The following is a 123,024-nucleotide window of genomic DNA, read 5'->3' on the forward strand; positions in this document are numbered from 1 at the left end:
ATCATGGCACCTCCTGCTCATGTGATATGACTCTGTATCAACTACTACTGTTAATACTACTACTGCTGCTTCTGCTGCTGCTGCTGCCCAGTCAAGACACCTATGTCAGCAGTTATTTCACACCCTATATACTCTTATTAAGACTGCTGTACATCATGGCACCTCCTGCCCATGTGATATGACTCTGTATCAACTACTACTGTTAATACTACTACTGCTGCTTCAGCTGCTGCTGCCGCCCAGTCAATACACCTATGTCAGCAGTTGTTTAACACTCTATATACTCTTATTCCTACTGCTGTTCATCATGGCACCTCCTGCCCATGTGATATGACTCTGTATCAACTACTACTGTTAATACTACTACTACTGCTTCTGCTGCTGCTGCCGCCCAGTCAATACACCTATGTCAGCAGTTGTTTCACACTCTATATACTCTTATTAAGACTGCTGTACATCATGGCAACTCCTGCCCATGTGATATGACTCTGTATCAACTACTACTGTTAATACTACTACTACTGCTTCTGCTGCCCAGTCAAGACACCTATGTCAGCAGTTATTTCACACCCTATATACTCTTATTAAGACTGCTGTACATCATGGCACCTCCTGCCCATGTGATATGACTCTGTATCAAGTACTACTGTTAATACTACTGCTGCTGCTTCTGCTGCCCAGTCAAGACACCTATGTCAGCAGTTATTTCACACCCTATATACTCTTATTAAGACTGCTGTACATCATGGCACCTCCTGCCCATGTGATATGACTCTGTATCAACTACTACTGTTAATACTGCTACTGCTGCTTCTGCTGCCCAGTCAAGACACCTATGTCAGCAGTTATTTCACACCCTATATAGTCTTATTAAGACTGCTGTACATCATGGCACCTCCTGCCCATGTGATATGACTCTGTATCAACTACTACTGTTAATACTACTACTGCTGCTTCTGCTGCCCAGTCAAGACACCTATGTCAGCAGTTATTTCACACCCTATATACTCTTATTAAGACTGCTGTTCATCATGGCACCTCTTGCCCGAGTGATTTGACACTGTATTGTCAATGTCTACTACTACTATTACAGCTCAGTCAAGACACCTGTGTCCCAATTTTTTGGTACACTATTGACTATTATGACCACTACTAATGCTGTAAAGTATTCCCCAAGTGTTTTTATGCTATGTATTACTATTACCACTACTGCTTGTAAATCGTGCCTGTGTGATACTTAGTGGGAATGCTTTAATAAGCATTCCTAGTATGGATACCCGTAAATGTATTAATCTTAATTAGTGTGAATGCTTTAATAAACATTTCCAGTATTGATATCCGTAAATTTAGTAATCTTATTATTCCTTACGTTTTTTGGTTCTGCGTAACTTCGGCATACTTTCAGCTATTGAGACCATTCAACTGTAAAAATGTTCGTCTCTTTCAGCAAATGATGGGACTTGTTCAAGTTTTTTCCTACTTTTTACACTTTTATAAATTTTTAGCTTTTAAGACCCTTTTTTTAACATTGAAGTCAATGAGAACATCCTTTTCCCCTTTGAATTCACATGCCCTGCCAAAAGTTTCAGCTACTTCATACTTTCACTGACACTGAAAAAACTGTAAAGCGGTCACAAAATATTTAGCTATCCGGCTATGACTTTTCAGATAGTTAGCGTTTACAATTTTTTGGTGAAAACGCAATTTACGTTTTGCGAATTTTTCACAAAAATGCGATAGGTTATAATGTAATCCTATGGAGGGGATTTAGAGTCTGTCATGTGACCTTAACATTCTAGATCTTTGTAATTAAAAATATCTTTACAAAAAGGGGAAACAAATTGGTCTCACGCCCACAAGATCTACTTTTCATACACAATTTTTATATCAAAACGTAGCTATGCTTGTCTGGTTTATGGCAATGTGATCAAGTCTGCGATACGTATTTTAGTTTTAGTTATTGGAGCAACAGCCAGAAATTATGTCTCATAGACTCTCATGTTAAATTATCTAAAAAATGTTGCTGCAGAACTCACAAAGACGCTCTTTTCTAAATCGCAGACATGGCCACATTTTTAAGTTTATCTACATAAATTTCATATCGATGCGTTTACAAGGGCCGTGTATTTCAAACGGTGTAGTCGTTGTATCAATTGCATGTACGTTTGAGGATTTATTAAGCTTTGTTTGGAGGCTTAAATCATGTATTAGATCTGTGAATTAAAAGCGTTTGTAATGTTATTTCTTTCTATAAATCACTTTCCTGACCTCAGTGCAATATTCCTCCTCACTGACCTGGGGGGGAGGGGAAACCTATTGAGGGGGGAGGGGCGACCAGGAAGTCAGCATACGCTATACTTTGCAGATAGAGAAAGAAGCTGTGTGTCCTAAAGATAGTGTAGTGGTTATGGTGAATGTCTTTGGCAAGGGGCTCACCAATTAAGCTATTCAGCATTCCCACTCGCATTTTCCTCAGGAAATGCATTGTCTAGTTATATTATATTTTAATACTCCTGCTGCTGCCTCCATGCTGAGTAAAGCTTCATGACCTCTCTGGCACAGCGGATCCACCAACAGCCTCCGCTACAAGCTACCAGACCGGATCTAAACAGCAAGTGTAACTATAACAATGAACCTTATGTTAAACACTGTTTTGCGGCATTTATACTGCAACCATTGGGCTGTCTGCAAGAGCTCATCTGCATTCTCTCTCTTTCTTGCTCTCCCTCTCTCTCTCTTTGTATATATATATATATTGTTGCTTTTGTTATGTTCATTTTTCAACTGTTTATTTTGTGTTCGTCGTGTCTGTGTCGTGTGCTTTAGTTTGTCCTAGGTTACTGTTAAATAAAATAATAGTATAAAATGTTTTTGCTTATTATGAAGTTAAATGTGTTGATGTTGATTTGTTTGATGTTAAGTTAGATGTGTTGAAAAACCTACAAATCTATCTCAAAAAGAAATTAAACATTTCCAAAAAATAATATTTATTAATAAAAACATAATTTCAGATATAACTCTGATTGAGCTTCTGAAGGCGCTCCAGCTTCTCTATATTTTTTAATTGCTGCTGCTCCAGCAGCACATTTTGCTGAATAAGGTAGCGGATCTGGCGCTGATTTGCCTGGATCCTCTGGTGGGTTGTCTTTATGAGCGCGGTCTGCCTCCTCATCTTTCCTGATACTGTTAGGATATAATAAAAAAAAAAATTGGATTTAAAATAACGTTACCAAATAAATAAAAATTTTTTTTTGCTTATTAATCAATCATTATCATGTGTATACACTTGTTATGTGTCTAACACATCCCGGGAGTGCAGAATTATTAGGCAAATGAGTATTTGGACCACATCATCCTCTTTATGCATGTTGTCTTACTCCAAGTTGTATAGGCTCGAAAGCCTACTACAGATTAGGCATATTAGGTAATGTACAACTCTGTAATGAGAAGGTGTGTGGTCTAATGACATCAACACTCTATATCAGGTGTGCATAATTATTAGTCAATTTCCTTTTCTTTGTCAAAATGGGCCAAAAGAAGGATTTGACAGACTCTGAAAAGTCCAAAATAGAGAGATATCTAGCAGAGGGATGCAGCACTCTTAAAGTTGCAAAGCTTCTGAAGCGTGATCATCAAACAAAAGAAGCGTGTGGAAAAACAAAGGTGCAAAATAACTGCCCATGAACTGAGAAAAGTTAAGCGTGCAGCTGCCAAGATGCCACTTGCCACAAGATTGGCCATATTTCAGAGCTGCAACATCACTGGGGTGCCCAAAAGCACAAGGTGTGCAATACCCAGAGACATGGCCAAGGTAAGAAAGGCTGAAAGACGATGACCACTGAACAAGACACACAAGCTGCAACGTCAAGACTGTGCCAATAAATATCTCAAGAAAGATTTTTCTAAGGTTTTATGGACTGCTGAAATGAGAGTGAGTCTTGATGGGCCAGATGGAAGAGCCCGTGGCTGGATTGGTAAAGTGCAGGGAGCTCCAGTCCGACTCAGACGCCAGCAAGGTGGTGGTGGAGTACTGGTTTGGGCTGGTATCATCAAAGATGAGCTTGTGGGGCCTTTTCGGATTGAGGATGGAGTCAAGCTGAACTCCCAGTCCTACTGCCAGATTATGGAAGAGACCTTCTTCAAGCAGTGGTACAGGAAAAAGTCACCATCCTTCAAGAAAAACATGATTTTCATGCAGGACAATGCTCCATCACACGTGTCAAAGTACTCCACAGCGTGGCTGGCAAGAAAGGGTATTAAATAAAAAAAAGTAATGACATGGCCTCCTTGTTCACCTGATCTGAACCCCATTGAGAACCTGTGGTCCATCATCAAATGTGGGATTTACAAGGAGGGAAAACAGTACACCTCTCTGAACAGTGTCTGGGAGGCTGTGGTTGCTGCTGCACGCAATGTTGATGGTGAACAGATCAAAACACTGACAGAATCCATGGATGTCAGGCTTTCGAGTGTCCTTGCAAAGAAAGGTGGCTATATTGGTCACTGATTTGTTTTTGTTTTGTTTTTAAATGTCAGAAATGTGTATTTGTGAATGTTGAGATGTTATATTGGTTTCACTTTTAAAAATAAATCATTGAAATGGGTATATATTTATTTTTTGGTTAAGTTGCCTAAAAATTCTGCACAGTAATAGTAGTCACCTGCACACACAGATATCCCCCGAAAATAACTAACACTAAAAACAAACTAAAAACTACTTCCAAAAAAATTCAGCTTTGATATTAATGAGTTTTTGGGGTTCATTGAGAACATGGTTGTTGTTCAATAATAAAATGAATCCTCAAAAATACTACTTGCTTAATAATTATGCACTACCTGTATACTTCTAGCATCAATACCATATTATGGTTCTACAATCTGACAGGTGCGCTTTATATGTTGTCCATTTTTATATCTACATTTTATTGTTGAAATGTTATTAATCATTGTGCACATATTTACCTTCCTGAACGAGGCTCACAGGACCGCTCTCTTCCTCCTGCTCTTCTGCTTGAGAAGTTGGGGTGGTGGGGGGGGGAAGCTCCTCAGCTTGCTCCTCAGCAGGAGCTGGGGTTGGGGAGTGGGAGGGCCCTGGCTGCTCCTCTTCATCCATCTCCTCCTCTGCCGCATCCTCCTCTGCCGCATCCTCCTCCTCCTCCTCATCGGCCTGGCGCCTTCTGCGCTTGGCGCGGATAACTGGCATTGGAGCTCCTATAATAACACAATGTTCATATATTATAAAAATGTTTTCTAATGACGTATGCAAATTCTGTGTACTCTGCTGTATTGTATATGAATACAAATTGATTTATATAGACAGTTAACCAATGGGACAATGTTATATTAAAGGGTCTTGTGGGCACTACAGGGGACTGAGCGTGAGCTGGGATGCAACCATGTTAAAATGAGCTGTTTTTGTCTACTTTGTTTTGTTCAGACCATCTCATGTTAAAAAAAGGGCCTGATGGAGCACACGGGATTACTATAACAACCCCACTCCTAACACAGGAATTTAGTGGTAATCTATATATATAAAACTCAACGTGTGTGTGTGCATAAATGTATGTATGTATGTATGTATGTATGTATGTATGTTCCAGCATCACGTACAAACGGCTAAAGATATTTATATGAAACTTGGCACACAGGTTACTTATATGTCAGCCACAAACATAGGATAGGTGGTTTAAACCTTACCCACCCCCACTTGCCATGGTCGGGGTTTTTCTTTAAAGTCCCATGCAAAGCAATGGGAAAATTATGTTCCCACATAACTTCTGTGTTCCTGTCTGCTGCCCCATGTCTTTTTTCAACAGTACTATGAATACCTTGGCCGGTGGTGATATATGTTAGCACAACATGGCATCTTGGTTAACAACATCTGACCTTACATGAATTACATATGACCTTACATAACTGTCACCAAAGGAGCTGCGGTGGCTCCACGCGATTGCCACTGCACTGACAACTGATTCACCTCTGCAGCTAGGGGTTCGGATCCCGCTCTCGGCTACCTGTGAATTGAGTTTGGTGGTCTCAGCCCCGCCCCTGGTGGGTGTGCTATGCGAGGTTGGGTTGGGAGGACCCCCTCACACCCGCCATTGCCAACCGGGGCATGGAGAAAGGTGGCAGATTGCCTCTGGGGGAGGCCTCCCAACTCCTGCAGGCCGGCTCCTCTCTCTTTCGAGTTCACGCACAAAATACACTTTTTTTTAAAAAAACATAACTGTCAACAATAACTTACCTGGATGATATTTAGCCCGAAGACGTCTGACATGAACCATTTGGCGCCTCTTCAGGTCAGACCACTTCTTAACAATGGCCTTGTGGTCATGTTGGCCGCCAAAGTCAGCGATTAGGGCGCTGACCACAGCCCTTTTCTCTGGCTGCCTCCGCAGCTCATCGTATCCTGTTTCCAGGAACTTCTGCAAGATGAAGAACAAAGTATATTGTAATACTTCTGTTGACAGCCTTATGGATATATGACGTAAATGTATGCTATTCAACAATTGGAAGCATTCTCGCCTTATTAATCAATGACAGGGGTAACATGAAAGATTTTATATCCTGCCATTTCGGTCGCCACCTTTTTTGCATAAATATAGCAGCCATTATCATTTGCATAATTATGAATATATTATTAACAACACAGGATACACGTATAGGGGAGATATGCGTTGCTAACTCTTTTCCCTGTCAGGAGCCTAACGCCCCGGGGGGTCAGAGACGGGACCTTTTTCGGAGGACCACTGACGTATGTACCCGTCGCAGTTTTTTGTGATGTCACTCTTTAGGTGTGTGCACATTTTTCACTGCATCCGGGTGGAGTTTTTGGGTTGTGTTTTGCACGCCACAGGCTTTTCAACAGGAAAAAAACAGCTGGAGGCAGAATGGTTGCAAAACACTACGTGTTTGTTACTTAACTCTGGGTTTCAAGACCAGTCCACCTCCAGCTGTTGCAAAACTACTACTCCCATCAGCCACGGTCTGTCAGTGCATGCTAAGAATTTTACTTTTGCTGCATCTAGGGTGCCACAGTTTAGAGACCCGTGCATAAAGGCCTGAAAAATGGGGGCCTGCAGAACTTACAATACTAGAAGTGCCAGCATTCCCAGGCATGCTGGAAGTTGTAGTTCTGCAACATCTAAAGGGCAATATGTATTCGAACGTCCTTGGGCCTTGAGGACACTGAAGTCAGGACGTTCGCATACGTCCTATGTCCAAAAAAATTTTAAATTCATTATGCTAAATAACAAGGAAAAGTGCCTAAATACACATTTGCCAACCAGGGTGTCTGCAGCTGTCCAGGCATGCTGGGACTTGTAGTTTTGTAAAAGCAGGAGACACATTTTTTGTGAAATACTAATATATGATCATATATACTAACTTTTAAACTAGACTAAAATGCTGGGCTGGGCTGGGACTTGTAGTTTTGTAAAAGCAGGAGACACATTTTTGGTTAAATACTAATATCTGATCATATATACTAACTTTTAAACTAGACTTAAATGCAGTTGAAGATGATGAAATAACAGTGGTCAAAATACTTACACAAATCAGCAACTTTTCCTCAGACTTAGTGAAATTGCTTCCAACCATGTTGCTGTGTGATTGCGCTGCGATCATAAGTTGGAAACTGGCAAGGCTCCAGGAAATGGTCGCGTGTTGTTCGCGTGTTGATTGCGCTGCTTGGACCGAGATGGGTCCATATGGCTTCGGCTGTATGGACCACAGTAACTCTTTTCCCTGTCAGGAGCCTAGGAGCCTAACGCCCCGGGGGGTCAGAGACGGGACCTTTTCGGAGGACCACTGACGTATGCAACCGTCGCAGTTTTTTGTGATGTCACTCTTTAGGTGTGTGCAAATTTTTCCTTGCACCGGGTGGAGTTTTTGGGTTGTGTTTTGCACGCCACAGGCTTTTCAACAGAAAATAACCAGCTGGAGGCAGAATGGTTGCAAAACACTACGGGTTTGTTACCTAACTCTGGGTTTCAAGACCAGTCCACCTCCAGCTGTTGCAAAACTACTACTCCCATCAGCCACGGTCTGTCAGTGCATGCTAAGAATTTTACTTTTGCTGCATCTAGGGTGCCACAGTTTAGAGACCCGTGCATAAAGGCCTGAAAAATGTGGGCCTGCAGAACTTACAATACTAGAAGTGCCAGCATTCCCAGGCATGCTGGAAGTTGTAGTTCTGCAACATCTAAAGGGCAATATGTATTCGAACGTCCTTGGGCCTTGAGGACACTGAAGTCAGGACGTTCGCATACGTCCTATGTCCAATAAAATGTTAAATTCATTATGCTAAATAACAAGGAAAAGTGCCTAAATACACATTTGCCAACCAGGGTGTCTGCAGCTGTCCAGGCATGCTGGGACTTGTAGTTTTGTAAAAGCAGGAGACACATTTTTTGTGAAATACTAATATCTGATCATATATACTAACTTTTAAACTAGACTAAAATGCAGTTGAAGATGATGAAATAACAGTGGTCAAAATACTTACACAAATCAGCAACTTTTCCTCAGACTTAGTGAAATTGCTTCCAACCATGTTGCTGTGTGATTGCGCTGCGATCATAAGTTGGAAACTGGCAAGGCTCCAGGAAATGGTCGCGTGTTGTTCGCGCAATTGCGCATGCGCGATCGAAAAATCGCAATCGCAATATGTATTTTGGTTAAAATATCATACATATTCGATTTCAGAGTGCTGCTACAGCAGTTTTCGAAATATCTGCAATAAATTTCGCATTCGCATGTTGCGATATTTCGATAAAATATCAGGAATATTCTGAGCCAATCAGAGCGCTCCTCCAGCATATCTCGAAATTGCGCAATAAATATCGCATTCGCATGTTGCGATATTTCGATAAAATATCAGGAATATTCTGAGCCAATCAGAGCGCTCCTCCAGCATATCTCGAAATTGCGCAATAAATATCGCATTCGCATGTTGCGATATTTCGATAAAATATCACGAATATTCTGAGCCAATCAGAGCGCTCCTCCAGCATATCTCGAAATTGCGCAATAAATATCGCATTCGCATGTTGCGATATTTCGATAAAATATCACGAATATTCTGAGCCAATCAGAGCGCTCCTCCAGCATATCTCGAAATTGCGCAATAAATATCGCATTCGCATGTTGCGATATTTCGATAAAATATCACGAATATTCTAAGCCAATCAGAGCGCTCCTACCGCAGTTATTAAAAAAATCGCAATTATTTTCGCATTCGCAATAGCGAAAAATCGCATTCAATTAATTTCGATAAAATATCACGAATATTCGAATTTAGCGAATATATCTCGAATATTCGAATATATATTCGAGATATATCGCGAAATCGAATATGGCATATTCTGCTCAACACTATTTGTGAGGCCTTAAGCAAAACTTAGACTCGGGGGCCCCACCATGCCCATAATGGGTAAAAGAAATTCAAGCAAATAAAAATGGCTGCAGAAAGTTGCACGGATCTATCCCACAGAGGTAAATTAGGCGGCCGCGAGGCCCCTGTGAGTGCGAGGCCTCAGACGACCGCCTAATTAACCACTTCCGGACCGCCGCATGTACATTTACGTCGGCAGAATGGCACGGACAGGCACATTGGCGTACCTGCACGTCCCTGTCTAGACGTGGGTCGGGGGTCCGATCGGCACCCCCCCGTATATGCGGCGGTTCCCGTGGCTTCAGGAGCGATCCGGGACGGGGGCGCGGCTATTCGTTTCTAGCCGCCCCCTCGCGATCGCTCCCCAGAGCTAAAGAACGGGGAGAGCCGTATGTAAACACGGCTTCACTGTGGCGGCGTATCGATCGAGTGATCCCTTTTATAGGGAGACACAATCGATGATGTCACTCCTACAGCCACACCCCCCTACAGTTGTAAACACACACGAGGTGAACACTAAATCCTACAGCGCCCCCTGTGGTTAACTCCCAAACTGCAACTGTCATTTTCACAATAAACAATGCAATTTAAATGCATTTTTTGCTGTGAAAATTACAATGGTCCCAAAAATTTGTCAAAATTGTCCGAAGTGTCCGCCATAATGTCGCAGTCACGAAAAAAATCGCTGATCGCCGCCATTAGTAGTAAAAAAAAAAAAAAACGATCCCCTATTTTGTAAACGCTATAAATTTTGCGCAAACCAACCGATAAACGCTTATTGCGATTTTTTTTACCAAAAATAGGTAGAAGAATACGTATCGGCATAAAGTGAGGAAAAAAACATTTTTATATATGTTTTTGGGGGATATTTATTGTAGCAAAAAGTAAAAAATATTGCATTTTTTTCAAAATTGTCTCTCTATTTTTGTTTATAGCGCAAAAACTAAAAACCGCAGAGGTGATCAAATACCACCAAAAGAAAGCTCTATTTGTGGGGGAAAAAGGACGCCAATTTTGTTTGGGAGCCACGTCGCACGACCGCGCAATTGTCTGTTAAAGCGACGCAGTGCCGAATTGTAAAAACCCCTTGGGTCATTTAGCAGCATATTGGTCCGGGGCTTAAGTGGTTAAAGAGCCCATACTGGACCCGGGCCCCAATTGGATCAGCGGGAGGGCCCCAGTGCAGCGCATCTTTGAAACTGGCCCATTTGTGTGTATTTCCCGCTTTCTACCACCAGGTGGTGCCATTGTCCAATGTGTGGATCGCATCCATTCACACGCTGAGTCCGCCTCTTCCCTTCCAGCAGCAGTGGATCTGCACTGCCTCCTAGTATCTAGTATAGAGAATAAGAAGAAGACAAGGCCAACGCTCGGCTTGTGGACCCGACACAACGGATATGTTATTCAGCCGTATGACAGCGAGATAAATCACAGTTCCCAGTGAGCTGAAATATTCTCTCTAAATATTCGCAAAAAAGGGGCAAGGTCCTTAACCTGCATAATGGTCCGGGTCTTAAGTGGTTAAATAAAAAAAATAGAAAACAGTAAAGTTTGCACATTTTTCTTTTTTATATGTTATAAAAGATAATGTCACGCCGAGTAAATTGATACCCAACTTGTCATGTTTCAAAATTGTGCCCAGACCGCATGCCCTCAACATGGGGGGGGGGGGGTTGCTCTGCCTCCCTCCCCACCCCATAGCACCTTGTCCCCATGTTGATGGGGACAAGGGCCTCCTCCCCACAACCCTGGCCTGCGGTTGTGGGGGTCAATGGGCATTCGGTCAATCGGAATTTGTAAGCTCCCTTTATGGGAAAAAAATTGTTATACTGTATTTATTGGCGTATAACACTCGCTTTCTTACCCTGAAAATAAAGGGTAAACTGTGCCTGCGTGTTATACGCAGGGGGCTGTGGAAAGGGTTTTCCCTGAAACTTCCCTCTTAAAGTTAGGGTGCATTTTATACCCCCTGTGCGTGTTATACGCCGATAAATACGGTATGTATCACTTTACCATCATAAATAAATGATAACGATGTTATCACTGAATAATAGACATGTGCACAGAATTTTTTTTTGTTCCGTTTCGTATCGTTCCGTAGGTTCGTTCCCGTTCGTTTTTCGTAAGACGCCCATTTTCCTGTTCGTTCCCGTTTGTTTCTCGTACGACGCGATTTTTTTCGTATTCCGAACGTTTCGTATTTTGGTTACCGTTTTATTTTCGTACATGCGGGATGGTTCGTTATTCTGTTTAATTCATGTTCGTTACTTGTTAGACAATAATTTTCGTGAATTTTCGTCATTTTGTACTTTCGTAAATATATTGCGGGATTCGCGGCACTTTCAACACGCGGCTCATCCATATTAACTATTGTTAAGCCCCATACACTTGGTCAGACTTTTTTTAACAACAAACATAAAAACGATTGTTTTACCGAACGTTCGTTCGTTTTTAAACTCCATCAGAAAACCATTTTTGGGTTCAAAAGTCTGGCCAACTGATCTCCCTTCAGACGAAAATCCACAGAAAAGTTTATTTGGCTTTACTGTACTACTCAGCACAAAAGAGAAGCTGCTTCACTAACTACACTCACTGTCCATTCAAAAAAACGAAAATGACATCTATAACAAAAGATTTGCATTCTGTATTTTGATTGAATCCTTTTTCTGTTCGTATGTTCATATGACATCTATAACAAAAGATTTGCATTCTGTATTTTGAAACCAAATTACGAACAGAAAGAAGGAATTCAGAATACAGAATACATATGAACATACAAACAGAAAAAGGATTCAAACAAAATACAGAATGAAAATCTTTTGTTAGATGTCATATGAACATACGACTGAAAATCAAAATACAAACAGAACAAGGATTCAAACAAAATACAGAATGCAAGTCTTTTGTTATAGATGTCATATTCGTTCTTTTGCCGTTTTGTCGTATTTTCGTCGGATCGTTCGTTCGTATTTGCGGTTGTTCGTTATGCGACTTATTCGTAATCCCGTCGTTTTCGTATTTTGGTGCTTAAATTTTTTCGTATGTACACATTATTCTGCGGGTACGAAAATGAACATTTTCGTACGAAAATAACATTCGTACAAACCGGAATGCACATATCTACTGAATAAGCAGAGATGTATAAATTGCTTAGGCCCATGAGGGGTGTAAAGGTAAGGGGGGGGGGGGGCTAAACACAGATTGTCTTCCCGGAGGATGTTATAAAGGTGATCACTTCTCTTATTTTCCATCCTTCGCCGCCATATTGGCCGGTTACCATACAATGAAGTCACATGGTGTCGCGGCATATTTCACATTCTTACCGAAGAGCTCACACTATTTTTCATTCATAGCCATGCCCCTGAGAAAACATGTTGAGTCTTATACCCAGCGCTCGATCGATCCCTCCACTGACATTCCACACGCAGCCGTCTGCAGCCCGTGGCTCTCTAGCTGATGAGGAACAACAAGAGTCCAAAGCATTTTTCTTGATGAGAAAAATGGGCGTTAAAAATTTAGAACCGGCTCTATTTTTTTCTCGTCGTTTTTCACGTCGTGAAAAACGGTCGCGTGTACGCTTTAACGACGGGAAAAAAATGCGCATGCTCAGAAGCAAGTTATGAGACGGGGAAATTAGCAAAAGCCGCCCAAAGGGTGGCGCCATTCAAATGGAACTTCCCCTTTATAGTGCCTTCGTACGTCACTGCGCTTTGCTCGAGCATTTTCTATCACGATCGTGTATATGCAAGGCAGGCTGGAGAGGAATCACGTCGAGAAAAACTTTTTTTTTTTTTATGACATGAATAACGGTCGTGTGTACGCGGCATAAGTCCGTTGGAATTTCCGATGGGGCACACACACGGTCGGAATATCTGATGAAAAAATTCCGTTGGACTTTTCCCATCGGAAATTCCGATCATATGTACAAGGCATTACAGTTAGCCAAATTTGAAAGCATTTTCCAATACAGCGGAACCTCTGATTGCGAGAACTGCGGTTTACGAGTGTTTCGCAATTCAGGCGTTTTTTTTTTTTAAATCTGACTCACTTTTAAAACATTTGGAGCCACTTTCCGAGTGTCTCTGAGCGTCTCCGAGTGTCTTCGGCGCCACCCCCACCTCCTGCCAAATGCAGTTCTGCATAGACAAGCAGTGACTGTTGAATGGATTATCTGAGTTTTGATTATTTCTTATGGGGGAACTTGCTTGATATACGAGTTCTCCTTCATCCAGAACAGGGGTACTTTAACCGCTTAAGGACCGTCGCACAACGATATACGTCGACAGAATGGCACGGCTGGGCACAAGGGCAAACAGGTACGGCCCCTTTAAGATCCCAGCCATGGGTCGTGCGCGTGCCACCACCGGCGCGCTCGCGACCTGGTCCTGAGCTCCGTAAATGCGCCCGCGGGATCCGCGGACCTGATCGCGGCCGGTGTCCCGCGATGGGGTCACAGAGCTGAAGAACGGGTAGGACGCCAATTTTGTTAGGGAGCCACGCGCACGACCGCGCAATTGTCAGTTAAAGCGACACGGTGCCGAATCGCAAAAAGTGACCTGGTCCTTTAGCAACAAACCTTTCCCCGTGCTTCCTAGTGAGACTGTCACCGATCATCTGTTCCCTGTCATAGGGAACGACGATCAGTGACGTCACACGCCAAGCCACGCCCCCATACAGTAAGAATCACACATTAGGTCACACTTAACCCCTTCAGCGCCCCCTACAGGTTAACCCCCTCACTGCCAGTGTCATTTTCACCGTAATCAGTGCATTTTTATTGCACTGATCGCTGTGAAAATGACAATGGTGCCAAAATAGTGTCAAAAGTGTCCGATGTGTCCGCCATAATGTCGCAGTCACGATAAAAATCGCTGATCGCCGCCATTAGTAGTAAAAAAAATTAAATAATAAAAATGTCATAAAACTACCCCCCATTTTGTAGACGCTCTAACTTTTGCGCAAACCAATCAATAAACTCTTATTGCGATTTTTTTTTTACCAAAAATATGTAGAAGAATACGTGTCGGCCTAAACTGAGGACATTTTTTTTTTTATATATATGTTTTTGGGGATATTTATTATAGCAAAATGTAAAAAAATATTGAATTTTTTTCAAAATTGTCGCTCTATTTTTGTTTATAGCGCAAAAAAATAACAACCGCAGAGGTGATCAAATACCACCAAAAGTAAGCTCTATTTGTAAGGGGAAAAGGACGCCAATTTTGTTTGGGAGCCACGCCGCACGACAGCGGAATTGTCAGTTAAAGCGACGCGGCGCCAAATCGCAAAAAGTGGCCTGGTCCTTTAGCAACAAAATGGTTCGGGGCTTAAGTAGTTAATACAGAAAACGGAGTGAAAAAAAAAAAGAAAGCGGGTTGCAGTAACTGCTTATGAAGTGTGAGCTGGAACTGAATTGAATTGGTTTCAATTTGTTAGTGTATCTAAATCTACTAGCGCATCTAACACTCCCCTCCCCCCCAGACTCACAATGGTGCAGTCTGCTGTGCCCCCTGTGCTCTTTCATCCAGTGTAGGGGGCCCTCTAATAGAGAAAACAGGATAGTGAATTGAATAGTAAATAAGCCCTTAGAATGTACATCGAACTTTAAAAAACCAACACGTGACCCACATGCCAGCAACCATGCAGAACCTAAACTGTAATTGTAGCTGGAGGAGGTTTCCGGTCATTTTCCGCCACATACCGTCCTGTTCTGAACAGCCCGTCCCGTGCCAGCGGGCAGACAGAGGTGGCCATTGTGCCGCCGGGCTAAAATCTGTGATTGAAATATACAGCGCGGCTCTCCCAGGGACAAAGGGGAATATTTACATGCGGAGCTCAGCGTGAATCAAACACTTGTTTGGAAAGAATGAATAACTTAGAATAAATGTTTGAAGAGCTGAAAGTTTTGAAGGATCTCAAGTGCTTCTGCGGCCTTCGGACAGAAGGAAGTCATAACGTCTTCTGGACGTCTATAATAGTGCAGATTTCTGTCCTCCAAAATGCTTCTGTTTTTTTTTATGTTTTGGTTACATTCAGGGCTGGACTGGGACAAAGATTTGGCCCTGGACTTCATCCAGGCCGGCCCACTTTCATTAAATAAAATGCTGGGGGGGGGCTGAGAGAGGGAGGGGGGCTGAGAGACAGGGGGGTGAGAGACAGAGGGGGGCTGAGAGACAGAGGGGAGCTGAGAGACTGAGGGGGGCTGAGAGACAGAGGGGGGCTGAGAGACTGAGGGGGGACTGAGAGACAGAGGGGGGACTGAGAGACAGAGGGGGGCTGAGAGACAGGGGGGCTGAGACACAGAGGGGAGCTGAGAGACAGAAGAGGGCTGAGAGACATAGGGGGGACTGAGAGACAGGGGGGATGAGAGACAGAGGGAGGAATGAGAGACAGGGAGGCTGAGAGACAGAGGGGAGCTGAGAGACCGAAGAGGGCTGAGAGACAGAGGGGGGGGCTGAGAGACAGAGGGGGGCTGAGAGACAGAGGGGGGCTGAGAGAGAGGGGGGCTGAGAGACAGAGCGAGGACTGGGAGACAGAGGGGGGGGAGCTGAGAGATGGAGAGGGCTGAGAGATGGAGGGGGCTGAGAGACAGAGGGGGTGGAGAGATGGAGGGGGCTGAGAGACGGAGGGGGCTGAGAGACGGAGGGGGCTGAGAGACGGAGGGGGCTGAGAGACAGGGGGGACTGAGAGACAGAGGGGGGGCTGTGAGACAGAGTGGGGGACAGAGAGACAGGGGGCTGAGAAACAGAGGGGGGGCTGAGAAACAGAGGGGAGCTGAGAGACAGAGGGGGGCTAAGAGACAGAGGGGGGGACTGAGAGACTGAGAGAAAAAGGGGGGCTGAAAGAGAGGGGGGCCTGTGAGAATGAGGGGAGGGCTGAGACAGACCACATAGCACTGTTCCTATATGCTGCCGTCAAACTGCATAAAAACTATCCCACTGAGCCATCGGCCCACCGGGAAACTCCCGGTAGTCCCAATGGCCAGTACATACCTGGTTACATTTTATTGTGGATATAAGGTGCTGAAACCCTGAAGTCCTCTTATACGGGGTCCCCAACCCCCGGGCCACAGACCGGTGCCGGTACATGGCCTGTTGGCAGCCGGGGTCACGTAGGCTGCACTGTAAGAGGAGTGACAGGCAAGCAGAGAGATGACATCATATCTCACCGCCCTCCCTACATCACCGCTGATCTGTCCTCACAGGCAGGCCATAAAAGGCTTTCAGAGGACCGGCGAGCACAGAGATTACATCATCTCTCACCGCCCACCCGGCATCACCGCTGTCCCGCCCTCTCTCCGGGATGGAACAACTGTACATGTGCCGGTTTACCCGCTCGGATGCCGTAGTGCCGGGGAGAAGCAGAGAGAAGAGTTGTGAGTCTTTCCGGCAAGTAACATGCTAGATTTGGTGGCAAGCGACAAGCTGCATCTGGTGGCAAGTGACTCTCATTGGCTGGGGAACTTCTAAGGGCTTCCTGGATGGAAATTTGTAAGTAGAATATATAGTGAGGGCCCCAAACCAATGGTTGTAGAGTCCAGGAAGATCTTTATTTGCTTCACACTAGGTTAACACAAGGTAATGCTTGAAACGCGTTGCGGAGGTATGGACACAAGCTCCCTCCTTCATCAGGCCTTAAAGAACCGTGACCTGGAATAATGGGACTTCGCTATTAAATAATTTGTAGCCTCGGAATTGCACCCAATGGCCCAGATTCAAGTAGAATTGCGCGATATTTGCGGGGGAGCAGGGCAACGATTTTGCCCTGCGCCCCCGCAAATATTTTGCGCTGCCCTCGATTCACGGAGCAGTAGCTCCGTGAATTGCGAGGGCACGCCGGCAAATTTGCCCGGCGTAAGCGCGCGCAAGTTAAATGATCCCGCCGGGGGCGGGAATCATTTAAATTAGGCGCGCTCCCGCGCCGAGCGTACAGCGCATGCTCCGTCGGGAAACTTTCCCGACGTGCATTGCGGCAAATGATGTCGCAAGGACGTCATTTGCTTCTAAGTGAACGTGAATGGCGTCCAGCGCCATTCACGTTTCACTTACGCAAACGCTGTGAAATTCAAATTTCACGGCGCAGGAAGGCCGGCTATACTTTAGCATTGGCTGCCCCTACTATTAGAAGGGGCAGCCTTGCGCTAAAAGTAGCCGTACGGAAACTCCGTACCTGGCTTGCGCGGGGCCCGCGCAAGCTTGTGAATCAGTGGTAGTATGCAATTTGCATACTACACGCTGATCACAATGGGAGCGCCCCCTAGCGGCCCCCGCAAGAATGCAGCCTAAAATCTGCGAGGCATAAGAGCCTTATGCCGCGCAGATTTTAGCCTGCAGTCGGTGTAACGAGGTTCCTGAATCAGGAGCACTCGTTACACCCGAGCAAGTAAGCACTTGCGCTGCGTAACCTATGGTTGCGCGGGCGCAAGTGCTTCTTGAATCTGGGCCAATGTTCTCTAGAATAATGACCGTATTTCACAAGAAAAATTACAAAACACAAACCATAACCGAAAAAGTGAATCATTGTAAAAGCGGAACACAAACCAGCAATCTGCAGCAACCGTTTGTATGGCAGAGACTGGCAGAGATGTTGAAACGCATCTACAGGAGCTTTTCATCAGAATAACTGCTGTCTAATATGAATCACTTCCCCTTTACACATGTGAATGTCCTAACTTCATTCCAAAGATGGAACTTCCGCTTAATCCACTCCTCGCCCCCTTACATGTCACATTTAGCATGTAATTTTTTTGGGGGGGCAGTGGGGGCTTCAGGAGGAGTGGGACTTCCTGTCCCACTTCCTCCTTCCGCCGAGGGGCTGGTAAGGCGAAAAGCTTAATCCCCTTATGGCAGCCCCTCCATGTAGGCGATCGCCTGTTCAATCGGACGGCGCAGCGCCACTAGCGCATGCGCAGTGACGCTCGCGCATGCGCAGTGGGTGCCCGGCCGTGAAGCCGAAAGCTGTCACGGCCGGGTGCCCACACTTGGAATGAAGATGCCGGCCGGAGAGGGGGGGAGAGGAGCGGAGGTTCACCGATTCTGGTTATCAGTAACCTGATTGGCTGAAGCGTCACCAAGGCGGGAGAAGACATCGAGGGACGTGGAAGGAGAAAGGTAAGTGCATTTTACAGGGCACAGCGGCGACAATGGGCACAGAGGCCACAAAGGGCACAGTGGCATCAATGGGCACAGTGGGACAAAGGGCACATTGGCATCAATGGGCACATCGGCGACAATGGGCACAGAGACGACAAAGGGCACAGTGGCATCAATGGGCACAGTGGCGACAAAGGGCACAGTGGGACAAAGGGCAAAGTGGCATCAATGGGCACAGTGGCAACAATTAAAGGGCACAGTGACATGCACAGTGGCAACAATGGGCACAGTGGCGACAATTAAAAGGCACAGTGGTGACAATTGGCACAGTGGCGACAATTGAGGGGCACAGTGGCTGCGTTTGATGGCATGGCACAGTGGTGACAATTGATGGCACAGTGGCTGTGTTTGATGGCATGGCACAGTGACTGCGTTTGATGGCATGGCACAGTGGTGCGAATTGATGGCATAGTGACTGCATTTGATGGCATGGCACAGTGGTGATAATTGATGGCACAGTGGCTGCGTTTGATGGCATGGCACAGTGGTGATAATTGATGGCACAGTGGCTGCGTTTGATGGCATGGCACAGTGGTGACAATTGATGGCACAGTGACTGCGTTTGATGGCATGGCACAGTGGTGCGAATTGATGTCATAGTGGCTGCATTTGATGGCATGGCACAGTGGTGACAATTGATGGCACAGTGGCTGCATTTGATGGGCACAGTGAGGCTGCAATTTTTTTTTTTTGTTTGTGCCCCCCCCCAAAAATTTTGAGCACCAGCCGCCACTGGACCCTATGGAACGCAAGCGTTTCAAAAAACCCTTAATCATTGTATCTGATCCTCGTATAAAAATGGCTTTTCAAAGACTTTCTCGAACTTAGAGAGTGGCATATTGTACATCGGAATGGGCGCAGAGCTCCTCGAGCCTCGTGCCGGTGTTTGCCGGAATATGGAAACTTGCTGTGCGCGGCACAAGGCTCTCCTGTGTGTTTGGAGATTCTACAGTAAGCCGAACCCCTCTCTGTCATTAATGAACATTTTGTTTCCCTCCAGCACACCACCAGGGGAATTACGGGGTATATTTTGGGAACATCAGCTGTGTTTAGTATTCAACAACACAAACCGGCGAGTGATATTAAATTCACAACCAAAGTGAATAAACAGAATGATTTTATTTATAAATGATTAAATAGACGGGGTGGGCCGGATAAACAAGCAGGACTATTATTTATATCATAAATGAGCTCATTTAGGGGGCTGATATTAGTGGTGGAACTCCCTTTTAAGGTAACCTGATGGATTCCCCGTTCTCCGGGGTTTACAAACGGCGGATTCCAATGGCAAGCCCTGGTGGATTTTGATGACTTGCATGTCATCAAGAATCGGCTAATTGGCTGATGAAAGTAAACCCGCCAAGAAAATTCTGATGTTTTTAAAACATCTGTCCATTACCCTTATGCCGCGTACACGCGATCGGATTTCCGATGGAATAAAATCCTATGGAATTTTTCGGCGGGATTTCCGATGAAGCCGACTTTCATCAGTCTTGCCTACACAATATGGGCCAGATCCACGTACCTCGGCGCATATATAGGCCGGCGTAGCGTATCTCAGATACACTACGCCGCCGTAACTTAGAGCGGAGGTTCCTTATCCACAAAGAATTTGCGCCGTAAGTTACGGCGGCGTAGTGTAAATGTGTCGGCGTAAGGGCGCGAAATTCAAATGACTAAGATGTGGGCGTGTTTTGTTATAATTTAACTTGACCCCACGTAAATTACGTTTTTTTTTAACGGCGCATGCGCCATCCGTGGGGGTATCCCAGTGCGCATGCTCGAAATCACGTCGCAAATAGTCAATGCTTTCGACATAATTTACGCAAAGCCCTATTCGCGAACGTTTTACGCAAACAACGGAAAATTTGACGCTGGCCCGAAGTCCATACTTAATATTGCGTACGCCTCATAGAGCAGGGGTAACTATACGCCGGAAAAAGCCTTACGCAAACAACGTAAAAAAATGCGCCGGGCGGACGTACGTTTTGAGAATCGGCGTATCTAGCTAATTTGCATACTCTACACGGAAATCAACGGAAGCGCCACCTAGCGGCCAGCGTAAATATGCACCTATGATCCGACGGCGTACTAAGACGTACATCAGTCGGATCGAGCCCACATTCAGGTGTATCTTGTTTTGTGAATACAAAACAAAGATACGCCGGCGCATCGTAGAACTTACGCGGCGTATCAATAGATACACCGCCGTAAGTTCTTCGTGGATCTGGGCCTATCAGACTAAATTCCGACCGTCCAAAACGCACGAGCCGAGAAAAATTAAGTTTAATGCTTCCAAGCAGCATGCGTTGACTTGATTCTGAGCATGCGTGGATTTTTCTCTGATGGAATTCCACACAGACGATTGGAATTTCCTATCGTTTTTTTTCTCCAAAAATTCAGATGGGGCCCACACACGATCGTTTTTTCCGATGAAAAAAGTCCATCTGACTTTTTTCATCGGAAAAAAACGATCGTGTGTACACGTCATAAGACACCATGATTATTTAACTTATACAGAGCCGAGCGACTCTCTCTCTATTTTGCAAATTTTGACCACAGATTTCATGGTCAAGTTGTAGACTTCTCTTGACAATTGCAACTTCCTACTTTCCCAATCACATTTATTTGCCAATGGGGGTTGGAGTGTGAGGGCCAAAATGTAACAAAGCAAGCTGTGGTCAAAATCCGCATAATACCGCAGTGGCTTAGTGGTTAGCACTAGCGTCATTGGTTCGAATCCCAACCACAACACTCCCTGCGTGAAGTTTGCATGTGCTCCAGCCTCCAGGTACTTTGGTTTCCTTCCACGTTCCAAAAGCTATGGTCCCAGATTCTCGTAGATCGGCGTATCTTTGTGCGGGCGTAATGTATCCTATTTACGTTACGCCTCCGCAACTTAGACGGGCAAGTGCAGTATTCTCAAAGCACTTGCTCCGTAAGTTGCGGCGGTGTAGCGTAAATAGGCCGGCGTAAGGCCGCCTAATTCAAATTTGGAAGATGTGGGCGTGTGTTTTGTAAATGTTATGTGACCCCACGTAAATTACGCATTTTACGAACGGCGCATGCGCTGTCCGTGGACATATCCCAGTGTGCATTGCTCCAAAGTACGCCGCAAGGACGTATTAGTTTCGACGTGAACGTAAATGACGTCCAGCCCCATTCACGGACGACTTACGCAAACAATGTAAAATTTTCAAAATTCGACGCAGGAACGACGTCCATATTTAACATTGGTACGCCGCATATACGCCTCATATAGCAGGGGTAACTTTACGCCGGGAAAAGCCTAACGTAAATGGCGTATCTGTACTGCGTCGGCCGGACGTACGTTAGTGAATTCGCGTATCTAGCTGACTTACATATTTCTAGGTGTAAATCAGCGTACACGCCCCTAGTGGCCAGCGTAAATATGCAGTTAAGATCCGATGGCGTAAGAGACTTACGCCGGTCGGATCTAATACAAATCTATGCGTAACTGATTCTAAGAATCAGGGGCCAGATTCACGTAGAGCGGGCGCAATTTTACGTAACCGGTTTACGTTACACCGCCACAATTTTTCCGATTTAGTGCCCGATCCACAAAGCACTTACCTGGAAATTTGCGGTGGTGTATCGTAAACAGGTCTGGCGCAAGGCGGCCCAATTCAAATGGGGCGGGTACCATTTGAATTAGGCGCGCTCCCGCTCCCAATCTAATATACATGGGCCATTTAAATGGTCACCATGGCCCAGATTCTCAAAGGAGATACGCCGTCGTATCTCTTTTGTGAATCTGGCCCCAGGTGCATAGATATGACAGCTCAGACTCAGAGATACGCCGTCGAATGAGAATCTGGGCCATGGTGACCATTTAAATGGCCCATGTATATTAGATTGGGACTTTAGACTGTAAGCTTCTTGAGGACGGGGACTGATATAACTGTACATAGTACATTATATGTAAAGCGCCCCATAATTTGTTGACATTAAATAAATACCTGTACCTGTATTTTGTAGCTCTTTGGGGGGTATTATAGAAGTAATCTGCTGAGGATCAATTTTTATTCCATAAAGGGTATGGCCACCAAAAATGTGTTAGGTCCTGAGGAGTTTAACCACCTGACAATATCTTACTGTTTATTTATTGGAGACTTTATTGGAAAGATCTCAGCACAGATGAGTTCACAGATCTGCATGTAGCTGGCCCATGACATGGCAGATAAGTCATTCTGCAACAGCACAGTCTTCTTTTAAAGGGCATACAACGTGGATTGATAGGCGATCATAGGCTACGCATCCCTAGGGTGACCACATTTCCAAACTGCCATTCGGGGACACCCCCCTCCTTCACAACAACGTTTTTCAGGAGCAGTGATTCTAATTATGCTTAACGTGCAACAATAAAAATGAACAATTCCTCTAAATATAGTGCCTGGGGGGGTCCCCTTAGTCTGCCTGTAAAGTGGGGCATGTGTACCATGTATAGAACATGCTGCAGCAAAAATTTCAGTCAAATCACATTTAAATTGACTCACAGGTTGCAATTGCATGCATCCGGCTATTGAAAAAAAAATAAGCAAAATGAAAACCTAGTGCCCCCCAGCACCCACAAGCTCTACCCCCCACCCTAAAGCATCACGTCCGTATCTTACCCTGGCTGGTGGTTGTGGTGGCATGCAGGGGCAGGGAAGTTATCAGAATCTGGAAGCCCCCAAAGGACCCAAAGGGTCTGGAATGGACTAGGGGAGAGGGACCCCATGCCGTGTTTTTTTTTTTTACTTTTTTTTTGGTAAAGCCCATTGACAGCTGAAGACTCATCAGTTATTAGGGACGCTGGCTTCCCAGCCCCGCTCTCTTATCGGGTGGCTTTGTCAGTTTCATTCCGGGACACTGTAATGTCCTGGAACGAAGGTGCCCGGGACCTGGGACAGAACTGCAAAATGCGGGACTGCCCCAGGCAATCCGGGGACACATGGTCACCCTACGCATCCCTTGGTTCAGTTCTGTCTAGAAGGGTCTAGGGTCAGGGTTTCTCAACTAGGGTCCCTCGAGAGGTTACTAGGGGTTCTGAAACTAGTGCTTAGTCGTAGCTATGACTAAGCACTAGTTTCAGTGCGAAACGCGTCAGCAGCCGGGTTTTATTTTATGTTGCTGTGACTTGTAGTGTTTTTTTTTTTTTTTTTTTTTAATAAAGGCTACAACTTGTTCAGAGTGCGGCTGTCCAGAAACAATTGTTGTTCCTGCTTTGCTAAGTGCATTGCCTGCACCTGAGTTGTCTGCAACGGAGGATATTCATCTGGGTTCCCACCTGGAGCGGCTATTCCCTTTTCCCTTAGTTTGAGACCTCTGCTATAGAAGCACCGTTTAGTCCCGGACAACCTGGTACTGAACTACACCAGCAGAGCTCATCCACTTTTTACATTAAGATAAGAGAAGACGTTCAGTAGGTCAGCATTTTGATGTCTTACGCAGCAGCGTTAGGATAAACTCACATTCCATTTCACATATGTTGGCCAACTGTGCTTATATAGAATGCATATTCTGTGCCGGAGGAGAAACACACCCCAAGCTCTGAGCCCCCATCGCTCAAGGGTGGGAAATGGGACTGACAACCGCACAACAGAATTCTGTCCACCAGCTTGTAACTATAACTCTATATAAATATTCCTAGTTCTGCATGGAGTTTGTAGAAGTTCTCATAAGGTTTGGAAGTGGCAGAGCTAGACGGGAGCCGCTCCTGACCAAGTGTGCCTAGCCACAAAATAAATGAGAACAGAGCCTTGGGCTAGATTCAGGTACATTTGCGCTTTTTTTACGGAGGCGTAGGGCAACGTTTTTGCCCTGCGCCCCCGCAAATTTTCTGCACTACCCGCGATTCACGGAGCAGTAGCTCCGTAAATTGCGTGGGCGCTCCGGCAAAATGCCCGGCGTAAGCGCGCGCAATTTAAATGATCCCGTAGGGGGTGGGAATCATTTAAATTAGGCGCGTTCCCGCGCCGATCGTAGAAACGTTCCCGACGTGCATTGCGGCAAATGACGTCGCAAGGACGTCATTTGCTTCAAAGTGAACGTGAATGGCGTCCATTCGCGCTTTTCTGTCTGTTACAGCGTGATGAATGCGCTTACTCCATTATGAACGCTAGTTTTACCAGAACAAGCGCTCACGTCTCATAACTTGCTTCTGAGCATGCGCAGGTTTTTAACGTCGTTTTAGCCCACACACGATCATTTTTTACAACCCGAAAAACGACATTGTTTAAAATGACGTTAAAAAATGCAGCATGTTAGAATTTTTTTTTTTTTTGTGGTTTTTCAGAACCTGAAAAATAATGTGTAGCCCACACACGATCATTTTAAATGACGTTTTTGAAAAACAACATTTTTTTCATGCCGAAAAATGATCGTGTGTACGCGACATAAGTTCCTCTGCAGCAAGATAGTATCTTTTATTAATTGAGTGCAGAGAGTTTGTATTCTTTCGACAACGCTGCTCCTCTATACAGTACAGTGAGTGAGCGTTGTCACCCGAGGACAGGAAATGTAATATTGGCAGGATCACCAGGGGGGGGGGGGGAAGGAAAGTAAGCCTCAAAAAAGAAAACGCATGCAGCCACCAGATCTAAGGACTGGAAAGCTGCAATATATAAAAATTTATAATACCATTTTTTGGGGGGATTTCTAGGGGAAATAAAAAAAGAATTGTTTTTTCCTTCCTTTGTGCTGAGTGACCTTCGTCCAATTACCAGGGAAGTTTCACCTTGGACTTTGTTTTCTATGAACTACAATCATTGCGCAATTTTCACTAACCGCAGCACAGTGAGGGCAGTGAGAGAGGGAACGACTGCAAAAAAAATTACAACCAATGGAGAGCTGACCTCAGGCGTGCGGAAACAACACTTTTGAAATAAATAATAAAGTAATCTTTGAACTAAACCATCCAGTATATATACAGAGTACAATGAAGGGATTGTTGAAATCTGTGTAAAAAAGGATTATTAAAGCTGAACTCCGGCTTCAAGGTTTAACCACTTGCCCTCCAGAAGATTTACCACCCCTCATGACCAGACAATTTTTTGCGATATGGCATAGCATTACTTTAACTGACAATTGCGCAGTCGTGCGATGCTACTCCCAAATAAAATGTATGTGCTTTTTTTGCACAAATAGAGCTTTTTTTTTGGTGTTATTTGCTCACCTCTGCGTTTTTGTTTTGCACTATAAACAAAAAAATGAGCGACAATTTTGAAAAAAAAATGTAAATACCGTATTTATCAGCGTATACCGCGCACTTTTCCCCCCTTAAAATCAGGGGGAAATCATGGGTGCACGATATACGCCGATACTGCTGTTCCCGGGCGCAGCCGAAATAGACCGAGACGAGTGTACTGCGCACTCGGCTAGGCTCGGCCACGCTCGGCTCCGCCCGCAGCCACGCAAGAGGATCTGAGAGGAGCCTAGAGCCGAGCCGAGTGTACTGCGCACTCGGCTAGGCTCGGCCACGCTCGGCTCCGCCCGAAGCCGAGACAAGCCGAGAGGAGCCGAACACACAGGAAATCCAGCTCCTTTCGGCTCGGCCGAGGCGCCAATTGCAAAAACAAACACCGCTGCAACCCCGGGCAAGGTGCGGATGGACGGACCCCGCGAGGAAGCCGCAGACGGACACCTCCAAAGCCGCAGGCGGACACCCACAAGGCTGTACTGACCCCGCGCAAGGAAGCCGCAGACGGACACCCACAAGGCTGGACGGACCCCGCGCAAGGAAGCTGCAGACGGACACCTCCAAAGCCGCAGGCGGACACCCACAAGGCTGTACTGACCCCGCGCAAGGAAGCCGCAGACGGACACCCACAAGGCTGGACGGACCCCGCGCAAGGCCGCAGACGGACGCCGGACAAGGCCGCCGATGGACGCAGGGCAAAAATGTATGTTTTTTTTCCCTTAAACTACCTTTCTAGGTTTGGGGTGCGCGTTATACGCCGGCGCGCGGTATACCCCGATAAATACGGTAATGTTTTTTACTTTCTGCTGTAAAACACATTCAATAAAAAGATTGAAAAAAACTAATTTCTTCATCAGTTTAGGCAAATATGTATTCTGCTTCTTTTTTTTCTTTTTTGCGCTATAAACAATAAAAGAGCGTAAATTTTGAAAAAAAAAATAATTAAAATAATCTTTTTTACATTCTGCTGTAAAACACATCCAATAAAAAGATTGAAAAAAATCGAAATGTTTCATCAATTTAGGCAAATATGTATTCTGCTACATGTTCTTGGTAAAAAAAAATCCCAATAAGCGTATATTGATTGGTTTGCGCAAAAGTTAAGGAGTTCACAAACTTTGGTATGTTTTTATTTCTATTTTAATGGTGGTGATCAATGACTTTTAGTGGGACTGCGATATTGCAGAGGACAAATCGGACACTAACTGACATTTTTTAAACTTTTTGGGGACTAGTGACACTAATACAGTGGAACATCGGTTTAAGAGTAAATTGGTTTGAGAGCGTTCAGATTTGCGAGCAACTTTTTTTTTAATTCTGACTTGATTTGCAAGTGTTGACTCGCAAAACGAGCAGAATTCAAGCTAAATCGGCCTGCGGTACCTCATTTGGCCTAAGGTACGGGGGCGCAGGAGTCAAGCAGAGCCGAAAATAGGCCTGCAGTACCTAATTTGGCCGAAAATAGGCCTGCAGTACCTAACTGATGAAGAAATTAGATTATGCTCGTAATCCGAGGTTCAACTGTATATTCAGGGCCGTCTTACCGAGCGGGCACCCCTGGGCACAGCCCGGGGGCCCCACGCTCGCCTGGGGCCCAATCAGGGCCAGACATTTCAAGCAGTAATCCGCCGCTCTCTGGCATCGGCACTTTTTTTATGCAGCGGGAGTTCAGCGGGAGCGTGCCAGCAGACAGCAGGGATTCGGAGAAGGTGGCCAGAGAGGGGGGGAGTTGGATGTAAAAGCTCCCTGACCACCGAAGAGATGAGGTCTGCCTCCCCCCCCCCCCCGCTCCCAGAACTTGAATGCCTCCAACTCCTCTGCTTCAGGAACCGTGCGCCGCGCGGCCCGGGCCGGAGGACAGGCTGGCTGGGAACTAGGAAGAAAGAACATGCAGAGCAGCGAGCACCCCCGGATCTAGAGGGAGACTCGGCGCTATTACACTGCTGCCCATCATGTACCGTACCTGGCATCCTGTACATACATGCCAGCACACTGAGAGGGGGCAGGGTGAGCAGAGGAGGGACAGCGCTATGTGGTCTGTCTCAGCCCCCTCTTCTGCCTGTCAGACCCCCCCTCCCCTGCCTCTCAGACCCCCATCCTCTGCCTCTCAGACCCCCATCCTCTGCCTCTCAGACCCCTATCCTCTGCCTCTCAAACCCCCATCCTCTGCCTCTCAAACCCCCATCTTCTGCCTCTCAGACCCCCATCCTCTGCCTCTCAGACCCCCATCCTCTGCCTCTCAGACCCCCATCCTCTGCCTCTGACACCCCTCCTCTGCCTCTCAGACCCCTCTCCTCTGCCTCTCAGACCCCCCTCCTCTGCCTCTCAGACCCCCATCCTCTGCCTCTCAGACCCCCATCCTCTGCCTCTCAGACCCCCATCCTCTGCCTCTGACACCCCTTCTCTGCCTCTCAGACCCCCATCCTCTGCCTCTGACACCCCTTCTCTGCCTCTCAAACCCCCATCTTCTGCCTCTCAGACCCCCATCCTCTGCCTCTCAGACCCCCATCCTCTGCCTCTGACACCCCTCCTCTGCCTCTCAGACCCCTCTCCTCTGCCTCTCAGACCCCTCTCCTCTGCCTCTCAGACCCCCATCCTCTGCCTCTCAGACCCCCATCCTCTGCCTCTGACACCCCTTCTCTGCCTCTCAGACCCCTCTCCTCTGCCTCTCAGACAGGGGACAGGAGCCAATTGATACGCTGAATCTGAAGACAGGTTACAATGGCAATTGACATACTGAATCTCTGCCTCTCAGACCCCCATCCTCTGCCTCTGACACCCCTTCTCTGCCTCTCAAACCCCCATCTTCTGCCTCTCAGACCCCCATCCTCTGCCTCTCAGACCCCCATCCTCTGCCTCTGACACCCCTCCTCTGCCTCTCAGACCCCTCTCCTCTGCCTCTCAGACCCCTCTCCTCTGCCTCTCAGACCCCCATCCTCTGCCTCTCAGACCCCCATCCTCTGCCTCTGACACCCCTTCTCTGCCTCTCAGACCCCTCTCCTCTGCCTCTCAGACAGGGGACAGGAGCCAATTGATACGCTGAATCTGAAGACAGGTTACAATGGCAATTGACATACTGAATCTGGTGACAGTGGCAAGTGACACGCTGAATCTGGAGGCAGGTGACAGTGGCAAGTGACACGCTGACACAAGTGACACATTGTAAAGTAGGTGCGTAAATTGGGGCTTGTAGGGGCCCCATAGCATTACTTTGCCCAGGGGCCCATGATGCTATTAAGATGGCCCTGACTGTATTGTCTTTTTTTGAAAACACACCAGAATGCATCAAAAACGCACCAGACCCCAGTACATTGAAAAAAAGAACAGGGGAAAAGAAAGAAAAATGCATAAAAAAATGGAAATAAATAGGATAAAGAAAGAAAAAGAAAAAAAGCATCTGGAATGCATCCAAAAACGCATAAAAAAACACACCGGAAAGAATAAAAACGCATTAAAACGTGCATGTAGAAAGGCAACCGGAACGGATCCGGAGTGCGTTTTTGTGGCGTGAACCATAATCTAGTTCCACCGATTTTGCTGTCAAACCAAAGAGCTAATGAATGGTAATCGCTGAGTGAGAGACCCCCGTTGGTGACCCCCGTAGGAAATCCTTATGACTTTCCTAGCGACAAATCGCTGCAACAAGAATGAGGGGGGGATGGGGGCAGGGGCGTTGCTAGGTGGCAAAAAGGCTAGGGGCTTCAGCCCGAAGTCGGCATCTGGGGGTGGGGTTGGGTTTGCGGGCATGGTGGAGTGGCGCGGTGTGACCTACCTGAAACACATAATTATTGATTGATGGACATCACATGTCCCGCGGCCCCGGATTGGACCAGTGGGACGTCCATCATAGGCACTGCAGGCTCCAGAAGGCGGGACCTGCTGTGTCACTCGGCGGCGCTCGGCTACAGAATGGTCCATGCTCGGCGGCACTCGGGGCTCGTAATTAAACACTGCTAGGTAGATTCAGGTACACAGGAATAACTTTAGGTTGGCGTAGCCTAGCCTGTTTAGGCTACGCCGCCGTAAATTAGCTAGGCTAGTAATGATTTTCAATCTTCTTACCTGCTAATCTACGGCGGCGTAGCCTCAAACGAGCGGGCGTAAGGGCGCCTAATTCAAATTGCTTGGAGGGGGGCGTGTTGTATGGAAATGAGGCTTGACCTCACGTTTTTTGACATTTTTTTACACTGCGCATGCGCCAGGCGCCTACATTTCCCAGGGCGCATTGCGGCTAAGTACGCCGTACGGGCCTATTGATTTTGACGTGGACGTAAACGACGTAACTCCCGATTCGCGAACGACTTACGCAAACGACGTAAAAAAATTCGAACCTCGCGGCGGGAACTGCAGCCATACTTTAACATTGTTATTCCACTTCATAGGTGAAATAACGTTAGGCCGCCTAAGGCCTTACGGAAACAACGTAATTCGACGCGGGCTGGCGTACGTTCGGGAATTGGCGTAAAAGCTCATTTACCTAATCTACGCTGACCGCAATGGAAGCGCCACCTAGCGGCCATCCGAAAAATTGCAAGCTAAGATAGAACGGCGCAAGCCGTCCTATCTTAGCTTTGTTTAAGCGTATCTCTGTTTGAGCATACGCTTAAACATACGGCGGCGTAGATTCGGAGTTAGGTCGGCTTATCTACTGATAAGCCGGCCTAACTCTTTCTGAATCTACCTATGCATGCCCGAGACTCGGGGCTTTTCGGCGGCCCATTCAGGGCTCCAGCCTCCTTAGCCCACCCCTAACGACGCCCCTGGATGGGGGTAATCGCTGCGAGAAAATCGCTCTGCGTGTCATCCCCCACACTGTGCAGATCCTCTTTGTTTAGATCCATCGGTCATTGTATGAAGTCTGATTGTCAATATTTACAATTCCAGAGGAGATTAGTAAACAAAGTAAACTTTACAGAGGATACAATGTAAACTATACAGACAGAGGATACAATGTAAACTATACAGACAGAGGATACAATGTTTCAGAAGTTTTCTGAAAGACAAAAAAAGAAGAGGCTGGATTGTTCCATGCTGCAATCAGGGAGGGGGGGGGGGGATCAGCCAGCAGGGGGGCTCCTCTACAATAACTTCTCTAGCTGGATCTTACCTATGGCTGTGAATGGGTTGAAGCTCTGTGAGTCTTGTTGGAAGGGGGGGGGGGGGGGGGAATTGGGTGTTGCTGAGTGACGTTGAGGTTTGTCCTCCCCTCTCAGGAGGAGGGGGGGGTGGTACAGTCCTGTGTGGGTCCCCTGGCTGTGCAGGGAAAGCTGATAGTGAGTTGGCTGGGCTCTCAGCACACACTCCATGGGCAATGATCACCCAGGGCTGGCCCCCTGCACAGCATGAGGAAGAACAAGGTCATGGTGCTGGCTACTTGCCTGGGCTCCTTCATCCTGGTCATCTTCTACTTCCAGAGCAGCCTCAGCTCAGGTAAGTGGCTCTACAAACTTTACTTACTTCTACGGAGCATTGAGGACTAATGGAGGGACCCTGGATGGGGCTTTGTGTATGGTAGATACATTGTAAGGTCTGTGCCCCCCCCCCCCCATGGTAGATTCTATACATTGCAAGGTCTGTGCCCCCCCATGGTAGATTCTATACATTGCAAGGTCTGTGCCCCCCCCCCATGGTAGATTCCACACATTGCAAGGTCTGTGCCCCCCCCCCCCTTATGGTAGAATCTATACATTGCAAGGTCTGTGCCCCCCCCCCATGATAGATCTTATACATTGCAAGGTCTGTGCCCCCCCCCCATGATAGATCTTATACATTGCAAGGTCTGTGCCCCCCCCCATGATAGATCTTATACATTGCAAGGTCTGTCCCCCCCCCCCCATGATAGATCTTATACATTGCAAGGTCTGTCCCCCCCCCCCATGGTAGATCATATACATTGCAAGGTCTGTGCCCCCCCCCCCATGGTAGATCATATACATTGCAAGGTCTGTGCCCCCCCCCCATGGTAGATCATATACATTGCAAGGTCTGTGCCCCCCCCCCCATGGTAGATCATATACATTGCAAGGTCTGTGCCCCCCCCCCCATGGTAGATCATATACATTGCAAGGTCTGTGCCCCCCCCCCCCATGGTAGATCATGTACATTGCAAGGTCTGTGCCCCCCCCTCCATGGTAGATCATGTACATTGCAAGGTCTGTGCCCCCCCCCTCCATGGTAGATCCTGTACATTGCAAGGTCTGTGCCCCCCCCCCCCATGGTAGATCCTGTACATTGCAAGGTCTGTGCCCCCCCCCCATGGTAGATCCTGTACATTGCAAGGTCTGTGCCCCCCCCCATGGTAGATCCTGTACATTGCAAGGTCTGTGCCCCCCCCCCCATGGTAGATCCTGTACATTGCAAGGTCTGTGCCCCCCCCCCCATGGTAGATCCTGTACATTGCAAGGTCTGTGCCCCCCCCCATGGTAGATCCTATACATTGCATGGTCTGTGGGCCCCCCCCCTCAATCGTAGATCCCACACAAGGCAAGGTCTGTGCACCCCCCTATCATAGACCCTACATATTGCAGGGTCTGTGCCCCCCCCCCTCCAATCGTATTTCCTACACATTGCAAGGTCTGTGCACACCCCCCCCCCCCCTTATCCTATCAAAGATTCTACACATTTCAAGCACTGTGCCCCCCCCCCCCAATTGTAGATCCCACACAAGGCAAGGTCTGTGGCCCCCCTATCATATACCCTACATATTGCAGGGTCTGTGCCCCCCCCCCCTCCAATCGTATTTCCTACACATTGCAAGGTCTGTGCACCCCCCCCCCCATCCTATCAAAGATTCTACACATTGCAAGGACTGTGCTCCCCCCCCCCCCCTCTCCCATCAAAGATCCCACACATTGCCAGGTCTGTGCGCCCATTCATTGCATGTTAGAAACTCAATAAATTCTCGTTAAACTTTTCCCTTCCCTGTGCATTACCGGGCAGGACACAAAGTAACTCATTGATCGTCTGCTGGCTGTACACGGCGACTTTAATCGATCCTTTTCTATGGTCGCCATGACTTGATTTAGAGCGGATTTGATAATCAATCGGCCCTGGCAGAAAATTATTGATTTGTTATCTGCCGATTGGCAACAATGAGATGCTTTGTTCATGAATGCGACTGTACAGTTATATTTCGATCGGATTGTAAACATTAGTTGGTGGACGCGGAGGTGCGATTGACAATTTACGTTTGCAAATATCGAACAAAATCCACTTCTCTGTATGTGGTTGGCGGCTATTGATCGATTTTTATTCCTGTTGGGAGCGAGTGACCTCTAATATTTTTTTTTTTTTTTTTAAGCCTGTGTGGAAACCTTTTGTCAATTGGGATTGGTCGTAGTTCTGCACCATTGAAAACACTGGCCCGGATTCAGAGAGCAATTGCGCCTGCGTAACCATAGTTACGCAGCGCAATTGCTGACTTGCTCCGGCGTTACGAATGCTCCTGATTCAGGAACATTGTAACGCCGACTGCAGCCTAAAATCTGCGTGGCATAAGGCTCTTATGCCACGCATATTTTAGGCTGCATTCTTGCGATGACCGCTAGGGGGCGCTCCCATTGTGCTCAGTGTATAGTATGCAAATTGCATACTAACACCGATTCACAATGTTGCGCGAGCCCTGCGTACGCAAGTTACGTCGTTTCAGTACGGCGTGTTTAGCGTAAGGCTGCCCCTTCTAATAGTAGGGGCAGCCAATGCTAAAGGATACCCGTCGTTCCCGCGTCGCGATATTTGAAATCTACGTCGTTTGCGTAAGTGATTCGTGAATGGCGCTGGACGCCATTCACGTTCACTTGGAAGCAAATGACGTCCTTGCGACGTCATTTGCCGCAATGCACGTCGGGAAAGTTTCCCGACGGAGCATGCGCTTTACGTTCGGCACGGGAGCGTGCCGAATTTAAATGATTCCCGCCCCCTACGGGATCATTTACATTAGGCGCCCTTACGCAGGGCAATTTTAAAGAGCGCACACGCAATTTACCGCTCCGTGAATCGTGCGCAGCGCAGATAATTTGCGGGGGGCGCAGGGCAAAAACTCTGCCCTGTGCCTCCGTAAAAAAGGGGCAAATCTCTTTGAATCCAGGCCAATGTCCGCCCGGTGATCATATCTTCCCACATAGAGGTGTGAATTGGGGGGGGGGGGGGGGGGGGGAGGAGAGAGAATAATCAACATTATTAATGACTATATATGTTTGCCAATAACTGACCAAAGCTCCCTATGTGGGTGGTCCTGTCTGCACCACTTCACCGGACAACCTTCAACTGGAAAAAAAATCGAAGGAGCCGGGTGGAAATTTGTCATCTGAACAGCGTATGCGTCCAATCGGATGCAACCACTGCTCGGGTTTTCTGACCACTGCTGAAGCTGGAGATTCATCAATCCGTGTAGTTTAGTAGATGGAGGAATCTGTACGACTTTTTTTTTTTTTTAGCCTACAAAATCTACACTATTAGCCAGATTCACGTAGAGATACAACGGCGTATCGGTAGATACGCCGGCGTGACTCCGAAACTGCGCCGTCGTATATTTAAGCGTTTCTCAAATTGAGATACGCTTAAATGTAGCTAAGATACGACCGCCGGCGTATCTTAGCTGTCTGTTTACGCCGGCCGCTAGGGGCGTGTACACTGATTTACGCCTAGAATGCGTAAATCAGCGAGATACGCCTGTTCACGAACGTACGCTTGCCCGTCGCAGTAAAGATGCGCCGTTTACGTAAGGCGTTTTCAGGCGTAAAGATAATCCACCAAAAAGATGGCGCAGCCAATGTTAAGTATGGACGTCGGAACCGCGTCGAGTTTTTAAATTTTTGCGCAAGTCGTCCGTGAATGGGGCTGGGCGTGATTTACGTTCACGTCGAAACCAATAAGTCTCCAATAAGTCTTGGGATCTGACTTGTGAGACCCCAGGCCGCAGGACATGTGGAATTGAATGAATGTAGTGCCGTTCCTCCTACTGACACTACAGAAGTGGCTGCGACTTCAGAAAAGGTTCCTGCGCTGCTTTTGGTCCGACTTATGATGCAACTTTGGTCCAGAGAATGTAAAGTTGTCTCAAAATCGCGCTTCAAAGTTGCAGTGGAAATCATGCAAATTTGGAGATGCACTAATGTAAGGAGCCTAATGTGTCCTTTGAAGCTGAGAACAAGAACAGATCATTCCACAGAGACCAGGCAATGATGGCTCTGAACCTGGAAGTGGTCACAGATCGTCACTTCGGGGGTCACTCTAGCTAGGGGAGAGCAGTGATGTTTGCTGGCATCCTTCTGCTTTTCCTGCTCACACCCACCATAGACATCCAGGCGTCCTAGGTGAGCCTAGGATACATAGAAGGGGGGTGGCATGTTACTACTCACATGGAAGCGATCCGATGGCTTTACAACACTTGAATCCCTGCCACAGGCAAGCCAACAGCTGAGATCATGTTTGCACATGCTGGTGCTGCCGACATATGTCAGTGGCAGCAAAATGTTTAATCTGCATGTCCATTATAGAAGATTCTGCAGGGGTATGCAGTGTGTTGGCCATATCTATGTCCCAAGGCAGCAATGCTGGATTCCTCTACTCTCTGGCCATGACTCAACACCCAATTATAACGCTGGGAGCTTGCTGACAGAGTGATGCTGTCCAATTAGCATCCTGGGGGGGAGGCTGGTGACTGAAGTGTATTGCTCAACTGCAGTGGAGGAAAGTGAGATCACCCACCTCTGTCTATAAATTGCTGGCGCAGAACCTGGATCACAATACTGGCTGAACAGATTTAAAGCGGCTTTAAACCCAAAATGTAATATATTGCAGATTACCAATCATTAGATGTGGTGGCTGCATTTTGTTTTTTTCCTTCCCTTTTTTTTTCTTCAGGTTTTTTTCCCCTGGTGATTTGGCCAGTTACACACCTCCTGTATTAGAGTGCCCCCCACTCTGATATACAAGCGATGTCTTGATATAAGAGTAGCGTCATGTCACAACTGAGTATAAAAAAGAGAGGAGCCTCTAAGTGTAGCAATATGGTTACATCTAATGAAGGTACAAGATATTGCTACACTTAGAGGCGCCTCTCTTCTCTTTTATACCCTGTAAAAAAAATATGCTTTGATATACAAGTGTAGAAACTGAAAGCATGGACAGCCGCACCTCCAAAAAAACCTTAGGTTGTCTTTATTTTTAAAAAACAGTGGGTGGAAAATGCAATACAAATAACAGCAAAGGGTGGGAGACAGCCTACGCGTTTTGCACTGCGATCAGTGCTTAATCATGGCTCATGACTAAGCACTGATCGCAGTACGAAACACGTAGGCTGTCTCCCACCCTTTGCTGTTATTTGTATTGCATTTTCCACCCACTGTTTTATTTTTAAATAAAGACAATCTAAGGTTTTTTTTGGAGGTGCGGCTGTCCATCCTTTCAGCTTCTACGTTTTGCCTCGTGCATTGCCGGCACTCTTGGCCTCCTGAGCAGCTACTGATTGTCCAGCATACCCACCTGGAGCGGTAATCGTTATTTTCTTTGATATACAAGTGCTTTGGATTACAAGCATGTTTCTGGAACAAATAATGCTCGCAATCCAAGGTTTTACTGTATTTGTATTTTGAAGGTGTCTTTAGTGGTCTGTCTTGGGATTTTCCTTTTTTCTTAGATGTTGTTTTTAGAGTCCTGTTCTGATCTATGATCATAAGATGGCCTGGAGTTGTCTAACCTGAAGAAAAGTCCTTCATCGTCAAACACCGGCAGTTGTGGTCCAGATGCTGAAAATCAAAACTTGTAAAGCAGAAGTTGTACAAACCCCCCCCCCCCCCCCCCCCCCACTTCTTAAAACAAAATCATGAGAAAAAACGTTTCCCATGGGTGTTTTTGGTCGGTCTAATGACGTTCTGGGTCCTTCTTCCTCGTCTCCAGGTGCAGTTCTGTAATGTGATGACACGGTCCCTTGTGACAGCCTTGACTAGGAGGATGTGGGTTTTTTGACGTTGGCCATCATTCAACCCAGAGGACATCTAGGGGTGGAAAGGAGTTTTTGAGGGGGGACAAATCTGGATTGAAGATAAGAATTGCACTTAAATTGGAGGTTCACCCAAAAACTTAATTTTTAACATTAGATTGAGGCTCATTTTGTGAAGGGGAATCGGGTGTTTTTTTTAAAAATCAAAGCAGTACTTACCGTTTTAGAGAGCGATTTTATCCGCCGCTTCCGGGTATGGGCTGCGGGACTGGGCGTTCCTATTTGATTGACAGGCTTCCGACGGTCGCATACATTGCGTCACGATTTTCCGAAAGTAGCCGAACGTCGGTGCGCAGGCGCCGTATAGAGCCGCACCGACATTCGGCTACTCGTGACGCGATGTATGCGACCGTCAGAAGCCTGTCAATCAAATAGGAACACCCAGTCCCGAAGACCATACCCGGAAGCGGCGGAGAAGATCGGTCTCTAAAACGGTAAGTACGGCTTCGATTTTTAAAAAAACACCCAATTCCCCTTGACAAAATGAGCCTCAATCTAATGTTAAAAAAAATTGTTTTTCGGGTGAACTCCCGCTTTAAAGGGGTTGTAAAGTTGTTATTATTATTATTATTATTATTATTATTATTATTATTATTATTTATTTATTTTTAAATAACAAACATGTCATACCTACCTCCACTGTGCAGCTCGTTTTGCACAGAGTGTCCCCATACCTGGTCTTCTGGGGTCCCTCGGCAGCTGTCTCTGCTCCTCCCCGCAAGAACTCGACACCTTCATGCAAGCTCGCATGGTGTTGAGTTCCTGCGGGCGCGCTCCCGTGATACAGCCGTGATACAGCCGGCGGCTATTGCCACTCACGGTGTCACTCGGCCCTGCCCCCGCCTATGGCTGCGCTGCTTGCAATCCATCCAGTGTAGCCAATCAACGGCCAGGCTCAGAAACGAGAAGGATGACGGGGGCGATCGCAGGACTTTCGAAGGGTCAGGTAAGTAAAACGGGGGCTGGGGGGGTTTTGGACGTTTTTTCACCTTAATGCACTAAGGTGAGAAAAACAATTACCTTTACAACCCCTACAAATACTGCAGCTCCTAACTTTTAATAAATGGACACTTACCTGTCCCGAAGCCGATCAATCGCTCGGCTCTCGGTTGCCCACACCGCCATCCTCGGTGAGGGAATCAGGAAGTGAAGCCTGATGGGACTTGTAGTTCTGAAACAGCTGTTGGCTGTGTAAGCACATGTGCAGCAGCAAGAACAGTGGGCATTAACACCCAGGTGCCAAATATATGCGTCCATGGCAGCTGAGGGGTTTTTGGTCTTTTGGGGGAGGTGGCTTTTTTTCTTTTCTTTCCCCTTTTTTTTTTGTTTTTTTTCTCAGCTGAGGTTTATCCTCCTTGGAGGATTCTGCACATGTGCATGCATAGATATGTCAAAGGGTTCTGCTGGGATTTGAAGGCCGCACACAGCCCTTGGGCTGTGCATGCTCCATATAATAAAAAATGGTGGCACCAGTGGAGGGGGGGGGGGGGGGGAGATGGGTCAGAGCCATAATTAATGGGACTGAAGTTCCCCTGTTTTAAACCCAGTTAAAGGGCCACAGGGAGGGGGTGGGATGGGGTTAATGAATTTTCATAGATTAACATTATAATAATTTCTATGCACCCCAGCATGGAGTGTGTGTGTGTGTGTGTGTGTGTGTGTGTGGCCAGGTTACCTCCTGGTGCCTTTCTGTTGCTGCGCCCTTCTCCTCCTGCCTGGGTAATGACTGTGACTTGGGCCATAACTAAATTGCTAGTCATAGGAAAACTTTTTTTGGGCAGAAGTGTTAACAGGCTTACAAGCTGCACTCTGCGGACAGAGAATAAATTCCGCGGAGCCCCCCCATTCCCTGGTCTGCTGCTGTGTGCGGAGGGCTATGAATTATCCTCTTTATCATTCAGCCCAATGAATGGAACCTCTCAGTGGCCCTTCTTGCCACTTCCCGCAGAGCTCCGCTTTTTTTCTCAGACTAGATGCAGGAACCCCCACCCCCCCCCCAAGTCACCCCTTGTCTCCACCTCCCATTACCACCCATTTTAGAGAATACAAAACCAAGTATAATTTTGTGGTGCTAAGTAATATAATTTGTATGGAATTTGTTAAGGATGACAAGAAAAGCCGTAAAATAGATCCCCTGTAGCTAGCGACAATAGATCCATCCCAGCAACAATGGACCGTCCCCCCCCCCCCCCCCCAGCAACAACGATAGAGTCTGCCCAACAATGATTAACCCTCCAGCAACATAAGACCAACCCCATTTCACCAACCAACCGTCACTGGTTTTCTAGGTAAATGTATTTCTAAAGGTGATATTGGTATGAAAACGACCCATGCAACCCATATATACAAAGACACCTAAAACAAATGCGTTCAGAAATGACGTTTTGTGTAATAAAATGGAAGGACACGGAAAAAGTATTGAACACGCTAACTGAAATTTATTTAATACTTGGTACAAAATCCTTTGTTGGTAATGACAGCTTCAAGACGCCTCCTGTATGGAGAAACGAGTCGCATGCGTTGCTCAGGTGTGATTTTTATTTTTTTGGCCTGTTCTTCAACACAAACCGTCTTCAGGTCTTGAAGGTTCCGCGGGCCTCGTCTATGAACGCCGATCTTTAGTTCCTTCAATAGATTTTCTGTTGGATTCAAGGCAGGTGATTGGCTGAGACATTCTAGTAGATTTATTTTCTTTCTTTGAAACCAACTGAGAGTTTCCTTGGCTTTGTGGTTGGGATCATTATATCATTATCTTGCTGAAATGTCCTCCCTCGTTTTATCTTCCTGGTAGATGACGGCAGATTTCTATTAAGATTTTTTTCCTTTCATCCTTCCTTCAATGATATGAAGTTTTCCAGTACTGTGTGCTGAAAATCAGCCCCGCCCACACGATGTTCCCGCCTCCAAATCTCACTGTTGGGGGGGGGGGGGGGGGGGGGTTAGGGGTGTTTTTGGGGTGCAGTGCCATTTATTCCTTCAAACATGGTGTGTATTATGGCATCCTAAAGCCTCGTACACACGATCGGATATTCTGACACAAATTGTGCGATGGAAGGGTTTTGTCGGATAATCCGACCATCTGTACGCTCCATCGGACAATTGTTGTCGGAATTTCTTTTTGCACCTCCCTTTCTTCAATACTTTTTTTTTTCTGTGTCATTCCATTTTATTACACATAACTTAATTTCTGAATGTATTTATTTAGGTTTCTGTGTATGCATGGGTTGGTACCAGCATGTGGTGAACATTTTGTATCGATAGCACCTTTTATACAATCCGTTTACCTAGAAAAATGGTGACGTGTTCAATACTTAAATAAATTATATATATATATATATATATATATATATATATATATATATATATATATATATTTTTACCCCCTGTATCTTATATTTTAATATCTGCATGTCTCCTATTTGTAAGTGCCGGTTCACAGAGGGGTAACCCGACTTACAGCGCGACTTTGCAAGTCGATTTGGAGGCGACTTCAGTGCGACTTTGAGCAACTTACAACGCGACTTAAAGTTGCCTCCAGGACAGGCGACTTTGGCTGTGGCCAATCACAGAATATTCAGCTCTGTGGGAGGGGTTTGTCTCCTGTAAAGTCACTTCAATATAGATAAAGATCCGACTCGGAGGCGACTTCCATTGAAATCAGTGGGTAGAAGTCGCCTTGAAGTAGTACAGGAACCTTTTTTTAAGTCGGAGCGACTTCACTAGTGTGCATTAAGCCGGCTCTCATTCACTTCTATGACATTTCTTATGCCCAGCAACTTAAGGACCGACAAGTCGGATCCCGAGTTGCTGTAGTGTGAACCGCCACTTAACGTCTGTTTTTGCACACAATGTAACTTCGTGTTTTGCCGCTGGAAGCGGCCCGCGTCTCGCATTGTTTTAAAGCTGGAACAGAAGCCTCCATTCATTCTGCGCTCCAGACTGTTTAATACCTTTCCTGCAAACCGCAGCAATGCTAAAATTGGCCGATGGTCGGGATCTCCCCCCTCTGGCGGTGAATAGGTTAATTGTTTAGTCTGGGACCTGTGGCCCCTCCCAGGGTCTTCGCCAAAGTGGCAGCAAAACAAACGTGGTCTCCCTTTTCCCCCAACAGACACAACCTCTCTGTTTCTGGGCCGCATTGTGGAATCTACAATCTGAGACCTCCAGAGGGGGGGGGGGGGTCTTATAAAAACACTAAAAATATTTCCTAGCTGACATCACCCTTTAAATGCCCCCTCTCCTCCCCTCCCCTCCCCCTCCACTGATTGCTTTGGTGTAGGATCGCCATGTTTCACATAGATCCGTGAAGTCACTGAGAACCTTTGTAACGGATTGTAGCTACATTCCCATTTGCTGCTTTGTTAAAAAAAAAAAAGACAAAGTTCAACTCCTATACGTGTAATAGAACGCCATGGAATGGCGCGTCACACAGGCAGGAAAAAAACGCTGCATTTGGATGTGTACAGCAGATTTGTACAGATGCAGCTCTATACAGTGGGGGGGGGGAATAATTATTTGATCCCCCTGCAGATTTTGTAGGTTTGCCCACTTATAAAGAAATGTTCAGTCCTATTATTTTTTTATCATAGTTGTATTTTAAAACTGGCGGTATTTTGGGGCAGTATGTCTGCATTTTACAGGGGGCAAACTAGTGGCAATTGATGGGCACAGTGGCGACAATGGTAGAGTGGCCGCATTTGATGGCACAGCGGCGACAATTAATGGCACAGTGGCTGCGTTTGATGGGCACAGTGGCTGCGTTTGATGGGCACAGTGGCTGCGTTTGATGGGCACAGTGGCTGCGTTTGATGGGCACAGTGGCTGCGTTTGATGGCCACAGTGAGGCGGCAATTGGTGTATTTTTTTTTTTTTCCATTTTTTTTGCGCCCCCGCCACTGGTTATTTTGTATATATTCCATTTGTGAATAATCACTCCAACAGTCTCCTTCTCACCAATCTTCTTGCTGAGGGTCTTGTAGCCCATTCCAGCCTTGTGCAGGTCTACAATCTTGCCCCTGATGTCCTTTGACAGTTCTTTGGTCTTGCCCAGGATGGTGAGGTTTGAATAGAAGAAAGGAATTCTGAGGACAGGCATCCTGAAATGATGGTTCAGAGGTGACAGTTGTGTAAATCCTGGTGCAGTTCTAGAATCTGTTCACAAATGTCTGAGGCCCCGTACACACGACCGAGTTTCTCGGCAGAATTCAGCCAGAAACTCGGTCAGAGCTGGATTCTGCCGAGAAACTCGGTCGTGTGTACACTTTTCAGCGAGGAACCTGTCGAGGAACTCGTCGGGGCGAAAAGAGAACATGTTCTCTATTTCCTCGTTGTTCAATGAGGAAAGTCGGTCCGCCGAGCTCCTCGGCGGCTTCCACACTGAACTCGCCGAGGAACTCGATGTGTTTGGCACGTCGAGTTCCTCGGTCGTGTGTACGGGGCCTTACACAATTCAACCCCTGCTTCAGCTTCTCGTGTTGCAATGTTGCCGTCTGTTTTCTGGGGGAGAGGAGACTCCGGTCGGGAACAAAGCGTCTTTGGAAAATATTTTTTTATATATTGGCGAGCAAAACCGAAACTTCCATTCGTAAATCACTTTTTAACAAGAGAACTTCCCTGGATCAACTAACATTTAAAATGGAAGATCCAAGGCTGCCATTTATCTGGCTGCTTGACTACATTCAGCTACGTGACTCGATCGTCATCGGCTAGGTATCTGAGCGCGGGCCGCCCTGTGAGAAGCCGAGGGTAAAACATCTGGTGGGGATCGGAAGTCCAGGGCTGTAAATGGATGTCAATAGGGGCACAGCCGCTCATCCCAATTCGACAGTTGTGTGGTTCAGTGGCCCTGAATGCCCACTGTCTGCTTTTCGCTCACCAGCACAACTGTCAAATTGTGACGAGAGGCTGTGTCCGTGTAGACCAGGGGTCTCAAACTGGTGACCCTTCAGCAGTTGTGGAACTACAAGTCCCATGAGGCATTGCAAGGCTGACAGTTGTATGACACCCACAGACAAAAGGGAGGTAGGTCCCCTGCTCACTACATATCAAGATACTGTACAGAATATAAAGTCCTAGCACAGTAGCCCATTTATTGCGGACTCCCCTAATTGATGCGGTCTCCGTTGGTCAAATAACAATGCAAAAACAAACCCACCGAGGAGAATATAAAGAAATCCCCCCCCCCCCCCGGATAAAGAAACAACGGGTGTACCACGCCGCATAAAAAAATGGTAATTTTATTGGTAGAAAAATAATATAAATAGCAATTGCATAAATACCAGCAGGCACACAGAACCCGTCACCATCACCCAACACAAGAAAATTAATAAGACAACGTTGTCTATAATAAAACTACAACTGCATCATAAAGTGCATGCAATACTCTAAGGGGCAGATCCACAGAGCAAGAACGCCGGCGTATCTAGTGATACGCCGGCGTACTTTCAAATTACCCGCGTGGTATCGTTGTTTTGAATCCTCAAAACAAGATACGACGGCATCTGGGTTAGATCCGACAGGCGTATGCCTTCGGATCTTAGATGCAATTCTTCGGCGTCCGCTGGGTGGCGTTCACGTCGTTTTCAGCGTCGAGTATGCAAATTGGCTATTTCCGACGATCCACGAACGTACGCGCGGCCAGCGCATTCCTTTACGTCGTCTCTAGTCGGCTTTTTCCGGCGTATAGTTAAAGCTGGTATTTCGTGGCGTATAGTTAGACCTGCCATGTTAAGTATGGCAGTCGTTCCTGCGTTTATTTTGAATTTTTTTTTATGTTTGCGTAAGTCGTCCGTGAATCGGGATGGACGTAATTCACGTCTATGTTAAAAAAAGACGTCCTTGCGACGTCATTTAGCGCAATGCACGGCGGAAAATTTAGGGACGGCGCATGCGCAGTTCATTCGGCGCGGGGACGCGCTTCATTTAAATTAAACACGCCCCCTAATCGCCGATTTGAATTCCGCGCCATTACGCCGCTTGAGATACACTACACCGCCGTAACTTACGGCGCAAATTCTTTATGGATTCGATTTAAAGCCAGGTAAGGTACGGCGGCGTAGCGTATCTCGGATACGATGCGCCGGGGCAGATCTTTGTGGATCTGGCCCTAAGGCTCCATTCACACTAATGCTTTTTTTTTTTATGCATTTTGCAGAAATGCAGGGAATTTTTTTAACATGGTTTCCTATGGAACATGTTCACATCAATGCTTTTTTGTGCCTCTGCGTTTTTGGAAAGGGTCAGGGACTTTTTTTCCTGCAAAAAACAGCGTTTTGCATGCAATAGAATTCAATGGACCTGCATCAAAAACGCAAGTGTCGCGATTTTGCAGCGGTTTGCGTTTTGTGTTTTTTTTTTTTTTTTTTTTTTAACCTGTTCATAGCTGGTTGTTAAAGGAAATGTAAAAAAAATAAAAATCGCTGGCTAAAAAAAAAAAAAAACGCAAATCGTGGTAAAAACGCAGCAAAAACGCTCAAAAGCAACATGCATAGGTGTGAATCGAGCCTAACAGGGTGACCAGCTGGAATCAGTCCAGTCAATCACACTGCAAGCTGATGGATCGGCCAGGTGGACTGGCCTGGTCCCCTACGGGGAATGTAATAGAGTAGCGATAAAAATGGCCATGTGGATGGATGACATCAGACACTACTACAACAGCACAGTTGGACAATATCATGGGACTGGGAGGGAGCCCCGCTGACAGCTGATGACTCATCCACTGTTAAAGCGGGAGTTCACCCAATTAGTTTTTTTTTTTTCTCTTTTACCCTTGGATGCATGCTCGTTTTGTCTAGGGGAATCGGCGAGTTGTTTTAAAATATGAGCTGTACTTACCGTTTACGAGATGCATCTTCTCCGTCGCTTCCGGGTATGGGTCTTCGGGAGCGGGCGTTCCTTCTTGATTGACAGTCTTCCGAGAGGCTTCCGACGGTCTTCCGACGGGAGACAGTTGATTCAGACCATATTATATTAAACCCTAAATACGGGTGTAATGTGTTCCTAAGGTTGAACCTAGCCTTTCATATAATGGGGGCATTTACACTGGCACCCTCAACCACCCACCTGGTGCCATCCCTGGATAATGCTAATGTACATGGGGCGATTAGGGTGTGCCCAGGCGTGTACGTGTACAGTATATTTTTTTTCCTATAAATCGGAAGGGGTCCTAATGGTTTTTGGGTCAACTTTTTTTATATTTTAGTATATTTATTTAACTATAAACTTTTAAGCTGTTTTATATCACGATAAAGTGTGTGTATGGCGGTGCATAGTAGCCAATTGGCTTCTAACTTCAGCTTGTTCACTTTAAGCATTTACAACAAAACCTGGAAGCTGATTGGCTACCATGCATAGCTGCACCTGATTTTGCAACCTCCATTTTTAGTAACGACCCCTATTTATTATAAGGAAGGAGTCACTGCTTGACAACAATGGCACCTGAACTTACGTTTTGAGATTGTAGTGTGTTTTGAGATCGCAGGCAGAATCTGTGATTCTGCTGCGATCCCAAAACGCCTTTACGTGACTGGAGCCTGAACATTGGGCTTATTTCAGAACATCTAAATGTAATATAATATAATGCTTCATGTGTAAAGCACTCCCCGCTGGCTGGATAGAAGACCAGGGCTCAAGTCCTGCGGGAATGCGTGGGAACGGAGTTCCTGCACTTTTTTTCACAGCAGGAACTCTGTTCCCTTTGCAGGACTATAGCAGCCGAGCCGCCCGAGCCAATCCTTCACTAAGCGGCGATGCCCAGCTCGAGTCACTGTCAGGGGCAGGCGAACCTTAGTAATCCTTTATGTTACTGGCCGCTTCCTGTATATGGATTCATCGGGTAATGTGCGGGTATTCCGTCACTTCCTCGATGCCGCAATGTCTCCTGGGAGCTTTTGTCATTGTTCCCAGGAGACATTGCGGAGGTCTGCCGCAAGTTATCGCGGGATTTAGAAAGAACTTGCTTCTAGAACATGCAGTTTAGTAATTATGCATATGCGCGTATCATTTTTTTTTTTCTTAGTGGGGGAGTGGATCTTGGGTGGGAGTTCCCACACTTTTTTGCCCAGGACTTGACCCCTGTAGAAGACTGTATATTATGAGTATGCAATATTTCCTATATGATAAAGGGGAGATGCACAATGCATTATTAGTTGATTTGATATGTGTAAATTATGTATAAATCGCAAGATAATGAAGCTTATCCATTTTATAAGAGACCAGTGACATCACTGAGAATGCAGCCTATCCATTCACTAGAGACCAGTGACATCACTGAGAATGCAGCCTATCGGTTCACTAGAGACCAGTGACATCACTGAGAATGCAGCCTATCGGTTCACTAGAGACCAGTGACATCACTGAGAATGCAGCCTATCGGTTCACTAGAGACCAGTGACATCACTGAGAATGTGGCCTATCCATTCACTAGAGATCAGTGACATCACTGAGAATGTGGCCTATCCATTGACTAGAGAATGGTGACCTCACTGAGAATGAAGCTAGTCTCCAATGGCTTCACCGGAGATGATCTTCCACTCATCCAGTGAATTTTTCCACATATGCCTGACAGTTAGTCACGGGGATCCTCCAGACATTCACATTTTCCCATGAAGTGTTGATGTAAGATGACATGGGGGTGGGTATAAAGATGTAAATATCGCTTAGCGGCGCTATTTCACAAAAGATAAGATTTCACCCATCTCATGACGTGACTCTGCGGTTCTTCTATAGATTTTCCTATGATTGGTGGTTAAATTTGAATGAAGTAGGTTAAGTTTCCATTAATTGAGCAGTACGCCAAGCGTAACCTGAAACAAGAGATGACAGCTCAGTATAACCCGACTATAAGGATTTGGCGCAGCTCAATTCTCAGGCTTTGGATTACCGCCTCGCCTACTTTGTGATTCAGGACAAACACCCTGGAACTCTGTAATAGAAGATTATACCACAAAATGGGTGAACGGCTCCCTTTAGCTTTTTCCTCATCCACAGAGCCAGGGAAAGTAACACTCAAACCCAGAAGTGATATAATACACGTCGCTTCTGGGTTCTTGTGGGTAGAGGAGACCAGCAAATGGAGATTGGTGGTCTCCAGCCCCTCTTTATGGTGGCACCCTCTATGCTGAGCTGAAGGTGGGCAACTTAGAAGGGGGTCCACACATGGAGGTGATAGGAGCGTAATGTGGCTAATGTCTCACCTGGCCTCCACTGGAGCTGATGGAGCACAGGTCAAGCTTCATCGGCTTCTTCACCGGTCACAGCTGCTGGGGAAATTAACAGCCGAACCCAGAAGTGATGTAATGCATGACTCTTCTTAATCCCCTCTGCCAGGCGGCACCTACCATGCAGGTGGGACAACGGATTCTGGGAAACATTGCCAGGGGACTACGTGCAGGGGGAGGAACCTACTGGTGGTTTGTGGTTATGATCAGGCAGCTGATGTCTCATCTGCCCTCCATTAAAGCTAATGTAGTTGGTTGGGGGGGTTCTTCCCAGAGGTTGGTTGGGGGGGTTCTTCCCAGAGGTTGGTTGGGGGGGTTCTTCCCAGAGGTTGGTTGGGGGGGTTCTTCCCAGAGGTTGGTTGGGGGGGTTCTTCCCAGAGGTTGGTTGGGGGGTTCTTCCCCGAGGTTGGTTGGGGGGGTTGGTTAGGGGTTCCTTGAGCAATTTCTGCTTCTCTGATTAAGTAACCAGTGACACCAATGATATTTTTAGCTATCTGTAAGGGAGACTTTCTTCTCCTGAGCACCAATATGCATGAATGCATCTTCCAATGGTGGACGGTCACCAGAATTTCCCTAGTGTGTGGTGTTTTTTTCCCCTGTGTATTGGGGTCATTCTCCAGTGACTACTCCTACAATTTTCACTGGGTGTGTGTGGTTTTTTTTTTTTTTTTACGTACTGGTGGTGTGTGGATACGATCGAGTGGTTGATGTCTCACCTGCCCTCCATTGAAGCTGATGGAGCACAGATTGGAATTGGGAGTCTGAAACATACCAGGAGATCGTGGAATCGTTTCCACCTGACAATTGGCTTGTCAGAGTTGAAACCTTTGCTGCTGCAGACGTATGACATACATCGGTGGCAGCGAAAGGGTTCATGGGCTGTTTATTTTATCTTGGTATTGTTGGTTCTACTTTAAGCCTACATCTACCAAAAAGTGGAAATGGTCCGTTTTGGACAGACTGACCCCTTTTTAAATTCTAACAATGTAGTAGTGGCGTAGTATATGCAGTTTATCAATTTTGGTAACAATAGGAGTCTTTTTTTTTACACGCTATGAATAGACAGTTTCGGATATTTTCATTGTCTTATCCTCAGCAAGCTGATGGTGCACATTTTCTGGCCTGTAGTTTAGACGGTTGGCAGGCGGTCAGAATAATAATGTAACCGGTACATCTGACGGTAGCTGTGTGTCTCAATGGTGTTCTGTCTGCTCGTTCTATATCTGGCCCTTAGGGTAACTGGAAGTTGCACGTACCATCCCGGGGTAAAGCGTCTGGTAGTTTTCCACCCAGAATGACTGGCAGGGAAGACTAAAGAGACTTCAGTACAGACACACAATTCGGGAATACATTTCTGTAGATAAATATTTTTTCTTGTTGTGCTACTTTTGGTTTTGTACACACTTTTATTGTGCCACCTGATTTTGCGGCCTGCATTGGTTCCAAGGTAATCTCCGCTGACGACGCTCTGTGTATATCAAAATAAAGTTCAGGAACAAACCTGTGTGGTGGATACATATTTATTCTTGGTTCTGCACACAGTCTGGAAGAAAGCATAATTCTCCAGCCTGTGACCGTTCCAAGTTATTCTGACAACAGGCTCTATCTTAAAGTGGATGTAAACCCCCCCCCCCCCAAATTATTTTTTTTTTTATGTCACAATGTAGAGAATAAGATTTCCTATCATCTGTGCCCAGTCTTGCCACACAGAGTTAATCCAGCTCTGAGCAATCCTCTTTTATTGTTCAGTGAACATAAAAGGACTTGCAGAGAAAAACCTGTCTAAATTAAAAAGTCCTTTCCGCCCTCCTTGCTTCGAGTGACAGGTTATTTACATATCTCGTGCACTAGCTTGGACACATGCACAGCCCCTGTAAAAAGTTCCAATCAGACAGTCAGTCACCACTCACTCCTGAGTGGGTATTGCTCACCCGGATAGACCCCTCTCACATGGCCTAGCAGCCGGAATGATGCACAGAACAGTCTCTCTGCCACAGACCGTCTGAGAATGAGCATGGATAGCCAAGAATCCTCCGCCACAGGATTTAAGTCCCGAACTTCCAGCCTTACAGTAAAGAGCCTTTAAGCCGATCCGGCGAACTGTAAGACAAGTAGAGCTGTGGATCCCTGTATAACAAAGTCACCAGGCCTATCCCGAGATATTAGCTTGCTTTGCTTGGTCTCCTCCAGGGCAGGTCCTCCCCCGGTTTCCTTCGTTAAGCAGCTTCCCCCACTTGGATGGACAGCTTGGGATCCCCTTTAGAATCATAGGCCCCCAGCCAGCATAGCTGGGCCTACTCAATAGAGATGCAGCCTTGGACCAACGTGGTCCCGGGGCTTGAATCACACACACATACCCCGTGCCAGGAGGGCCACGAGGCAAAGGACCCTGAAAAATGGCGTCTGCCCCTTAAGTACCCCTTCCCGGCATGCACAGAGGGGCACCACTCCCACTGGGCTGCTGCCGAGAAGGGTCGCCCAATACACTATGCTTGTGTTCCAACATTGGCCTGAGGTGGTAACGCCACCCACAGACAACAGTGGGAAATCCTATCAAACGCACCCATAGCTAGAACAGAGGCCAATTTAATGAAATTAAACAAAGTCTGAGCCCACTATTGGCTCCGACACCTTCTAAATTCAGAATAGCGCCCCAGTGATTGGGAGCAGGGCGCTACAGCTGCAAAGGGTGGGCCAACTCAATATTGAACCCTACGGACTAAGACTGGAATGCCATTTAGCCCTGGTTCACACTGGGTACGATTTGGAACGATTTGAGATGCGATTTGACATGTCAAATCGCATCTCAAATCGGCGGCAATTGTCGGCACTGGCACTGTCCTAATCAGTGCGATGCCGCATCTGCGATTTCAAAAAGTAGTTCCTGTACTACTTTTTGCGATTTCGTGCAAAATCGCAGCCGCGATATCGCGGTAAAATTCGCGGATTTTACCGCGATTTTGAATTCGCAGCAGTGTGAACCTAGGCTTAAAGTTTGTGTGTGTGAGAAGGCAGGCATCCCAATACTTTTAGCAATATAGTGTATGCTTGTTTTTTGCTTTAACATTGTTTTATGGGGGGAACCAAAGAAAAATCATCAATGGCAACCCATCAGAACTTTTAATTTTTCCATTAAAATTTCCTGTTGGGACTAACTCCAATTTTATACCTGTTTTTAGTGAATCCACCCCACTGTGTAAGGGACGCATAAATACCGGAGATTATTAAATATTCCAAATTGGGAACGGTTATCTGCTGTGATAAACCCCTGCGAGGCAGTTGACCGGGTTGGAATTTTTTGGCTGCATTTTTTCGATTCATCAATGCGTGGTTTAAGAGTGCCGAGTGACTTGTTAAGAAAATTTTTCGGAAGAAAAAAAATTGGTGTTCCCCAGCTTTGCGGAGAAGAAGGCTTTGCCCGGCCAGACATCCCGCTGTCAGCGTCTCTCAACCTTTCACTTGTCAGACGGATCTTGTGGTATGACACCCTGCAGGGCAATAAATTCCTCTCTTCCACCTACTCTGCTGAAACTTGCCTGACCCTCTAAGGAACCTAGAAAAGTCTGCTGTGGCATATTCGAAGCAAGCATGATAAAAAGGGAGGTTTTATTTATCTAAAAAATGTTCCCATTTTTTTTAGGGAAGTTAAAAAAAAAAAGTTGGCGTCAATGGAAATGTGAAATGAAGGTGCTTTTGGTGTATTTTACAAATACAATGGGCTGAACTCTGCAAAAGATCTTTTCTGGTATTTTTTTGTTTTACATGCAACAATCTGTATTTTTGCTAGAAAATAATTTAGAGATATATATATATATATATATATATATATATATATATATATATATATATATATATATATATATATATATATATATATATATATATATATATATATATATAATTTATTTATTAAAAAAATATATTATTTTTTTTTAAGTGGAGGGCCTAGAGAATAAATTTGATTTATTTTTGGTTGCGCAGTATTTGCGTAGCAGTTTTTCAAACACAAATTAAAAAAAAAAAAATTTATTTGAATGCAAAAAAAATAAAATGACATGCCAAGTAAATAGATGCCAAACGTGTCACGATTTTAAGTTGCCCGTGCAATGGTGACAAATGACAAACTATCCATAGGTGACGTTTTAAAAGCCTTTACAGCTTACCACTTGAGATTTACACAGGAGGTCTGGCGCTAGAATTGCTGCCCATGATCTGACGTTTGCGGTGATATCTCACATGTGTGGGATGATCGCCCTCCTTTGCCTGCCTGCGGGATCGACGCATGTGTTCGCCTTGCCGCGTGAGCACAGGGGCACGTGTTGTGTGTGTTTTTTTTTTTTTTTTTTTTTTTTATATTGTTATCACAAGGAATGTAAACCTCCTTTGTGAAAGGCACTTTTTATGGAGAGATTTGGGGTCTAGAAGGCCCCAGATCCCGCCTCTACCCTTCAAGATCTGTGTGTTTTGAATACTTTTGATTTTTAAGAAAATGGCGCTGTCTGCATCTGGGTAAACCGGAAGTGATGTTGGGCCTGCTTCCAGGTTACTATATCTTGGAGCTGAAAAAAAGCCGTTCTGGTCTTTGCTGGGCTCTATGATCAGCCTGCGGAAAGAGGCGGCTGGTCGATCGGGACTTCCAGTGGGACGGGAAATCCTAGTAAAGCCACGGGAAGGGGGCACCCCCTCCTTCTATTTGTAAAAGCAATCCAGCGGCTAGTTAGCCGCTAGGATTGCTTTTACAACAGAGCCTACAATTGGCTCTAAAAAAAAAAGTACCGGGATGATGCCTGCAGCTGCATCTCATCCCAGTATAACCACTTGAAGTCTGACGTACCAGGTACACGACTGGTCAGCAAGTGGTTAATCTTATTCTCACCTGAATCTTGGTGTGTTTTGTGTATTTCTTCCAGATCTGTGCAGTAATCCAGTGTGAGACTTCCTGTAAAAAAAAACGCTCACTGCTGCTCTCTCGCCTTGTGCAGGGGGGCTGGTCTTGTCTTCACCCCCTCCTGTAGTTTTCTATAGTGGGTGGAGCCTTCTGGGTCCCTCCCATAGCTCTTCTCTGCTATTTGGCCCGCGGGCCTTGTGTTTGACACCTGTGTTCTAGGGTCTCTGCTAAAAGTGTGTGTGTGTGTGTGTGTGTGTGTGTGTGTGTGTGTGTGTGTTTGGGGGTTCTAAGTTATTTTCTAGCAAAAAATACAGATTTTTTACTTCTAAACAACAAGTATCAGAAACGTTTCGGTCCTAAAGTAGTTGCATTTCTGTGCCTCAGTTTTACATATTTCTGAAGCTATGAAAGCTTTGTTCTGGTGCCAGAAAAAAATCCCCCTTGTTTTACAGTTTTCACAGAATACAGAAGGAAAATTTAAAATGTGTGCCAGTTTGCAATTAACCATTAAATACATAAGGAAAAATGTTGTGTTTTTTTTTTTTTTTATTGCTTTGGGGGATTCTGCAGCGTTTTTTGTTTCTGCAAAATTGCGCAGCCAGTAAAATGTTGTAGTTTTTATGTAACTAAATCAATGTATCCAAAATCATTCCGCTCGCCCATAATTATAAACTCATTTCACAGTGTCTGGATGTTCTGTTGCATTTAAACACTTGGGAACAGTTGAGCTTCTAGGAAGGCTGGCCAATTGTAGGCTGGATTCACACTTCTGTGTCATGGTACAGAGCTGCATCTGAATCGCACAGGAACCCCCCCTAAATGTACGTTTTATGGGCTATCTTTTATACACTATATTACCAAAAGTATTGGGGCGCATTATCTTTAATGGCATCCCAGTCTTAGTCCATAGGGTTCAATATTGAGTTGGCCCCGCCCTTTGCAGCTATAACAGCTTCAACTCTTCTGGGAAGGCTGTACACAAGGTTTAGGAGTGTCTATGGGAATGTTTGACCATTCTTCCAGAAGTGTATTTGTGAGGTCAGGCACTGATGTTGGACCAGAAGGCCTGGCTTGCATTCTCCGCTCCAATTCATCCCAAAGGTGTTCTATTGGGTTGAGGTCGGGACCCTGTGCAGGCCAGTCAAGTTCCTCCACCCCAAACTCGCTCATCCATGTCTTTATGGACCTTGCTTTGTGCACTGGACCAAATAATTGGGTGGATGGGGGATTATGGTGTGGGGTCGTTTTTTCAGGGGTTGGGCTTGGCCCCTTAGTTCCAGTGAAGGGAACTCCTTATTGGTGCCTGACCTCACGAATGCGCTTCTGGAAGAATGGTCAAACATTCCCATAGACACACTCCTAAACCTTGTGGACGGCCTTCCCAGAAGAGTTGAAGCTGTTATAGCTGTAAAGGGCGGGGCCAACTCAATATTGAACCCTACGGGCTAAGACTGGGATGCCATTAAAGTTCATGTGCGTGTAAAGGCAGGCGTCCCAATACTTTTGCCAATATAGTGTATCTAGAGTCTTGCTTTAACATGTATTTAGAAGCAGAGAGGGGAAATATATTTTTTTTATGAACGCACTTTGACTTTACATCGGCTTCATTTTACGTCTGTAGCCTACGCATTTCGTTTTTTGCTCCCTCTTGATCCCACTTTGATCTCTGGAGTGATTTTTTTTTTTTTTTTTCATCCTCTCATAAATTTTTTGTTGGGATCTGTATGTGTTTAGCTCGTCTCCTAAATCCTCATCTTCTTTTTTTTTTTTTTTTTTGTCTGACACCTCCGTGGCTCTGTGTATCGTCCGGCGTCCTCCCGTTTTCTCTGTCTGAATCCGTCGCTGTGTTTTAAACATTAATAAAAAAAAAAAAGAGAAGCCGTATAAAAATGTTTGTGATTTTCACTGGAGACAATGTAACAATTTCCATACTGCGTGAGTAAGGAAGGTATTTCAATTGACTTCTTCTGTTTCCCTTGGTTGATGCTGACGGCAAAAAAAAGAAAAAAAGAAAAGCCGCATATGTATAACCTAAGAATGACCTTCTCTTTTAGTCTTTTAAATATACCATTGAAAGCGTTTTGTGTTATACCTGTCCTAAAAGTGCAAAAAATAATAATAATAAATTAGATCCTGCCAAAAAAATGTACAACAGTCCTGCGTATACTTGTCTATGTTGGGAGAGTTTGAGTAGCAGAAGGCAACTAGACAGGGCTGACACCACTCGGTCCACTGGTCTATCGCATAAAATCCCAATAAAATACATTTTATGTTTGTTTGTAACATGACAAAATGTGGAAAATGTAAGGGATATGAATACTTTTTCAAGGCACTGTAAATATTTGTGCTAACGTTTTTATATGCGTGCAGCATTTAGCCTGTGTTCTAGAATGCTTGGTGGCAGAAGCCATCTGCATCCTAGCAACCTGTGGTGATGAACGTCAGGGGCTGCCTGCATCCTAGCAACCTAAGATGATATATGGCAGAAGCCGCCTGCATCCTAGCAACCCAAGATGCTTAATGTGGTTCCAAAGGCTTTTTGCCTTCATGCGATCTATGCATGAAGGTAAAAAAACCTTCAGAATGCAGCTCCCCCCCCCCCCCCCCAACAGGCCACCAAGTAATACTTGAGCCCGATCACGATCCACAAGAGCAGCTACTCTCTCGTGTCTGTCTCATGGCTGAGACAACAAGGAGCCATTGGTTCCCGCTGCTGTCAATTCGCAGCGTCCCGTTTTTGTGTTTCTGGATGCACAGAGCGGGACTCGAACAAACATGCACAAGTGTCCCCATAGCAAGTGGCTTGCTATGGGGGCACTCGGAGAAAACGAGCAGGCAGAGGACCCAAAAAGGGGAGGATTATGGTTGCTCTGTGCAAAACCATTACATAGAGCAGGTAAGTATGACCTGTTTTTTGTTAAAAATTCTGTTTAAAATCACTTTAAAGGGAGTAGCCACCCGCATCCTAGCAACCTAAGATGGTTAACGTCAGGAGCTGCCTTCATCCTAGCAGCCTAAAATGATCGATGGCAGGAGCCACCTGCGCCCTAGCAACACAAGATGGTAAAAGGCAGGCATCCTAGCAACCTAACATTATAGATGGCAAGAGCTGCCTGCGTCCTAGCGACCTAAGATGACAAATGGCAGAAGCCATTTGCATTCTAGCAAACAACATTGGGTGATGGGCTTCCTCCATCTTGGCAACTAAGTTCGGAGCCACCTGCACCATAGCAACCTATTTACTCCTTATCGGCACTGTACACCTACAAATATTGCATACATACCCTGTACCACCAAGATTTTATGTAACATTCGGCTACCAGCAAGATCTACATAAAATGATATGCCCTTGTGCATGAGCCCAAAGGAATAAAAAAAAGTGGGGTAAAGCATCATAGCCATGTCATGTGTACACCCTTTGGCTGCTTCCTTACCAGCTAAAGGCGAAATGGTCGAGGGGTGGTAAAAACACTGTTCCTCCGTGGGGTTTCATTGCCCCCCCAACCCCCTGTCTTCTAGAGGAGGCGGCCCTGGTAAAGGTAGTGATGTCATCCTTCAATTCGCGTCTTTTTTTCACTACGGTGATGTCAGTGCTTATACATCCTGCCTAGTCATTTCACATCCAGCGCTCCGACATTCTGAGGTAATCAAAAACAGATGGAAGTCTGAATTCCTGACTGACCACTGGAGATTAGTTTTTCCCCGGCTCCGTCTCCCCCCAATCCTCCCCCCACTTACTTATTAAATCCTGATGGAGAGGACCGAGTGACGAGCTCTCACGCGAAGTCAGGCGACAACGCCGCTTTATGGCGTAAGTGCCAGCATTGATGAATAAAAAATATATATACCGTATTTGTGGGTTAGTTACTGAAATTCTGAGGTAAAATTTCAAGTCTTTGGGATCAATTCGATAAAGATTACCACATCCAATAACCCGGTCACATGACTTATTTGCATAAATTATCGCATGTGGTAGAAAAAAATCGAATTCTCCCAAAAGAAAAAAAATGTTTGCATCATTTTAACGCAAATTTAAAAATGTGCTGGTAACTATTGCAAAAAAAATACTGTAAGTCCAATTCACAAATGGAACAGAAAGTTAAAAACGATTATCGCATGCGTATTGCTCAGACACGGTGTGGGCGCTCCCCCCCCCCCCCCCCCCCCCCATGATGAGAAGCAGGCCGGGAAGCTGGCCACCATGTTCCTAAAAATGGAAGATTCTTTAGCTGAATGTAAGAAAATTAAAAATTCTTAAAAAAATCACTACTTGCAACCCTAACCCCTGGGCTAAGTGAGGGGTAGGCAACCTCGGCCTTCTGTTTTGAAACTACAAGTCCCAAGAGACATTGCAAGACCCTGACCATGCCAGGCATGACTCCTAGAGATAAAGGCATGATGGGATTTGAAGTTTCAACACAGCTGGAGGGCTGAGGTTGCCTACCCCTGCCTTAACCATTGTGCCGCCCTGCTGAGCTGTTGTTTTGACAGGAGGTTGATTGCCCCCCCCCCCCCCCCCCAAATGTCAGCCAGTTTCTATTAAATTGGAATGGATTATTCGGCCCGTGTGTACAGGGCTTTAGTTCGGCCTATTAATTGGCTTATTGCATGTTAGGCCTTGTCACGTGAGTAAAATGGACAGTAACCAATTTAGAACACCTTTCTGTGCTTATGGTTCGGCCTACAAAATGGCTTATTACACATTGGGCTTATTTATCGAAGCAAAATGAACGGTAACCTATGGCAACCAATCAAATGATTGCGCCGCTCACACCACTCTGGTAACTATGGATTACTGGCCCGTGCACTGCGTTCTGATTGACTGAATGTGCCTGTTTATGTAGGGAAGAATGTGAACATAAAGTATAAATTTCATTCCTTTTTTTAATGGTCGGTTTTATGAAGTAAAGTCAGATTTGTGACATTAGAAGTCTTATTGGAGTCTCTCCCGGAGTCCTGTCATGAAGGCTCCTCCATGTTTTATTGGGAGATTGTGAAGTTCTGTCAGGTGATGTTCCTGCCGCTCTGACGTGTAATAAAGAACCCGCGCAAAGCAGAATGCCATTGGTTGTATGAATGGCGGCACTGTGAATTTAAAGTGCATCTCTAGGGAATTGCTTTTCTTTAACTTCAAGGCTAGCTGGTTCACATATGTGTGGGTCGAATGAGCGCATAATCGGAATTGAGCATAATACAGCAGCAGACGCACGTGGGTAATGTCCCGGCTTGGGGGATTTTTCTCCACTTCCTGTTCTGATGATGTGGTCCTTGAGAGGAAATTTCCCATTGGGGACACGTATGGTAAACAAAAAGAAGCAAAGGTTTTAGCACCCACTTCGAATAAAGTTCAGAGCGATCCGAATCGTAGCGATTTTTGAAATCGCAGGATGTCTGTGCGATGCCATTACCGCTTAATAGCGCCCCAATCGCAACATGATGCGGTCTCTCAAAATTAGCTCCTCCTTTTTTGAGTGATAAGCGTATGCGCAATGGGTGCCCGGCCGTGAAGCCGAAAGCTGTCACGGCCGGGTGCCCACACTTGGAATGAAGACGCCGGCCGGAGAGGGGGGGAGAGGGGAGAAGAGGAGAGGAGCGGAGCCCCGGCCAGGGCGTCGCTGGAACCGTGGAGCAGGTAAGTGTCTGTCTATTAAAAGCCAGCAGCTACACTTTTTGTAGCTGCTGACTTTTAATAAACATAAAAGGCTGGAACTCCCCTTAAAGGGGTTGTAAACCTTGCAGTGTCCGGCCCCCCGTTTTTACTTACCTGAGCCCTGAATTTCCATGGATGCGATCCCGCGTTGCTCTTTCCACAGCTTCTCGGCTCATCATTGGATAGATTGATAGCAGCAGGAGCCAATGGCTGCGCTGCTGTCAATCAAATTCATTGATGTTGGGGGGGCGAGTCATACAATCGGCGGCTATGGCCGCCAAAAGTATGACACAGGAGCGCGGCCGCAAGGTAACTCCCTCGGGAGAGAGATTCCCTGAGGGGGTTCTGCTGCGAGAGCCGCCGTGGGACCCCAGAAGAGGAGGATCGGGGCCACACTGGAAAACGAACTGCACAGTGGAGGTAGGTATGATATGTATGTTTATTTTTATTTTTTTAAACGGGAACAGATATGGGCGCCCTCTAGTGGTTGTGTAGGGAGATATGTTTAATAAAAATATGACATCCATGTGTTGTGGTGGTCTTGCTTTTAATGTGCCGTTTTCTCTGTTTTCATATCTTTTAAGCTGAGGAACAAGTCACTGCCGCCATCTGGAAAGGGAAGCCCAGGAGAAGTCCTCTGCAGGCGTTATATGACAGCGAACAGGTGGGTGACATTTCCTTGGGTGGCCCTTTTTATTCAGTGAGCGATTCGTCATGCATTTATTTTTTATTTTATATATATTTATATATATATATATATATATATATATATATATATATATATATATATATATATATATATATATATATATATATATATATATATATATATACTGCATTGAAGCATTTGTATAGTCCTTCTTTTATATTATTTTTATTTATTTTTTTATTACTTTTACCTCTAGGTAAGCCAAGGAGCAGTGGGGTAGATTCAGGTACCTTTGCGCATTTTTTACGGAGGCACAGGGCAACGTTTTTGCCCTGCGCCCCCGCAAATTTTCTGCGCTACCCGCGATTCACAGAGCAGTAGCTCCGTAAATTGCGTGGGCGCTCCGGCAAAATGCCCGGCGTAAGCGCTCGCAATTTAAATTATCCCGTAGGGGGCGGGAATCGTTTAAATTAGGCGCGTTCCCGCGCCGATCGTAGAGCGCATGCTCCGTCGGGAAACTTTCCCGACGTGCATTGTGGCAAATGACGTCGCAAGGACGTCATTTGCTTCAAAGTGAACGTGATAGGCGTCCAGCACCATTCACGATTCACTTACGCAAACTACGTAAAGTTCAAATTTCGCGACGCGGGAACGACGGGTATACGTAACATTGGCTGCTACTACTATATGCTGAGCACAACGGGAACGCCACCTAGCGGCCATCGCAAGAATGCAGCCTAAGATATGCGGGCATAAGAGCCTTATGCCACGCATATCTTGGGCTGCAGTCGGCGTAACGAGGTTCCTGAATCAGGAGCATTCGTTACGCCGGCGCAAGTAAGCAATTGCGCTGCGTAACTATGGTTACGCAGGCGCAATTGCTCTCTGAATCCGGGCCAGTGTTTATTCTGCTTCTGCCCATTGAAATCAATGGGATACCGCGGCTATACCGCCGGCAATGTGCCTCTGCAGAGGTGCTTTGCAGTGGTTTTTAACTGCCCGGCTAGCGGCTGAATAGTACAGCGAAATTGGCGGTAAAGCGCCGCAAAAAATACGCCACCCCTGCCCAAGTGTGAAAAGGGTTGTAAGGTTAAAAAAAAAAAAATCCCTAAATGGCTTCCTTTACCTTAGTGCCGTCCTCCTTCACTTCCCTCATCCTTCCATTTTGCTTTTAAATGTCCTTATTTCTTCTGAGAAATCCTCACTTCCTGTTCTTCTGTCTGTAACTCCACACAGTAATGCAAGGCTTTCTCCCTGGTGTGGAGAAAACCTCTTGAGGGGGCGAGCAGGAGTGTCTCAGAAGAAATAAGGACATTTAAAAGCAAAATGGAAGTATGAGGTAAGTGAAGGAGTACTGCACTAAGGTAAAGGAAGCTATTTAGGGGGGGGGGGGGGGGGGGGGGGGATGTACCTTTACAACCCCTCGAAAGGGGACTAAGGGCATGTTCACATCAAGTGCGGTATCTAACGAGAAGCACCTGAACATACATGGCAGGATGACCAGGTATTTTAAAAAGCTGCAGATAAAAAAAAAAGAAACATTATCACCAGCATGAAACTAGTATATCATGGAGTGGTAATCGTTGCATATTGACTTTTACAGTCTATAAAATATATTTATATATTCCTTTTTTTTTTTCTTGTCCATTCCAGTTTGAACCCTCATCGATCCAAGCTACACACCAAAACCGTCGGGAGCTGCTGGCCAGCGCCTGCAAGACGTACACCAGGAAACGCCGCGTCCTGACCGCGGAGGACCTCAAACACCTGGTCGTGGACGACTCCCATGGGTTGATCTATTGCTATGTGCCTAAGGTGGCCTGCACCAACTGGAAGAGGGTCATGATGGTCCTTACCGGCCAAGGCAAATATAATGACCCTGCCGTCATTCCAGCCAACGAGGCCCACATTCCGTCAAACCTCCGCACTCTCTCGGAGTTCAGCACCCCGGAGATCAATTACCGCCTGCGGAACTACCTCAAGTTCATCTTCGTAAGGGAGCCTTTCGAGAGGCTGGTTTCGGCCTACAGGAACAAGTTTACTCGGACCTACAACACGGCCTTCCACAAGCGGTACGGCACCAAGATCATAGAGCGCCATCGCAGGGATCCTTCACTCGAGGCTCTCGAGCGGGGGGATGATGTCACTTTTGAAGAGTTCCTTTATTACCTGGTTGATCCCCAGACTCAGAGAGAGGAGCCATTTAATGAGCACTGGGAACGAGTCCATTCTTTGTGCCACCCGTGCATTGTCCAGTATGACGTGATAGGAAAATACGAAACTCTGGAGGAGGATGCCAGCTATCTTCTTCAGCTCATTGGTGTAGGCGACTCCATAAAGTTTCCGTCGTCTTCCAAAACCGCGCGGACCACCGATGGCATGACGGCGCAGTTCTTCAAAGGCATCAACCGCTTCTACCAACGGCGTCTCTTCAATTTGTACAAGATGGACTTTCTACTCTTCAACTACAGCATTCCGCATTATTTGCAGATACATTGAACGTGCAATGAGAGTGTGTCCAGGGGCCTGGAGCCTTTAATACACCTTTTTAACTTGGGGGGGGGGGGGGGGGGGGATGGAAGATGTGTTTTTGTTTGTTTTTTATATTTATTGCCGAAATCTTGCGCTGTGAACTTTTTTGACTTTTTCAAGAATGGCCACGCTGTGGCACTTTGTCAAAAACTTCCTAATCCTAATTTTTTATTTTATTTTTTATATGAGGACCTGTCTGCTTTTAGCGATAGTTAACCTTGACCGATGTCATAACGTTGAACATTTTTGGTACGCACGAGCAAAATGAGGCTGCGGGAATCGGCCATTTTGCTGCAGTAGCATATTGCCTCAAGCAGCTTGAGTCATCCAAAATACAAATATAAAAAATTAAAAAAATTGTTGTTGGTGAGGAGCTACCAAATGTACATTGGTTGAAGTGACACTTAAAGTAAATGCTGTCATGATGGTAGCAGGAACAATATTAATAATAAAAAAAAATGGACTACCAAGGTTTCCGAATGCTTACATTAAGTTTCATATATGTCATTCTTTAATTTTTAATTTATTTTTTGAGTACTATTAAGGGTCAATTGAACTTGAAAATTAACAAGTCAATAAGTTTAACCACTTAAGCCCCGGACCAATATGCTGGCTAAAGACCCAAGGTGTGTTTACAGTTCGGGATTGCGTCGCTTTAACAGACAATTGCGCGGTCGTGCGACGTGGCTCCCAAACAAAATTGGCGTCCTTTTTTCCCCACAAATAGAGCTTTCTTTTGGTGGTATTTGATCACATCTGCGGTTTTTAGTTTTTGCGCTATAAACAAAAATAGAGCGACAATTTTGAAAAAAATGCAATATTTTTTTACTTTTTGCTATAATAAATATCCCCCAAAAACATATATAATTTTTATTTTTTTCCTCAGTTTAGGCCGATACGTATTCTCCTACCTATTTTTGGTAAAAAAAATCGCAATAATCGTTTATCGGTTGGTTTGCGCAAAATTTATAGCGTTTACAAAATAGGGGATAGTTTTATTGCATTTTTATTTTTTTAAATTTTTTTTACTACTAATGGCGGCGATCAGCGATTTTTTTTTTTTTTTTTTTTTTTTTTTTTTTTTTTTCGTGACTGCGACATTATGGCGGACACTTCGGACAATTTTGACACATTTTTGGGACCATTGTCATTTTCACAGCAAAAAATGCATTTAAATTGCATTCTTTATTGTGAAAATGACAATTGCAGTTTGGGAGTTAACCACAGGGGGAGCTGTAGGAGTTAGGGTTCACTTTGTGAGTGTTTACAACTGTAGGGGGGTGTGACGTCATCGATCGTGTCTCCCCTATAAAGGGGATGACGCGATCGATACGCCGCCACAGTGAAGCACGGGGAAGCCGTGTTTACACACGGCTCTCCCCGTTCTTCAGCTCCGGGGACCGATCGCCGCACTCGAGCGGCGATCGGGTCTGCGGGACCCGCTGTCCCGGAGCTTCGAACCGGGTCGCGGGAGCGCGCCCGCGACCCACGGCTGGGTACAAGTACAGGACGTATATATACGTGCTTGTGCCCAGCCGTGCCATTCTGCCGACGTATATGTGCAGGAGGCGGTCCGGAAGTGGTTAAACTGCTTTAAAGCAGGAGTAGGCAACCTCGGCCCTCCAGCTGTGGTGAAACTACACATCCCATCATGCCTCTGCTTCTAGGAGTCATGCCTGTGCTTGTCAGGGTCTTGCAATGTCTCATGGGACTTGTAGTTTCATCACAGCTGGAGGGCTGAGGTTGTCTACTCCTGGCTTAAAGTAAACTGTATAATGTCTTATGTGAGAAGGTACCCCTCCCCCTGTGTGCCTCTCTGATCTTGGTTTCACATTATTATTGTACAGCTCCAGTTTCCCGACCATCACGCAATCTGTATGGGCCAGATTCTCAGAGACTTACGTTGGCGTATCAGTAGATACGCCGTCCTAAGTCAGAATCTGCGCCGTCGTAAATTTAAGCGTATTCTGGAAACCAGATACGCTAAGATACGAGCGGCGTAAGTCTCCTACGCCGTCGTATCTTAGGGTGCATATTTACGCTGGCCGCTAGGTGGCGCTTCCGTTGAGTTCGGCGAAGAATATGCAAATGACTAGATACGCCGATTTACGAACGTACGTGCGCCCGTCGCAAGTAGTTGCGCCGTTTACGTTAGAGATACGCCGGCGTAAAAAATCTTAATCAAATGATTACAATGACTCTTTAAATCACCTTTTGGCTTGGCAAAAAACGCTTTTATTTTAGAAATGGTACTCTAATAACACACAGTCTTTGCTTTCAGCAATTTGTGTACAGTTCGAATTTGACTGGAATTCGATGTAAAATTCGATTTTAGTATTTCAGTCCGAATTTCAAAAATTCGGACGGATTTAGTATTGTTTTGAGCATTGGCTAAAATGTAAGGGTGCCCATCATTGGGATCAGTGGGAGGAAAAGTATCCCATTGTTGGTGTCACGGGCAAGAATTATGCCCCCTATTGCTGGTGTCAGTGGGGGGGATTGTTCCCCATGATTGGTGTCGGTGCGTACAAGGATGCCCATAATTGGTATCAGTGGGAGGACTAATCCCCCCCCCCCCCCCCCCCATAGTTGTTGTCAGTGGCAAGAATTATGCCCCTGTTGGTGGAGTCGGTAGGGGGGATTGTGCCTCATAGTTGGTGTCAGTGGCAGGAATTATTCCCCTATTGATGGTGTCAGTGTGAGGAATGGTGCCCCATCATTGGTATCAGTGAGAGGAATAGTGCCCCATTGTTAGTGGCAGGAATTATGCCCTGATTGTTGGTGTCAGTGGGGGAATTGTGCCCCATCATTGGTGCCAGTGGGAGGAATAGTTCCCCATTGTTGGTGTCGGTAGAAGGAATTATGCCCCTATTGGTGCTTTCAGTTGAAGGAATAGTGCTCCATTGTTGGTATCAGTGGCAGGAATTATGCCCCCTATTGGTGCTTTTAGTTGAAGGAATAGTGCCCTATTGTTGGTGTCAGTGGCAGGAATTATGCCCCTCTTGGTGGTTTCAGTAAAAGGAATAGTGCCCCATTGTTGGTGTCACTGGCAGGAATTTTGCCCCCCTTGGTGGTTTCAGTGAGAGGAATAGTGCCCCATTGTTGGTGTCGGTGGCAGGAATAAAGGCAAGTAAAGATGCCCACCTTTGCTTGTCTCCCTCCTGCGCACGTACTGATCTCCAGCGAAGGAAGGTGACGCATTCACCGATCTTCGGAACTTTTCCTACATCTTGTGTGATTCTTTCCCTTCTCTGTAAATAGGCAGCTCAGGGAAGTATGGGAAGCGGCAGAGAGTCGGTAAACAGGGGGAGCATGTGGAGAATAAGCCTTTTGACTGGAGAACAGTCCCGGCCGTTGTCCTGGCTGTGCTGTGGTTGAGCCCGTGTTTACCCGCTGACGCTCACTTTGGCCGGAGCAGGCCCATTATCCCCCTGTGGCTGTGCTTGGCGGAGGAAAGGTTAATCCCGTTGGGTGAATTCCAGACGTTGAGGAGGCAGACGGGATATCTCCTCTGTGAGTGCAACAAGGGTGGCAACAAACTTTCACCGTCATCCAGGACTCCAAATTTAAGGTAAAACACAGGGAGGCCTATTCACAAAGGTAACCAGAAGCTAAATACTTCCTGGACCTATAGACGTGTGCAATTACTTTTGTTCCAAATTTAGTTTTTCAACGAATTTCCACATATTTGTTAATTCTGAAATATCCAAAATAACGAACGCCCGTTTAACGAATTTTTCTAAAATATTTGTAAATTTGAATATGCGAAAATTCAAAAATCTGAAATAACTGACTAATAGTAACTTGACTATTATGAACTATTAAATTATAGGTAGGGTTGTCCCGATACCACTTTTTTAGGACCGAGTACGAGTACCGATACTTTTTTTCATGTACTCACCGATACCGAATACCGATACTTTTTTTTAAATGTGTCCCCAAATGCAGCCATGTCCCCCCCCTATATGCAGCCATGTCCCCCCCTATATGCAGCCATGTCCCCCCACATATGCAGCCATGTCCCCCCCTATATGCAGCCGTGTCCCCCCATATATGCAGCCGTGTCCCCCCCTATATGCAGCCAAGTATTCTATTTAGGCATCGGGGGTATTTGCGGGAGTACAAGTACTCCCGCAAATACTCGGTATCGGTCCCGATACCGATACTGGTATCGGGACAACCCTAATTATAGGTATTGGAATTTCCTTTAAAATTTGGCTGTTTGTGAATGTAACGAATATGAATTTTATCCAAAGTTACGAATTATCTCGCCTTCCTTCTTTTTTTTTTTTTTTTTTTTTTTCACTTTTTTTTTTTCTTTTTTTCTTCTTTTTTTTTTTTTTTTTTTCGTTAACGTTAACAAAAAACGTACGAAAATTTTGGAAGTGATGTAATGTATTGTTGTGTAACGGATTCTTTAAATTCTGAGTATGCATGGTCTTGCTCTCCTGATTTAAATTATTATTTTTTTTTTTTTAACCACTTCTCACCCGGCTATAGCAGAATGACGGCCGGGTGGATGTTCCGTTATCCTGACTGACGTCTTTCAGGATCACAGCCAGCGCATGCCCATCGGTGGTGCGGCGTGTCAGTCTGACACCCCGCAACTCTGATCTAGGTAAAGAGGCTCTGATGGAGACTCTCTTATCACGTGATCAGCCGTGTCCAATCACGGCTTATCAGTCTAAAAAGGAAGAGCTGTTTATCGGCTTTTCCTCACTCGCGTCTACCAGACGTAGAGGAGAGCCGATCAGTGGCTCTCTTGATGGTGTGGGGGGGGGGGGGGGTGTCTGTGCTGATTTTCAGTGCAGCCCCCCCACAGATGACCACACTGGACCACCAGGTATGTCACCTTGGACCACCAGGGATGATGGCCAGTGCCCAGACGGGTGCCAATCAGTGCCCATCATCGTCTGCCAGTGCCATCTATCAGAGTCCTTCAGTGCAGCCTTTCACTGCCCATCAGTACCACCTATGTTCCCCTGTACTGGGAACACACCATCAGTCTCCGCTCACCTGACAGGACGTGGACCTGTGTGTTTGCACATACAGATCCACGGTCCTGCTCTGTTACTGGGCAATCGCGGGTGCCCGGCGGAAATCGCTGCAGCGCATGGGCTCCCGAGTGATGTGGCAGGTGTGCGCCCCCTAGAGGTCCGGGAACCTGAGGACGTCATATAGCACCCGTCCAGAAAGAGAGCCTCACCGCCCAGCCGTCATTTGACGGTGGGGGGGCGGCAAGTGGTTAACAACATATATCTGCATGCCGGCGGGACCTTCCTATCTGCCACACGCAAGGTCTGTTACACTTCCCTCTATCACCCTGGCATTCTACAGCCATCCACTGGGAGTTGTGATAGTTCCCTTCATGGGACATCTACATGCCGACGGACTGATGTTAACCCCTCCCCATCTGGATTCAGCAGTGGTATCGTTGTACACATTTTTATACCAGTATCATACTTAGCTACATGTTTTTAAGACTGCTTTTGGTACCGTTTGGTATTACTCGCACCATTTTTTCAGTTTATGTAGCTACATCGATTTTTATCTCCAGTGCAATATTTATTTGGTTACCTACTTGAAGACTATAAAAGTTTTAATGCTATTCCCATCGAGCGCTGCCTTTGTGTGTTTTTTGTATCCTGCTATCCATTTTTCCAGTGGTTGGTAGCTGCACTGGGAATCAGCCTGCAAGGAGATCAGCTGAAAGTAGTTGGATTTGTATGTGCGTTATAATTAATTGAAATTAGTCGATTAAAAAAACAAAAAACGATTAATCGAACAGAAAAATTTTGATCAGTAACAGCCCTAATTTTTTTTACTATTTTGTCTCCTAGGTTCCATACTGAACAATGATACTGAACTTGAGCTCTATCAGCCTTTGTACATTCATATACTGTAGCTTTTGTTCTATGACCAAGAACACAGCTTATCAGGAAACGTTGCCATAAGCTCAGACACGGGTGTTATCGGTCGAACATCCTCTCCACTTATCTCCTAGAGACTCTCCGCCTGTTATTTTTTTACACGTCTCTTACAGGAAACCTGGGCTGAGAAATGACAGGATCATTATCATTAGTAGGAGTCTGTCACATTGAAGTGACCCGATCGCCGCCGGTGTCCCGCGATCGGTCCTCCGGAGCTGAAGAACGAGGAGAGCTGTGTGTAATGTTGAGATGTTTTGCAGCTTCTCCGAGCCTCTTCTTCATTGATGAATCGGGTGGAATTTGCACCGTGGGTGACGCTTTCAGGACCAGCTATATAAGCTTCAATGGAAAAATTTTAAAGAGCCAGATGGAAAATTGTTGGCCAATCCAATCTAAGTCAATCTGATGCAGTCATTTTTTGGTCAATCAAATCGATACAGTCACTGTTTGGCCAACCCATCCAATGGGCTGAAGTCACCTTTAAGACTATCCAATCAGATAGTCACTGACTGGCGGATTCAATAGATACAGAGATACAGTCACTGTTCAGCCAATCCATCCAATCCAGATGCAGACATGGTTCAGATGGTCCAATCGGATATAGTCATTGATTGGCCGATCCATTCAGATACAGTCACTGTTCATCTGATCCAATCCATCCAATAGATACAGTCACTGTTCATCCAATCCGATACAGTCACTGTTCAGCCAATCCAATCCATCCAATCAGATACAGTCACTGTTCATCTGATCCAATCAATCCAATAGATACAGTCACTGTTCAGCCAATCCAATCAGATACAGTCACTGTTCATCTGATCCAATCCATCCAATAGATACAGTCACTGTTCATCCAATCCATCCAATCAGATAGTCACTGTTCAGACAATCCAATCCATTCAATCAGATACAGTCACTGTTCATCTGATCCAATAGATACAGTCACTGTTCAGACAATCCAATCCATCCAATCAGATACAGTCACTGTTCATCTGATCCAATCAGATACAGTCACTGTCATCTGATCCAATCCATCCAATAGATACAGTCACTGTTCATCCAATCCATCCAATCAGATAGTCACTGTTCAGACAATCCAATCCATTCAATCAGATACAGTCACTGTTCATCTGATCCAATCAGATACAGTCACTGTCCATCTGATCCAATCCATCCAATAGATACAGTCACTGTTCATCTGATCCAATAGATACAGTCACTGTTCGACCGATCTCTCCAATTCATCCAATAGATACAGTCGCTGTTCAGCAAATCCAATCAGATACAGTCACTGTTCATCCAATCCATCCAATCAGATACAGTCACTGTTCGACTGATCACTCCAATCCATCAAATCCGATAAGTCACTGTTTGGTTGATCAAGTCTAATTCAGCCAACCAAAAACTGTCACGGTTCATCCAATCAGAAAAAAAAATATTGAGCACCAGCCACCATTGTGGTCGGGTATCTGCCCATAACCCTGGACTGCCACCAGGCTCGGCCTCTCAGCATACCGCCGAGAGCCTGAGCCAGCCCCTCCCTCCCCTCCACAGCCCAGAGCTCCAGAGAGCACTGGAGGGAAGAGCAGAGAGCCGGTGACTGACGGTCGCGGCCCTAAGGGGAAAACTGAGCGATCAGCTGTGTTTGATCGCTCAGTTCTCACTGCAGATTGATGCTGCATCCACCTAGGTGAGTGTAAAATGTTTATTTTTCAAAAATCCCAAACTTCTCTTTTAAAGAAAAATGTATTCTTATTTAGCCCCCCCCCCCTTTTTTTCTATGCCTCCCTTTAATTTTTTTTTTAAATGATATATATTCTTATTTTTTTTCTTTGTTTCAGAAATTAAATGGGGACATCCCTTCTGATAACAGCTGTCAATTCCCCATCACTTTGCAAAGATTTTGTCTCACTTCCTCAGGGGACAAGCAAAAAAAATAAAAACTTTTCCCACTCAATCCAAAACTAAACAGGTTTTGGAAACGGATACATTTTATTATTTCGAATACAGATTTGCGTTGTTGGATCTCCTTTTTGTTTCTCACATTTGCACCTGCTGTCAGAATTCAGAGATGGCCGTATATCTTTTCCCCTAGTAGAACACGGTGTGCTTCTCTTGAAGACGAAGGACTTTATCTGGTACATCTGCTGACCAGACATTTTGTAATTTCACCACAATCTCTGCAGAATAAGCTTTTTAACAACCCGCCGCAAGATCCGTTTCTGCTTTCTTTCTTCATTTTTGACATTTAAGAGGGTTTTAGATCTTGAGATGATTAAGGCTCATTAATTGGCTGGTGCCCAACCTGTATCACTCTGTTCTTATTGGATATCTCTAATGGGGGGGGAAAGTCATGATTGGTGAAGTGCAATCACCCACACGGTCCAACTGGGTATAGGGCCGGTTTACACCACATTAGACATGTGCAATTCGTTTAGTTCCAAATTAGTTTTTTAACAAATTTAGACAAATTAGTCAATTAGAAAATATCTGAATTTACGAAGATTCGGAGATTAACCACTTAAGGACCCCTTCACGCCGATATACGTCGGCAGAATGGCACGGCTGGGCACATCCACGTACCTGTACGTTGCCCTTTAAGCCCAGCCATGGGGTCGGTCGCGCACGCGCCGGTGCGAAGGTCTGTAACCGTGGCCGCGGGACCCGCGGACCCGATCGCCGCCGGTGTCCCGCGATGGGTCCTCCGGAGCTGAAGAACAAGGAGAGCTGCGTGTAAACACAGCTTCCCCGTTCGTCACTGTGGCGCTGTCATTGATCGTGTGTTCCCTGTTATAGGGAAACACAATCAATGACATCACATGTCCAGCCCCGCCCCCCTACAGTTAGAAACACATATGAGGTCACACTTAACCCCATTCAGCGCCCCCTAGTGGTTAACTCCCAAACTGCAATTGTCATTTTCACAGTAAACAATGCATTTGTATAGCATTTTTTTGCTGTGAAAATGACAATGGTCCCAAAAATGTGTCAACATTGTCCGAAGTGTCCGCCATAATGTTTAATAAAAATGCAATAAAACTATCTCCTATTTTGTAAACGCTATAAATTTTGCGCAAACCAATCGATAAACGCTTATTGCGATTTTTTTTTTAACCAAAGATATGTAGAAGAATACGTATCGGCCTAAACTGAGGAAAAAATGTTTTTTTTTTATATCTTTTTTGGGGATATTTATTATAGCAAAAAGTAAAAAATATTGATATTTTTTTTTCAAAATTGTTGCTCTATTTTTGTTTATAGCGCAAAAAATAAAAACCGCAGAGGTGATCAAATGCCACCAAAAGAAAGCTCTATTTGTGGGGAAAAAAAGGATGCCAATTTTGTTTGGGAGCCACGTCGCACGACGGCGCAATTGTCAGTTAAAGCGACGCAGTGCCGAATCGCAAAAACTGGACAGGTCCTTTACCTGCATAAAGGTCCGGGTCTTAAGTGGTTAAGAAATTAAAAGGAACGGGAGTTCGAAATTCGAAAATAAGAATTAAAAAAATCAGAATTCAAAAGAACAAAAATCTGAAAAGAACAAAAATCCGAAAAGTCAAAAACCCCATAATTTGAAAATCTGAAATAACTGACTAATAATAATACCTATAATTTAATAGCTAGTAATAGTTAAGTTATTGGAATGTCCTTTTAAATTTGGCTGTTGGTGAACGTAACTAATTTATCCAAAGTTACGAATTATCCATAACAAAGAATGCCGTATCTAAACCTAATGGAACGTAATGAATTAATAATAAATAATAATAATGATAAAAACCTATTATTATTTATTATTATTTTGTTCCGTTTCATTTGTTTGATACGGTATTCTTTATTTCGGATAATTTTGTAACTTCGGATAAATTCATATTCATTACATAAACCAACAGCCAAATTTGAAAGGAAATTACAATACCTATAATTTAATAGTTAGTTATTATTAGTTAGTAAATTAGATATTATTTGGAATTTTTGGATTTTTGAATTTTTGTTCTTTCTAATTTTTGGATTTTCCTTTCTTATTTCCGTATTTTTAAATTCCGAATTATTGAATTTCCTGAATTTACAAATTCTGAATATTCAAATTTCCGAATTCCGAATTTACAAATTCCGAATTTTCGAATTACAGATTTCCGAATGTTCTCATTTACAAATTACGAATTTTCTAATTTGCGTATTTATGAATTTTAAATATCCCAAAAAAAAAACATTAAGCGAAAAGGAACAAATTTTTCGGCAGTGAACATGCCTACACCCATAGGCGTGCGCAGGGGGTGTGCCAGGTGTGCCTGGGCACACCCTAATCCTGAGGTTGGCAAACCGTCAATCGTGATCTACCTGCCAATCGTGGGCAGGTGACAGGTAAACCACGATCCTTCCTTGCCGAGCCTCAGAATCTGGACAGGAAGGGCAGCGTGGGCTGGTATAAAGTGGAACCGATCTGTATTTTCCTCCTGCAGCAGCTGAAAGTAGGCTTCTCCTCCTCTCGCTCTCCCTGATTTTCAGCTGCTACAGGAGCAAAATACAGGGGATCGGTACCAATATATGCCACCCACACCACCCCTCCTGTCCCTGTTTACCTCCTTTCTGCTGCCCGGGTCCCCCTTGCTCCCTCCCATTTTTTTCAGGATGGCTAGTGGGGAAGAGGCCAGTCACACATGCGTATGTGTTGGAGCTTTAAGGTGCACACCCTAATGCAATAGGCTGCGCACGCCTATGTCTACACCACATGCAGTTCCGCGTGTTTTATTTCTGCATCAAAAACGCATGATTAGTAGGATATAAGGTTTTTAGTCCCAGTTCACACTTGTGCGTGGAGCGATATCGCATGTGATTCGAAACCGCACTGCAGTACAAATCGCATGCCGTGTCTGTGCGATGCAAATTCAGTCATACAGATTGTATGGCTGAATTTGCATTGCATTCGGACCAAACGTGTGCAGGACCCTTTTTTCGGTCCGCACCAGAATCGGATCACATGGGCATAGCTCCCAACTGTCCCTGATTTCGAGGGACCGACCCTGATTTGGAGCAATGTCCCTCTGTCCCCCTCATTTGTCCGTCATTTTCATCTGATCCATATAGTTGTATATTAAATGCACAATTTATCTATCAAAAAGTGTTTCCCAGTGCTAAACCTTTCATGCAATTTCTGAATTGCTGTATTGGTAGGAGGAGTCGGGAGGTATTTAAACCCGCCCTCTATCCTCCTTTCTGGGCGACTGTTCTCTTGTGTCCCACCCACCCTTCCCCTTTTTTGTGTGTTTAGGGTGTCATTGACAGGGCTCAAGTCCTGCGGGAACGGAGTTCCTGCACTTTTTTCACAGCAGGAACGCAGTTCCCTTTGCAGGATTTTCTTGCTTTTTCTTCTCTTTTACTTCTACTTGGGTATGCCCCCTTTTAGGGATACTGACCACGTGACCTGCAGTCAGCCTTCCACTTGTACATTTCAAAAGCCAATGTAAAGGAATAGTAGTGGTAACTTGTGGCTTTAATCATTTTTTTTTTTTTTTTTTTTAAGAATTCTCCTTTAACCACTAAAGCCCCGGACCATTTTGCAGCTAAATGCCCAGGCCAGGTTTTGCGATTCGGCACTGCGTCGCTTTAACAGACAATTGCACGGTCGTGCGACGTGGCTCCCAAACAAAATTGACGTCCTTTTTTCCCCACAAATAGAGCTTTCTTTTGGTGGTATTTGATCACCTCTGCGGTGTTTATTTTTTGCGCTATAAACAAAAATAGAGCGACAATTTTGAAAAAAATGCAATATTTTTTACTTTTTGCTATAATAAATATCCCCCAAAAACATATATAAAAAATTTCCTCAGTTTAGGCCGATACGTATTCTTCTACCCATTTTTGGTAAAAAAAAATTGCAATAAGCGTTTATCGATTGGTTTGCGCAAAATTTATAGCGTTTACAAAATAGGGGATAGTTTTATTGCATTTTTATGATATTTTTTTTTTTTTTTTATACTACTATTGGCGGCGATCAGCGATTTTTTTTCGTGACTGCGACATTATGGCGGACACTTCGGACAATTTTGACACATTTTTGGGACCATTGTCATTTTCACAGCAAAAAATGCATTTAAATTGCATTGTTTATTGTGAAAATGACAATTGCAGTTTGGGAGTTAACCACAGGGGGCGCTGTAGGAGTTAGTGTTCACCTAGTGTGTGTTTACAACAGTAGGGGGGTGTGGCTGTAGGACTGACGTCATCGATCGAGTCTCCCTTATAAAAAGGATCACTCGATCGATGCAGCCGCCACAGTGAAGCACGGGGAAGCCGTGTTTACATACGTCTCTCCCCGTTCTTCAGCTCCGGGGAGCGATCGCGACGGAGCGTCTATAAACGAATAGCCGCGCCGTCGTCCCGGATCGCTCCCCGAGGGAATCCGCCCGCCGCGGAGGGGGTCCCGATCGGACCCCCCACCCGCTAGAAGGCAAGGACGTATATATACGTCCTTCTGCCTGTACGTGCCATTCTGTGGACGTAAATAGTCGTGCGGCGGGCGTTAAGGGGTTAAGGGGGGCGTGGCCAACATACTTTTGCTAATAGGTGTCCCTCATTCCCATCTCAGAAAGTTGGGAGGTATGCATGGGTGTGCAGCAAGTCAGATAGAGCCCGCCTCATGTCTGGCTGGAGGACGTCCAGTAGCAGCTAGAACTTTCCTCCCCATCCTGACTTTCGTTCACTAGATTTCAGTTCTTTCAATCATGGAGGCTTGGCATCACATGTGGGCGTTACTCAGAGTGGTCTGCATGCAAATACAGCCTGCCTAGGTACTCCCACTCCTCCATACTAACATCCATTCAACAAGCATTTTGATATTTGCATACCTCCTCCCAAAAGCTAGCGCTGAGCCCACTGCTTGTATTGGGGTTGAGGAGGTATGCTGGGATGTTTTTTTTAGGAAGCTATGTATAGCACCCTACCAGCCCCTCCCATCAGCCATGGTCAGCCTACATAGAGAAGCACAGAGACCCAGTGATAATGTCAACGGGTCTGAAATGAGATATGTAATGAAGACAAAGTTTTTTTTTTTTTTTTTTTTTTTTTTACTAATTAGCATGTTAAAGATGGGGGAGGGAGGAACTAGGGAAGGCAATATTATAATCAGATTACATTTCAGCTTTGCTTTTGGTTAAAACATTACATACACATACATATACATATACATTAACTATTACAACACTGCCATCTAGTGGCACAATTTGGTATAAGTAAAACTTCAAGTGGTTGTAAACCCTTTTTTATTACTGTATGCTACAGGTAAGCCTATATTAAAGTGGTAGTAAAGTCTTTACTACCACTTTTACCTACAGCTAAGCCTAAGGCTTACCTGTAGGTATAAAGAATATCTCCTAAACCTGTACGGTTTAGGAGATATTCCCCTCGCAATGCGCCGCTGATTGCAGCGGCGCGTGCGCAGCGGTGATCCTCGACTAAAGGGCCGGCAGCCGCAAAGTCTCCTGCGTGCATGCATGGGAGTGACGACATCGCCGCTCCAACCAAACACAGCGCTGGAGCGGCGATACCCAGAGGACACGCTGAGGCAAGATATCATCTCGCTCAGCGTGGAACGGGTAAGTTCTCTACACCTCGTTCCAAGGTAAGTATTTCATAATGAGCTAGTATGCGGTGCATATATTCAGACTTGTATACAAGGCTCAGGAACCCCATAAAATGTGCATTTTGATACAAAGGGCCTTCACTAAAATGACCGTTGTTCTGTTTTACAGCCATTTCTGTGGATTTCTTCTTTAATATCCTGATATTCATAGACTGATGTGGATGGGTGTTCACCATTCCTCTGCCAGGGTGAGAGTCGTGTGCCAGGAGCGCCATCTGCAGCATTAATGCAGGAAGGGCAGAGGGTCAGAGAGTGAGGACAGGACTCCGCCAGAGAGAAGAATCTGCTTTATCACTTCCTTACTCTTCTTCATCAAACCCACCGCTCTGATATCTTCATATAATACAACAATGGAATGTCGCTGTTAAAGAAGAACCTGCACACATTTTTAGTAGTGGTGTAGCAAGGTCCCCGGACCTCCAAAGGCCTAATGGTGACCTCCAGAGTAGGGTGACCAGACATCCCCAGTTTCAGGGGACAGTCCCCTGATTGAGGACACTGTCCCCGGACCAAGTCTGTCCCCGGTTTTGTCCCCAGATTGGATTTAATAGGAGGCAGGGGCAATTTCAAAGACAGTCAGTGCAGAATTTCAATAAAAAAATTGGAATTACCCACCCCCGCTCCGTCGTGCCTACTAGCATAGGGGGGCTGTATTTTTTCTATTATCTGTGCCCCTTTCTGATGATCATGTGCTGGTCGGAGCGGAGGGAATATTTCTTCAGTTTCGGGCGCATGCCCATTCAGCTTGGCTCGCATGTTCTTCTGCCTTGGCTTAAATCCTGGCCAACCACCTGCCTATCTCCTTGCCTTCCCTGGCGGAGTGATCTTTCTCCACTCCCCATCCAGTAGTAGCCGGGGCCCGGAGAGTGAGACTTGAGAGGCTGTGAGGCGGGCGGCGGCGGGCAGAGAGTCTCTGATTGCCGCCATTACTAGTAAAGAAAAAATATGTCCCCGGATTTAATTTTAAAAATCTGGCCACCTTACTCCAGAGTCAGGCAGAGCTGACATCCGTCTTTGTAGAGTGGGTTACCGGGCATGGTGGGTGTGATGCAAGATGGAACGATGGGCGCCAGACATTTTTTGGATGCAAAATAAATTTATTGTCTCTTAACAGAACTGGGGGGAGAGAGGGTTAGGGCCAGGACACCCTTAAGTAGGTGCAATGATAATTGGCAGACTCTGATACTTCTATTGGTAGACAGCTATCCAGCCGGATAACACTTCTGTATAGGTAGGACCCATTGGCGTGCGCACAGGGTGTGCCAGGGCACACCCTAATTCTCTTGTGTGGCACTGATTTCCCTTTTGGACCCCTGATATTTCACCAAAGCCCCCTAATGGGGCTCCTAAAATGTAATAATAAAAAAATATATATAATTGTGTAGAATAATAAAAATAAAAACTACTAACACCATCCACTGACCTACACCAATCTCTTCTCTAACCACTTGAGCACCGGGCCATCGTCAAATGACGGCTTCACGGTGACTCTGAATATTCAACAGGACGTCTTTTGACGCGTCCCCGAGATGCCGATGCGCGCGCCTGGCGGTCGCGATGTCCGCCAGGTACCCGCGATCGGTAACGACAGAGCAGTGACGTGGAGCTCTGTGTGTAAACACAGCTCCACGTCCTGTCAGGGGAGAGAGGAGACCGATCTGTGTCTCTTGTACATAGGGACACAGATCGGTCACCCCCCTTCCCCCACAGTTAGAACACAAAACAGGTATACATATTAACCCCTCCCTCACCCCCTAGTGTTAACCCCTTGAATGCCAGTCACATTTATACAGTAATTAGTGCATATTTATCGCATTAATCGCTGTATAAATGTGAATGGCGCCAAAAACGTGTCAAAAGTGTCCGATGTGTTCGCCGCAATGTCACGGTGACAGTAAAAAAATCGCAAATCGCCGCCAATACTAGTAAAAAAATTAATAAAATAAAAATGCCATAAATCTATCACCTATTTCGCAAACGCTATAACTTTTGCGCAAACCAATCAATATATGATCATTGCGATTTTTTTTACTAAAAATATGTAGAAGAATACGTATCGGCCTAAACTGAGGAAAAAAAAAGTTGTGATATTTATTAAATAAAAAAGTAAAAAATATTGTGTTTTTTTTTTTAAATTGTCACTCTTCTTTTGTTTATAGCGCAAAAAATTAAAACCGCAGAGGTGATTAAATACCACCAAAAGAAAGCTCTATTTGTGGGAACAAAATGATAAAAAAATTGTTTGGGTACAATGTAGCACGACCGCGCAATTGTCATTCAAAGTGCGACAGTGCTGAAAGCTGAAAATTGGCTTGGGCAGGAAGGTGCGTAAGTGCCCGGTATGGAAGTGGCTAATGACACCATCTGTATACTGTATATACACATGCGAAAGTGTATGAGCTTTGGGGTGCACACATCTGATGCCCCCAAAAAAGGCCGTCATATCACCGCTTTACTCACTGACAGTACTTGCCCTGGCTGGGCCCAGAGGTCCCCAGGGCCCCGGATGGCAACCCCCCTTTTTTTTTTATAAAAAAAGTTTATATATTTTTGTGGTTTTTTATTATAGGTCCCAGATGTCCCCAGGGGCCCCGGATAGCAACCCCCCTTTAAAAAAAAAGAAAAAATTATATACCCCCCCCCCCCCCCGCTTCTCTGCTCCAGGGGGCCCATGCCTGAAGCTGTGTAAGGGGCCCCATAATTCCTGATGGGTTAGGTACATGTAGATGTAAATATAGATACCATTTTTTGCCTGCAATGTTGAGTCTTTACATGTTTGGTATCTATTCACTCGACGCAAACCCATCTTTTTATATTTTAGCAAAAAAAAAATGGGTATTATCTTGTGTCTGCGTGCACCAAAATTAATTTTACTGTATTTTTCCCTCAAAAACACATTTCATAAAATGCTGCACAGATATTATGTGACATATTTTTTTTCTTTTTTTTGTAGTGGCCACCATTTTATTCTCCAGGGCCTCTGCTTTCAGAAAACACGTAGGGCCAGATTCACATAGAGATACGACGGTGTATCTCCTGATACACCGTCGTATCTCTGAGTTGTGCCGGTCATATCTATGCGCCTGATTCATAGAATCAGTTACGCATAGATATGCCTAAGATCCGACACCGGCTGCAATTCCAGGCCGGCCGCTAGGTGGCGTTTCGGTTTATTTAAGCGACGAATATGCAAATGAGGAGATACGCCGATTCCAAAACGAACGAACGACGCTTTTTTTTTACGTAGTTTGCGTTCGGCTTTTTCCGGCGTATAGTTACCCCTGCTTCTATGAGGCGCAGCCAATGTTAAGTATGGCCGTCGTTCCCTCGTCAAATTTTGAAATTTTACGTCGATTCACAAAAGCGATGGACGCAAGTTACGCTCACGCCGAAACCAATGACGTCCATTGTGGAGCAATGCACGCCGGGAAAATTCGCAGATGGCGCACACGCAGTTAAATCGGCGCGGGGACGCTCCTGATTTAAATACTATACTCCCCCTAGCCGCGGAATTTGAATTCCGTGGGGGGATTTAAGATACGCCGCCGCAAGTTTTGAGGTAAGTGCTTTGTGAATTAGCATTTGCTTTAAAAAATTGCGGCGGCGGATCTTAAATCACATAGGTTACGCAGATCTAAAGATCCGCTAACCTATGTGAATCTGGCCCGTAATTTTTGGGGGTTGTCATTTTCTAGCAAACAATTGCTGATTTTAACACGTGTATGAAAAAAAGAAGAAAGCATTGCCCCGGACGTGAAGTGGTTAAAGCGGACGCATGTTCGCGTAGTACGGAGCGTGCAACAGAATCCGCGGTGACCTCGGTGAACATATATCTGTCACCCGGCCCTCCCCAGACCCCCGGCCAGTCCCCTCTCTCCCTGCTCAGGGTCCCCTCCTGCGCCTGCAAGGAAATTAAAGCTGAGGTGACAGAAATTTAACCCCGTCATATTAGCTGTGACGCTGAGAATGTGGCCCCATCCAGGGCAGCAGCTGCACGTCGCCTTTACTTTCACTGGGACACCGAGGAGCAGACTTCATCCAGGAGCACTGAGCCCCCCCCCCCCTCCACCGCCGGCCTCATTACACCAATTATCAGGACTGTATGAAGCTCGAACGACCAGCAATACTTCCAGGTAATGTCTACTATGGGTGTCATTGTCAGTCGTGTCATAGGCACTGCTTGCATGCTACCTGTTCATTCTTACCTTGCATGTTCCAACTTATTCCGGACTCGTTCACATGTTTTTTTTATTCTAGAAATCTGCTCATGCTGGGAAACACATCGGGCCAGATTCACAGAGCAAGTACGCCGGCGTACTTTCAAATTTCCGGCGTCGTATCTTTAGTTTGAATCCTCAAACCAAGATACGACGGCTTCTGGGTTCGATCCGACAGGCGTACGGCTTCGTACGCCTTCGGATCGTAGGTGCAATACTTCGGCGCCCGCTGGGTGGAGTTTGCGTCGTTTTCCGCGTCGGGTATGCAAATTAGCAATTTACGACGATCCACGAACGTACGAGCGGCCGTCGCATTTTCTAACGTCGTCTGTAGTCGGCTTTTTCCGGCGTATAGTTAAAGCTGGTATTTTGCGGCGAATAGATAGACTTGCCATGTTAAGTATGGCCGTCGTTCCCGCGTCGAAATTTGAATTTTTTATTTTTTTTTGCGTAAGTCATCCGTGAATAGGGATGGACGTAACTCACGTTTAAGTTAAAAAAATGACGTCCTAGCGACGTCATTTAGCGCAATGCAAGGCGGGAAATTTTGCGACGACGCATGCACAGTTCATTCGGCGCGGGGACGCGCTTCATTTAAATGAAACCCGCCCCCAACCCGCCCAATTTGAAATCCGCCGCCAGAAATACACTACGCCGCCGTAACTTACGGCGCAAATTCTTCCTGGATTCGACTTAAAGCCAGGTAAGATAGATGTGGATCTGGCCCACTACATGTATGTAGAATAGTATACAATCGGCTAGGAGTAGGGACTGGCCTGGTTCACACCTATGCAGTTTGCTTTTGATTTGTTTCTGCAGTCCTTTTTGCTGTGCATTTATGACACATTTTTTTTTTGCACTTTTTTTTTTATGCATTTTGCATTTTTTTGCCAAATTTGTTGTTGGGCGGATTAACCCCTTCAATACCGGGCTTTAATACCCACCTCCATACCAGGCCTATTCTGGCACTTCTCTCCTACATGTACAAATCATCATTCTTTTGCTAGAAAATTACTCAGAACCCCCAAACGTTATATATGTTTTTTTAGCAGACACGCAGGGATATGCAATTAGCGGACCTCCAGCTGTTGCAGAACTACAAGTCCCATGAGGCATAGCAAGACTCTGACAGCCACAAGCATGACACCCAGAGGCAGAGGCATGATGGGAATTGTAGTTTTGCAACATCTGGAGGTCCGCTAATTGCATATCCCTGCGCCTAGGGAATAAAATGGCGGTCATTGCAACTTTTTATCTTGCACGGTATTTGCGCAATCATTTTTCAAACGCCTTTTTTTTTAAAAAAAAAATGGTTTCATGAATTAAAAAATAACAAAACAGTAAAGTTAGCCCAATTTTTTTTGTAAAATATGAAAGATGATGTTACGCCGAGTAAATAGATACCTAACATGTCACGCTTTAAATTGCGCACACTCATGGAATGGCGCCAAACTTTGTTACTTAAAAATCTCCATAGGTGACGCTTTAAAATGTTTACAGGTTACCAGTTTAGAGTTACAGGGGAGGTCTAGTGCTAGAATTGGTGCACACGCTCTAACACACGCGGGCACACCTCACATGTGTGGTCTGAGCGACGTTTACATACGTGGGCGGGACTTACGTGTGCGTTCGCTTCTGAGCGCGAGCTACCGGGGACAGAGGCGTTTTATTTATTTTTTTACTTATTTATTTTTTACACTTTTTTTTATTTTTATTTTTTTCGATCGCTTTTATTCCTATTACAAGGAATGTAAACATCCCCTGTAATAGGAATAGTGTGTGACAGGTCCTCTTTAAGAAGAGATGCGGGGTCAATAAGACCCCACATCTCTCCTCCAGGCTGGAAAGAATGAGATTGTGAAAAAAAATTCACAGATCTCATTCTTACTAGCCGCAATTGCAGTTTGTTTACTTACGGGTACCCGGGCGTGACGTCATAACATCGCGCCCGGGCCTCCGACGGTCATAGAGATGACTGGTGACCATCTGGGTATCTATTCCAAACGCAGCCACTGTGCCATCAATTGTCTCCACTGTGCCATGCCCTCAATTATCGCCACTGTGGCATGCCATTGTCGCCATTGTGCCATGCCAAATCGCAGCCACTGTGCCATCAATTTTTGCCACTGTGTCCATCACTTATCGCCACTGTGCCATGCCATTGTCGCCACTGTGCCATGCCAAATCGCAGCCACTGTGCCATCAATTTTTGCCACTGTGTCCATCACTTATCGCCACTGTGCCATGCCATTGTCGCCACTGTGCCATGCCAAATCGCAGCTACTGTGCCATCAATTTGTGCCACTGTGTCCATCAGTTATCGCCACTGTGCCATGCCATTGTCGCCACTGTGCCCATCAATTGTCGCCACTGTGCCATGCCAAACGCAGCCACTGTGCCATCAATTGTCGCCACTGTGCCACGCCAAACGCAGCCACTGTGCCATCAATTGTCGCCACTGTGCCACGCCAAATGCAGCCACTGTGCCATCAATTGTCGCCACTGTGCCATGCCAAATGCAGCCACTGTGCCATCAATTGTCGCCAATGTGCCATGCCAAACCCAGCCACTGTGCCATGCCATTGTCACCACTGTGCCCATCAATTGTCACCACTGTGCCATGCCATTGTTGCCACTGTGCCCATCAATTGCCACCAGTTTGCCCCTAAAATGCTGCCATATTGCCCCCCCGCCTGGCACTTACCTTTCTCAGTCAGCCATCCTCGGATCCTCCTCCAAGATCCCTCGAAGTAGTCCCGCCCTCAATGTCGCTTCAGGTTCAGCGGTAACCAGATCCGGTGAACCTGATTGGCTGAGATGCGTGTCAGTGTTAACCAGGTAACGCACTCCCCTGGTTAACTATTTGGAAGCCGATTACAGCCCTCAGGCCGCTGGCTCTGATAGACACTTCCACAGCCAACCAGCTGCCGTTATTCAGATGGTCGGCGCTCACCAGGGGGCCGGCCATCTGAATAATAGTGGGCAGCGGCGACAATACATAGATTCATACAATGCACGAATCTATGTATTGTATTTCAGTGGCGGTGCAGGAGAGAGAGAGGGGGCGGCGCTCCTGCGCCCTCTATGGACGCACCGCCGCTGAGTTTGAGTACAGTGTTGCACGACCGCGCAATCGTCATTCAAAGTGTGACTAGGGTGACCACATTTCCAAATTGCCATTTAGGGACACCCCCCCCCCCCCTTCCCAAAAAAAGATAACTTTTTATAAAAAAAAATGTGACCCCCCCATAGTTTTCACTGGTTCATCCTGGGACCTGTAGTTCTTCACTAGTTGGGGGGGGGGGGTCGCATCTTCAGCTCTGAGGGGTTCATGGTGGGACCTGTAGTCCCTCACTTTTGGGGGTCACATTCCCCCCAAAAGTGAAGGACTACAAGTCCCAGCATGAACTCCTAATATCTAAAGATGTGACCCCCCCCCCCAATTTGAAGGACTACAACACCCAGCATGAACCCCCTGAGATCTAAGGGTGTGATCCCATAGATTTCACAGTTTTATGCTGGGACCTGTAGTTCTTCACTATTTGGGGGGCAGGGGGTCTCACATCTTCAGCTCTGGGGGGGGGGGGGGTTCATGCTGGGACCTGTAGTCCTTAAAGGAGTTCTCTGACCTAAAACTTTTAACCCGCGCTGTGCCCGGGCTGTAAAAAAATAGAAAATAAACTGTCACTTACCTGCCTACGATCCCCCGTTGTTCCGATATCGCCGTCCCGTTCTCCGGTCCCGGTCTCTTCCGCTTCCTGTGTGTCGGTGACTCATAGTGCGCTCAGCCTATCAGTGGCCGCGACGGGACATTGCTGCGGCCGCTGATAGGCTGAGCGCACTATGAGTCACCGACACACAGGAAGGGGCCCGGGAACGGAGAACGGGACGGCGATATCGGAACAACGGGGGATCGTAGGCAGGTAAGTGACAGTTTATTTTCTATTTTTTTACAGCCCGGGCACAGCGTGGGTTAAAATTTTTAGGTCAGAGAACTCCTTTAACTTTGGGGAGGTCACCCCGCCCCCCAAAGTAAAGGACTACCATGAACCCCCCAATTTTGAAACTCCCAGCATGAACCCGTGAGATCTAAGGGTGTGACCCCATATATTTCACAGATCTATGCTGGGACCTGTAGTTCTTCACTAATTTGGGGGGGGGGGGTCACATCTTAAGCTCTGAGGGGTTCATGCTGGGACCTGTGTCAGTTTCATTCCGGGACACTGTACAGGCATACCCCACTTTTAAGTACACAGTGGGACCAGAGCATGTATGTAAAACGAAAATGTACTTAAAGTGAAACAATAACTTTTTTCACTTCTAGGGTGTAGTGGGGGGTCAGGGACTGTAGTAGGGGTGTCAGGGGCTGTAGTGGAGGTGTCAGGTGCACACTGGAACAGGGCGGGCTATGCTCTCGGAGCTTCAGCTCCTTCTACTGCGGCTGCAAAATGTCTGTACAGTGCTTGTAAGGCACTTTACATACACTCGCAGGTATGTCCTTACTCGCGAGTGTATGTAAAGTGAGTGTACTTAAAGCGGGGTATGCCTGTATTGTCCCAGAGTAAAGGTGCCCGGGACAGACCTGCAGAATGCGGGACTGTCCCGGGCAATCCGGGACATGTGGTCACCATAAGTGTGACAGCGCTGAAAGCTGAAAAATGGCCTGGGCAGGAAGGGGGGTGAAAGCGCCCGGTAGGTAGGGGGTTAAACGTCTCCACAACAAGACATTCCAAGAATCAAGCGGACAATAATTTGTTTGCATCTTTCTGCCTTCCAGCACGCGCCTGTTATATAAAGACACTGTGACGTCATCATAGCTGGAGTTGGGATCAATGTAAGTATTCGTGGCACTGCTTATAGCAAAAACGTAGTGCATTGAATGTTGGTGGCGCCGCCTGTAGGAGAGGTGCAGTACAGAGTAAATAGAGAAGTAGGTCATTGGGGAGAGGGATCCGTGGCGCTGCCTATAGCAGTAGCGCAGTACTATAGAGCAGCGACATGTAGTAGTAATTGTACGCAAAGAGGAGCAGGCAGTGTTGGGTGTTGGGATAGCGCTGCCTATAGCAATAGCGCAGTCCTACATTGGAGAGGAGTGTTGGGATGGCGCTGCCTATAGCAATAGCGCAGTACTACATTGGAGAGGAGTGTTGGGATGGCGCTGCCTATAGCAATAGCGCAGTACAGATTCAGATTTCCCGGGATGGATCCATCAGACGGGCCCCGGCTCCCCCTCCTCCCCCGGATCCTCCCATGATGGTGTCGACACACGCAGGAGATCGGGCGGGGCCCCAGGACACACATTTCATGGGTGAGTATAGGAGGATGAGTGATGGGCCCCCGAGTGTTGTCCGAGCGCTCCGCCGGGGGCCCCTCCGACCGTACAATAGAGATTCCGGGGTGCAGGTACAGAGCTCACACCACTAGAGGGCGCCCGCCTACCAACAGTGACATGAGCGCGGCCATCTTGTCTTCATAGGCATCCTCATCCTTCATAAATAACAATAAAGGCCACAAAAATCCCATTAGAGGATGAGAATCATTCCAGAGAAGAATGTATGTTATCACTGGCCTGCACAGGAAATCAGGGACACCGATTTGTAGACACAGAGCAGCAATTTAAATGACTTTTCCTAAAAATACCAATTGTGACAGAATATCGCCATCACGGCCGACGCTGCGCCACCCGGTCTCTACGTGAGGGTTCATGCACACGCTGCAAAATAATTACTGACATTTACACGGGGCGCTGCTGGCAGAAAGATCCAGAGTAAAAAAAAAAATGTGTAAACAACCGCTGCCCTGCTCGCCAATCGCCGCCACTGGCCAGTGTCTTATATCGACACTTTGTTTGACATCTTCCCTCGGCCCTGAATAAGGGATTCACTTTGCAGCGGCGGTGCAGGCGGAAATGTTGCTTAGCGGCACTTTGTTTATAATGACATCCATCCCCTCAGCCCTGAAAGGCTGCTTTCACATTGAGGCGTGCAGCCGCGGTGACGGTATAGCCGCGCTATTTGTAGCGCGGCTATACCGTCGTATTTACAGCGATATTCGGGCGCTAGCGTTGCGGGCGGTATTACCGCGCTTTCCCTGGGAAGGCTCGGTATAGGAGCGGTGAGCACACCGCTCCTATACCGCGGTAAAGATGTGGCTAGCAGGACTTTTGGAGCGCTCCTGCTAGCGCACCGTTTCAGTGTGAAAGCCTTCGGGCTTTCACATTGAACACTACAGGGCAGGTTTTTTCATGCGGTATAGCAGCGCTATTTTTAGCGCTGTACCGCATGAAAAACGCCTCAATGTGAAAGGGGCCTAAGGGATTCATAACGCAGTAATGGCGCAGGCACAGAACGGCCCCACCCCATTATGAATGACTGAAGGCCAGGGTCATTCTGCACCACCGCTGCCTCATGAAGCACTCATGCAGGGGAAGATAACGACATAAAGTGTTACTAAGCAACAACTTTGCCTACATCGCCGCCATGGCCTAGTGAATCCCTCATTTGGGGTCAGGGGGAAATGTCAACATAAACAAAGTGACTAAGCGGCAGTGAATCACTTCTTCAGGGTTAGGGGAGGGTGTCAGCCATAAACAAAGTCGCTAAACAACAATTCCACCTGCACTGCTTAGAAGAAAAGAAGGCTGGACGGCCGCACTTCTATGCAATTTCTTTATTCAAGTGTTGGATACAAAGGTGAACTACAGGTATCAGCTTACATGTTTCACACCAAGGTCGGGAGCTTACTCATGAGCTGTGAGTAACCACTGGACCTTGGTGTAAAACTTGAATAAAGAAATCGCATAGAAGTGTGGCCGTCCAGCCTTCTTTTCTTCTAAGTAACTGTTTGCATACAGGGCTCGCACCCTCCACGTGGTATAGATAGAGGCTTATTGGAGCGGCAGGGTAAGAGAAACTGCCTTAGAGCGATGTACATCTACCTGCACCACTGCCGCTGCCTCATGAATCACTCATTCCATTCAGGGCCCTGAATGATTGGTTCACGGGTAGCAAGAGAGATATGTGAGCATTAGAGGTGCACCGAAATGGAAATTTCAGAACCGAAATAAAAAAAAAATGTCAGGCCGAAACCAAAAATGACTTTTCTTCTTTTTTAAAAACAAATAATTGTATGTTAAAACACCACCCCCACCTCCTGCCACCATCACCTCCTACCCCTGCCACCATCACCTCCTGCCGGCTCTTGCCACCATCACCTCCTGCTCTCGCCACCACCTCCTGCACCCACCACCCCTACCTCCTGCCACAATCAGCTCTTGCCACTATCACCTCCTGCCCCACCACCTCCTGCCAGCATTACCTCACCCACCTCCTGCCACGGTGCCACCATTACCTTCTTCCACCATCACCTCATGCCCCCACCACCTCTTGCCACCATCATCTACTGCCACCACCAGCTTCTTTATTACCTTAAATCTGTGCTGTGCTCTGCTGGGCGCTGTGCTGGGCTCTGTGCTGTGCTGGGCTCTGTGCTGTGCTGGGCTCTGTCCTGTGCTGGGCTCTGTGCTGCTGTGCTGGGCTCTGCTGGACTGGACTGTTACTGCTCCGTCCTCTGCCTATGGCGAGTGCACTGCACGAGCCAACCAGTGTCACTGCCAAAGTGTCCCTCCTGAGTCCTCCTGACTCGATTGGCTATTCAAAAATGGCACCATTACGTATCTGCTTATGCGCCGCCCGGCCAAGGGGATACAAGCTTTCCCGAGCCCGAAGCCGGCCGGGCTCGGGAAAGCTCTTATCCGCTCGGCCGGGCGGCGCATAAGCAGATACGTAATGGCGCCACCCGGCGCTATTTTTGAATAGCCTATCGAGTCAGGAGGCAGTGACACTTGTTGGCTCGTGCAGAGGATGTAGCCGTGACAGCCCAGCGATCATTTTTTTTACGGGCACCCGATGCCCATATCGGCAATTTTAAAGCTGTTTTCGTGCCAAGTGCAGAATGATATTAGCCATTATCTGACACTAAACAGCGGCACAGTGCGCTAAATATTTCATGGTGCATGCACAGGATTTCTGGTGCATGTGCATTGTGGCTTTTAAGGCCTACTGAGAGGTGTGACGCTATCCTAGAAGGCTGCGGGTTTCTGGGGTTATGTTTTTCTCGCCTAGGCAGGAAAGACGGAAGCCGCTGCGTCCTGTTTTAGAAAAAAGTATCAAAAAGAGAAAAAAGTTTGCAAAGAAGGTGGGAGGAGTCAAATAAATAAAGTTGAAAGGGAGAATGAAGGTCTTCTTTTACCAGCTGCACATACTCATCTTCCTTTTACTCCCCCACCACTTCGGTCATTGAGGAGACCCTGTGTTAGTATAAGTTGTGACATGGAGCTTACACAGGGCTGAGTGTGCGGGGTGTGTGAGTGGCAATGTGGTCACATGAGGTAAGGGGAGCAACTGCTCCTGTTAGGACGGGGGGGGGGGATAGTGGAGTGACTCCCGTGGGTGTCATTCCCAGAAGTGGGTGCAAATACTTGTATTATACAGGTATCTGCACCCCCCTCCCCCAAAAGGTTCCAAATGTGACACCGGAGGGGGGGGAGGGTTCTGAAAAGCAGAAGTTCCATTTTTGGGTGGAACTCCGCTTTAATGTAAATAGTGTCATCCATAAGGACAAATATTGTAACTGAGATCTAGTTGGCTGCCCTTCGCACGTTGCCGCGGCTCTTTGTGTTAGCCCCTTCTTGCTCTGACTCCTTGTTTCACCCCGTGTAGCAAAGTCCTTCTGTATTCATCCCCGATTAGCAACGGGTTATCGCTGGCCCTACAAACAGGTGTGCGTGTATTTATATCCCCTGAGATCATCCTATGTGGAACAGGACACCGACACCCCCGAACCAGGGGTGGGAGAGCAAGATGGCGGCTGACGTCAGCAGAGGACTCCAGGCATTCTGCTTGGTCACAAGAATTCCCAAAGATCTATCTGAGCGCGGTGCTGACACGGCTTAGGGTGATTCATTGTGTCCGCCATTCACAAATGCAGATGGGAAGGTTTGTCTTTGTAAATACGGTAGTTTAGGATCTCGTCTTTTCTCATCGGGAAGATGACCGATCCACACCTGGGCTATGTTTCAAGATAAGAAGACTTGGGGGTCTGTGTATGAAATAATTTGCTAGGTGGATGTCTTAAAGGGGTTGTAAAGGTACAATTTTTATTTTTTTCCTAAATAGCTTCCTTTACCTTAGTGCAGTCCTCCTTCACTTACCTCATCCTTCCATTTTGCTTTTAAATGTCCTTATTTCTTCTGAGAAATCCTCACTTCCTGTTCTTCTGTCTGTAACTCCACACAGTAATGCGAGGCTTTCTCCCTGGTGTGGAGTGTCGTGCTCGCCCCCTCCCCTGGACTTCAGGAGCGCACCCAGGGCCGCCATCAGGGGTGTACAGGCAGTACACCTGTAAGGGGCCCGGATGGCAACGCCCTTTTAAAAAGGTCCGCAGGGCCCCAGATGGCAACCCCCCCTTTTTTTTAGTTATTTTTTTATTACAAAATATATATTTTTTTAATATTTTTTTATTTTATTTTTTATTAAAGGGCCCAGGATGACAATCCCTCCCTTTTTTTTTTTTTTTTTTATAAAAAAAAAATATTTTTTTTATATATGTTTTTATTTCTTTTATTTTTTTATATATATGTTAATTTTTATTATAGGGCCCCCCTTTAAAAAAAAATATATATATATATATATATATTTTTTTTCTTTTTTTCCCCAGGGCCCGGATGGCTACCCCCCTTTTTTTATATATATTTTTCTTTATTCTTTTTTTTTGTAAGGCCCCCCCCCGCTTCTCAGTTCACGGCAGCCCCCTCCGCTTCTCAATTTCAGGCGGCAGCACCCCCCCCCCCCTCGGTTCTCTGCACCAGGGGGCCCATGCCTGAAGCTGTGTAAGGGGGGGCCCCATAATTCATGATGGCTGCCCTGAGCGCACCCCCCATGGGAATCGTCTTGTATATTACCGGCGTATACCGCAAACTTTTTTGCCCTGAAAATCAGGGCAAAATCGTGGGTGCGCGATATACGCCGCTTCCCGCGCCGAGTTTGAACCACTGTGCCAGCATATACAGAGCACAGTACACTCGGGTATAGTCGGGCATGCTCGGCTCCTCTCGCGGTCACGTCCTGGACGTACAGGACACACAGGACGTGACCCCGAGAGGAGCCGAGCCTGCCCGACTATACCCGAGTGTACTGCGCTCGGTATATGCCGGCGCAGTGGTTCAAACTCAGCGCGGGAAAGCGGGGAGGACACCACGATGGCCACAGAAGGACGCCGGACCCGATTCAAACTCAGCGCAGGAAGCGGGGAGGACACCACGATGGCCGCAGAAGGACGCCCGACCCGACGAGGAGGACACCACCGAAGCCGCAGACGGACGCCGGACCCGATGAGGCCGCCGCGCAAGACACCAAAACTGTAAGTACTAAAATGTTTTTTTTTTACAGGAATGCGGGTCCACATTAGGGGTGCGCGCTATACGCCAGAGCGCGCAATACCCCGATAAATACGGTATCTTGTATAATGTGAAAGATGACGTAATCGTGATTTTTATTCTAGTTAAAAAAAAAAAATGTGATTCTCATTTTAGCCAGAATGGTGCAGCTCTACCCAGAGGGGAATGTTTTTTTCCCAACGACAGTGGGGTTACTCTAAAGGTTCCAGGTTGTACTGAGCAGTGTAAACACAACGATTATCTTTTATCTCTGCAGTGTGACGGTGAGCACAGCCAGGTCACCATGAAGGGTGAGGAGACCCGGCAGAGGAGGAAGGAGGGTCGTGCCAAAAACACAGAGCGTTCCAAGCAAAGAGCAAAGCACAAGGCCAGGCACAACGAGAGCCGAGCCCCGACCCGGGAGATGGTGGAGGAAGAGCTGCTGCCGCCGGTCATTCCCGAGAAGCGCCCCCAAGAGAAGAAGCCTCCTATGCCCAAACCTGGGGATGAGTCCTCCTTTTCCATCGCCCTCCAGGTCCTCTTCCCTTACCTGCTGGCAGGACTGGGCATGGTCCTAGCTGGGCTGGTGCTGGACGTGGTGCAGGTAAGAACGTTTTTGAAGGGTACAGGAAATAGACACAGGATGATCGCTCAATGGCCAAACTCTTGTAAGCAGTAAAGACCACCATCTGAGAGCCGCCATCAGGGGGAGTCCAAATCAGAGGCGGCTCTTTAATTAGGCGGTCGCCTAAGGCCTTGCACTCACAGGGGCCTCGCGGCTGCCTAATTTGCCTCTGCTCAATCACTGGGTGCTAGATCCATGCATCTTTCTGCAGCCATTTTTATTTACTTGCATTTTTTTTACCCATTATAGACATGAGTGGGGCCCCTGTGTCTAAGTTTTGCTTAATGCCTCACAAAGCCTGACCTTCCCTCCAGTCTTGCACAGTTGTACCGGCTCCCCTTCTGGACTGACTTTGCTTACTCTGATTTCACTGCACACATTGGCCCAGATTCACAGCAGAGCTACGACGGAGTATCTCCTGATACGCCGTCGTATCTCTCAGAGTATCTATGCGACTGATTCATAGAATCAGTTACGCATAGATATCCCTAAGATCCGACAGGTGTAATTGATTTACACTGTCGGATCTTAGGATGCAGTACCGCGGCCGCCGCTGGGTGAAGTTTGCGTCGTATTCCAGCGTCGGGTATGCAAATGAGGTTTTACGGCGATCCACGACGGTTTTTCACGTTCGGTACGTCGTCGCTAGTCTAGTTTCCCGTCGCAATTTTAGTCGTCGTTTTCCCTGCCCTAACTTTACACCGCCCACGTATGTGCTGTATAAAGTATGGCCGTCGTTCCCGCGTCGAAATGTAAACATTTTTTGTTCTTGCGTAAGACGTCCGGGAATACAAAAGTACGCTACGCACGTCGCCGTTCGAAAAAATGACGTCACTTCGCGCAAAGCACGGCGGGAATTTCAAAACGGAGCATGCGCAGTAGGTCCGGCGCGGGAGCGGGCCTAATTTAAATGGCACACGCCCCTTTGAATTACGCGGGCTTACACCGGCGTAAGTTTTCATGCAAGTGCTTGGTGAATCGGGCACTCGCAATGAAAACTTGCGGCGGTGTAACGTATCTACGATACGTTACGCCGCCGCAGTTCTATGTGAATCTGGGCCTGTGAGCTTCTCGCATTGGCTCCGGGGGAGAGCAGTGTCCACAGGGCGAAGCGACATAACATAAAGTTGTTTCACCCAGTCGTGCCATGCTGTTACAGTAAAACTGCGGCGGCTGGTCGGCTAGTGGTTAAAGCGTCGCCTATGGAGATTTTTAAGTACTGAAGTTTGGCACCATTCCACGAGCATGCGCAATTTTAAAGCGTGACATGCGTTGGGTATCTATTTACTATTAAATCTTTTACATTTTACCAATTAATTGGGTATTATATTGTTTTTTATTTTTTTGCATAAAATGCATTGTAAAACCGCTGCATAATATCATGTAACATTTTATTCTCTAGGGCCTCTGCTTAAAAAAATATATAATGTTTGGGGGGTTTTAAGCAATTTTCTGACAAAAAATACAGATTTTTACAAAAAAAATTTTTTTTTCCTAAATAGCTTCCTTTACCTTAGTGCAGTCCTCCTTTACTTACCTCATCCTTCCATTTTGCTTTTAAATGTCCTTATTTCTTCTGAGAAATCCTCACTTCCTGTTCTTCTGTCTGTAACTCCACACAGTAATGCAAGGCTTTCTCCCTGGTGTGGAGTGTCGTGCTCGCCCCCTCCCTTGGACCACAGGAGAGTCAGGACACCCACTAACACACAGCTCCTTTCTCTGGGCCAGATTCAGAAAGATGCGCTCATCTTTCTGCTGGCGTAACGTATCTCCGATACGTTTACGCCGCTGTAACTTTGGGCGCAAGTTCTTGTATTCAGAAAGAACTTGCACCCTTATTTACGGCAGGGTAACGTATGTGTTGCGGCGTAAGGCCCGGTAATTTAAATGGGGATGTTGGGGGCGTGTTTTATATAAATTTGCATTGACCCCGCGTTTTTTACGTTTTTTTTGAACGGCGCATGCGCCGTCCGTAAAATATCCCAGTGTGCATTGCGGCAAAGTAGGCCACAAGGACGTATTGGAATCGACGTGAACGTAAATGACGTAAAGCCGTATTCACGAACGACTTACGCAAACGACGTAAAAATTTCAAAACTCGCCGCGGAAACGACGGCCATACTTAAAGCGGGGGTTCTCCCTAAAAAAAAATGTTTTTTATTTCTAGCATCTCATTCAGCATAGTAGCGTGAGCTACAGTATGCCTTTATATTTTTTTTTTGGCGCCGTACTCACTGTGTAATCGCGTAGTAAAGTTTCAGGGGAATGGGCGTTCCTATGCAGAGGGCTCGTGATTGACGGCCGGCTATGGCGCGTCACGGAAATAGCCGAAATAGGTGTTTGCTCTTCATGGCGCCTGCGCAGTCAGCTCCGATGTCTAGGCGCAGGCGCCGTATAGCGCCGGGAAGAGCCGAGACCTACTCTAGCTATTTTCGTGAAGCGTGACGCACCATAGCCGGCCGTCAATCACGAGCCCTCTGAATAGGAACGCCCAATCCCCGCGGGGAGTCTGAAATTTTACTACGCGATTAAACAGTGAGTACGGCGCCAAAAAAATATATAAAGGCATACTGTAGCTCGCGCTACTATGCTGAATGAGATGCTATAAAGTTGTTTTTTAGGGTGAAACACCGCTTTAACATTAGCTACGCCTCACATAGCAGGGGTAACTATACGCCGAAAAAAGCCGAAAGTAAACGACGTAAAAAAAAAAATGCGCCGGCGTGACGTACGTTTCTGAATCGCCGCATTTACCTAATTAGCATATTCCTCGCGTAAACATACGGAAGCGCCACCTAGCGGCCAGCCTGAAATTGCAGCCTAAGATGCGACGGTGTAAGACACTTACACCTGTCGGATCTTAGGGAGATCTATGCGTAACTGATTCTCTGAATCAGGCGCATAGATACGACCGACCGCACTCAGAGATACGACGGCGTATCAGGAGATATAGTGGATAGTAGTCCAAGGGAGGGGCTGAGCACGACGCTCCACACCAGGGAGAAAGCCTCACATTACTGTGTGGAGTTACAGACAGAGGAACAGGAAGTGAGGATTTCTCAGAAGAAATAAGGACATTTAAAAGCAAAATGGAAGGATGAGGTAAGTGAAGGAGGACGGCACTAAGGTAAAGGAAGATATTTAGGAAGAAAAAATGGTACCTTTACAACCCCTTTAACCCCTTAACGCCCGCCGCACGAATATTTACGTCCGCACATTGGCACGGACAGGCAGAAGGATTTATAGGGGAGACACAATCGATGACGTCAGACCTACAGCCACACCCCCCTACTGTTGTAAACACACACTAAGTGAACACTAACTCCTACAGCGCCCCCTGTGGTTAACTCCCAAACTGCAACTGTCATTTTCACAATAAAGAATGCAATTTAAATGCATTTTTGCTGTGAAAATGACAATGGTCCCAAAAATGTGTCAAAATTGTCCGAAGTGTCCGCCATAATGTTGCAGTCACGAAAAAAATCGCTGATCGCCGCCATTACTAGTAAAAAAAAAAAAATTAATAAAAATGCAATAAAAAATATCCCCTATTTTGTAAACGCTATTCATTTTGCGCAAACCAATCGATAAACGCTTATTGCGATTTTTTTTTTACCAAAAATAGGTAGAAGAATACGTATCGGCCTAAACTGAGGAAAAACAAAAATTTTATATATTTTATATATGTTTAGTAAAAAATATTGAATTTTTTTCAAAATTGTCGCTCTATTTTTGTTTATAGCGCAAAAAATAAAAACCGCAGAGGTGATCAAATACCACCAAAAGAAAGCTCTATTTGTGGGGAAAAAAGGTCGCCAATTTTGTTTGGGAGCCACGTCGCACGAGCGGGCAATTGTCTGTTAAAGCGACGCAGTGCCGAATTGTAAAAACGTCTTTGGGCATTTAGCAGCATATTGGTCCGGGGCTTAAGTGGTTAAAGAGTATTGATTACTGGAAACACCTAAACCCCATCATTTGATGGGACGTCCAGATACTGCTTATGGTAGGCGTGGTGGGAGGTGCCCACAAACTTTTGCCCATGTAACATGTATATAGTATAAGTGGGGACTTTTTCCTCTCTGGCGTTTCACTTTAATTTTTCCTTTGTCGCGGTGATCAGGTCACTGTGCCCTCTGCCATCAGATAAACACACAGTGGACAGTGTCTGCTCAGTGCCAGCAGTCTGGAAGCTTAGCGAGATGGGACACGCGATAAAGGGACACGTTCTACCAGGAACTGGCAGAGGACCAGAAATACCGACCAGGAATTGAAAAGAGACTACGGTGACAAAATGAACCAGCACCACCGAGGGAGGGGGGGGGGGGGGGTCTATTTATATAAATAGCTCTGCGAACATTTCAAGCATTCCTAAAATCAATTCCTGTGATCATCAGCTCCATCTAGTGGTCATAATGCGGTATTTTTCTGAAATGGCCCAATCGGGAAAACTCTTTATTATGGCCACTAGATGGAACTGGCGATCAAAGGAAATAAACACATTAGGAAAGTTGGAGAGAATATTTGTGTTGGCTTTGTGAAGAGAGACATTCGCACAGCTAATTTTCTATATAAAGACTCCTAACTGCTACTACTACAACCTCAGCTGTCCCTACAAAAAAAACACCCACTTCTTCATATAAATCAATGCTTTATTCTTAACCACTTAAGACCCGGACCATTATGCAGGTTAAGGACCTTGCCCCTTTTTGCGATTCGGCACTACGTTGGTTTAGCTGACAATTGCGCGGTCGTGCGACGTGGCTCCCGAACAAAACTGACATCCTTTTTTCCCCACAAATAGAGCTTTCTTTTGGTGGTATTTGATCACCTCTGCGGTTTTTATTTTTTGCGCTATAAACACAAATAGAGCGACAATTTTGAAAAAAAAACAATATTTTTTACTTTTTGCTATAATAAATATCCCCAAAAAAGATATAAAGAAACATTTTTTTTCCTCGGTTTAGCCCGATACGTATTCTTCTACCTATTTTTAGTAAACAAAATCGCAATAAGCGTTTATCGATTGGTCTGCGCAAAGTTTATAGCATTTACAAAATAGGGGGTAGTTTTATGGCATTTTTATTAATAATTTATTTTTTACTACTAATAGCGGCGATCAGCGATTTTTTTTTCCGTGACTGCGACATTATGGCGGACACTTTGGACAATTTTGACACATTTTTGGGACCATTGTCATTTTCACAGCGAAAAGTGCTATAAAAATGCACTGATTACTGTGAAAATGACAGTGCAGTGAAGGAGTTAACCACTAGGGGGCGCTGTAGGGGTTAAGTGTGACCTCGTGTGTGTTTCTAACTGTAGGGGGGGTGGGGTGTGACGTCATTGATCGTCGTTCCCTTTTTTTAGGGAACAGACGATCACTGACTTTGCCACAGTGAAGAATGGGGAAGGTGTGTTTTACACACACCTCTGCCCTCTCCCCGTTCTTCAGCTCCGGTGACCGATCGCGGGACACCAGCGGCGATCGGGTCCCGCAGGCGCGGTCACAGTTTCGGACCAGGTCACGTGCGCGCGCCACCCACGGCTGGGCTCTTAAAGGGGGCGTATATATACGTCCATGTGCCCAGCCGTGCCATTCTGCCGACGTATATCGGCGTGCGGCGGTCCTCCGGGGGCCCCCCTCTACCTCTGGCCACATGTGGTATTGCATGCCATTGAAGTCAATGCGGAACAAATTATTTTCGTTTTCATTGACTTCAATGGGAAAACTCGCTTTGATATGCGAGTGCTTTGGATTACGAGAATTCTCTTGGAAAGGATTATGCTCATAATACGAGGTTACACTGTATTATTTTTTTCATTAAGGTGAATTTAGTCTTTAAATTATTTCAGAGAAAGGAATTTGAGAGAGAGGTTGAAGCAGCCAACTCACTAAGGTAAAAGAATGTTAGAATGGAAAGTGCCAACTCATCTCACAAATGCTGAGTCACAAAACGATTCTACTACCGTGTCTGTAAACACGTAGACAAGACCGGACTGACCCAGAAGCAGGAGAGACACCCACCCTGGGCGCAAGATAGAAGACACAGAAGAAACCGCAGTGGTGTGAAAGGGGCCTTAGACAATTATGGACTTTGGAACTTGGGGTAACAGTTTGGGGAAGATCCTTTTCTGTTCCCCCGTGACTGTGCCCCAAGAGATGGTTTGATGAGTTTGGTGTGGAGGGTCCATTTTCTGAGGTCAGGTACCGATATTGGATGAGAAGACCTGGCTTACAATCAGCGTTCCAATTCATCCCAATCGTGTTCAGTAGGGTTGAGATCAGGACTCACCTCAACCCTACTGAACATGATTGGGGTGAATGGGAACGTTGATTCTTCTTATCCAACATCAGTACCTGACCTCATAAATGGACGCAAATTCCCCAAAACACACTCCAAAATCTCATGGAAAGCCTTCCCAGGAAAGTGGAGGCTGTTATAGTGACAAAGGAGTCCCAACCAGTGGCGACTGGTGCTCAAAAGAAAAAAAATTGCAGCCTTACTGTGCCCATCAAATGTCACCACTGTGCCATGCCATCAAATGCAGCCACTGTGTTATCAATTCGCACCACTGTGCCATGCCATCAAATGCAGTCACTGTGCCATGCCATCAAACGCAGCCACTGTGCCATCAATTGTCACCACTGTTCCATGCCATCAAACACAGCCACTGTGTCATCAATTGTCACCACTGTTCCATGCCATCAAACACAGCCACTGTGTCATCAATTGTCACCACTGTGCTATGCCATCAAATGCAGCCACTGTGCCATCAATTCGCACCACTGTGCCATGCCATCAAATGCAGTCACTGTGCCATGCCATCAAACGCAGCCACTGTGCCATCAATTGTCACCACTGTTCCATGCCATCAAACGCAGCCACTGTGTCATCAATTGTCACCACTGTGCTATGCCATCAAACGCAGCCACTGTGCCATCAATTCGCACCACTGTGCCATGCCATCATCAATTCGCACCACTGTGCCATGCCATCATCAATTCGCACCACTGTGCCATGCCATCAAACGCAGCCACTGTGCCATGCCATCAAATACAGCCACTGTGCCATGCCATCAAACACAGCCACTGTGCCCTTTAATTGTCGTCACTGTGCCCATTGTCGCCACTGTGCCCATTGATGTCAATGTGACTATGCCCTTTAATTGTCGCCACTGTGCCCATTCATGCCGCTGTGCCAATTGTCCCCACTGTGCCCATTGTCGCCACTGTGCCCACTATGGACGAACCGCCACTGGTCCCAACTCCATATTGATGGCCATAGACTTGGAATGGGAAGCCTATCAAGCTCATATAGCTGTGATGGTCAGAGGTCCACAAAAATATGGCCATATAGTGTAGAAATCGTTTGAAAGTCTTCTTAAACATTTTCCTGTTAAAAATACATCTCCTTAACCACTTGCCGACCGCCGCACAAACATTTACGTCGGCAGAACGACACAGACAGGCAAATAGGCGTACAGGTACGTCCCTTTTAAATTTGCTGCCGTGTGTGCGTGCCCCTGCCGCGAGCTCCGTGACCGTGCCAGTGGGACCCACGGACTCGATGCCTGCCGGTGTCCTGCGATCGTGTGTCATGGGGCTGCAGAACGGGGGATGCCTTTGTAAACAAACATCTCCCCGTTCTGCCTAGTGTCAGCATGTGTCAGGACACCGATCGTCTGCTCCCTCTCAACGGCAGCAGCGATCAGTCTCGTGACACAGGAAGCCACGTCCCCTAACAGTTAGAATCACTCCCTAGGACACAGTTAACCCCTTCAGCGCCCCCTACTGGTTAACCCCTTCACTGCCAGGCACATTTACACAGTAATCAGTGCATTTTTATAGCACTGATCGCTGTATAAATGTGGTACCAAAATAGCGTCAAAAGTGTCCGATGTGTCCGCTATAATGTCGCAGTCACGATAAAAATCACAGATCGCCGCAATTACTAGTAAAAAAAAAATATTAATAAAAATGCCATAAAACTATTGATTTCGAGCATGTGTGTTTTTTTGTGCGTCGGAATTGCATACAGGAATTTCCGACAAGAACTTTTCTCGTCAGAAGAATTGAGAACCAGCTCTCAATTTTTTGCTGACAGAAAAAGTCAGAGGGAGCCTACACACGGTCGGAATTTTCGACCAAAAGCTCACATCAAACTTTTCTTGTCAGAATTTCCGATTGTGTGTATGCGGCATCAGAGTTGGATTTAGACACTGTTCTGATAAGTGTTATTCACGCACTCCATTTATTTTTGGAGAGAAGGATGTTGTTGGGTGGAGTGGCGCCGGTGACTGATTCTGCCATTGCCTGAATTTCGGCTGGTTCACCAGTAACTGAAATTCGCTCCATGTATGACCATCTTTAGTGCCAAAAATAAAAATAAAACCATCATTAATTTGGTCCATTTTTGTCTTCTACACCTTGCAAGAGACAGGTCCTCTTTAAAAGTGGTCCCTGGGGGCTTTCTGATACTTGATGTTGATGTAATACTTGATGTTGTCAGAAATGCCTGGAGTTGTTTTTCTGGTTTTCCTCTGTAACTTGGCCTTTCAATTGTACTGTACATGTGCCCGGAGGGTAAATACGCAGAGATGATTCCTGACCTACCGCCAAAGGGCTAATGCTGGACACGCAGTTTTTCCTTAAAGGAAATATCATGAAATAAAAAAAAAAGATTACACCTAATTTTGTAATTCCTTATGAGTTACACAAATTAACTAAAAAAGGGGAAGGCTAGTACCCCTGTCAGATTTTTATTTTTCTTTGTGTCCCTGTTGCAGATTTTCACTCATTTCCTCTCTGATGAAACTGTTGTCACCAACACAGGAAGTGAAGAGTGATCTCTCTAACAGAACTTTGGATAGCATTAAAAATAGGGGTTCAAATCTTTCCCTTCTCTTTCCAAAACTAAGAAAATGTCTTGACTGTGAACTTTTTTATACCCCTGCATTAACCTGCTTTGCTATAACATGGGGCATTCCCTTAAGCAGTTTAAAGGCCAGCACATGACCATCCTGCATCCTGCGGTCAGTGCCCCCCCCCCCCCCCCAAGTGGCATTGGACCTGGAACTAGTCAGGTTAATCAGCCACATCTCAAGGAACCTCTAAGGCCCCGTACACACGACCGAGTTTCTCGGCAGAATTCAGCCAGAAACTCGATCGGAGCCGTATTCTGCCGAGAAACCCGGTTGTGTGTACACTTTTGGCCGAGGAAACCGACGAGGATCTCGTCGGGCCAAATAGAGAACATGTTCTCTATTTCCTCGTTGGATTGGATTGGATTGGATTGGAATAAATACTTAGCACCGAATGCGAGTTGTGAAACTCGCGTCTAATGAGGAAACTTGGCTCGCCGAGATCCTCGTCGGCTTCACAAGGAACTCGACGAGCAAAACTATGTGTTTTGCCCGTCGAGTTTCTCGGACGTGTGTACGGGGCCTATGAACTTCAGAAGCAACCCTAGAGTTCCACGGAGCCCTGGTTGCGAATGCCTTCCCTAGAGTGAATAGAAACAGTGAAAATATTGTACAATTAAATGATGGAATTGGAACGTGCATGGGCAGCGATCCCATAAAACTAATTTTAGTAGCAAGGAAACAGGGTGGGATTATAATGGTGCTATAGACAAATAACATATAGACAGCACTTGTATAAAAAAGGAAATATATTTTATTAATACAAATATGTATGAAAAAAAGGTTCCTTAAAAACTGGTTATATGAGCATAGATTGGAAAGGATGGGTCGCTGGCTTCCCAAAATTGAACATATGGTAGTCACAGTGAAGTGTCCTATCCCAACATGTTTCGCCATGGGACCACCAATCCGTTAACCAGCTCTGACATAGAATACAAAAACAGATATTAGAATAGTGCATTTATGTAGGCATAACCAAAAATAATAATCATGATAATTTTGCATATTCATATTGCTGTGGCTTGCGAATAGGAGACCAAATACCTACCTCAGCCCGCCCAAGACGGAGGACAAATGGACAAGATAAGCCCACAAGAATGGACAATGGAGCCAAAAATCCGGATCGAGTGAGAAAGGAGGGCTGTGTCCAGCCACAGGGGATAGATGGAGACCAGGTTATGGAACATAAGCATAGATTTAATGCTATGCACGATAATTAAAACTGACTTGTTAAGGTCTAAAAAAGTCTAAAGTTCCACGGAGCCCTGGTTGCGAATGGCTTCCCTAGAGTGAATAGAAATAGCAGCTGCTGACTTTTAATATATGGACACTTACCTGTCCTGGAGTCCAGCGACGTCTGCAGCAGAAGACGAGCAATCGCTCATCTATCTGCTGCCCGCACCGCCATCCTCGTGAGGGAATCAGGAAGTGAAGCGTTCTCGCCTCACTGCCCGATTCCCTACGGCGAATGTGCGAGTCACGCAGCGCTGTCCTCACTGGTCCCCGCTGTGTTCTGGGAGCCGAGTGTTTCCCAGAACACAACGGGCGGGAAGTGATGAACTACCCGCAGAATCCCTGCAGAGAAGATTCACGGAAGTGGGTACAAATACCTGTCTTAGACAGGTATCTGCACCCCCCTCCCCCTGAATGGTGTCAAATGTGACACCGGAGGGGGGAGGGTTCCGATGAGCGGAAGTTCCACTTTAGGGTGGAGCTCCGCTTTAATAGCATCATGGGCCCCTGGAAAAAGTAATGCACTGGGGCCCCACCAGCTTGCCCCAATTTACACAACTACTTTCAAGAAATAAAGTATAAATAGTTGATAGAATTAAACATATAGGGCCAGATTCAGCAACGAGATACGACGGTGTATCTCCAGATACGCCGTCGTATCTCTGAGTGTGCGGCGTCGTATCTATGCGCCTGATTCTTAGAATCAGTTACGCATAAATTTCCCTAAGATCCGACCGGCGTAAGTATCTTACGCCATCGTATCTTAGTTGCATATTTACGCTGGCCGCTAGGTGGCGCTTCCGTCGATTTACACGAGGAATATGCAAATTGGGTAGATACGCCGATTCAGAAACGTACGTCTGCCCGGCGCATTTTTTTACGTTGTTTACGTTAGGCTTTTTCCGACGTAAAGTAACACCTGCTATATGAGGCGTATCCTATGTTAAGTATGGACGTCGTTCCCGCGTCAAGTTTTGAAAGTTTTACGTCGTTTGCGTAAGTCGTCCGTGAATGGGGCTGTGCGTAATTTACGTTCACGTCGAAAGCATTGGCTTTTTGCAGGTTAATGTGGAGCATGCGCACTGGGTTACTTTCACGGACGGCACATGCATCGTTAGTCAAAAACGTCATTTACTCGGGGTCATGTTTTATTTACATAAAACACGCCCACCTCTTCACAATTTGAATTAGGCGCGCTTACGCCGGCAGATTTACGCTACGCCGCCGTAACTTAGGGCGCAGGTTCTTGGTGAATACAAAACCTGCCTCACTAAGTTACGGCGGCGTAGCTTATCTGAGATACGCTACGCCCGCATAAAATTAAGCCAATCTACCTGAATCTACCCCATATTCATTAGTACATTTAATAAAATTGATTTTACAAAACGAAAACATTCCATAAATCAAAGACTAGTCAACACAAAGGGCACAGTACCGGGGGGTCAGGAGGGCACAACACTGGGATCAGGAGGGCACAGTATAGGTTCTGGGACGTTTCCTGGGACACAACCCTATCGGGACAGTTTACTAAAAAGTATTAGGTAGATTCAGCAAGAGTTAGGCCGGCTTATCAGTAGATAAGCCGACCTAACTCAGAATCTACGCCGACTTATGTTTAAGTGTATGCTCAAACAGAGATACGCTTAAACATATCTAAGATACGGCGGCTTGCGCCGTCCTATCTTAGATTGCAATATTTCGGATGGCCGCTAGGTGGCGCTTCCATTGCGGTCGGCGTAGAATATGTAAATGAGTAGATACGCCGATTCACGAACGTACGCCCGGCCGCCGCAGTACCTTTACGCCGTTTATGTTAGAGATAGGCCGCCTAAAGTTAGAGCTTAGCCCTACATGGAATAGTAATGTTAAGTATGGCCGCCGTTCCCGCGTCAAAATTTTTGCGTAAGTCGTCCGTGAATCGGGATTTACGTCGTTTACGTCCAAGTCGAAATCAATAGGCCGTGCGGCGTACTTAGCCGCAATGCACACTGAGAAATGTAGGCGCCCGTCGCATTCGCAGTAAAAAAACGGAAGGTCAAGCACTATTAACATAAAACACGCCCCCCTCAAACACATTTGAATTAGGCGCCCTTACGCCCGCCGATTGTGAATCATGTACTTGCCTCGCTAACTTATGGCGGCGTAGCTTAAATTCCTTAAGCTACGCCGCCGCAAAGTTGCGGCAATCTATGTGAATCTAGGCATATGACTGCCCCAGCAAGTCCAGGACAGTTAGCAAGTATGATGTAATGCAAGATTATTGTGGAGCCCCCGGGAAGTGCCCTTGCATTAAGATGGCCCTGCATGGGCACTGATCCCATAAAACGAATATTACACAAAGGTGCCCTTGAATTTTTCCATGATTTTTGCCCACTGTGTTCACTTAGAATCCATCTGCATCAAGAAACTATTTTTAACTACATTTTCATGAACTAAAGTGAATAGGAAGTGATGACAGCTGATAAGCATCTACAGTCTAATTGGCCATACTTTGGCGCTTGGTGTGACGATGCCGGTGACCAGCGTACATTCCTGATTATAGACTTCTCTCTTTCACTAGACATGGGCAATAGTAAATACAAATTACTCATCTTTTCATCAGAATCTTATTCTCTGAAACTTGAGCGTGTTCCGAGGAACGGCAAGGCTACTTTGCCCTGTCAACCTACTGATAGAAGGTCCAGGAGGCGTGACGTTAGTATGTGACGGGATTCTGAGCTTTGTGGTTTAGAGATAGCAGCATGGGCTGCAGTTACGTCCCACTACATGGCTACATTATCTGCCTAAAGCACATGACTCATTGTCAAAACTAGCGTTATACCCTCAGGAAGCACAACCTTCACCTAGATCTAACGAGTCTAGTTGTTTCCCTTTTCCTGTCCCTCATTCGTGGCAGAAACATCTAAGGGACCGTCCGTCCTCTTTCACTCATCGTCATTTTGGCGCTCCGCTGGGTTCAGAGAAGACGTGACTTTGTATGGGTCCACTAATAGGGAGAACGGACTCTGCTCTTGGTTTGAACCCAATTTCCACCTGGAAACTATGGAATACCCGACATGTCGGTGACTCAGTTGGACCTGGAGTTTTGCTATTATGGAGGAAAGTTGAGAGGGTTCAAGTGCAAGCTCTCAAGGCACCCGCATGGGTTTATCAATGAGACTTTTTTTTCCATTGCTGCCCAAGTGCTTGTGCCCTTCCTGTTGTCTGGGTATGGCATGGTGGGAGCTGGACTTCTGATGGACCTATTCCAAGTGAGTAAAAAAAAAAGGTAGATGTAGCTACTGAATTATATATTGTAGAGATGCACAGATACCATTTTTTTAAGACCGAGTACGAGCACTGATACTTTTACGCACCAATACCAATTACCGATACCTATTTTTAGTGTTATATGACAGTTTTTTTAGGCTAATGATTTTTTTTTTACAGTTTCTTTATAATTCTGAAGAACTGTAAAGGCCCTTTCACACGGGGCGGATCAGTAATGATCCGCCTCCGTGTGTCCGTAAGCTCAGCGGGGATCGCTCCGTATATCCCCGCTGAGCCGGCGGCTGACAGAGCGGTCCCCGCACACTGTGCAGGGACCGCCCTGTCTTTTCTCCGCTCTCCCCAATAGGGGATCGGATGAACACGGACCGTGTGTCCGTGTTCATCCGATCCGCAGACGGAAGAAAAAATAGAACATTCTTCCGTCTGCAAAATCGGATCTTTGCGGAGGCGGGTGATTACGGGTGTCAACGGATGTTTATCCGCTGACACCCGAAATCACATAGGGACCAATGTATGTCCCTTATTCATCCCTAAACGGATGGATGAAAAAGCAGACATACGGGGGCAGATCCACATACATTTGCGTGGGCTCAGCGTATGTGAGATACGCTACGCCGCTGTAACTTACTTTGCAAATCTTTGAATCCTGAAAGAATTTGCGCCGTAAGTTACGGCGGCGTAGTGTATCTCTCGCGGCGTAAGGGTGCGGAATTCAAATGCGGCGAGTAGGGGGCGTGTTTCATTTAAATGAAGCGCGTCCCCGCGCCGAACGAACTGCGCGTGCCCCGTCCGCCAAAACTCCCAGGGTGCATTGCTCCAAATGACGTCGCAAGGACGTCATTGTTTTTGTCGTGAACGTAAATGGCGTCCAGCCCCATTCACGGACGACTTACGCAAACAACGTAAAATTTTCAAAAATATACGCGGGAACGACGGCCATACTTAACATTGAGTACGCCACCAGATAGCAGCTTTAACTATACGCCGTAAAAAGCCGAACGGAAACGACGTAAAAGAATGCGACAGCCGCTCATACGTTTGTGGATCGTCGGAAAAAGCGAATTTGCATACTCAACGCGGATTACGACGTGAACGCCACCCAGCGGCCGTCGGAAAATTGCATCTTAGATCCGACGGCGTACTAAGGCGTACGCCTGTCGGATCTAACACAGATGCCGTCGTATCTTGTTTGGTGGATACCACAACAAAGATACGACGCGCAAAATTTGAAATTACGCGGCGTATCAACAGATACGCCGGCGTAATTTCTTTGAGGATCTGCCTCACGGTCCGCACGTCTGAAAGGGCCCTAAGACTGGCTTCACATGGTGGTTATGACTAAGGCCTTTTAGGCTGAAACGCGTCAACCTTTTCTATTGCGTTTGTCTACTGTGGCTTGTCAATAAATACGTCTATTATTTAAGAGCAACGACCGGAGTGCGGATCATCTTTTTCCTCATTATTATACGCAGCCAGCGACTGGATCGAGCACTCGGGAGCTCTGCCTTTCATGTGATGTATGGGTAGTAGCACTGACTCTTTTTTGTTTATATTCAAGACCACACATATGTGCGGTACCGGTTTTGACTGTGGGACTTCAGCTTCCTCCAATGCGACTTTGTTCAGCGGTTCAGATGCGAATTGTCAAAGTGTATGACAATGGAAGTTGCACCTGAACCAAAGGTATCAGTTTTCATATTGGAGAATTTGCAGGAGTACAAGTAGCCGGAGGACCTCCTGTACTGCCTTATTGCAGAAACAGATCCTCTTGTTCCTCCCCCTGCAACGCTGCCAGATTCTCCTCCTCTCTCTCTCCCCCTCCGGTGGTTCTGCAGGGGGGTCAGTTTTAGCATCTGTGCCTCCATTCTGCCCTCACTCCATTTCTCATTCTTAAATGTAGGACACCAGGGGTCTGTGTAGAACCCTGATACTTTACCAAAGCCCCCAAAAGGGCAGGTAAAAAAATAATGAAAAATGTAAAAGGAAAAACTTAATTTTTTTAAAAAAACAAATGAAGGAAACGTTCACATGTGCTTTGCAATCTGTAATTTTTTCAGTGGCTGTGAAGCATTGCATTGCGGCCGTGACGTGTGTGTACCCCTAGCCACTGCCTCTGTTGCTCTGTGTTTGAGCTTTGGGGTGCACACCCTAATTGCAATAGGCTGCGCACACCTATGCATGGGACTGTGCTCCCCTTCCCATTCCCAGGTGTTATAATCTGAGTGAATCAAAGATTGTTGTTGCCCAAAGAGTTGCAGGCTGGGATGGAGCCATCTTGTCTGCTGACATAAGTGGAAGTCGCATGTACTTTGTTGATTGTCCTATTCATAGTACACTGTTCTTCTAATCAGCAATCACTGTGTGTTTAACTCTTTCCAGCACTGGGATGTCTTCAGAACCATCACAGATGTTTTCATACTGGTGCCAGCTTTGGTTGGCCTTAAGGGGAACCTGGAGATGACGCTGGCTTCTCGGCTTTCCACTGCTGTAAGTGATCTCTCCTGCTCTCCTCTCTTTTTCACCTCTTCTCTCTTTACCTTGTCTCTTATTTGCTCTCCTTTTTTCACCTCTCTGTTCTTCTTCTCTTCTTCACTTATTTCCTCCCCCCATTTCTTCTTCCATTCCCTCCTTTTTTACTTCTTTTCTTCTCCTGTCATCTTCTCTCCTCTCATCTTCATCTTTCTGCCTTCCTCTTCTTTTATCTTCTCTCCTCCTCCTCCTCCTCTTCTCTGCTTCTTTCTCCTCTCCTCATCTTCTTCTACTACCCTTACTTTTTTTTTTTTTTCCTTTTCTATTTTCATTCCTCTCATCACCTTCTTCTGTTCCCTTCTTTTCTTTTTTGATCATCTCCTTCTCCTATCTCACCTTCACTCCTTTCTTCTCATATCCTTTTTTTCTTTCCCCTTCTGTCCTCACCTCTTTTCTTCTTTTATTCCTCTTCTTTCTTCTTTACCCCCACCTCTCTGTTCTCCTCTTCTCCTCTTCATTGCTGTCCTCCTCCTCTTTGCTCTTCTCTTATCTGCTCTCCTCTCTTTTTCTCATCTTCTCTCTATTCTCCTAACCCCTTCTCTCTTTACCTTGTCTTTTATGTGCTCTTCTTTTACACTTCGACCCTTCTGCTCTGCTTCTCCTCTTCACTCTTATTACATCTCCCTTTCTTCTTTTCTTCCCTCTTTCTTCATCTTTCCTTTTCTTCCCTTTCCTCCTCATCTACTTCTACTACCCTCACTTTTTCTCTTTTCCTATCCTCTCTTCTATCCTCTTATCATCCTCTTCTCCGGTCTCCCCTTCTTCTCGTTTTTTGCTCCTCTCCTCTCACCTTCACTCCTTTCTTCTCATATCTTCTTTTCTTTCCCTTTCCTGTCCTCACCTCTTTTCTTCTCGTACGCCTCTTCTCTCTTCTTCTCCCCCACATCTCTGTTCTCCTCTGCTCCTCCTCTTCTCTTCTCACTCTGTTCTCAGTTCTCCTCTTCTTTTCTCATCTTCTCTCATTTCTCCTAATCTCTCTTTCTCTCTGCTCCTTTTCTTTTCTTTCTATCCTCTCCTCTGCCATTTTTTTCTGCTATTCTCCTTTCTTCCTCTCTTCTCCCCTCTTTTTCTCTCCCTCTCCCTGCTCCTCTCTTTCTCTTCTTCTCCCCTCTCATTTCTTTATTTCTTTCTTTCTTTCTTTCTTTCTTTCTCTTTCTTTCTTTCTTTCTTTCTTTCTTTCTTTCTTTCTTTCTTTCTTTCTTTCTTTCTTTCTTTCTTTCTTTCTTTCTTTCTTTCTTCTTCTTCTTCTTCTTCTTCTTCTCCTCCTCCTCCTCCTCCTCCTCCTCCTCCTCCTCCTCCTCCTCCTCCTCCTTCCTCCTTCCTCCTTCCTCCTTACTTCCTTCTTCTTCCTTCTTTCTTCCTCCTTCTTCTTCTCCTCCTTCTTCTCCTCCCCCTCCTCCCCCTCCTTCTTCTTCTTCTTCCTTCCTTCCTTCCTTCCTTCCTTCCTTCCTTCCTTCCCTTCTCTTCCTTGTCCTTTCTTTCTTTCTTTCTTCCTTTCTTTCTTTCTTTTTTTCTTTCTTTCTTTTCTTTTTTCTTTCTTTTTTTCCTTTCTTTCTTTCTTTCTTTCTTTCTCTTTCTTTCTTTCTTTCTTTCTTTCTTTCTTTCTTTCTTTCTTTCTTTCTTTCTTTCTTTCTTTCTTTCTTTCCTTCTTTCCTTCTTTCTTTCTTTCCTTCTTTCCTTCTTTCTTTCTTTCCTTCTTTCCTTCTTCCTTCTTCTTCCTCCTTCTTCTTTCTTCTCCTCCTTCTTCTCCTCCCCCTCCTCCTTCTTCGTCTCTTCCTTCTTCTAATTCTCCTCCTCCTCCTCTCGCTACCCGACAATTACCTTCTTGGATACACCATCTCTCTTCATTACCATCTTTCACTTCTATTGCTGCACATATCCTCCTCAATCTGAAGATATAAAAGTTGAGCATTGATTAGTAACACAAATCTGTCTTTCTGTTATATTTGCAGTCAAACACAGGTCAGATGGATGACCCCAGTGAAAGGTGGAAGATGGCAGTCAGCAATTTAGCTTTAATTCAGGTTGGTCATATCATTATCTTGCTCTGGTTAGAACTTTTAGGTGTATTATTTCCCTTATGGATTTTCTAACGTTAGTTATGCGTATCGAAGATTCCTATTTAAATGATGGTTCCTTGGATAAAAACATTGCTTTTTCCCATTCTATGCTTTGTGGAAGTTTAGCAACACAACGTGAGTTGAGCATTGGATACCCCTGCCAGAGAGCAATCCAGGCTGGTGACCAAACTTCTCCGCACCACAATTAATCCATAAAGTTTTGGTCACTAACCTTTCCACAACATGTAAGAAATCTCCTTGTATTGGGCTGACAGCATGGAGCAAGGCAGTTGAGCTTTATACACTTACAGCAACACTGTCCTTCCGTAGTCTGGATCCGATATTCAGTAGATTGCAGTAACTACAATTATCAAGATACGTCGTTTACGTAAGACATACGTACGAACAGCGTTCTATTTTACGTTGTTTGCGTAAGTCTTCTGTGAATGGGGCTGGGCGTAGACTAAGCATTGAGCGGGCGCAATTTACTTTGAAAATTCGACGTGATACTGAGCATGCGCGCGAATGCGCCGTTCGTAAAAAGCGTCATTTACATGGGGTCATGATTAGTTAACATAAAACACGCCCACCTCTTCCTCATTTGATTTAGGCGCGCTTACGCCGGCACATTTACGCTACGCCACCGTAACTTAGGACGCAAGTGCTTTGTGAATACTGCACTTGCCTCTCTAAGTTGCGGCGGCGTAGCGTAAATACGATGCGCTACGCCCGCTTAAAGTTAAACCGCCCTACGTGAATCTGGGCCTCTGTCTATGGATGCAGAGTGTATGACAGGGAGAGAGTGTATGACAGGGAGCACGCCCGCAAGGGGGTTAGCTATTACGGGGAGGAGCCGAGACAGCCGCCTAGGGACCCCAGAACAGGAGGATCGGGGCCACTCTGTGCAAAACGAACTGCACAGGTGGAGGCAAGTATGACATGTTTTGTTATTTAAAAAAAATAAAAATTAAACCTTTTACAATAACTTTAAACTGATAATATAGCACACAAATTTCCAGTACCAATCACTTGTATCCTACTATTATTTTATCGCCATTATATACTCGGCACTAACACATATGCAACGTGAGTAATTTTGCTGTGTATTTATAAGTCCTGAAAAACTAAAACTAAGCAAGTTGCTTTCCAAAAATCAATCTAAACCCTAATAGACCCGGTTCACACAGGGGCGGCTTCAAAGTCACCCGACTCTGAAGCCGCCCTGTACAGCGCAACTTCAGCGCGGCTTGCAAAACGACTTCTGTATAGAAGTCAATGCAAGCCTCTCTGAGGTCACCCCAAAGTTGTACAGGAACCTTTTTCTAAGTCGGAGCGACTTGAGTGACTCCTATTAGAATGGTTCCATTATACAGAATGTAGTGTGTCTTGTCAGGCGGCTAAGTCATCTAAAAGGTCGCCCCTGTGTGAACCGGGTCTAAAATTCTGATTACATTCGTACTATCATATGGTGAACACTGTTTAACATTTTATTTATTTCTTCTACCAAAAATGAAAATGGAATTCGCTGTCATTTCAGGTTCAGGCCACAGTGGTTGGGCTCCTGGCTGCTGTCGCTGCCGTTATCTTAGGGGCTCTGTCTAAAGGTTACATTGAGCTGGACCAAGCTGCAGTCCTCTGCGCTAGCAGTGTCACCACGGCGTTTGTGGCTGCCCTGTCCTTGGGTAAGAGCCATCCTTTTCTGCCCTGATCAGCAAAAGCTCATTTATTAATTTAAAAAGATACTGAGCTCTGGATAATAAATATGTGTAGCGCTACTCCCATAGGAGCCACCAGATTCCTGTCCGGGTCTTTCCAAACTTCTGCCCCCGCAGCCAGGCACATAGGCTCATTTACTTTTTCTCCCCGAACCAGTCTAGGGGATGTTTTGTGGTTTTTATTTTTAGTGAACATGGATAGGGTTGAGGGAAGTGGTGGGGTACTCCAAAGATAAGAACTACAGTGCCTTGAAAAAGTTTTCATACCCCTTGAAAATTTCCATATTTTGTCATGTTTTTAAGCAAAAGGGTAAATGTATTTTATTGGGATTTTATGTGATAGACCAACACAAAGTGGCACATAATTGTGAAGTGGAAGGAAAGTGATAAATGGTTTTCCAAATTTTTTCCAAATAAATATGTGAAAAGTTTGGCGTGCATTTGTATTCAGCCCCCTTTACTCTGATACCCCTAACTATAATCTAGTTGAACCAATTGCCATTAAAAGTTATCTAATAGTAAATAGAGTCCGTCTGTGTGTAATTTAATCTCAGTATAAATACAGCTGTTCTGTGAAGCCCTCAAAAGTTTGTTAGAGCACCTTCGTGAATAAATAGCATCATGAAGGCCAAGGAACACACCAAACAGGTCAGGGATAAAGTTGTGGGAAGGCTTAAAGCAGGGTTAGGTTATAACAAAAAAAATATATATATAACAAGCTTTGAACATCTCACGGCACATTGTTCAATCCATCATTCGAAAATGGAAACAGTATGGCACAACTGCAAACCTACCAAGACATGGCTGTCCACCTAAACTGACAGGTCGGGCAAAGAGAGCAATAATCAGAGAAGCAGCCAAGAGTCCCATGGTAACTCTGGAGGAGCTGCAGAGATCCACATCTTAGGTGGGAGAATCTGTCCACAGGACAACTATTAGCCGTGCTCTCCACAAATCTGTCCTTTATGGAAGAGTGGCAAGAAGAAAGAAACAAGAAGTTCCGTTATGCAGTTTGGGGGACACTGAAAACATGTGGAAGAAGGTGCTCTGGTCAGATGAGACCAAAATTTTACTTTTTGGCCTAAATGCAAAATGCTATGTGTGGTGGAAAACTAACACAGCACATCCCCCAGAACACACCATCCCCACCGTGAAACATGGTGGTGGCAGCATCATGTTGTGGGGATGCTTTTTTTCAGCAGGGACAGGGAAGCTGGTCAGAGTTGATGGGAAGATGAATGGAGCCAAATACAGGGCAATCTTAGAAGAAAACCTGTTAGAGTCTGCAAAAGACTAGAGACTGGGGCGGAGGTTCACCTTCCAGCAGGACAACGACCCTAAACATACAGCCAGAGCTACAATGTAATGGTTTAGATCAAAGCATATTCATGTGTTAGAATGGCCCAGTCAAAGTGCAGACCTAAATCCAAATGAGAATATGTGACAAGACTTAAAAATTGCTGTTCACAGACGCTCTCCATCCAATCTGACAAAGTTTGAGATATTTTGCAAAGAATGGGAAAAAATGTCCCTCTAGATGTACAAAGCTGGTAGAGAGATGCCCAAAAAGAATTTCAGTTGTAATTGCAGAGAAAGGTGGTTCTACAAAGTATTGACTTAGGGGGGCGCCATACAAATGCACACCACACTTTTCAAATAACTATTTGTAAAAAATGTTGAAAACCATTTATCATTTTCCTTGTACTTCACAATTATGTGCCGCTTTGTGTTGGTCTATCACATAAATTCCCAATAAAATACATTTACGTTTTTGGTTGTAACATGACAAAATGTGGAAAATTTCAAGGGGTATTAATAGCTATGATGAAGTCCAGACTTGTAACAAATAGTAGACTTCAGCTTAAGTAGAAGTAGAGCCATTAGAGCAAAGTCTCCTTGGGTAGGAAGATATCTGGACCAAGCTCTTTATTAGATCCACAGCTGACCATAATAAGGCACCAGAGGGTTTGCTAAAGCACAATGTTCCCAAGATCTTGCAATGTCTGTACTCACAAGGCCCAAGGACAGATGGAGCTACCTTTCTATCTAACAAGCAATGCCCTCCAGTGATAACAGACAGATCTATGGCAGATAGCTCCCCTATGTCAGCTTCTTCTAAGCACCTGGGTCTCAGCATTCCTCCCATATGTCACCTACCTGAGGCCTCCTCTCTGCTGCTTTTGCCTGAGAGGGCAGTGTGCCCCCCCTCAGGCTGGACCCCTCCACTTTGGGACAAGACCTAGAGCTCTGTGTGCTCTTGGAGTAAATATAGTTTCCAACATGCCTTGAGAGCCTGCCTCTCTGGGATAGGCCAAAGCTGTATCAATATTCATGCTGCTATCTGCAAAACTCCACACCTATCATCCAGAAACTTCTCAAGTTACCTGGGTACAGAGGGAGCTATCCAGCATATTGTCAGCAGCAGAGCACACAGATAAGGCCATGGGCGTAGCATAAGGATTTTCAGGGGTCACAATCGCAACCCCACCCCTAGCTCCAGGGTGCCCCTGCAGCCTCCCTGTCATATTATCACATCCTCCACAAAGTCCAGCTCCGATCTGCCCAAGGGCTCCACAGCCACACTCCAGTACTAGGCTTCCACTTTGCCTTCCACGGTCCACACCCCTCCGTTCTTATTGGCTGGGGACAAGCTGTGAGCCATTTACTAAATGGAGAGGAGCACAGGGTGAGAACAGCCCAGGGGCCAGGTCAACTTTTGCATCGGGGCCCACAAGCTTCAAGCTACGCCTCTGGATAAGGCCTAACTAAACAATCATAGCTCACTGGATACAGAGAGCCAAACCATTCTTTAACCTTACCCAGAACTATAGCCACACTGCCTACAGGAGGCAACGAAATGTACCTACTACTAACATTTATCTAACTTTCCTAGCACCTACCTAAGAGGGTGCTGCATACCTCAACCTCTTCTAATACTGTGCATCCAGCAGATGGTGAAAGAAAAACCCAAGTGTTAAGAAAATGCCAAACATGACATCTGTATATTTTTGTGTCCGGTAGGTCTGGTGATGATTGGAGTCATCATTGCATCCAGGAAATTTGGAATAAATCCAGACAATGTGGCCACACCCATTGCTGCTAGTCTGGGGGATCTGATCACACTGTCGCTTCTGGCTGGTGTCAGCACCACCCTTTTCAACTACAGAGGTAAGACTCTTAAGCTCATCACCCATGCTCCAATCTGATTGTATAATCTCCTGACTGATCTATTAACAAGTATGTAGTACAAGGCCTTGCCTGATTGGATACAAATTGATTGGGTAGATCCTCATATTACATAGCTTTGGTCGATCCAAGATTAAGGCCCCTTTCACATTGGAGCGGGAGCCACGGCGCTATACCGCCGGGATTGCAGCGGGAATCGGCCGCTAGCGGTGCGGTATTAACCCCCGCTAGCGGCCGATAAAGGGTTAATACCGCCCGCAGAGGCGCATTGCGGGCGGTATTGCCGCGGTTTCCCATTGTTTTAAATGTGAAGGAGCGTTATACATGCCGCTCCTCTCACCGCTCCAAAGATGCTGCTGACAGGAGATTTTTTTCTCTCCCGCCAGCGCATCACCTCAGTGTGAAAGCCCTCGGGCTTATGTCATGTGCAAACAGATTCAATATATTCCCTCCTGCTTATAAATCTCTTTCTTCTGTCTCTGCAGATATTCAGTACCTCTCTCCGCTAATCTGTGTGGTCTTCATCATCCTGATCCCGCTGTGGGTAGCGATGGCTAAGCAAACCCCTTCCATTGCTGAAGTCCTGAAATCTGGTTGGCAGCCGGTCATTGTAGCCATGTCCATTAGCAGGTGAGGGAACCTCATATACAGATTAGAGCAAGAGGAATGGAGCAAACAATCGCATGCCAGCTGTCGGTTTGCTAGGATCCTGATCAGTGGCGGGCCCGTGCATTGTGGGCATACAGGATTTATGATTTCTCCAATCACAAGCAGGGGGAGGGGATTGTGCTCTTCCAGGCATTCCAGGCTAGGGCAAGTACTCTTATTGAGTAAAGCGGTGATGTGGCGGCCTTTTTTGGGGGCATCAGATTGGCCCGGGGGGTAGCTGTGTCAGTTTCATTCCGGGACACTGTATTGTCCTGGAATAAAGGTGCCCGGGACAGACCTGCAAAATACGGGACTGTCCCGGGCAATCCGGGACACGTGGTCACCCTAAATGTCACAGATAGGTTCATCTGCCTGTGGGTTTGTACATAATGCTACTTGCCTATTGGACAACAACACTTACGAGCAGTGGTGACTTTTTGGGCGGGGTGGCAAATAGTATGGAATAGCAGGGACTGGCTGAGATTCGATCCATCCATGGGGAAGCTGGTGTACCCAAGTCAATCGATCGACTTGGGTACAGCCAGCCTGTTGGAATATTTGCATGCGATTTTTGCTGGTGGCTGTAGCCAGGGCCGTCTTAATAGCATCATGGGCCCCTGGGCAAAGTAATGCTCTGGGGCCCCCTACAATGATGACAGTGCAGGTAAACAGACATCAAGTAGGTAGGAGGCAGACTGCCTCCCCTGTGTATCTATCACTCCCAGTGCCATCATGGGGCCCCCAATTTTGGGGCAGCGTGGGCTCAAGGACCAGCTGCTTTGGGTGAAAAACAGGGCCCCCCCCCGTGCAGCTGGGGCCCCTGGGCAGTGCCCAGGTGTGCCCTCTCATTAAGACAGCCCTGGCTGTAGCCACTAGTAGTAATCATTGTGTTCTGCTGGCTGGAAGAGCTCCCTGTGACCCCCCACCAGGGGAACACAATAGTGCAGCAAGAGGAATTCCCCTATGAACGCTGACTGTTTTGATGGGGGAATCAAGCGATTTTCTTTCCTTCCACCATGTGTAAATCGCATAAGAGTATTTTCTCATCACTTCCCAGAAGCTCAGATACAACCTGATAATTGTGATGCTGCAAATTGTGCTGTTTACGGCCAACACAAAAGAGCTGATAACAAGATCAACTAGAGTGCTAAATAGCCCATGTTTGGTGTAAATTTGCACACTTTGGTGAACAGAAGTTGCTGTGTTGGTTGGCGCTTACATTTACTAAACGTATAAAGTGAATGGAGATGGACTGTTGATTAAAAAACTCACATGGCACAGAAGGTCAAGGCCTATCTTTTTTGGTAGTGCCACATAAACGTATTTATACATTATTCTCTTCTTGATCTTTCCTAGTATTGGTGGCCTTATCCTGGACAAAACCGTAACGGATCCCAAATTCGAAGGAATGGCCGTATTCACTCCGGTTATTAATGGTACGTCCCCTCTGACTTGTCTCTAGCAATGGCTGCATGGCATTTCTTAGGCTGCATTCACAAGTGAGTGTTTTGAATCGCGGGCAGATTTGCTGTGATTCTGCCTGCGACAATTTGCAGAAAGCATATTTAAAGTGGATGTAAACCCACTCTCATCCTTTCTTAACTACTGCATTTGCCGGCGTATAAGACGACCCCCTAATTTTCCAGCTAAAATGCTGGTTTTGGGATATACTCACTGTATAAGACGACCCCTCACTGTGCCATTATACATGCCTCACTGTGCCATTATACATGCCTCACTGTGCCATTATACATGCCTCACTGTGCCTGTATGCCTGCCTCACTGTGCCAGTATGTCTGCCTCACTGTGCCAGTATGCCTGCCTCACTGTGCCGGTATGCCTGCCTCACTGTGCCATTATACATGCCTCACTGTGCCAGTTTGCCTGCCTCACTGTGCCAGTTTGCCTGCCTCACTGTGCCAGTATGCCTGCCTCACTGTGCCAGTATGCCTGCCTCACTGTGCCAGTATGCCTGCCTCACTGTGCCAGTTTGTCTGCCTCACTGTGCCAGTTTGCCTGCCTCACTGTGCCAGTATGCCTGCCTCACTGTGCCAGTATGCCTGCCTCGACGATCTTCCTACCTTCCCCTGTTTGCAGAGTTTCTCAGGCTGCGGGCGTCCATTATTCAAAAGCCGCGCCTCCTCCTCAGGCTGTTCCGTGATAGGCGGAACACTAATTTTCCCAGCAGAGCCTCTGTTCAGTGTTCCGCCTATCACGGATGTCCTCTCGTCCGAGGCCGAGGATAAGAAGGCATTCGTGATAGGCAGAACACTGAACAGAGGCTCTGCTGGGAAAATTAGTGTTCCGCCTATCACGGAACAGTCTGAGGAGGAGGCGCGGCTTTTAAAAAATGGATGGCCGCCATCTGACAGACCAGTACCTGGCGTATAAGACGACCCCCGACTTTTGGGGCATGATTTTAGATGCAAAAAGTCGTCTTATACGCCGGATAGTGCTGATCTATAAGGATATAGATGCCTCTTGCATGTATCCTTGCCTGTCAAATGTCTCCCCTCTGTCGGTTATAAGAACTGAAAAACTGCAGATTCTGTGGGTCGATCTGTTGTCCGGAGCTCGGTGGGTGGAGTCATGATGTCAGTAGACTCCCCGCCCACCTCTACACTCCCCTTGTCAACATGCATTTTCTCCTGTGTGTTCCTTACACTAAATTCTGCTATGATCACTAACATCCAGTCAAAATCCAGAAAAGTAACCACATGACTTCAGAAAAGTATTGGAGTGGGAATTAAAAAATAATGCCTGTCTAAGGCTAGTGCATGAGATATGTAAATAACCTGTCATTCACAGCAAGGGGGAGGAGCGGCTGGTCGGCATGTAGTTAAACATCCCAAGATTATAGCTGCCCCGCCTCCCCTGTACCTTTTCAGTGTGTGCATGTGTATTCTCTGTGTATGTATATTGTGTGTGTGTGTGTACTACGTGGCCCCATAATCTCCTATTGCCCGGGGGCCCCATGAGTTGTCAGTCCGCCCCTGGTTAGTTGTATACTCCTCTGTGACATAATAAAGCTGGCCATGCATGGCCATAACAGATTTCCTTATTCACACCATCAAGATGGATGGAGAATCCCCCACACAGGGGCATTGTATTCTGATGGCAGGACCCGCTGATCAGTGATGAGCTCAGGAATGTTGGGACCTGCTCAACTTTGTCATTGATCAGCGGCTGCAGCTGCCGATCAGTATATCACTGGAAGGGATGAATTTGGAAGCTGTTAAAGTGGACAGCCAATCATAGTGATGGAGGCATTCCACACAGCGCACGCATATAGGCCCCTTTGCATGAGTGCAGCTGCGAACAGGGACTGCTTCTGCCGCCTATGATTGGTTGTCGAAGTTGACAGCTTTTTTGGTGTTCTGTCGAGAAGTGCCCGGGACAAACGGCACATGCGTCATACGGAACAGCACAACAGCTGAGTTTCCGATCAGCTGTTGTGTCGGCGAGATGGCGCCTGCGCACAATAGCCCGACAGAAGAATTGTCAGATTGTGCCTCGCGCTGCCGAGGCGTGTCCATGTCGGTGAGGGGCGGATTTGTACATGATGGGGGTGGATTTTTAATTGAAAAGCAAGGTCCATAAAGACATGGATGACGAGTTTGAGGTGGAGGAACTTGACTGGCCTGCACAGAGTATTGACCTCAACCTGATAAAACACCTTTGGGATGAATTAGAGAGGAGACTACGAGCCAGGCCTTCTTGTCTACATCAGTGCCTGACCTCACAAATGCCCTTCTGGAAGAACGGTCAAACATTCCCATAGACACACTCCTAAACATTGTGGACGGCCTTCCCAGAAGAGTTGAAGCTGTTATAGCTGCAATGGGTGGGGCCAACTTAATAGTGAACCCTACGGACTAGACTGGGATGTCATTAAAGCTCATGTGTGTGTAAAGTCAGGCGTCCCAATACTTTTGGTAATATAGTGTATATGACAGATGTTATATCCACTTCATCCCGAGCTCTTACTGATCCCATTCTATTGCAGATTTCCTTCTTCTGCTCTAGAAGCAATAATGCTGAATCCTTACTGCCCCTCCCCCAGATATAACGGATCATAGTGCTCACTGCTATTTATCAAGATTAGAAGCTTCTAGTGAAGGAACGGCTGTGGCACAGAATTGGAAGAAGTTCAGATTTTTTTTTTTTACACAAATTTAGTAGTTGCTTTCACCCTATTGGGAGTTCATATTCAATCTGAAATGCTATTGGTCAGGAATTTTTATTTGTTTCACCGAAAAGTTGAAATTGCTCCAATGATCTTTATTCCCGCAGGTGTGGCCGGGAACCTGGTTGCTATTCAGGCCAGTCGGATCTCCACCTTCCTCCATTTCTGGAGCATGCCGGGCGTCCTGCCATACAAGATGAGGCAGCACTGGCCCAATCCTTTCACCACCTTCTTCTCCTCCGGTATGTAAGAGCTGTGAATGGGAGCAACGCCCTGGAGAACAGCGATACCATTCATAGTCAATTCATGTTAAAGTGCAAAAAAATATATATATTGCAGCTTTCCAATCATTAGATGTGGTGGCTGCATTCGTTTTCTTTTCTTTTTTAACCACTTCAGCCCCGGACCATTATGCAGCTTAAAGACCGGGCCACTTTTTGCGATTCGGCACTGCGTCGCTTTAACTGACAATTGCGCGGTCGTGCGATGTGGCTCCCAAACAAAATTAGCGTAGTTTTTTTTCCCCACAAATAGAGCTTTCTTTTGGTGGTATTTGATCACCTCTGCGGTTTTTATTTTTTGCGCTATAAACAAAAATAGAGCGCCAATTTTGAAAAAAAGCTAATATTTTTTACTTTTTGCTATAATAAATATCCCCCAAAAATATATAAAAAAACTTTTTTTTCCCTCAGTTTAGGCCGATACGTATTCTTCTACCTATTTTTCGTCAAAAAAATCGCAATAAGCGTTTATTGATTGGTTTGCGCAAAAGTTATAGCGTTTACAAAATAGGGGGTCGTTTTATGGCATTTTTATTAATATATTTTTTTTTTTTACTAGTAATGGCGGCGATCAGCGTTTTTTTTTTTTTTTTTTTTCTGCGACATTATGGCGGACACAACGGACTATTTTGACACATTTTTGGGACCATTGGCATTTTTATAGTGATCAGTGCTATAGAAATGCATTGATTACTATAAAAATGCCACTGGCAGGGAAGGGGTTAACACTAGGGGGCGGGGAAGGGGTTAAGTATGTTCCCTGGGTGTGTTCTAACTGTAGGTGGGGGTGGCCTCACTAGGGGAAATGACTGATTGCTGTTCATACATTGTATGAACAGACGGTCAGGCATTTCTCCCCTGACAGGACCAGTCGCTCTGTAACGAGCGATCACGGGTACCAAGCGGTGATCGCGACCAGGATGACGTATAGCTACGTGATCTCGCGCAGCAGAGCCGACCTGCCGCCGTATAACTGCGGCGGCTGGTCGGCAAGTAGTTAAAACAAAAAAAAATAATATATTGCAGCTTACCAATCATTAGATGTGGTGGCTGCATTTGTTTTCTTTTCTTTTTTAACCACTTCAGCCCCGGACCATTATGCAGCTTAAAGACCGGGCCACTTTTTGCGATTCGGCACTGTGTCGCTTTAACTGACAATTGCGCAGTCGTGTGACGTGGCTCCCAAACAAAATTGGCGTCCTTTTTCCCCCCACAAATAGAGCTTTCTTTTGGTGGTATTTGATCACCTCTGCGGTTTTTATTTTTTGCGCTATAAACAAAAACAGAGCGACAATTTTGAAAAAAAATCTATATTTTTAACCTTTTGCTATAATGCCGCGTACACACGGTCGTTTTCTGCGATGTAAAAAAACGACGTTTTTAAAAACGTCAATTTAATTGATCGTGTGTGGGAGAAAACGACGTTTTATGTCTTCTGAAAAACGACCAAAAAAAATTGAAGCATGCTTCAATTTTATGTGTCGTTTTTCAAAACGTCGTTTTTGACTTCACAGAAATTGACCGTGTGTAGCAAAAACGACGTTTCAAACGGCGTTTTTACACCCGCGCATGCCCAGAAGCTAGTTATGAAGCGAGTTTCAATGGAAAAACGTGGTGAACGTAACCTCGCTTTGCTAGAGCAGTGTGAGAAAAACGATGGTGTGTAGGCAACATCGTTTTTGGAAAAGTGTCGTTTTAAAAATGTCGTTTTTTACTTCACAGAAAATGTCGTTTTTTTTACATCGCAGAAAACGACCGTGTGTACGCGGCATAAGAAATATCCCCAAAATATATATAAAAAAAGTTTCCTCAGTTTAGGCCAATACGTATTTTACATATTTTTGGTAAAAAAGAAAATCGCAATAAGCGTTTATTGATTGGTTTGCGCAAAAGTTATAGCATTTACAAAATAGGGGATAGATTTATGGCATTTTTTTTTTTTTTTACTAGTAATGGCGGCGATCTGCGATTTTAATCGGGATTGCAACATTATAGCGGACACATTGGACACTTGATACTATTTTGGGACCATTGTCATTTTTACAGTGAACAGTGCTATAAAAAATACACTGGTTACTGTAAAAATGACACTGGCAGTGAATGGGTTAACCACTAGGTGGCGCTGCAGGGGTTAAGTGTTCCCTAGGGAGTGATTCTTACTGTTAAGGGGCGTGGCTACACGTGACACGTTACTGATGACCGTTCTCCGTTCACGGGGAAGGGTCATCAGTGACAGTGTCACTAGGCAGAATAGGGGATTGCCTTGTTTACAAAGGCATCCCCCTGTTCTGCCCTTGCCGACCGAAATCGCGGGACTCCCGGGAACATCGAGTTCCCGGGACCCCCCCCCCCCCCCCCACCACACACACGCGGGAGCAGAGCTGAGTCTTTTTCAATCACAGGCTGTGTGCTGGAAAATATATTATGGGAGTACCTTCCTGTGTCTGTCTACATTTACTTTCTTCTCTTTTTCAGGTGTTAATTCCAAATCAGCCCGAGTACTGTTCCTATTGGTTGTCCCTGGTCACCTGGTCTTCCTGTACACCATCCACTTGTTACAAGGCGGTCACATCTCGCTCACCGTACTCTTTGTTACCTTCTACTTGGCCGCCGCCCTCATACAGGTAAGGCCGGGAACGCGGTAGTGTAGTAGTAGCATTGTCTTGCTCTCACCTGGAAATACATAATAATATAGCAGTTTCTATGCACAATGTATCTTGTTTGGTGATCACTGTCCAGTGACAATGATCAGGATGTTTCTCCACAGTGATTATAGTTACATAGGTGAATGATGGTTTGTTTGCAATTTTTATTTTTTCTGCTTGACGTAAAAACTTTATTGTGCATGATCTGGGCACAGAGTCACTTTAATTTCCAGTTCCCTCTAACTGCCATTGCTTCCTATTCCAGGTCTGCATCTTGCTCTATGTAGCGGACCTCATTGTTCGGTTCGTGTGGCGGAGAGGACTGGACCCGGATAATTACTCCATCCCATACCTCACTGCCCTCGGGGACCTGTTGGGTACCGGTTTCCTTGCCATCTGCTTCCGCTTGGTCTGGCTTCTCACTGGTACAGAGGAGGCAGAGCTGGGCAATTAGACTGATTCCTTCATTTTGCTGCCAGTTTTTGCAGAAGATCCAGGGAAATTTCTTACCAGCAGCCAACACCAAATAGGACTTGGAATTCGCAATATTTATCAGCCCGACGAACAACACTGCACCGGATTTATAATGGAAAGAATTTGTTTTTTTATGTGTATATAAATCTGATGCCGTTTATTTCCGATAGAATAAATTTTACTGAAAACATAGTCTTCAAAAGTGCATTTATCTTCTAGTAGAAGGGATAGCTTGGGGTCCATTTATAAAACATTCATGCACCGGAGCGACATTTCCCTGTATTTTTATAAAACATTAATTTCTGTATCATTAGCTCCATCTAGTGGCCAGAATGGTTATTTTTTTCTCATCGAGTCGTTTCCTAAAAATTGATTGCGCAAACCAATCAATAAACGCTTATTGCGATTTTTTTTTTTTTTTTTACGAAAAATATGTAGAAGAATACGTATCGGCCTAAACTGAGGAAAAAAAAATATTTTTTTATATATTTTTGGGGGATATTTATTACAGTAAAAAATATTTTTTTTTAAAAATTGCCGCTCTATTTTTGTTTATAGCGCAAAAACTGAAAACCGTAGAGGTGATCGAATACCACCAAAAGAAAGCTCTATTTGTGGGGGGAAAAAAAAAGGACACCAATTTTGTTTGGGAGCCACGTCGCACGACCGCGCAATTGTCAGTTAAAGCGCACAGTGCCGAATCGCAAAAAGTGCTCTGGTCTTTGACCAGCAATATGGTCCGGGGGTTAAGTGGTTAAAAAACACAAATTGCCGCAAAAACGCATGAAATTTAGTAACATAATGGGGGTTAAAAAAAACTAAAATTTGTACAAAAAGAAGAGTAAATAATCGCTACTGTAAGGGGTTCATTTTTTTACTGTGGGACAGTGAAAGTAATATTTACAGTAGCGATTTGCTCTTTTGTACTATAAACGGACAATTTTTTTTTTTTTAACCCCATTATGCTACTGGACGATTAATCGATTATGAAAATTGTAACCGATTAGTTGTTTCGGCCCCAATTGAACCCTATGGACTAAGACTGGGATGCCATTAAAGTTTATGGGCCAGATTCACAAAAGAGATACGCCGGCGTATCAGGAGATACGCCGTCGTATCTCTGAGATACGCTTGTCGTATCTATGCGCCTGATTTATAGAATCAGTTCCGCATAGATAGCCCTAAGATCCAACAGGTGTAATTGACTTACACCGTCGGATCTTAGGCTGCAATTCTAGGCCGGCTGCTAGGTGGCGATTCCATTGCGGTCGGCGTAGAATATGCAAATGACTAGTTACGCCGATTCACGAACGTCCGCGATGCCCGTCGATCTAAATTTACGTTGTTTCGGTAGAGATACGCCACGTAAAACTAAGGGTGCCCTCTAGGTGGCCTAGCCAATGTTAAGTATGGCCGTCGTTCCCGCGTCAAAATTTTTAATTTCACGTCGTTTGCGCAAGTCATCCGTGAATGGCGCTGGACGCCATTTACGTAAACGTCGAAACCAATGACGTCCTTGCGACGTCATTTAGCGCAATGCACGTCGGGAAATGTTAGGGACGGAGCATGCGCAGTACGTTCGGCGCGGGAACGCGCCTAATTTAAATGGTTCCCCCCCTCATTTGAATTAGGCGGGCTTGCGCCGAGCGGATTTACGCTACGCCGCCGCAAGTTTACAGGTAAGTGTTTTGTGAATCAGGCACCTACGCTCTAAACCTGCGGCGGTGTAACATACATGGGATACGTAACAGATTTCTACGTGAATCTGCCCCTATGTGCGCGTTAAGGCAGGCGTCCCAATACTTTTGGTAATAAAGTATTTAATGTTTTAACTATATTTAATTTTATTAAATGTTTATTTAATGCAGAGTTCAAAGGGTGTTAAATGGCTAACCTGCCATACATTGACTGAAACTATATCCAAAAGTATAAATGGACATCACTCTGACATTCTTTATAAAGCGATTTATTTATGAATTTTACACAGCCACATAGAAAACAGATAGAAATGGGAAAATGATCAAATCTGATACAGCAGATCAGCGTTTTCCAAGCCTGGTCCTCACTGTGCACCAGGGGCGGACTGACAACTCATGGGGCCCCCGGGCAATAGAAGATTATGGGGCCCCCGGGCTTACAGATGGCCACCAAGCCAGGAGGCAGTGCAGAGGCGGGGCAGCTAAAATCTCAGGATTTTCACATCAAAAGCATGTCGGTTTTGGACATATCAGGGACAGATGTAAAAAAAAAAAAAAAAAAAACACAGCTTTTTACATACTGTCCCTGGTTTTAATGAGCCTGGCAACCCTGATGGGCCCCCCTAGTGGCATGGGGCCCGCGTGCC

At 45.9% G+C, this 123,024-nt stretch overlaps 2 protein-coding genes across 5 annotated transcripts; both read left to right on the forward strand.

Moving 5' to 3' along the window:
• Positions 1–30,961: 30,961 nt before the first annotated feature.
• On the forward strand, positions 30,962–61,155 carry CHST13 (carbohydrate sulfotransferase 13). Its single transcript, XM_040358989.1, has 3 exons — positions 30,962–31,177; positions 58,089–58,168; positions 59,807–61,155. The coding sequence occupies exons 1-3, from the start codon at positions 31,090–31,092 to the stop codon at positions 60,650–60,652; spliced, it is 1,014 nt and encodes a 337-aa protein (XP_040214923.1). The 5' UTR covers positions 30,962–31,089; the 3' UTR covers positions 60,653–61,155.
• A 17,086-nt stretch (positions 61,156–78,241) lies between these two features.
• On the forward strand, positions 78,242–120,872 carry LOC120945118 (solute carrier family 41 member 1-like). 4 transcript variants are annotated; one of them, XM_040358991.1, is made up of 12 exons: positions 78,242–78,387; positions 83,249–83,305; positions 89,184–89,510; positions 105,336–105,443; positions 107,438–107,509; positions 109,083–109,227; positions 112,282–112,428; positions 112,932–113,076; positions 114,451–114,530; positions 117,388–117,522; positions 120,037–120,185; positions 120,472–120,872. In XM_040358991.1, exons 3-12 carry the CDS (start codon positions 89,211–89,213, stop codon positions 120,658–120,660), a joined length of 1,470 nt encoding a protein of 489 aa, XP_040214925.1. In that variant the 5' UTR covers positions 78,242–78,387; positions 83,249–83,305; positions 89,184–89,210; the 3' UTR covers positions 120,661–120,872. The 4 variants fall into 4 exon arrangements, with proteins under 4 accessions (XP_040214925.1, XP_040214924.1, XP_040214927.1 ...); XM_040358990.1 differs by lacking the exon at positions 83,249–83,305; XM_040358993.1 differs by lacking the exons at positions 78,242–78,387; positions 83,249–83,305 and adding an exon at positions 83,711–83,779.
• The last annotated feature ends 2,152 nt before the right edge of the window (positions 120,873–123,024 follow it).

Source organism: Rana temporaria, chromosome 7, assembly GCF_905171775.1.
Source record: "Rana temporaria chromosome 7, aRanTem1.1, whole genome shotgun sequence".
Classification (NCBI taxonomy): domain Eukaryota; kingdom Metazoa; phylum Chordata; class Amphibia; order Anura; family Ranidae; genus Rana; species Rana temporaria.

Bases quoted from the DNA above. Each gene is read 5' to 3' on its own strand.
- CHST13 (XM_040358989.1), top strand. From the start codon at position 31,090: ATGAGGAAGAACAAGGTCATGGTGCTGGCTACTTGCCTGGGCTCCTTC. The intron at 31,178-58,088 runs GTAAGTGGCTCT...ATATCTTTTAAG, and splicing joins CCAGAGCAGCCTCAGCTCAG to CTGAGGAACAAGTCACTGCC. The intron at 58,169-59,806 runs GTGGGTGACATT...TGTCCATTCCAG, and splicing joins CGTTATATGACAGCGAACAG to TTTGAACCCTCATCGATCCA.
- LOC120945118 (XM_040358991.1), top strand. From the start codon at position 89,211: ATGAAGGGTGAGGAGACCCGGCAGAGGAGGAAGGAGGGTCGTGCCAAA. The intron at 89,511-105,335 runs GTAAGAACGTTT...AACTCTTTCCAG, and splicing joins TGGTGCTGGACGTGGTGCAG to CACTGGGATGTCTTCAGAAC. The intron at 113,077-114,450 runs GTGAGGGAACCT...GATCTTTCCTAG, and splicing joins GTAGCCATGTCCATTAGCAG to TATTGGTGGCCTTATCCTGG.